Here is a 141,918-nt window from a genome sequence, read left to right as displayed (position 1 = left end):
AAGGACGGCCCTGTGAGCTCTTCAGGAGAGGGCCTGTCTCTCACAGAATCCATGCATGACCCAGCATGCGGGGGCCCTGCAGTAATACACCCAGGTGCAAAGACCAGCCACCTGGAGCTCAGCTGCTCAGTACTATGGTGGCAGAGGAGACAGGGGGCTGGCCAGCCAAGCACACATACAGATAGCAAGAGCGGGGAACTGGGCTGACACCTCGCAGCCAGGGAATGAGCTTGGCCCGGGCAGCCCACGTGGTGTTTCCTCCACTAGATGGCTGCACACTCCACTGAAACACCATGCGGTGAGGATGCTGCCCCTAGATCCCAGGCTGCTGCTCCCACTGAGGAGCCCCAGGGATTCACACCCAGAGCCCTCTGCAGGGTGGAGCCTCCCAGGCTGGGCAGACCTTAGAGCTGCAGCTCATCTTTTACTGCTGGCCGAGGGCTCACTGCTGGCCGAGGGCTCACAGCAGCTGTTAGATACTAGAGTTATGGGCACCACTTGAGAGCCTGGGCAGAGCAGAAAGAAAAGGTGTACTTGTGGCACCTTAGAGACTAACAAATTTATTAGAGCATAAGCTTTCGTGAGCTACAGCTCACTTCATCGGATGCATTCCGATGTAGCTCTACAGAGCAAGTCACAATCTAATGGTCACTTCCTGCCTTAACCTCTGTGCGTGTGACGCGTGCAAGGGCCTCGAGGTGAGGCATTATGGTCACTCGGTGAGTGGCTGCTCTGCTGCGTGACCCGCTGGTGGCCAGGAGTACATTTGCCTGACATGCATGCACCATGGCATCGCATTCAGGTCCCTGAAATTCAAAGTAGCTAGAAGGCAGTGGGGCCAGAGCAATAAGCAGTGCGGGGGGGGGGGGGGGGGTGGAAGGGAAAAGGCGATTCTCCCCCCAAAAGAAAAAACACACCAGGCTTCCCAGGAGAGATCATAACAGACATACTAGGTCAGACCAAGGTCCATCTATCCCAGTATCCTGTCTTCCAACAGCGACCAGTGCCAGGTGCCCCAGAGGGATGAACAGAACAGGGAATCAAGTGATCCATCCCCTGTCACCCATTCCCAGGTAATAGCCATTGATGGACCTATGCTCCATGAACTTGTCTAGCTCTTTTCTGAACCCTGTTGAACCAGATCGCTCTGGTTTTAATCTGAATTGCAGAATGGGTGGCTGAAGGTTTTATAGACATTGAGGGGAAAATGCTCTTGAGTTCAGCCCCAGTGCAGGATAGGCCCCTGCAGCCTGTTTTCCAAAGCACTATCTAATAGCTGCTCCCTGCCACCCTCGCCAGGCCTGGCCTTTGGCACATTGTACCTGTTGCAGGATTGCTGACTGGATATCTCCTTGCACAGGGGAGCATGGTCCAGTGTCACTCAGCTCCTTGGGTATCAGACCAGCAGCTCCAAAATCTACAGAGGCCTTGGCTCAGCCAGTCTGCGAATGAACGTGTAGACTGGGGGGGCAAACTTTCACCCAAGGGCCACATCTGGGTATGGAAGTTGTATGGCAGGCCCTGAATGCTCTAAATTGGGGTTGGGGTACAGGAGGGGGTGAGGGCTCTGGCTGGGGGTGCAGGCGCTGGGGTAGGGCCAGAAATGAGTTCAGGAGGCGGCTCCAGGCTGGGGCAGGGGGTTGAGGTGCAGGCCTTGGGGATGAGAGGTTTGGGGTCTAGGAGGATGCTTTAGGCTGGGACAGAGGGGTTTGGAATGTGGGAGGGGGCTCCAGCTGGGGGTGCGGGCTCTGGGATGAGGCTGGGAAAGAAGGAGTTGGTGCAGGAGGGTGCTCTGGACTGAGAGTGAGGGATTCAGAGGGCAAGAGGGGGATCAGGGCTGGAGCAGGAGCACAGGAGGGGGTGCAGGCTCTGGGTGCCATTTACCTTAAGCAGCTCCCAGCAGCAGCAGCAGCAGCAGCAGCAGCAGCAGCATGTCCCCCTCTCTGGCTCCTACGCGGAGGCGGCTCAGTGCATTGCCCAGTCCTCAGGCGCTGCCCTGCAGCTCTCATTGGTCACAGTTCATGACCAATGGGAGCTACGGGAGTGGTGCTTGCGAACGGGGCAGCACGCAGACCCACCTGGCCCCTCTGCCTAGGAGCTAGAGGGGGGACGTGCCACTGCTTCCAGAAGCCACACGGAGAAGCGGCATGCACACTGGCCCCTGAACCCACGCCCAGGCTGGAGCGCAGGAGCGGGGCAAGCCCCGGACTCCACTCTCCAGCAGGAGCTTGAGGGCTGGATTAAATTGGCTGGCAGGCTGGATGTGGCCCGCAGGCTGTAGTTTGCCCACCCCTGGTGTATACAGCTGTGTATCCTTAGTTCTGATTGGTATTAAAACAGCTAATCCTCTTGCATCAGAATGGGTCACCTCTTGCTGTTCTAGATCAGAGCAACGAGTAGTGGTGGGTGTGCTCTGTGCATTCACACTGCTCTGCTAAACATCACCTTTCCCAGCTGTTTGCCCTGCAGGCAGATGTACTTGCTCACCTATGAGGTCTGTCCCCAGTCCTGCAGGGAGGAGAAATGCTGCATTAAGTTAGAGGAAATAAAGGGGCCCAATGAGTTAAAGGTAGTAACATGACCCTAAAACTCTAACATTAAACCGATGTAATCAATCATCCATCCTCCTATTACCTCCAGTGTTTAGGGCAGCGACAAAGCTCCTCCACTCCTGTGTTTCTGGTGAGTCTTTCCATGGTTCCCCAGCTCTGCCCCAGGTTTTTCAGCTTGGCTTCCACAGCTCTTCACCATGTTTTTGGGCGGCCTCATATTCGCTTGCCTTCAGGTGTCCATCTTATTGCCACTCTGATGATGGAATCAGTTTCCATTTGAAGCACACAGCCAATCCATCTCCAACGCCTCATGGAAATGATGGTGCTCACATCCTCTTGGCTGCACTGTGAACTGTGCACTTCCCACCTGCTGAAGTGAAGAAACAGATTGACAGAGCCAGAAGAGTACCCAGAAGTCACCTACTACAGGACAGGCCCAACAAAGAAAACAACAGAACGCCACTAGCCATCACCTTCAGCCCCCAACTAAAACCTCTCCAACGCATCATCAAGGATCTACAACCTATCCTGAAGGACAACCCATCACTCTCACAGATCTTGGGAGACAGACCAGTCCTTGCTTACAGACAGCCCCCCAATCTGAAGCAAATACTCACCAGCAACCACACACCACACAACAGAACCACTAACCCAGGAACCTATCCTTGCAACAAAGCCCGTTGCCAACTCTGTCCACATATCTATTCAGGGGATACCATCATAGGGCCTAATCACATCAGCCACACTATCAGAGGCTCGTTCACCTGCGCATCTACCAATGTGATATATGCCATCATGTGCCAGCAATGCCCCTCTGCCATGTACATTGGCCAAACTGGACAGTCTCTACGTAAAAGAATGAATGGACACAAATCAGACGTCAAGAATTATAACATTCAAAAACCAGTTGGAGAACACTTCAGTCTCTCTGGTCACTCGATCACAGACCTAAGAGTGGCTATCCTTCAACAAAAAAGCTTCAAAAACAGACTCCAACGAGAGACTGCTGAATTGGAATTAATTTGCAAACTGGATACAATTAACTTAGGCTTGAATAGAGACTGGGAATGGATGAGTCATTACACAAAGTAAAACTATTTCCCCATGTTATTTCTCCCTCCCACCCCACCCCCCACTGTTCCTCCGATATTCTTGTTAACTGCTGGAATTAGCCGACCTTGCTTGTCACCATGAAAGGTTTTCCTCCTTCCCCCCCCCCCCCGCTGCTGGTGATGGCTTATCTTAAGTGATCACTCTCCTTACAGTGTGTATGATAAACCCATGGTTTCATGTTCTCTCTCTCTCTGTGTGTGTGTGTGTGTGTGTGTGTGTGTGTGTGTGTAAAAATCTCTCCTCTGCTTTTTCCACCAAATGCATCCGATGAAGTGAGCTATAGCTCACGAAAGCTTATGCTCTAATAAATTTGTTAGTCTAAGGTGCCACAAGTGCTCCTTTTCCATTATCTGCAAAGTCCAGGTCTTCAAGGGAAGAGAAGAGTGTCCAGTTAATGCCTCTTGGCATGTCTTCTGTTGTACACCACATTACCCAGTCGATGGCAATGCTGAAAAAGATTGCAGACATGACACACCCTGGATGTGCTCCTGTTTTGACTTTTGAAGTAAACCAATGTAAACAAGGGGTTTTCTGTGCAGAACCCTGGGCTTGTGTAGCACCATGGCAAACGCACCATTAGTGTTTTTAAAACCTTTCATTAAAGATACAGAAAAATAGTTGTGGCACCTTAGAGACCAACTAATTTATCCGAGCATAAGCTTTCGTGAGCTACAGCTCACTTCATCGGATGCATGCAGTGGAAAATACAGTGAGGAGATTTATATACAGATACAGAGAACATGAAACAATGGGTGTTACCAAACACACTGTAACAAGAGTGATCACTTAAGGTGAGCAATTAACAGCAGGAGAGCGGGGTGGGGGAACCTTTTGTAGTGATAATCAAGGTGGGCCATTTCCAGCAGTTGACAAGAACATGTGAGGAACAGTGGGGGGATAAACATGGGAATACAAATCAGATGTCAAGAATTAGAACATTCAAAAAGCAGTCAGAAATCATTTCAATCTCTCTGGTCACTCGATTACAGACCTGAAAGTGGCAATACTTCAACAAAAAAACTTCAAAAACAGACTCCAACGAGAGACTGCTGAATTGGAATTAATTTGCAAACTGGATACAATTAATTTAGGCTTGAATAGAGACTGGGAGTGGATGGGTCATTACACAAAGTAAAGCTATTTCCCCATGTTTATCCCCCACCGTTCCTCAGATGTTCTTCTTAATTGCTGGAAATGGCCCACCTTGATTATCACTACAAAAGGTTTCCCCCCCCCTTCTCCTGCTGGTAATAGCTCACCTTACCTGATCACTCTGGTTACAGTGTGTATGGTAACACCCATTGTTTCTTGTTCTCTGTGTCTGTATATAAATCTCCCCACTGTATTTTCCACTGCATGCATCCGATGAAGTGAGCCGTAGCTCACGAAAGCTTATGCTCAAATAAATTTGTTATTTTCTTTTTGCAAATACAGACTAACACAGCTGCTACTCTGAAACCAGAAAAATAGTTAAACATTTGAAATTAGGAGTTTTAAGGAAGGGTTTTATTCGAACGTACTGCTTTCTCACTCTTTTTTTTAAGCTGAAGAGAGTTTTTAGAAGGAAAAAGCCCCTTGTCGGACAGTGGTTCTAGGCAGTATTAAAGATGGTAAGTACTGGGGGGGTGAAAAGAGGTTCACTGACATGGGCTGGAGCTGCTGTCATTACAGTTCAATTTTATCTTTTTTAAAGACAAAAGACACATCAGAGGAAAGAGAAAAGAACAAAGGTAGAAAATGCAGCTCTTGGTTTTGGTGTTTTACTTTTACACTGCTGGAAAAACACAGGCCCAGCAGATGGCCTTGTTAGACACGTTGAGACCTGGCAAATTCACACCAGCAGCGAGCAGTTTAGGGCACTGCATTTCGCTGCCATTTTGGCTACAGGCTCATAGCAGTGCTGCCAAACAGAGGGTCGCAGCCAGACCGAGACAGAGGAAAAAGGAGAGGAGAGAAAAGAAATAAGGGAGAAAAGGAAAAGGCCACGCGGGGAGCTGAGCTGACAAAGTCTCTCACGCTGCGTTGGGATTTAGCCAGAGCCAGTGGAGGTGGTGTCTCCGGGTTCCGTGCTCTGGCCCAGTCTGGCCAGGACAGCTTCCAGCTGAAGAACATTTGGGGGCCCAGGAGACAGCAGGGGTGGCAGCCGCCCTTTCTTGTTCTGGTCAGCAGCATTTTTCCTCTGATAATTTTTACCTCCCAGATTTTTCTTTCCCTTTTAAGGTCCCTGTAATGGGTGGCCACTCACCTCACGTGAGCACCCCCCCCCCCCCCCGGTGCCTGCTCACTCTGGCAGTTTGTCTTTTTAGGTGGGTCTCCAGTGACTGAGCCCTCCGGCCAAGTCTCACACAGGTTTCTGGGGGAAACCATCCAGCAGGGCCTGTCTCAGGACCCATGTTGGTCTCTATCTGCAGACTTCCCTGGGCTCAGTCCTTAAACAGCCCAGCAGGGCCGATTACAGTACCCTGGTTCTAGCCCCTCCTGGGCTTGCTTCCTCAACAGTCTCTCAGCACCTACTGGGCTCTCACATTGTCCCTGCTCTGGAAAGGAGCAGAGCGCTCAGGGCTTCCTCCCTGGACACTGGGCCCATTGCGTCACTTTTTACCATTCAGTTTGCTCCCCTTCCAGGGGCGATAGCAAAGTTCAACAAATGCTGACCCTCTTCTGGGATGTCAGCCCCTTCCCAGCACTGCTTCCTTGCTCGGGGCTTAAGCTCCTTTGCCCCCCACAGTGGCTGGTGTGGGGGACCCAGGCCCACTCACTGCTCTGGTCCCAACCCAGGGACCTTATAAGTAGCCACTTGCTGCCTCCTTTCCACTAATTTGTTGCTGCTACTGTTTCCTGGCCCCAGCACGTTCAGCTTCACCCTTATCTCAGGCTGACGTCTTGCTTGAGTCCCAGGAACCCCAGCCTTGCTCCCCTGGCTCCCACCAGCAACTGAATGGCTTTGTCCAGCAACTCCTTTTATATGAGCCTGCTGGGCTCTGATTGGCAGCTTCCCCCACAGCTTCTCTAGGCAACTTGGGGGACCCATCTCTACTGCTCTTTTTTGGGGCAGGATGTGGTAGGACTGCAAGACTTCTGAGCCGAGTTCACCCTGCTACAGACCCCAAAAGGGAACGATGGGTGGAACAGTCCATCTCCTCGGTACTTTCTCCAGCGATTAGATTTTATTTTTGACACATCAGTTTGGGTTCATTGATTCTTGGTTCCACACTGTGTTTCTTCACTGGGCATGATTTTAACAGGCTGTGGCTGCCACTCTGGGATCTCTGCCTGGTTGCTCCCCTCAGGAGAGCGCCAGCGAGGTGGGGTAGGAGAGAGAAGGTGCCAGCTTAGGGGAGAGGCTGGGTGAGCCCAGGGAGAGGCCCTGAGGACTGCAAGCAGAGCCCAGCCAGGACATGAGGTGGCAGCCCCCCAATGGCTGGGTCTTGCTGGGCAACAGGCACAGGGTAAACGATGCCTGATGAACAGAGCTGGGGCGCCCACCCTGGGGGAGCTGGGAGAGACACTCCCCTGAAGGCAACCACAGCTGGAGAGCAGTAGCAACAGGCTGACCCGAACACCCAAGAGCAGCAGACAACCCCTGTCTACCCCCCCAGTCACAACCCCCATCCACACCCCCATAACAACCCCCATCCCCCCCAGTAACAAGCCTCATCCACCCCCCCAGCCACAACCCCCATCCCCCCAGTCACAACCCCCCCATAACAATCTCCATCCACCCCCCCCATAACAACCCCCATCCCCCCAGTAACAATCTTCATCCACCCCCCCCCAGGAACAACCCCTATCCACCCCCCAGTAACAATTCTCACCCACCCCTCTGGTAACAACCCTCATCCACCCCTATAGAACAACACCCAACAGCAGCAAATACACCCTTCCTCAGCCCCAGTAACACCTCCCTCCTCCTAGCAACAGCTAGCACAGCCCCCTGCGACCCCAGGGCCAGCCATTCCATGTCTGCTCTCCACAGAAGTCAATCCCCCTCCCAGTAACAACAACACCCCCGCTCCAGAAACAGCCACCCCTTCAATCCCACACAGCGCCTGCCTGCCCTTCCCACAACAGCCACACTCTCCCCAGAGCCACACCTCCCCTCTGCGGCTCCCCTTCGCTGGAGAGACGTGTCCTTCCGGTGATGGAGGCCACCCCGCGACGGGCACGAGGCCGCGTTGCAGCACCCACACAGCAGCCTGCCGCTGTCACACAAGTCAGCATGTCGGGGCGAAGCCTGGGGGCAACCTGTATGTTGGCGTGTGATGGGGTACGCTTGCCCCGTGACATGGCTACACATTGCTCTTCGCGAAGCACCTGCGGGTGCAGCCTGCCCACCCTCTCCACCCAGGCCAACACCAGCCCCAGGGGCCTATTGGGCAGAGGCCTGGCCTCTAAGTTGTCCAAAGCAGCGAAAGTCCAGCTCAGCCTGTTACATAAAATTGTTCATAAAATCAGGCCAGGTGGCACCAATAGCCTGGCCTGGACTGAACGGCTTAGGGCTGTTGGCATGGCAACGCGATGGTAGGGCATGTTCATAGCTGAGATCCGCTCAGTGTGTTTTAATTGGATATGTGCATGTGACAATTCGTGGTCCCGCTTCCCACATGCACTGGCCCCTGCAGCAGGAGCTCTCGCCCCCACATCTGCCCATCACCTGACCAGCAATTAATCCTGTTCTCCAGGCCCCCATCAATTCTGTTCCCACCCAATCTCCCTCAGTTCAACCCCCCCAGCAGCTCAGCCCCCAGCCCCCATCATTTCAGCCCCCCTACCCTATTGACCCCCACTGCCCTCAGTTCACCCTCCCAGCACTCATCCCTTCTGCTCAGAACCCATGACCAACCATTTGAGATTTGGTTTCGGTGAGCAGTGAGGACCTCACAGAAGAAATGGCTGCAGGGGACAACCTTGGTACAAGTGATCATGAGCTAATTCAGTTCAAACTAAATGGAAGGATAAACAAAAACAGATCTGTGATTAGGGTTTTTGATTTCAAAAGGGCTGACTTTAAAAAATTAAGGAAATTGGTTAGGGAAGTGGATTGGAGTGAAAAACTTGTGGATCTAAAGGCAGAGGAGGCCTGGGATTGCTTCCAGTCATAGCTGCAGAAGCTGTCGGAAGCCTGCATCCCAAGAAAGGGGAAAAAGTTCATTGGCAGGAGTTGTAGACCAAGCTGGATGAGCAAGCATCTTAGAGAGGTGATTAAGAAGAAGCAGAAAGCATACAGGGAGTGGAAGATGGGAGGGATCAGCAAGGAAAGCTACCTTATTGAGGTCAGAACATGTAGAAATAAAGTGAGAAAGGCCAAAAGCCATGTAGAGTTGGACCTTGCAAAGGGCATTAAAACCAATAGTAAAACGTTCTATCGCCATATAAATAAGAAGAAAACAAAGAAAGAAGAAGTGGGACCGCTTAACACTGAGGATGGAGTGGAGGTTAAGGATAATCTAGGCATGGCCCAATATCTAAACAAATACTTTGCCTCAGTCTTTAACGAGGCTAATGAGGAGCGTAGGGATAATGGTAGGACGACAAATGGGAATGAGGATATGGAAGTAGATATTACCACTTGCGATGGAGAAGACAAACTCGAACAGCTTAATGGGACTAAATTGGGGGGCCCGGATAATCTTCATCCAAGAATATTAAAGGAACTGGCACATGAAATTGCAAGCCCGTTAGCAAAGATTTGTTAATCAATCTGTAAACTCAGGGGTTGTACCATATGACTGGAGAATTGCTAACATAGTTCCTATTATTAAGAAAGGTAAAAAAAGTGATCCGGGTAACTACAGGCCTGTTAGTTTGACATCTGTAGTATGCAAGGTCTTGAAAAAAATTTTGAAGGAGAAAGTAGTGAAGGACATTGAGGTCAATGGTAACTGGGACAAAATACAACATGGTTTTACAAAAGGTAGATCATGCCAAACCAACCTAATCTCCTTCTTTGAGAAGGTAACAGGTTTTTTAGACAAAGGGAACGCAGTGGATCTAATTTACCTTGATTTCAGTAAGGCATTTGATACGGTTCCACATGGAGAATTATTAGCTAAATAATTGGGGTCAATATGAAAATTGAAATTGAAATATGAAAATTGAAATGTGGATAAGGAACTGGTTAAAGGGGAGATGACAGCGGGTCACACTGAAAGGTGAACTGTCAGACTGGAAGGAGGTTACTAGTGGAGTTCCTCAGGGATCGGTTTTGGGACCAATCTTATTTAATCTTTTTATTACTGACCTTGGCACAAAAGGTGGGAGTGTACTAATAAAGTTTGCGGATGACACAAAGCTGAGAGGTATTACCAATACAGCGAAGGACTGGGATATCATACAGGAAGATCTGGATGACCTTGTAAATTGGAGTAATAGTAATTGGATGAAATTTAATAGTGAAAAGTGCAAGGTCATGTATTTAGGGATTAGTAACAAGAATTTCTGTTATAAACTGGGGACGCATGACTTGGAAATAACAGAGGAGGAGAAGGACCTCGGAGTATTGGTTGATCACAGGATGACTATGAGCTGCCAATGTGATATGGCCATGAAAAAAGCTAATGCGGTCTTGGGATGCATCAGGTGAGGTATTTCCAGAAGAGATAAGGAGGTGTTAGTACGGTTATACAAGGCATTGGTGAGACCTCATCTGGAATATTGTGTGCAGTTCTGGTCTCCCATATTTAAGAAGGATGAATTCAAACTGGAACAGGTACAGAGAAGGGCTACTAGGATGATCGAGGAATGGAAAACCTGTCTTATGAAAGGAGACTGAAGGAGCTTGGCTTGTTTAGCCTAACCAAAAGAAGGTTGAGGGGAGATATGATTGCTATCTATAAATATATCAGAGGGATAAATACCACGGAGGGAGAGGAGTTATTGAAGCTCAGTACCAATGTGGACACAAGAACAAATGGATATAAACTGGCCACCAGGAAGTTTAGCCTTGAAATTAGACGAAGGTTTCTGACCATCAGAGGAGTGAAGTTCTGGAACAGCCTTCCAAGGGGAGCAGTGGGGGCAAAAAGACATATCTGGCTTCAAGATTAAGCTTGATAAGTTTATGGAGGAGATGATATGTTGGGATAGCCTAATTTTGGCAATTAATTGATCTTCGACTATTAATAGTAGATATGCCCAATGGCCTGTGATGGGATGTTAGATGGGATGGGATCTGAGTTACTACAGAGAATTCTTTCCTGGGTGTCTGGCTGGTGAGTCTTGCCCACATGCTCAGGGTTTAGCTGATCACCATATTTGGGGTCGGGAAGGAATTTTCCCCCAGGGCAGATTGGCAGAGGCCCTGGGGGTTTTTCGTCTTCCTCTGCTGTGTGGGGCACAGGTCACTTGCTGGAGGATTCTCTGCACCTTGAAGTCTTTAAACCACGATTTGAGGACTTCAGTAGCTCAGACATAAGTTAGGGGTTTGTTACAGGAGTGGGTGGGTGAGATTCTGTGGCCTGCATTGTGCAGGAGGTCAGACTAGACGATCATAATGGTCCCTTCTGACCTTAAAATCTATGAAAGTCTAATACAGCCTTGTACTTCACAGCCCCCACCCTCCTCACTTCAGCCCTCTGCAGCCCACAGGCCATAGCAGCTCTCCCAGCCTCACCTCTGCTCTTAGGGTTCCTCGCCCTCCCCAGGCTTGCAGGGGCTGCAGTGGGGTTCCCTCTCCCACTTCCCAGACTGGCAGGGGAGCAGCCACCCAGGGCTGAGAGCCAGAGCCTCTCGTCATGAGGCTGACAGCGGAAGTCCCATCTATCCCCAGGGCTGACAGCGATTTTTAAGTAAAATTAAGCCTCATTCACGATCTGGCGATAGAACTTGCAAATGTTCAACCATGGCAGAAAAAAAATACTGACATTTGAGAGTTCTATTGGGAGATCATGAGTGAAGCATAATTTTACTTAGAAATCGCATCTATGGCAATCAATTCACGAGAGTTGGCATGTCTGCACCTGTCCAGATCGGGCTAGAGAGAAGAACTGTGACACCCTGTACCCCATGTGCACCACTATTATATGGTTATATGTTTTGTACAAAGTTTGTCTTGTGAGCTATCATTTGAAAACTCATAATCTGCTGAATATTATTGTCGTGTTAAAATGTGTGTAAGAACATGGCATGTAAAATTATGAGATTTTGCCACACAATTGTTACTGAAGTCTGTGGTAGCTCTGGTTAATGCCCACAAACCAATTTCTCAGAGACAAAGACACCTTAGCACGTCAGAAAAGTGATAAAGTGCCATCACTTGTTTAACTGGCCATCTGCCAACAGGGGAAAGACATAAACAAAGAATTTACATTTCATCCCAGAAACACTTCAAGTCTCACATACACAAGAGACTGTTTGCCTGCACCCCAGTGGGGGTAATCCTCAAAGAAGGGAGTGGGATATAAGAAGGGGAGACAGTGACCTCCACCTCATCTCTTCCCCTCCATCCCTACTCACGGCAGCTAGATTGCTTGAAAGACAAAAGAAGCATCATTAAGCTGGGGAAATGGTCCTGGCCTGGAGGTTTTCAAGCCAATACAGACTGCTGTAAGCTTTTGGGTGAGAAAAACTTTTTCGCTTTTAGACCCATTAGCCTTGGTAAAGTTTAGGAACTAGCTTGAGTGCTTACCCTGTTGGTTTTTTTGTACCCAATTCTGACTTCTATGTCTTCCCACTTGTAATCACTTAAAATCTATCTTTCTCTAGCTAATAAACTTGGTTTATTGTTTCATCTAAACCAAGGTGTTTTGGCTGAGGTGTTTGGGAATCTCTGCTTAGGTCAACGAGATTGGTGCATATAATATTTTTCCTTTGGTGAAATGATGGACTTATTATGAGCTTGTATTGTTCAGGAGTGTGCTGGACAGTACAAGACGCACATTTCTGGGGCACAGGGCAAGAGCTGAGGGATATACGAGTGTCACTCTGTATGCAATTCATGGATGGCTGGGCCCAGCATTTTGGTATTCAGCTGGCAGTGATTTTTACATGCTGGTGACTGTGTAAGCAGAGCCTGGAGGGGTCGCTGTTCTGCAGCAAGGAAGTGTAAAAGGCATTACGGACTAGAGGGACACCAAAGTTCAGCGGTCCAGGTTGCATCCTGGGGAATGTCACAGGAACCAATGACGCTGCCATCACCACTAGCTCCAGCTAATCCTGGACACCTGGGACACGAGACAGAGGTTCCTGCTCTCGCCCCCCTGCTCTGTGTGTTCTTTACCCTAAACGGCCCAGTTCCAGTACAAGTTTGCCAGGTCCCGGCGTGGCTGATCAAACTGTGCACTGGGCCTCTCTCTCTCCAGCAGCAAGGCTGCAAGTCAGAGTCAGCACGAGAGACAGACGCTGCCTTTTCCAGCTTTGCTGCTCTTTTCTCTCCCCTTTGGGGTGGCCTTGTCTTGTTTTGCCTTCGAGGAAACAGGATTGGACTTTTAACAACAGCATCAGCGACAGCCCCAGCCCAGCTCATCTCATCTCTCCCCTTTCCCCCAAAGAAGTTATTCTCAGCTCCATACCATCTAAAAGGCTGTCAGGTGGGGGGGTTCCTTCCATAAAACTCTCCACAGCTCCTGGGAAAGGGAACCAGGGGTGGTGTTAACCAAAGCCTTGCATAATACTTTACACTTCAAATGCTTTCCCTGGTTTTCTTCCTTTTCTGTATCTCTGATACATGGTTAAAGAGCTTCTTAGTGGCATTGTTACTATGGGAGATGCCAGCGGTGCCATGACACAAACCCCTAGCCCACCCAGTTTTGCTGATGGCTGTGATGGTGAGCAGAGTGTTATGAACGTCTCACCCCTTGTTGGGCCTGAGACACCACTATTGCTCTGCTCTCTCCTGCCACGTGTGCGGCCTGGTTCTGCCCTGGGCTTGGCCCAGCTGCAGTTCCCGCTAGCAATGTGTTCATCTCCCGTGGGAACCAAGCACCCCAGTAACCCTAGCTGCTCCCCACCTTCCATTGCCCTGTCTGCAGATGGGTCAGTAGGAGAAAGCAGGAGGGATGGGGACTGGCCTGGTTATGGGAGCCCAGGGAAGGGGAACACTGGGACCAGGCTGCAGGGCTGAGAATCGATCCAATAGCCTGAGACTCAGGGGTGAGGGGAGAACCCACCCCCCAAGGGGAGGGAGATGCTGGGGAGCCAGAGCAGCCAAGAGAGACCAGGGGCCAGTGACTCAGAGCAGAGTCTGCCATGGGACAGGGTGGCACAAAGGCCAGCGAGGGAGGAAGATAGGGAGAACAGTCCCTCTGGGCAGCCCTGGTGCAGCCCGCATATCTCTGGGGGGGAAGGAGGTCTTTAGGGAAATGCAAGGGGTGTGGGCAGGAGGAACAGGCTGAGACTTTAAAAGGGAAACATCAGGCTGAATAGCAGGAAATGGACTTGGCAACGAGAAGTGTTAGGCTGAGGGGCCTGGAGAATGATAGTGGCTCAGCCTAGGAACCGTTGCTAAATTAAACGCACCATCCTGCTGAATGCAAGCGATCTGCTACAGCCCCACTCAGTGCCCAGTAAAACTGGCAGGGAGCCCAGGAACTATTATTAGCTGTTATTCTCCTCCCTCCAACTTTCCAGGAGCTGGGCAGCTGGCTCCCAGCTGGCTAGCACGTGAGGGAGCCCAGGCTGGGGCTGAGATGAGCCATGTCCCCTTCATGCCGATCCAGCCACAGTCAACAAGAGACAAGAACTCAATCCCCCGTTCGTCTGATCAGAGATGCCACAGCATCACCCACTGCCTCCAGTACAGCTGACTAAGGCAGAATAACTCCCCGGTAACACTAATGCAGAACTGACCTTTGAGCCCTGATCAGCACTCCCCTCCCTGAAATAGCCAGCGACTCAACATGTCTTCACCAAACTCTGCTCCCCACACCAGCTCACCCCCTCCATATCAAGCACCTGCTCCCGTCCCCCCACCTCCACCAGGCCGTCTGTTGTCACTCAGTCCTCCTGCTTGTTCTTCCAGCTGCTCAGTCAGTCGATCTCTCCACCCAGCGCTTTCCACCAGGCTGGGCTCCTTTGCCCCTCTGGTCTGTCCAGCCCGCCCCTCGTGCTGGCCCACTCCCACTCTCCATGTCCTCCACTTGTGCTGCTGAGCCCATCTGGATATGGCCACATGAGCAGAAACACCCCCTGCCCCCAGGCAACACACAAAGACTCTTTCTTCTCCTCCATAGGGTGACCATCCGTCCCGTTTTGGCCAGGACAGTCCCTTTTTTAAACCCTGTCCCGGACAGCCTGACTTTTTTGGCAAACATTTGCTCTCGCTCACTTGATCAGTTGTCAAAAAAGTGGGGTGTGGTGTGGAGGAATGTGTGGGAGGCAACCAGCTATGCCAGCCCCACACAGGGGGAAAGGCAGGGCTCAGGCTGGGGGCAGGCAGGGCTCGAGCAAGCGGCCAATCATGGCCTGGCAGGCCCATATAAGAAGGAATGCAGGGCAGAGCAGAGGTCAGTAGCTGACTGGAGTTGGACGGGAGAAGACCAGGCTTCTAGCAGGAGGAAGGAACCCCAGCACGTGGGACAATTTAGTGCTGCAAGCAAGGACCAGGGAAGCTAGAGAGTGCTCCTGGTAGACTTCTAGGGCCTGAAGGCTGAGACCCTGAGGTAAGGGCAGAAAAGGGTGCTGGAGCCACTTGGGAAGTGGCCCTGGGACAAAGGACTGTAATTGCTACTGAGTTTGCAGGTCCCCTGGAAGGGGAGAACACAGTGTGTGGCACAGCCAGAGGACACTAGGGTGACCAGATGAAATGGACAAAATATCGGGACACATGGGGGAAGCAAAAAACAAAAACAAAAAAAAACGCCGGAGTAGCCAAAGCCGCAATATCAGGACAAATGGCGTCCTGACCATGCATCGGTCGGGACACGGGACAAAGAACTAAATATCTGGACAGTCCCAATCTTATCGGGACGTCTGGTCACCCTAGAGGGCACTGTCATGGAAGAGGACCCTGCAGCCCTTGCAGCAACACGGGTCCAGGAACAGAGGTAACAGTGGGTGAGACACCCCAGAAGAGGGCGCAACGCTCATTCCCAAGACAGCCAGCAGGAGGTGCCACAGTGGTGAGTCGCACTGTGTCACAGTGTCCTATTCCTGGGCCATGTTTGATCAGTATTTGAGGGCTGGCCCCATTACTCCTATTGACTCCACAGAGCCCATGTGGCTGTGACAGGGTACCTGATCCCTTTACCTCAGGGTGATGTTTGCTGGGCATGACCATGGATGCAGCTGGCAATGAGCAGGACTCGGGCATTATTATATTCTTGGTAACAGCTCACTTAGCCCTAGAGTTCATACTCTGCCCTGGGACATGAGCAGATGGACTAGCCATCCAACACCTGCCAGGGGAGGTGCTAGGGTGACCATCCGTCCCTTATTTCATTGATTTGTCCCTTCGGGTGACCCCCCATCCCTTATTTTAAGATGTACTGAGATGTATTAAAATTGTTAATAAGGCCCATTGCAAACATGACATTGAAGCTTATGATAATTGCATCATATACTTAAGGCCAGCAGAAATGTACATGTAACCCAGGCCTGCTGGTTGTGGCGCTCTGCCCTCTCTGGTGGCACCGAGACCAGGTAGAGATCGATGAGTCTGCTACAGCCATCACTAAGAACCAGGTGGCTTTTAGCTCATGCAAGAACAAATCCGCACAGACACACCCCTGGAGCCCCGACCTGGGGTATTCTATCTGCTACCCAAGATCCATAAACCTGGAAATCCTGGACACCCCATCATCTCAGGCATTGGCACCCTGACAGCAGGATTGTCTGGCTATGTAGACTCCCTCCTCAGGCCCTTCGTTACCAGCACTCCCAGCTATCTTCGAGACACCACCGATTTCCTGAGGAAACTACAGTCCATCGGTGATCTTCCTAAAAACACCATCCTAGCCTCTATGGATGTAGAAGCCTCTACACCAACATTCCACACAAAGATGGACTACGAGCCGTCAGGAACAGTATCCCCGATAATGTCACGGCTAACCTGGTGGCAGAACTTTGTGACTTTGTCCTGACCCATAACTATTTCACATTTGGTGACAATGTATACCTTCAAATCAGCGGCACTGCGATGGGTACCCGCATGGCCCCACAGTATGCCAACATTTTTATGGCTGACTTAGAACAACGCTTCCTCAGCTCTCGTCCCCTAATGCCCCTACTCTACTTGCGCTACATTGATGACATCTTCATCATCTGGACCCATGGAAAAGAAGCTCTTGAGGAATTCCACCATGATTTCAACAATTTCCATCCCACCATCAACCTCAGCCTGGACCAGTCCACACAAGAGATCCACTTCCTGGACACTACGGTGCTAATAAGCGATGGTCACATAAACACCACCCTATATCGGAAACCTACTGACCGCTATTCCTACCTACATGCCTCTAGCTTTCATCCAGATCATACCACTCGATCCATTGTCTACAGCCAAGCGCTACGATATAACCGCATTTGCTCCAACCCCTCAGACAGAGACAAACACCTACAAGATCTCTATCATGCATTCCTACAACTGCAATACCCACCTGCTGAAGTGAAGAAACAGATTGACAGAGCCAGAAGAGTACCCAGAAGTCACCTACTACAGGACAGGCCCAACAAAGAAAACAACAGAACGCCACTAGCCATCACCTTCAGCCCCCAACTAAAACCTCTCCAACGCATCATCAAGGATCTACAACCTATCCTGAAGGACGACCCATCGCTCTCTCAGATCTTGGGAGACAGACCAGTCCTTGCTTACAGACAGCCCCCCAATCTGAAGCAAATACTCACCAGCAACCACACACCACACAACAGAACCACTAACCCAGGAACCTATCCTTGCAACAAAGCCCGTTGCCAACTCTGTCCACATATCTATTCAGGGGATACCATCATAGGGCCTAATCACATGAGCCACACTATCAGAGGCTCGTTCACCTGCGCATCTACCAATGTGATATATGCCATCATGTGCCAGCAATGCCCCTCTGCCATGTACATTGGCCAAACTGGACAGTCTCTACGTAAAAGAATGAATGGACACAAATCAGACGTCAAGAATTATAACATTCAAAAACCAGTTGGAGAACACTTCAATCTCTCTGGTCACTCGATCACAGACCTAAGAGTGGCTATACTTCAACAAAAAATCTTCAAAAACAGACTCCAACGAGAGATTGCTGAATTGGAATTAATTTGCAAACTGGATACAATTAACTTAGGCTTGAATAGAGACTGGGAATGGATGAGTCATTACACAAAGTAAAACTATTTCCCCATGGTATTTCTCCCTCCCACCCCACCCCCCACTGTTCCTCTGATATTCTTGTTAACTGCTGGAATTAGCCTACCTGCTTGTCACCATGGAAGGTTTTCCTCCTTTCCCCCCCTGCTGTTGGTGATGGCTTATCTTAAGTGATCACTCTCCTTACAGTGTGTATGATAAACCCATTGTTTCATGTTCTCTGTGTGTGTGTATATAAATCTCTCCTCTGTTTTTTCCACCAAATGCATCCGATGAAGTGAGCTGTAGTTCACGAAAGCTTATGCTCTAATAAATTTGTTAGTCTCTAAGGTGCCACAAGTACTCCTTTTCTTTTTGCGAATACAGACTAACACGGCTGCTACTCTGAAACCTCTCCTTACAGTGTGTATGATAAACCCATTGTTTCATGTTCTCTGTGTGTGTATATAAATCTCCCGTTTTTTCCACCAAATGTATCCGATGAAGTGAGCTGTAGCTCACGAAAGCTTATGCTCTAATAAATTTGTTAGTCTCTAAGGTGCCACAAGTACTCCTTTTCTTTTTTAGGACTTAAGTGATGCAGATTCAATCCCCTGCTGCAGCACTCTCTGTGCGACCTGGGCAGGACACTGCTGCAAAAAAGGCATATTTTGAACTGAATGCAGCTGTCTCCTGGGTAAACACCAGATGTGGGGTACAGAGTCGCCATCGACTAACTACATCAAGGCAAAAGCTATCTGTGTCTTGTCTCCAGGAGGATTTTACCTGGAGACAGCTATCCCCATGGAAAAACCTACCTTTTTGCAGTGAAGGCAAAGCCTGAGTCTCTCTGCTCCTCCATCCCCACCTATAAAATAGGGGTAACAGCCCCGCCACTCAGGCATGTGTGAGGATAAATGCATTAAAGATTGTCAGGTGGGTGGATCCTACAGTAAGGGGGGCATATGTGTGCCAAAGGAAGGTAGAGAGATAGTGGGGGGGTGGTGGCTGGGGATAGATAGATAGATAGATAGATGGATGGAGTCTCCTTGGTTAAATGTGGGGGTAATTATTGCTGAGATAGAGGGTGTTACATAGGGCTGGCCTGTCCCTGTGTTTTAGGGGATCCTCCCATATGAATTGAGACTGAGAAGTATGTTCCCCTTCCAGCTACTGAGTAAGTGACACAATCTGGGCAGTGAACTTGAAGACTGTCTGGGACGGATTGCTCCAGTCACTGGGGGACTGGCTTAGCCACTTAGCAGTGGATTTAAGAAATGCCTGGGAGAGTGTGGAAGACTTTGATAGTGCCCCGGAAGGGGAGGGATACCATGACTTGGCCAGAGGGCTAAGCCATGAAGACAAGGTGCTGCAGCTCCTGAGGACTAAGAGAGGGGTGGCAGAGTAGGACAATGGGCCAACGAACAACAAGAAGAGGATGTCAGGTGGAAAGAGCTAATGCCCCCCAAGCAGCAAGGAGGAGGCAGCCCTAGCCATGAGCAGAGGTCCCTGCAATACCTTGTAAATACAGCTCTGTGCTAATATGCATGATGCAAAAGGGGAATCTAATCTGGTTCACGACCTGTTTGAGTGACTGGAACAGATTGTTAAAATCTGCCATACAATGATAGACTCAAGGAGCTGTATCTACTTAGCTTAACAAAGAGGTTAAGAGTTGGCTTGATCACAGTCTGTAAGTATCTACGTGGGGAACAAATATTTAATAAAGGGCTCTTCAATGTAGCAGAGGATGGTCTAACATAATCCAATGGCTAGAAGTTGAAGCTACACAAATTCGGACAGGAAATAATGTAAATTTTTAATGGTGAAAGTAATCAACAATTGGCACAATTTACCCAGGGTCCTGGTGGATTCTCCATCACTGACAATTGTCAAATCAAGATTGAATGTCTTTCTAAAAGCTCTGCTCTGGGAATTATTTTGGGGGAGCTCTCTGGCCTGTGTGACACAGTAGGTCAGAGCAGATGATCACAATGTTCCCCTCTGGCCTTGGAATCTATAAATGTCCCTCATCAAGTTCAGGAAACAGGAGAGGGGCACAGCGCTGCAGGGGCACAGCCTGGAAGCACAAGGAGCAGCCTGACAGTTTTAGTTCAGACCTGGGCAGTTAATCAACAAACACGGGAGTTGGCTATTGAATGTGTAATAGGAGCTGCACAAGAACAGTGGACTAGGGCTCAAACAACAGTGATTAGCCCAGCCATGCTGATGATGCTGGGGAATAAGGGATTGAAAAAGGAACCCCCTAATTAGTCTCAAATGGAGACACTCTTGAGAATATGCAAATGCCCCCAAATTGGAAAAACGGGGTTTGGAAATTGGACCTCTGGATTTCAGACAGGAAGTCTGGCTAACTGAGAAAGTGGATGACCTAATAACCAGTCTGGATTTCTTTAAGGCTAACAACTAAGTAATAAAGGTGTCTTACAAATTCAGTCTGTAGAAATTCAAGTTAAAGACATGGCCCAGGTGAAACAAATTAATTCTTGTCAATTGGTTTGCAGTGCTTGCCTCCAGGACAAAAACCAGAACAGCAATAGACTGTGATTGCTTTCCAGCAAGGGAAAGATGGGGAGAGGCTGAGACCTACTTTGAGACTCAGGGTCTCGGGGGAATTAGCTACCAGAAACTTCTACGCTTAAACTCTGTACCATTTTTTTAAAATTTTAACATCATCTTAATAAAATTATTAAATCTGTTAAAGCGCGTGTGGATCTGAAGTAGGGATAGACTTTGTTCGTTTGCTGAATGTTTCTTACAGACTGCAGATAGGACAAAGAGCAATCACAGTTACTAGATCCAGTGGTTCCCATTTTGCAAACGTTGGTAAAGGAGAAAACTACAGAGGCTTGTTTAGCTGAACAGCCCACCTCCCGCTAGCCTGATGCGCACTTACTATCTGTGTGCTTCCTCCTGCCCCCCACTGAAAGTTCCTTGTGTGCTTTGATCTACTGCACTTCGAAATGGGAGCAGATCAAAGGGCCTAGGGAACTTCTAATGCAGGGACACTGGCAGTCAGTGGGTGGCAGGCAAGTCCAAGGCAGATTTACACCCCAGCCTGCCATGCAGCAGGAGCTCACCTAGACAAGGCCTAAGCAAGAGAGTGAAGGTGAGCTTCCCGAGTTTCAGCTGGAGCTGCCCCAGCACCATGCTGTATATTTACGTGAGGAACAGCAGGATGGGCTAAGACTTTCTGATTAGGAATCGAGAGCGGCACTATGTCCACTAAATACAGTGGCTGTCCTGCACTGGTCCAGCAGAAGACTGACACTGGGGGAATGTGACCCATTATGCAGCCAGCTTGCCATTTACCAGCTGCAAAGAGGAAAGAGGCTTCACAGGCCATTGAGGAAAAGTATCAGGAAGGCTTAACGGAGCCTTCGACCAGTCCTTGGGCCTCACCCAGAGTTCTACTTAAGGAAAAAGATGACAGCACCAGATTCTGTGTGGACTATGCAAAACTAAATGGAGTAACTTTAAAGGATTCTTATCCATTACCACGAATAAATAATACCCTGGATGCTGTAGCAGGTCCAATCTGGACTGAATCCTAAAGTGGGTATTGGCAGGTGGAAATGGGTCCAAAGGACAGAGAAAAATCTGTTTCATAGCAGGACAAAGCTTGTGGAAATATAAAACAATGGCTTTCAGCTTGTGTAATGCACTGGCCACATCTGAGGGTCTCTCTCAGACTGTTTGTTATGTCTAGATGATATCCTGGTGCAAGCTATAACCTTTGAACAGGAACTGATACATTTACAAATGGGCTGTGATAAGCTTAAGGCTGCCAGGCTGAAACAGAACACCAAGAGATGTGAGTTGTGGTGGTCTATGCAGGGCACACAACCAGTGGGGGTGGGCGAATTTCCACTAACATGAAGAAAATGGAGGGTGTGCAGAATAGGTCAATTCCCCAAACACTGTGATGTGCAATGTTCTGTAAGGCCCTGTTCCCACTATGGAAGATTTATTTGGGGTTTGCCAATATTGTGATGACATTGCATAGGTTGGGTGAGAAATGGAAGCCCTTCCGTTGGTCAGCAGAGTGTGATTTAGCACTTTTAAAGTTGAAAAGGACCCTTGTGACTGCTCTAATCTTATCCTCTCTGTGTTTCAATATGGGACACAGGTGCTAGTGCTGCTTATGGACTGGGGGCAGTATTGGCACAAAAGCAACAAGGACTTGAGAGCGTGGTCACTTATTACAGCAAAAGCCTACATTTTCTGGAGACACCTTAGAGACTAACAAATTTATTCGAGCGTAAACTTTCATGAAGTGAGCTGTAGCTCACGAAAGCTTATGCTGTAATAAATTTGTTAGTCTCTAAGGTGCCACAAGTACTCCTTTTCATTTTCTGGAGAGAAACTATTGCAGCTATTGTCTGTACTGGATCTTTTCACCACTATCTATCGGAGAAAGCTTGTGGCCAGGACAGACTAAGGATCTTTGCAATGCCTCTTTGGATTCAGGAGTGCTGTGGGGAGATGCGCCAGGAGGTTGGGAAAACTGCAGCCTTATGATTTCACAGTCACACCCGGGCCTTGGCACAAGCATGGTAATACTGATACCTTGTTCAGATGGCCTTGTTGGGAGGCTAATTGCAAACATTGCCCTAAGAAGGAGAGCAAGGAATTTGTTGCTTAAGGGGATGGGCGTGTTCATACTTTGCATAAGTGCAAATGTTCCTGATTCATCCACTGTCTGTAATAGAAGATATGGAGTTGCACAAATGGACTCCAGAGCAGTTAAAAACTTCCCAAAGAGACACTCTCCTATCAGAATAGAGTGTGGGTGGAAAATCAATTGGCAAATGCAGCCACCCAGGAGTGGAGTAGCCCTCAGAAAACCACAGTAAACGCTTTCTGGTCACACTGGGAAAGCTGGGAGTTAAAGATGAAATATTGTAGGAGAATTTGGAAAAACAACCAGGTGAAAAAGGAGATTCGGAGGTTCTCATGATTTTTAAAACTGCTGGACATTTTGGGGCTGAAAAAACTTTAAGAACATAAGAACGGCCCTACTGGGTCAGGCCAAAGGTCCATCTAGCCCAATATCCTGTCTTCCAACAGTGGCCAATGCCAGGTGCCCCAGAGGGAATGAACAGAACAGGAATCATCAAGTCATCCATGCCCTGTTACTCATTCCCAGCTTCTGGCAAACAGAAGCTAGGGACATCGCCCCTGCCCATCTTGTCATTGATGGACCTATCCTCCAAGAACTTATCTAGTTCTTTTTTGAACCTGTTATATTCTTGGCCTTCACAACATCCTCTGGCAAAGAGTTCCACAGCTTGACTGTGCATTGTGTGAAAAAATACTTCCTTTTATTTGTTTTAAACCTGCTGCCTATTCATTTCATTTGGTGACCCCTAGTTCTTGTGTTATGAGGAGTAAATAACACTTCCTGATTCACTTTCTCCGCACCAGTCCTGATATTATAGACCTCTGCCATCTCGCCCCTTAGTAGTCTCATTTCCAACCTGAAAAGTCCCACTCTTATTCATCTCTCCTCATACGGAAGCTGTTCCAGACCCCCAATAATTTTTGTTACCATTTTATGTACTTTTTGGAATTCCAATAGATCTTTTTTGAGATGGGACGACCACACCTGCACGCAGCATTCAAGCTGTGGGCGTACCATGGATTTATATAAAGGCAATAGGATATTTTCTGTCTTATTATCTATCCTTTACTTAATGATTCCCAGCATTCTGTTAGTGTTTTTGACGGCCGCTGCACATTGAGTGGATGATTTCAGAGAACTCTCCACAATGACTCCAAGATCTCTTTCTTGAGAGGTAACAGCTAATTCAGACCCCCATCAATTTATATGTATAGTTGGCCAACCAAAGAGAATTTCTATTGGGTAAAATGCAGAAGAGATGTAGACAATTGGCGCAGGAAATGTGATGTTTGTGTGGTGAAGAAGGTTTCCCCCAAGATAGGAAGAGCCCCAGCATAGCAATATCTTATAGGGACACCAGTGGAGTGGCTTGGGACTTTGCCAGAGACAGAGGCTGGCAATCAGTATTTGTTGGTAGCCATAGACTATTTTACAAAATGGCCTGAAACCAAGAGGCTTTGACAGTAGCAGGGATTCTAGCGAATTCATTCTGCCTCCAGCTTTGGTGTCCTGGATGAGTTTCACACAGACTAAGGAGGAGATTAAGGATGAATCCAAAGTGTTTCAGCAGGTTTGTGAGATTCTAGGGATCCACAAAACTCTCCCCACCTCACTCATAATCTGATGGGATGGTGGACCAGTTCAATCAGATTCTGGGGGCTCAGCTGTCCGCCTTGGTAGTATGCCTCTTGTATGGAGGAGTGCCCGCGGAGGTACAAAGGAATTCGGACCATGTTGAAACCCTATAATCCAAAATGGAAAAAGCTCTTACATTTGCTGGAGAAAATGTGAAGATAGCATCTGATAAAATGAAAACACTATGATGTAAGGTCATATGCGGACACTCTGAAAAAGAGGGGATTGTTATATTCATAGCCTCTCCGGTACCACGTGCCCTCCCTTGCTCTCGCCTCCGCCTGGGGGCAGAGCAGAGCAGGGCGGGCAGGGCAGGGAATCCCTCTCCCGCAAAGGGGCAGCGTGTGCGTTCACACGCCCAGCGGTGCTGCAGGGCAGGCCTGAGAGGCGGCTCCGAGCCCGACGCAGGACCCGGGCGACAGCTCGCGCCCAGCTCCCCGGGAAGCCGCCTGGCGCCGCGTGCGAGCGCCCCGGGAGCTCGGGCTGCGGCGGAAGGGCCCCGGGAGCCCCGCGGGGAGACGGGGCAAGCGCCGGGAGCTGGCGCCAGACCCGTCCCAATGAGAACCCGGCCCCCGCGGCGACAGGAGGGCGACGAGCCCTTGAACCCGCTCCCACGGGGCTGGGGCGTGACACGGAGCTGCCCGTAACCTTCCCGAAGGCGGCTGCGAGTCCAGCCTCACAAGCGGTGCGGGGCCCGCAAGGCGGCCGAGGGGCGGGCCGGGCCGGCCCCCGGGGCGTGCCAGGTCCGCCCGGGCTCTGCCCTGCGCCGCCCGGACTGGAGCCGGGGAAGCGGGGCTGGAGCGCCCGGCGCTGCGGGCCGCTGGTGGCGGGCTCGGGGAGGGAGCCGCAGCCGGGCATGTCGGGGTTGGAGGCCGCGCTGCCGGCGGAGAAGGAGGAGGAGAGCGAGGAGGAGAGCGAGGTGCTGGAGGAGAGCCCCTGCGGGCGCTGGCAGAAGCGCCGGGAGCAGGTGGGGCCGCGGGGCTGAGCGGGGCGCCGGGCTGGGGAGCGCGGGGCGCCTCCCGCACCGCACCGAGCCGGGCTGGGCAGGGGCTGCCGGCTTCCCGCGCCACAGGCTCCGCTGCTAGCCGGTCTGGTTCCTGCCCGCAGCCGAGCCCCGCTGCCCCGGGCCCGGGGCTCGCGTCCGCCGGGCGCTGTCAGAGCGCGGCCCGGCCCGGCCCGGCCCGGCCCGGCCCCTGCTCCGCGCTCCGCGCTCCGCGTCTCGCCTGGCTGCCGTCAGTGCGCGGGGTTACGGGCTGGCCCCGCTGCTGCCCGCCGCTGATGGGGCTGGCCGGGGCGCGGCTCCTTCCCGCTTCGCCGGGCCTTCTGCTCCGCCACTCGGCCGGGCGCTGTGCGCTCTGTCCAGGGAGACTTGGTGTTGGCCCCTGGCTCTCCCCCCGTCACATGAATTCATCTAGGCCAAAGGGGCAGGTTTGGGGCCCGGGGTGGCGGGGGGAGAACGAGCAGGCTGGTGGGGAGGGCTGCTTGTAAAAACGGGAGAGCCAGGAGGATAAGACCATAAGAGCGGTTGTCCTGGGTCAGACCGTGGTCCATGTGGCCCAGTGTCCTGCCTTTGACAGTGGCTGGTACCCAGAGCTTCAGGGTGAGTGAACAGAACAGAGCAATTATGGAGTGGCCCACCCCTGTTTTCCACTCCCAGCTTCTGGCAGTCAGAGATTTAGGGATACCCAGGGCATGGGGCTGCATCCCTGCCCATCCTGGCTAATGTCCATTGATGGCCCTAGCCTCCATTAACTTATCCAGTTCTTTTTTGAACCAGTTATACTTTGGGCGATCACAGCATCCCATGGGAATGAGATCCACAGGTTAGTTGCGCATTTGGTGGAAAAAATATTTCCTTTTGTTTATATTAAACCTGCTGCCTGTTAATTTCATTGAGTGACTCTTGGCTTTTGTATTTGTGAAGAGGTAAATAACTAGAGCCCTTCGTGGGTACAGAATCTGAATCTGCAACTGATCATGATCTGCAAAAATGGTCCGTGGATATTTGCGGATTTGCAGGCCTCTATAACTAACCCTTCTCCCACATCATTCACCAGTTTGTAGACATCTGTCATATTCCCCTTAGTTGTCTCTCCTCTAAGATGAACAGCCCTAATCTTTTTAGTCTCTCCTCATATGGAAGCTGTTCCATGACCTTGATCATGTTTGTTACCCTTCGCTGAACCTTTTCCAGCTCCACTATATCCTTTTTGAGATGGGGCAACCCGAACTGGACACAGTATTCAAGGTGTGGACACACCATGACTTTATACAGTGGCATTATATTTGTTCTCATTTTTATCCCTTTTTAATAGTTCCTGACATACAGTTAGCCTTTCTGACTGCACACTTCTGCATGCTCAGTGGAAGTTTTCGGAGAACTCTAAACTGTGACACCAAGATCGGTCTTGAGTGGTAACGGCTAATTCAGACCCCATTGTTCTATATGTATAGTTGGGATTATGTTTTCCAATGTACATTACTTTGCTTTTATCAACATTGAATTTCATCTGCCATTTTCAAGTCTCAGAGGGGTAGCCGTGTTAGTCTGGATCTGTAAAAGCGGCAAAGAGTCCTGTGGCACCTTATAGATTAACAGACGGAGCATAAGCTTTCGTGGCTGAATACCCACTTCGTCAGATGCATGTAGGGGAAATTTCCAGAGGCAGGTATAAATATGCAAGCAAGAATCAGGCTAGGGATAACTAGCAGTGGACATGTTATTCCTTGACTTTAGCAAAGCTTTTGACATGATCTCCCACAGTATTCTTGGCAGCAAGTTAAAGAAGTATGGGCTGGATGAATAGACTATAAGGTGGATAGAAAGCTGGCTAGATCGTCAGGCTCAATGGGTAGCGATTAATGGCTCCATGTCTAGTTGGCAGCCGATATCAAGCGGAGTGCCCCATGGGGCTGGTTTTGCTCAATATCTTCATTAATGATCTGGAGGATGGTGTGGATTGCACCCTCAGCAAGTTTGCAGATGACACAAAACTGGGAGGAGAGGTAGATACGCTGGAGGGTAGGGATAGGATACAGAGGGACCTAGACAAATGAGAGGATTGGGCCAAAAGAAATCTGATGAGGTTCAACAAGGACAAGCGCAGAGTCCTGTACTTAGGAAGGAAGAATCTCATGCACCGCTACAGACTAGGGATCGAATGTCTCGGCAGCAGTTCTGCAGAAAAGGACCTGGGGTTACAGTGGACGAGAAGCTGGATATGAGTCAACAGTGTGCCCTTGTTGCCAAGAAGGCCAATGGCATTTTGGGCTGTATAAGTAGGGGCATTGCCAGCAGATCGAGGGACGTGATCGTTCCCCTCTATTCGACATTGGTGAGGCCTCATCTGGAGTACTGTGTCCAGTTTTGGGCCCCACACCACAAGAAGGATGTGAAAAAATTGGAAAGTGTCCAGCGGAGGGCAACAAAAATGATAAGAGACTGGAACACATGACTTATGCGGAGAGGCTGAGGGAACTGGGATTGTTTAGTCTGCAGAAGAGAAGAATGAGGGGGGATTTGATAGCTGCTTTCAACTACCTGAAAGGGGGTTTCAAAGAGGATGGATCTAGACTGTTCTCAGTGGTAGCAGATGACAGAACAAGGAGTAATGGTCTCAAGCTGCAGTGGGAGAGATTTAGGTTGGATACTAGGAAAAACTTTTTCACTAGGAGGGTGGTGAAGCACTGGAATGGGTTCCCTAGGGAGGTGGTGGAATCTTCTTCCTTTGAGGTTTTTAAGGTCAGGCTTGACAAAGCCCTGGCTGGGTGATTTAGTTGGGGATTGGTCCTGCTTTGAGCAGGGGGTTGGACTAGGTGACCTCCTGAGGTCCCTTCCAACCCTGAGATTCTATGATTCTATGAATATGTTGAAAAGCACTGGTCCCAGTATAGATCCTTTGGGAACCCTGGTATTTACCTCTCTCCATTGTGAAAACGGATAATTTATTCCTACCCATTGTTTCCTATCTTTCAACCAGTTCCTGATCCATGAAAGGACCTTCCCTCTTATCCCATGACAGCTTACTTTGCTTAAGAGCCTTTGGTGAGGGACCTTGTCAAAGGCTTTCTGAAAATCCAAGTAGACTGTATCAGGTGATTCAGCTTATTCACATGCTTGTTGACTCCTTCAAAGAATTCTAGGAGATTGGTGAGGCATGATTTCCCTTTACAAAAGCCATGTCAACTTTCATGTATAAATCATGTTTATCTATGTGTCTGATCATTCTGTTCTTTATTATAGTTTCTACCAATTTGCCCAGAATTGACATTAGGCTTACTAGCCTGTAATTGCCAGGATCGTGACTGGAGCCCTTTTGAAAAATTGGTGTCACAGTAGCTACCTCCAGTCATCTGGTACTGAGGTTGTTTTCAGTGATAGGTAACATACCACAGTTAGTAGTTCTGCAATTTCATATATGAGTTCCTTTGGAACTCTTGGGTGAATCCCATCTGGTCCTGGTCACTTATTACTGTTTAGTTTATCAAGTTGTTTCAAAACCTCTTCTAGTGAGACAGCAGTTTGGGACAGTACTTCAGATTTGTCACCGAAAAAGAATGGCTCAGATGTGGGTATCAATGCAAAGAGTTCATGTAGCTTCTCTACAATGGCCTTATCTTCCTTGAGTGCTCCTTTGCCACCTTCGTCGTCTAGTGGCCCCACTGCCTGTTTGGCAGGCTTCCTGCTTCTGATGTACTTAAATACAATTTTTTTTTCTATTGTTATCTTTAGCAAGTTGCTTTTCAAATTCTTTTTTAGCCTGCCTTATACTTTTACATTTTACTTACCAGAGTTTCTGCTCCTTTCTATTTTTGTCATTAGGATTTGACTTCCAAATTTTAAAGGATGTCTATTTGCCGCTAGCAGCCTCCATTACTCTGCCGTTTAGCTGTAGTGGCATTTTTTGGTCCTCTTTTTTTGATTTGGGATGTACATTTAGTCTGAGCCTCTATGAGGTGTTTTTAAGTAGACTCCAGGCAGTTTGCAGGCATTGTACCTTTGACTGCTCTTTTTAATTACTGTCTAACTAGCATCCTCGTTCTCGAGTTAATTCCTCTTTTTAAAGTTAAATGTTACTGTGGTGAGTTTTTTTTGGTATCCCCCCACCAAAAAAGATGCCAAATTTAATTGCCTCTTTTCTTGTGGGTTCCAGGACTTGCTGCTCCAAGAAGCAGCCATGAATGGTATCTAGAAATTATATTTCTGCCTCATGCTCTGAGGTGACATGTACCCAGTCAATAGGAGGGTAGTTGAAATCCCCCATTATTATTGCATTGGCTGGTTTAGTAGTCATAGAATCATGGAACCACAGGGCCGGAAGGGACCATCAGGGTCATCTGTTCTAACCCCCGCCAAGATGCAGGATTAGTCTCTGGAATCTCCCTTATATTTTACAATCACTGTCACGATCCTGCGCAGGTGGTCAGTAGCATATTCCCACTGCTGTACTCTTATTATTCAAACATGGACTTTCTGTCCATAGGGATTCTGTGGTACAGGATGGGAATATAAGAACGGCCATAGTGGGTCAGACTAATGGTCCATCTAGCTCAGTATCCTGTCTGCCGACAGTGGCCAATACCAGGTGCCCTAGAGGGAATGAACAGAACAGGGCAATTATCAAGCGAGCCAACCCCCTCTATCATATCCCCCTATTAGTTGTCTCTTTTAATTTCTCCTCATAGGGAAGCACTGGAATGGGTTTCCTAGGGAGGTGGTGGAATCTCCATCCTTAGAAGTTTTTAAGGTCAGGCTTGACAAAGCCCTGGCTGGGATGATTTAGTTGGTGTTCGTCCTGCTTTGAGCAGGGGGTTGGACTAGTTGACCTCCTGAGGTCCCAGCCAAACCTGATATTCTATGAAACTGTTCCATACCCTAATCGTTGTTGCCATTATTTGTACCTTTTCCAATTCTAATTTTTTTTTTTTTGAGATGGGGCAACCAGAACAGCACACAATATTCAAGGTGTGGGCGTACCATTGATTGATATAGTGGCATTATGACATTTTCTGTCTTATTATCCATTTCTTTCCTAATGGTTCCTAACATTCTCTTAGCTTTTTTTTTGACTGCCATGGCACACTGAGTAGGTGTTTTCAGAGAACTCCCCACAAAGGAGCGCCTGCTTTCATGGCCCCTTATGTAAGGGTTTAGTGTAGTGAAGGAGGCGTGTTTGTGCAGAGGCAAATGGTACTGGAGCCAGGGACAGGGGAAGCTTTCCCTAACAGTGGTGGGGGAAGGAGGCATGTATAAAGCCTGTTGTTTGCCACAGGAGTTGGATGAAATGGAGCATAAGGGGTTAATAGAGGGGCCTGAACACTCTCAGCACCAACACCAAAGGATTGCGTGTGAGCAGGTGTGCACAGCGACTGACTCCAACATTGTGCCTGCAAACGGAACGCAAAATGGCAGCTCCCCTCTGAAAGTGGTGCCCCCTCCCTTATGCAGGCCCGTAAGCCAGTGCTCACCCCAAAGCGAGGTAGCTGTTCTGCGGGTTCTGTGAGATGCCCTAATAGCACCTGGGGTTTCCTTGACCCTGGCCACCCTCTTGCCTTGCCTGGCTTCCAGAGTCCCTTCCCCCAGTACCTGCGATCTCTCCTGTCCAGCCCAGCTGGCTGCAGCTGGGATAAGGGGGCTGCAGGGAGTGTTTGCCTTGTGCTCTGCAGTAGTCACACGGCAGGACCTTGGCTGGCGTTATCAGTCCCTGAGAGGGGTGTTCATCCCGAGGCCAGGCAGACATGGGCAGTTTATCTCAGACTTTGCTGCTTTTGCTAGTGTGGGTGCTGCTCTCCGAGGGGAGTGGTGGAGCAGTAGTACACTCTAGCCAGCGTGGCCTTTTAATCAGTGCGTTGTCAAAGCCTGTTTCGGGTAGGTCTGTGTACCAGGGCAGGCAGACTGAGCCTGCTGCTGCCCAGCTGTCTGTTAATGCAGCAGACTCTGCCAGGATGTGAAACATGGGGTTTGGTACCAAAGCGAGCATAGAATGAATCCAGGTTCATTCCCAGCTTCCCAGGGCATGGTCCTAGGGGCACTGTTCCCTGGGCACTGGGCCTACCTCACCCTGGGCACCGTAGGAGCCTGCCCTCCCCAGCTAGGCACTGTTGCAAGGACTCTGAACCTCCCCTAAGCACCATCCTGGAGCCCTGCCCCTCTCCCAGGCACTGAGCCCTGCCCTGGTTCCTCCCCAGTTTCTCTGCTGGCTTTACCTCCCTGCTGTGCGCTGTTCAGACTGCCCCTGATCACGGGGCGGCTGGCAGCTCCTGCGGGAGCCACAGGTGCCCACATAAACCACACCTGGGATTAAAACTATGATTTTCCCTCAGACGAAAACACCTCGCATTCCAGCAAAGCAGTAGAGAGCCCACCATCCTGGGTCTCCCTGCATGGCCCCTCTCAAAGGAGAGGGTAAGGACCCGCCTGGTCTATCTCCTCAGCCCTGGGGTCAGGGCAGAAGCTCAGGCGCCAAGTTTTCAAACTGCTGGGGGGTGCTCAACCCCTGGCTCTGCCCCAAGCCCCACCCCGCCTCTTCCTGCCCCCTCCCCCGAGGGCACCATGTCCTCCCCTCTCCCCCCCAGCTTCCTGCATGCCGTGAAACAGCTGAGCGGTGGGCGGGCAGCATGGGGATGCACTGATCCGCAGGGCCCGCCAGCAGGTGGGAGGTGCTGGGAGGGAGCTGATTGGAGGATAGCTCAGTGGTTTGAGCATTGGCCTGCTAAACGCAGGGTTGTGAGTTCAATCCTTGAGGGGGCCGTTTAGGGATCTGAGCCAAAAATTGGGGCTTGGCCCTGCTTGAGCAGGGGGCGGGACTAGATGCCTCCTGAAGTCCCTGGTTGTCTCTGGTTCTGTGACTGCATGTGGGTGCTCCAGACCCACCATTTTTTCCCCATGGGTGCTTCAGCCCCAGAGCACCCATGGAGATGGCACCTATGGGCAGAAGCATTCCCAGCAGTGTATCCTTCAGGCTCTGGCAGGGCTCGCCGCAGTCCTCCTACCCCTGTGTGTCAGCCTCACTAATCCCCCAGGTTCCCTCTGGTTTGCCAAATACTGTTAGCTCTTAACCTCTTGGGCCAATCTTTGTTGCTGTCCTTCCCAGAGCCACTTCCGGAGGTCCTCGTCTCTGGTGCCTGGTGCCCAGGCCTGCGTCCTGTAGTCTAGGTGCCGTCGCCAGCATGAGTTTCAGCACAGGCTCCCCAGTTGTAGCATGCAGGGGAAGCTCTCAGCCACCCTAACTCCTGTCAGCAGAGTTCTGAGCTGGTGGGAAGCCAAGAGTCCTGCAGGGCAGCAGCAGGAAAAGGGGAGATGGGACCCTGTGGAAGAAGGGGCCTGTGACACCTGGGCGTGATTGGGATGTTTGGAGCCTGGCTGACACACCCAGGGACAGGCTCAAAGGGGCTCCATGCCACACAGGACGTGGTTGGCTCTAGGCAGCCAAAGTCCAGGGACATCCCAAGGTGGGATCATCCTTCCCCACCAGAGGTTTGGTAGGGTGGTTAGACAGCAACTGTGAAAAAATGGGACAGGGGATGGGGGGTGATAGTCCCCTATACAAGAAAAAGTCCCAAAAAACAGGACTGTCCCTTTAAAAACGGGACATCTGGTCACCCTAGGATTTGGCCCTTGGCAGGTTCCTCACTTGGGCCTGGCTCCGTGTGGGAGCTGGGATTCTGATGGTGCTTAGCTGGGCCCAGACCCTGTTTAACCACATCTCCCAACACCCATCCCAGAGCTGTCTCCACAATGCCAGATCCCTCACAGTGCCCCTGGAGCCATCCCAATTGCCTCAGCTGGGGGCTCCCTGGCCAATCCTTGTCCCAAAGCCAGGGGCTGCTGTGCTGTACTACACTGCTGTCTGCACAGGGAACATTTCCCCTCACACCACTTCCACTTCATGGGTCCCTACCTGCAGGCGAAAGGGAGGAGACCGGGCAAATCTATGCCCCCTGTGTTTCAGCAATAAGGGAGAGAGGGAGGCGCAATCCCCTTCTCCCAGCAGCCACCGGGCAATAGAAAGGTCTCCTGCGGCAGCTGGGGGCACAGGGAGAAAGGAAATAAAGAGGGAATGTCCCAGCCCTCCCACTCTGCACCAAGGGGAAGGATGGAGGTGAACAGTGGGGTTATCACTGGGAGCTGCCCCAGCCCCACTGGAAGATGGCTCCTCTTTCCCATCAGTCTCTGGATGTTACTTTCCCATCTGGAAATTGAGGGGTTTGGAAGCTCCCCAGAACTGGATAGTGAGGGACTCTGCCCTCCCTGCTGCGGATTGAAAGCCTGGAGCTGAGCTTTAGGGTGGGGGTGTTTCCTCAGAGCCGGACAGATACGCACCCCTCCCTTCCCCAAGAGGGAAGGCCTTCGGGGGTATGTCTGCACCGCAGTTAGACACCCACGGCTGGCCTGGCCCGTGCCCGCTAATTCAGGCTAAGGGGCTGTTTCATTGCAGTGTAGATGTTCAGACTCGGGCTGGAGGCCGGGCTCGAAGACCCCGTGAGGTGGAGTGTTCCAGGCTCGGGCTGCAGCCCAAACCCTCTACACCGCAATTAAACTGAGCCTGAGCCCCAGGAGCCAAAGGCAATGGGGGTCTAACTGCAGCATAGACCTACCCTGCTCCCTGTCTTGGACTCTCCTGCTCTCCAGTGTCTCCGTCCCACTGGGGTTCGGGTGTTTGGTGTTTTGGATACGTTGCCGAAGGTTGAATCCCATCCTGTTATTTCCTGGCCTTGGCTCTAACCCTGCTATTTCGGTGGCCTCACTGGGATTCGCTGCTCCTCCCAGTTCTGTATTGCCTGTGCATGAATGTCATCAACAGGCTATTTACCCCTCTTCTTCCTGATCATTAGTGGAGATGTTAAATCACAACAGAGCTTTTAACGCCGATCCCTGCTGGTCCCAATTAGACACCTCCTCTCAGCTCGATACCGTGATGGTTTTTATTACCCTTTATTTGGGACCTTGCACTTGCATGACCATGCTGTATCCAAGCCAATCTGAATTCTTGCTGAGAATGTTTTCATGAGATGCAGGATCAAATGCTTCACTGAAATCAAAATATTTTCCTTCTTGTGTTGTCTCTTCGCCTGCTAACTGTGTAATGTTAGAGAGCACACAGAGCAGGCAGCCTGACTAATATTCGCAAAAAGAAAAGGAGGACTTGTGGCACCTTAGAGACTAATAAATTTATTTGAGCATAAGCTTTCGTGAGCTACAGCTCACTTCATCGGATGCATGTTAGTCTCTAAGGTGCCACAAGTACTCCTTTTCTTTTTGCGAATACAGACTAACACGGCTGCTACTCTGAAACCTGTCATTATGCAAGTGACTAATATTGCTGCTTGTTTCTGCTTTCTCAACGGTTATTACAGATTTGGTCTGTTGCTTTGCTGGGGGGTGAAGGTAGCCGTACCATGTAATTACCAAGATCAATCTCAATCTTTTTAAACAGTCTCTAGCTAGCCTGTGGAACTCTATGCCTCAAGGTATAATTGTGACCCAGAGCTTGGCAGGATTCAGAAAAGGATTATTCCATAATTGCCCACTTCAGAGTTTTTTTCATCTTCCTTTGAAGCAGCTGGAACTGTTGGTTGCTGGGGCAGGCGCAGATTGGGAATTACCTCAGCATACAACCTAGTGTGGCAGTCCCTGTATGTTTCCTTTTTGGAAAATGGTGCCTCATTTGCTCATTTACACATTGGTAACCGTGTAGTGTTGACGGGACTTTACCATGCTGCATGCCTAGGCTGATGAGGCCTCAGAAGTGTCTCCTGAAACAGTTTGGAGGTCAAGGTCCCATATGTCATAGCAACGGGCTGCTCAGGGAGGCACCTGGAGGGGTTAATTCCATCCTCTCCTGGTTTATGGATTAGCTTTCTCCCTTGGGCTCCAGTGTGGAATGTCTGTGAAACCCCCTTTTCCTCCATGCTACTCCGGAGGGCATTCTGGGCCCTCTAGAGTCCCTCTCCTGGAGGCTGTTTCTAGGATTTGGCAGCACCATCTCTGTGCTGTGCAGCCTCACAGAGAGGCAGCTAGGTCCTGGGGTTATTGCAGAGCCATTGATAGAAGCTGAGCCCACTGCAGAGGGGTGGAGCAAGTCCTGGCAGCACTGCCAGATGGGGAGGCAGGAGACAACCGTGGAGGAGCACCACGTCCATGGGCTGAGGCAGGAGCTGGGGGTTATCGCAGGGACCAGGCTGCTTCTGGGCTCATGTGACAGTACAGAAAACTGCCTCTTATCTTGCCTAAGATTGGGGTGGAGTTGCTCTGTAGGCTTATCAGAGCCACCATGCTCTCAGGCTTGCCTGAGGGCTTTCCAGCACTCCCCCTCTCCCAGCTCAGCACCTGCTCTGGGGCCACAGTGGGTCTTTGGCCCCCTTCTCCAGCCCTGCTCCTCCCTGCCCTGCCTGGGGACACACAGGTTCAGGGTCAAACTCTCCCAAACTTCTGATCTACCTTCTCACTCCTCGTTCACACTTCCTCACTTTCCCTCAAAGCTGTTCAAGGTATCTCCAGGGCCCGTTAATATCCTGTACTCCTGTTGTCTCCCCCAACATCTTCCAGAGGCGGGCCCTGCAGGAGCCAGGTTACTGACGGACCCTTTCCCCCACGGTCACGTGCCTTCGGGTCTTGCCTTTCCCAGGCTGTAATGCTTCTATGCTGATGTTCTGCCGGGCTCCTTTCTTGGTGTACTGAAAATAGCGTTAAAGTTGTAGGCCGTCACTTTAAATTTTAGTGGCTTTTCCTGGTCCTGCTTGCAGGCTAGGGGGCTCAGATCAGAGGTGGTGAAGAAGGCTTTGGGATCATTCCCTGGCTCCATCTTCATCAGTTTCACTGATAGGAGTGTTTGTCCCTGGCTTATGGTCCTGGCCTCTAGGTCTCTGGTTGCCCGGGGCGGCTCACAGCTGCCCTCAGTTGAAGCTGCTGCAGAATAGCCCAGTGTTGCCATAGCCCAGTGAGCCGCAGGGGTTCGGCTGGGAGCACTAGGGGGAATGGGAAGGATGCTCTGTCTAGGGAAAGGCGGCGCGGGTGCTCTACAACATCAGCACCTCCCCTGACTCATTCGAGGTGCCATGTTCATTCATACATTTGAACCTGGGATGAATAAACACAGAACAAGCGACTCCAAGAAAATGGGGACGATGCCAGAAAGTAACAAAGGGAGATGGATGGAGGTGATGAGGAGCTGTTCAACAGGAGCCATGCAGACTCGTACCAGGCAGCTCCCACTCCCAGTATAGCCCTCCTCTCCCACACCCACCCCCCCACACCGTCCCGGCCAGCGTAGCTTGAACAGCTTTAGGGATCCTAACAGAGGCTGTTTGCAGCCAGGAGTCACAAAGTAAATACGGGCCTTGCGCTGCCTGCATCCTAACAGGCAGCCCTCCCTCAGCGACGGGGCCCATCACACCGGGGCTGGCTCTGCCCTCGTCCCTGCCAGCCGCCCTCCCTAATAGGGAGGCCATTTGTCTGGTTATAAACTGGACAGTCCGCCTTTTGGGAGGTTTCTCCCTTGTCTGGTCCTGAGACAAAACCAGACATAGTGTTATCTGGTGTTGGATGGAGTGTGAGATCACGCTGTTGGGGATAGAGCGGCGTGATCTCTGAAATGGTGCCCTCCGCGCACCTCGCCTGCATGGTGTATGTGAGGCCATACTGAGAGGGGCAGAGTCAGGCCAGTTCCAGAAGTACTAGAACCAGCATGCCGGGAACATATGAGTGGCCACTCTGCTCCCTGGACAACGACTGCACCTGTCCCGGGGTGGGGGTTAGAGTAATCCAACAGAAAAAGGAAAAATACCTCCAGGGCCTGGAATCTGCAGTCTCACACACAGTAAAGGCCGTGGGGGTGGGTGGAGTCTGGGGTCCTCATCACTTTTGTGTCCAAACTACCAAGGCAGGGCAGGTCTACACAACGGCAGGGATCAAGGCTCTGAGATTTAGCGGGTCTAGTGAAGACCCGCCAAATCGACTGCAGATCGCTCTCCAGTCGACCCCTGTCCTCTACCCCAGATGAGAAGAGTAAGGTAAGATGACTCTCCCGTCACCCCCCACAGTAACTCGACCTAAGGTATGTCGATTCCAGCTCCATTGCATCCATTGAAGTGAGCTGTAGCTCATGAAAGCTTATGCTCAAATAAATGTTAGTCTCTAAGGTGCCACAAGTCCTCCTTTTCTTTTTGCGAATACAGACTAACATGGCTGCTACTCTGACTCCAGCTATGTTATTCATGTAGCTGGAGCTGCGTAGCGTAGGTCGACTTGCGCGGTAGTGTAGACATAGCCTGAGTCCAGCGTTCCAAAAAGAAAAATAAAGAAAAGCAGGTCCCTTCGTTTCCTCAGAGAGCTTGGTGGGCTGCTGTTCTCAAGCCAGAGCTCCAAATTAGCTGTTTGCTCCTGAATGCCTCCCAGCTTAAGCTGAGATCCCTCTTCTGAGGACCTGCCCTTCTCCAGCATTGAGAAGCCTTGCAGTTGCAGTGGGTCAGGTCTGGCTGAGCCCACAGGAGCTCTTAAACCCCTTTGTGACTCAAGGAAGTTGCTCAGCTCTAGAGGCTCACAACTGAATGCAAGTTCCCAACCAGGATCTTTCCAGAGTTGTAAACAAGGGGACTCTCCCGCCACCTCCTGCTCTGGAATGTGAAGCCTCTTAATCTGGCTGCATCTCTAATTTCAGTTAAAAATGTGTATTAGCAGAACAGTGAACTTGCAAAGTGAGGCCCTGAAATGTTGGGAAATGAGATTAAAATGGTGACCATTGTAACCTTCTCTCTGCACTATGATGCACTATTTAAATTACAGACTGATTTTTTTCCCCCTTCATGGTCACAGACTGAGTGTTTCTGGAAGCAGGGCACAGGTTGGGCTGTGCTCCTGGAACGAGACAGCTGTTCAATATTTTGTTTTATCCTTACTCTGTGTGTAGCTCCCTGGGCTGCTTCCACTCTACTCAGCACTGGTGAGGCCTCGGCTGCAGTACTGTGTCCGTTCTGGGTACTCACTTCTTTCCCAAAGTGTGACAAATTGGAGAAGTCCAAAGGAGAGCAACAAAAATGACCAAAGGTCTAGAAAACATGACCTGTGATGCCATTAATGAGGCTGCTATATAAGAGCAGCTCTAGCCTCCATCCCTGTGGGCACCTCTTGACACCTCCCACAGAGCCAATATTGCTATGTCCCCGGGCCCCTTGTTTACAGCCTTGTATCCAGTTCTCCGTCAGATGGCATTGCTTTTCTCCAGGCCATTTAGAATTAATTTTCCAGTTAAGATATTGTGAGTCACTTTACTGAGCCCCAGGTCCAGCTCCCTCAGTCAAGCTTTGTTACGATATTCCCCACAGCTAAAGCTGAAGCCTGTGGGAACTGGAAATGCTCCATGCTGCTGACAATAACAAATCCCTGGCTCTGCCAATGTTCACTTGGATCATTGAGGTGAGCCCCAGAGTGACAGGCCCCATTGCTGAGGGAAGGCTGCTGGCGGGAACAAGGGCAGAGCCAGCCCCACTGTGACAGACCCCATCGCTGAGGGAGGGTGGCTGGCTGGGACGAGGGCAGATCCAGCCCTGATGTGACAGGTCCCGTCGCTGAGGGAGGGCGGCTGGCTGGGAAGAGGGCAGAGCCAGCCCCACAGTGACAGGCCCCCTCGCAGAGGGAGAGTGGCTGGCTGGGATGAGGGCACAGCCAGCCCTGGTGTGACAGGCCCCATCACTGAGGGAGGGCAGATGGCTGGCGTAACCCTTCTGCCAGGTGGAGCCGGCAGCAACCAGGACCGGGTTCAATAACTAGGGGTTCCTTTTCAACAATACAACACAGAACCAACTCAAGCCCCCACCCAGGAACCTGGGAAAATTACACACCACTCCTGGGTGCCTCTGAGAAGCAGTACTTCCCCACTTGCAAGCACAGAGTCTGAGTGTACAAAAGAAACATTCACAAAAGGAGAGAAGTCACCCGACATTAATTAGGGAAAATGCCGCAAGCAGGACTCAAACATAAACTGTGAGCAGGACGCCCACAGCAGAGTGCAAGAGGGAGAGTCTTCTTCTGACTCACATTCTTGAGTTCCTTTACCGTGCCCCTCTCTGCTCTCTCACCGTACCCCACTCGCAATATTTGTCCTTGGTCAGTGAGGACCCAGGGTTCAGAGGTGCATCTGTGTGAGTTCACCTCCCACCCGGGGAAGAAGGCACCTGGCTTGCTCCACCATCTGAGCACTTGCTCTGGTTCAATATCCTGCCAGCCCCTGCTCCTCGCCGCCCAGCCGCCCCGCCAGCCCCTGCTCCTCGCCGCCCCGCCAGCCCCTGCTCCTCGCTGCCTGGCCGCCCCACCAGCCCCTGCTCCTCGCCGCCTGGCCGCCCCACCAGCTGCTGCTTCTTGCTGCCCTGTCAGCTGCTGCTCACCGCTTTTGCTGGCTGCTCCTGCTGGCCACCCATCAGTCACCTTCTGCTGCCACCACTGTAGATCAGTCTCTCAGTGATTTTTTATCTCTCAGCAGGCTGGGTAGAAATCTTGCCCCACCACAAGTGATTTCAGCTCTTATTAAAAACTTAACATAACAAAAGGCTCCTAATGAAGCCCATTTAGCTCCATCTTTGAACTGTACAGAGGAACCAGACTAGGGACCCCTAGGGAGAGTCCATGCATCCAATGAAGTGAGCTGTAGCTCACGAAAGCTTATGCTCAAATAAATTTATTAGTCTCTAAGGTACCACAAGTACTCCTTTTCTTTTTGCAGTACAGACTAACACAGCTGCTACTGTGAAAACTACCTAGCTGAGATACCTACCCCCACCCCTCTTACTTTCCCTGGGGCTCTGGCATTTGAGCCCCAGGCCTAACAAGGTCCTTCCAGCTGAGGGTAACCCCCTCATTTGGGCCAGGTTAAGCACAGATCTTTATTCATACAATAAAGACAACAACATTGATAACAGCATGTCACTACCCCTGCATTCGGTACTAAAGTGATCTGTGACCCAATACCCAACACCTCTCAATCTGCTAGATATCTAAGCAGAGTAGGTGTGTTCATGTAAATACAGTTTGCTCCTGAAGTCTCTCCCCATCCCAGCTAGCTGTCAGGGGAGAACTCCTTCAGACCCTGCTTACACTGGGACGAGGGCAGAGCCAGCTCTGGTGTGACGGGCCCCCTCGCCGAGGGAGGGCTGTCTGCTAGGTTGCAGGCAGAGCCAGGCCCACATTTACTTTCTGAGCCCAAGTTGCAAACAGCCTCTGTTAGGATCCCCAAAGCTGCTCAAGCTGCACTGGCTGGGAAGGGGTGTGTGTTGGGGGTGGGGAATACTGGGAGATTCCTGCCCCTGCAGATGGAAGCTGCCTGGTATGAGTCTGCATGGCTCCTGTTGAACAGCTCCTCACCACCTCCATCCATCTCCCTTTGTTACTTCCAGGCATCGTCCCTATTTTCTGTGAGTCACTTGCTCTGTGTTTATTCATCCCAGGTTCAAATATATGAATGAACATGGCACCTTGAATGAGTCAGGGGAGGTGCTGATGTTGTAGAGCACCCACGCCGCCTTTCCCTAGACAGAGCATCCTTCCCATTCCCCCTAGTGCTCCCAGCCGAACCCCTGTGACTCCCCCGGGAGCTGACCCTCTGCAATCACCCAGAGTACCCAGCGGAGAGCAGGGATTGAGCCTCCAAGTGAGCTCTGGCTGCTGTTGGAGGAAGTGAGATTAGATCAAGTCAGGTCAGGCCCAGAGGGCAGTGTCTGTCCATGCATCCTCCACCCTTCCCCTGACAGGTTTTGGAGCCGCGCTATGCTATGCTCTCCAGTGCCCTTCTGCCCGCTGCCTGTGGGCTGAGGAGGAAGCTGACCCTGGGATCAGGCTGACTGGCAGCATTCCTGGGTTTCTGTGCTGGTCTTTGTGTAAAGCACATGGAGCCTGTGAGACCCCAGGGGATAACAGAGGCGCTTTGTCTGCCTGTAGCGGGAGCTGGGCAATGGGCTGCCTGCCCAGCTCCATCGTTCCTTCTTAGAGTTCCTAGGGTTGCTGTGTCATTCCTCCCTTCTGCGCCTGCATTTCCCTCTGCAGGGGACAGGCTGGCCAGAGGCTGCAACCGGGCTGTGGCTGTAGGCCCTGGGCTGTGGCTGTAGCCCCCTCAGGCTGTGGCTGTAGCCCCCTCGGGCTGTGGCTGTAGCCCCCAGGCTGTGGCTGTAGCCCCTGGGCTGCAGGGCTGGCTCTACCATTTTTGCCGCCCCAAGCAGCATGCCGAATTGCCGCCACCGCGAGCGGCTGAAGAGATGGGGGTTGCCGCTGATTTGCCCCCGTGGGCAGCTGAAGATAGAGGCTGCCGCAGAATTGCTGTCACCACAGAAATGCCCTAATGGCACACGGACTGCCGCCCCTTGCAGATTGCTGCCCCAAGCACCTGCTTGGAATGCTGGTGCCTGGAGCTGCCCCTCCCCGCCCGGGCTGTGGCAGTAGCCCCTGGGCTGTGGTGATAGCCCCCAGGCTGTGGCGATAGCCCCCGGGCTGTGGCTGTAGTCCCCCTGCACTGTGGCGGTAGCCCCTCCCCGCCCGGGCTGTGGCTGTAGCACCCAGACTGTGGCAGTAGCCCCTGGGCTGTGGCGATAGCCCCCGGGCTGTGGCTGTAGTCCCCTTGCACTGTGGCGGTAGCCCCTCCCCGCCTGGGCTGTGGCTGTAGCACCCAGGCTGTGGCAGTAGCCCCAGGGCTGTGGCCATAGAGGCCTAGTGACATGGACACTGCGTTCCAGCCACTGGAGGCAGCAGAACGATTCCGTTTTACAGCTGGGAGCCAGAACAGCTGCACCATGGCTGCTGCCATGTGTGGGAAAGGGAGCGGGAGGCTGGTTGGGGATGCACAAGCTTCCTGTACTGCCGGGCTTGGCCGGCTGCATCCTTCCCCTGGCCTGAACATGACCTGCGAGCTCCCCCATCCCCTCTCCCCCGCTCGCTCTGTGTGCTGGCGAGACGCTGTGGGTCTGAAGGCCTGGCTGGAATAGGTCTGAGCCAGTGCCTGTTGCTGTCTCATCCCCCGTGTGTGTGCCTTGCAGGTGAACCAGGGGAACATGCCTGGGATCCAGAGCACCTTCCTGGCCATGGACACGGAGGAGGGCGTAGAGGTGGTGTGGAATGAGCTGCACTTCACAGACAAGAAGGCCTTCAAGGCCCACGAGGTGAGTGGCTTCTTCCTGCTCCCGTGCCCTGTGGGGACACAGCTGAGTGGAAAAGCCCCTTCCTCCACTCACCAGTTCCCTGAAACCCCAGACCTGCAGCTCCCTGCTGGCTACAGCTCAGGTTCCTTCTGCCTGTACATTCTCCTTGAAATGTTGCTTATCTCCTCCCCTTAAAGACAGTCCCCCCATAACATCAGAGATCACTCCCCCATGCCTCCTGCATGCTCAGAGACAGCTCTCCTGTTGCTCCTCCCCTTGTCTCTGAGACAGTGCCCTGTACCTCCTCCCCTTATCCTTTGCAGACAGCCCCACAGTACCCCTGCACCCCCAGACTGCTCCCCTGAAGCTCACTCCCCATCATGGCCTCTGCCCCCCCCCCGACATGCCAGCTGATGCCCCCCTTGCTCACCTTGCCCTCTGTCCACAGGAGAAGATCAATACCATGTTTGAGCAGCTGGTGGTTGTGGATCATCCCAATATTGTGAAGTTGCATAAATACTGGCTGGATGTGAAGGACTCCAAGGCCCGGGTAAAGGGGTGCCAGGACATGGGGACAGGGGAGGTTCCCGAGGGCGGGGATGCCAGTGCCTACCGGAAGGGGATCCTGACTCAGGTGCTTCTCCTCCTCCCCCTTCCCAGAGGTGCACCGAAATCCAGTTCTGGTTCTTGCTCTCTTCCCTGGGCAGCGCTGCGCCAAGGGGTGCAGCTTTTAAGCCATGTGTCAGATAGAGGGCCCTGGGTACCTAATACTGGTGCAGACCCAGGAGACCCCAGCTGGGCTGCAGGGAGGGCTGTTCTGACTCTCTGGGGCAGTGGCTGAGCTGACACCTCCCTCCCCCTCCACCAGGTGATCTTCATCACAGAATACGTGTCCTCAGGGAGCCTGAAACAGTTCCTGAAGAAAACCAAGAAAAACCACAAGGCCATGAATACTCGGGTAGGATTCCTCACCCTGTCTGGGAGGGTCTATAATGGGTGGGTAGCTTAGCGCCCCAGGCCCCTGAAGCGAAGACCCTCTCTGTGGAACAGGCATCAGGTACAGATGGACATGTAGGGATAACCTGTGAGCAGCACAAACCTTCTGCTTGCTGCTGGGGGGTGGCAGCTTGATCAGAACTGGGGACTAAGAGCAGAGGGGGTCTGGGGATAGGAACATCCAGGGGTCCCTAAGCAGAGCCTGTGGCTCTAATCAGTGTGAAGTCTTTGGACCCATAGCCGGGGGCATTATTGTCCAACCTGAGCAAGATCTAACCATAAAAGCCAGGACTCTGACAACCCACTGCTAACCCTGGCACCTCCTAGAGCAGAACTCAGCAACCCCAGAGTCATGCCATAGGGAGGGGACTCGCAATCAGGAGCCTTCCCATGGAGGCAGCCTAATACTTCAGGAAAGGGAAGAGGCCACCCCCAATCCTTCAAATCGGAAAAATGGGTGTGTGGTTATGGCATTGGACTGGGACACAGGAGCCATGGGTTCTGTTTCCCTCTGTGGCAATGACTTGTTGCCCGAGCATGGGCAAGTCTCTTGTCTCGGTGCCTCAATTCCTGACCTGCGACATGATGGTAATACCTCCCTAGCGGTGAGGATAAATCCACTGGGGTCTGTGATGCTCCGGTGATGGGGCCAAAGAAGAACCAAGTCACATGGGTTTTAAGCCCCTTGTTTTCTCCGAGTGCTGTCCCAGGCCCCCAGTTCCTCCAGGTAAGAATCACGACTGCTAGGTTCTCAGCCTAGCTAGGATTTTTTTGGGTAGCTGCTGCAGGGGAGACTAAGGGGGGCCATCTGTGTGCTCTGGTCTCCTGCTTGATACAGGCCTTCTCCAAAGGGACCATGTCTGGGACCCTGCTGCTAGCGAGTGGTCCCTCCATGGGGGAGAAGAGGCCTGGGGGCCTGGCACAGGGGACGTTCACACAAAGCCCTGTGGAGCACATTGTAGGGAATGATCCTGCTCTGCTCTCTAGGGACTAGACAGGCTGTGATGGGGCTTCCCTATCTGACAGGGCGCTCTGATCTCTCCTCTAGGCCTGGAAGCGCTGGTGCACACAGATCCTCTCTGCTCTCAGGTGAGCTTCCTCCCGACCCGTGCTGTTGCCTGGCTTGCCACTTCGTGCTCAGCAGACTGGTAACACTTCAGGGGGGCTCTGCTCTTTCCACAGCTTCCTGCATTCCTGTGATCCGCCCATCATCCACGGCAACCTGACGAGTGACACTATCTTCATCCAGCACAATGGCCTCATAAAGATTGGCTCAGGTACCGGGCAGAGGGCCCCTTTTCTTCTGCTGCCAGGGTGAATGGTCATTGTGGAGAGGCTTCCCCCAGCTAAGAGATGTGAACTCAGGAGGTTGAGTGGGTGGCTCTGATGCACCTTTGCCCCCGTGGCTGCTTCACCCTCCTGGCCTCTTGCCAGACTCCCTAGTCCAGGGCAGAGTCCCATGGCTTACTCACTCTGGACTTCCTCCTGGTACCTGAACAGCTCCTGTTCTCCCTAGCGAGTGCCTATAGGCCCCTTCTCTGCAGCTTCCTCCTTTCTCTGCCCCTGCTTCCCAGCCAGCGAAACAGACTTAGCTGTGTGGTCACTGGCTGTAACCGACTCCAGTTACTAAATACCTAGCTGTTCGTATTATCTCATTCTGCCCCGTGTCTCTCGCCGCCCTTCTCATGCTACCCCCCATTTCCTATTTGTACTTAATATTTGTATTTGGATATTTGTACTTAATAACCTCATGTAACTTCTTTCTGTAAGACATTGACATTTCTCAGAAAGCTTTTCCTTTTCTTTCTCAAAGCCCTGACGTACCATAACAGGTGATCAGATGTTTCCTCTCCCTTTCCGCTCTCCTATAGTCCATCTTTGTGTTTCATGTATTCAAAAAAGATTTTTGTTTAAGAATGGCCAGTTAGTACCCTAAACAAAATTACTTTATTTTTCCTGCCCAGACCCTGAGGCATGTTGTTATCCTCAACTCTAGGGCACAACTCAGAAAGTCTTATGCCTTTTTTTCCCATTGATCCAAATTTTTGGCCATTCCTCTTTTAAATTTTCCTGTCCTAAGTTTTCAAATTTCTGTTTATTCAAGGATATTTCTATGGCAATCCTTCCATTTTTTACCACGCTTGTAGCTCTTTTGTCTGCCATTTCATCCCGTTACCTCGACATACACTGGGATCCAGGCTAGTGCTACATGGAGCATATAATTTAATTGATTACATCACTTCTACATACGGAGACACCCTTTTTATTCTTGCAAAGAGTCCTGTGGCACCTTATAGACTAACAGACGTATTGGAGCATGAGCTTTCGTGGGTGAATACCCACTTCTTGCCACTTTTACAGATCCAGACTAACACGGCTACCAGTCTGATCCTTTTTATTCCCTTACTCAGAAAAAATTACTGTTGCTGCTGGATGTACAAATTAATGCTAGCATTATTGCTACTAGTTCCGCTGTCATGGCAGCTATAAAATCAGATATTCTTTTAAATATACTAATTCCTAATTCTAGTACACAATATGCTGTCTCTACTCTTCCTCCTTTTTTTGCGGTGTAGGGGATGATCCATCTGCATATATTGGGCAAAAACATAAAAATAGCCATAGTGAGTCAGACAAATGGTCCATCTAGCCTAGTATCTTTTCTTTTGACAGTGGCCAGTGCCAGATGCTTCAGAGGGAGTGAATAGAAAAATGTATCCAGTGATCCGTTCCCTGTGGTACAGTCCCAAGTTCTAGGAGTCAGAGGTTTAGAAACCCCAGAGCATGGGGTTGCATCCCTGCCCATCTTGGCTAATAACCATTGATGGACTTATCCTCCATGAATTTATCTAATTCTCTTTTGAACCCAGTTATACTTTTGGCCTTCACAATATCTCCTGGCAGCGAGTTCCACGGCTTGACTGTGTGGTGTATGAAGAAATACTTTGTTTGTTTTAAACCAGCTGCCTGTTTTTTACTGGGTGACCCCAGGTTCTTGTGTTATGTGAAAGGGTGAATAACACTTCCTTGTTCACTTTCTCCATATACTGTTTGTGATTTTACAGACCTCAGTTGTATCCCATTGGCTGGTAGGGGAACCTGGACCCACCCACAACTCCAGGTTCCAGCCCCACGACTCTTTGACTAGCAATACAGGTCTGCTCAGTCTCAGTCCTTCTTGCTGTTTCCCTGAGCTCCTTCCTACCCCACCTCTTTATCTCCTGGTCTATCTCGGGGTTTGCCACTGCAGCTTCCCTTGCTCCCTGCGGCTACTTCTTCCCTCTCACCCTCTTGCCAGATTCTCTGCTCCAGTGTTTCTCATCATTTTGTGCTGGTGACCCCCGTGGACTTAAAAAACTCATGACCTCATACTAGAAAAAAATTGCAACCCCCTACCTTAAGCTTGGGGCTTCGGGCTGAAACCTGTAAGTTAGCTTTGCGGGGTCTCCTGTGGCATGGGGCCCCTGGCAATTTCCCTGCTTCCTACCCCCTAATGCCAGCCATGCTTGTGACTCCCCTCCTCAAACCTGTCCCACCACCCCCAGACCCCTGGTGGAGAAACACTGCTCTAGTCCAAGGCATGAGGCCAGGGCTCTCTCTCCCCTGGACTTCCCCCTTGTCCCTGACCAACTCCCTTTCTGCAGCTACCTCCTGCTTTCACATCAGTTTAATAATTCTGAGCTTCATCTCCAGCATGTGAAGTAAATTGGTCTTTTCTGGCTTGTGTGAGGTGATGACCCCGTCACAGGTGACCCACAGGGAGTCAGGTGGGGGGGGGACCTCTGGCCTGGGTAGGAGTGGGGGGGTGTGATCAGCAGGGAGCCGGGTAGGTGGGTGCATGGGGAGTTCTGTAGGCAGGTGTGTTAGATGGCTCTGCCCCAGGTGGTGATGGGGAAGTGACCCATAGGCAGCTGGGTGGCTGGCTGGCTGGCTCTGGCCTGGGCAGGTGAAGGCAGTGACCTACAGGCAGGGTGGGTGGGTGGCTCTGGCCTGGGTGGGTGAGGGGAGTGACCTGCAGGCAGAGTGGGTGGCTGGCTGACTCTACCCTGGGTGGGTGAGGGGGGTGACCTGGGTGAATGATATGATTTGGAGTTAACATTTCCCTTCCGCCTGTCTCCCCTCCTACCATCTCTCTGCTCTTCCTGGTCTGGACCTGCTTCTGCCCTGCAGTCTGGCACAGGGTATTTGCAAATGGTGAGTGTCTCCCCTGTCATCTCTCCTAGCCTGTCGATCCCTTCAGCTTTAGATCCTGAGTGTCCCTCTTCTCAAATCTGACCCCCTGATGGGGCATGACCCCACAGGTGGGGCATGTTGTATTGATCTCAAGGGCCAGAAGAGTTAGAGATGTTTTTGAACTTTTTCACTGTCCAACATGAATATAGTGATATTCAGGTTCAGGGGAGGAGTTCTACGGAGGCTTTGGTTTTACTCGGCTCCTTGCCAAACACCCAAAAGTGTTCATTCTAAAGTTGAACATTTATTTGGTCAAACACAAGAAAGAACAAGAAATGTAAACAAGCATTTCATATTGAAGCTGAAAATGAGTGATTATGCAAAACAATCAAAAAGTCTCTCTTCTTTTGGAAGTAAAATATCAGAGCATCTTATTTCCAGAATAATCTTTCCTTAATGAAAAGGAAGGGCTAACTTTACTCTGTCCTGATGTGGGAAGGGTATGCACTTCTCCTGTTTCTAACACACAGATTGATACAAGTTGGAGGAGAGGTAGGAAAGGAAGGTTGTGGAAGCTCCTTCGCCGGAGGTTTTCAAAAGGAGGCTGGATAGCCGTCTGTCTGGAGTAGCTTAGACCCAACAAATGCTGCACTGTGGCAGGGGGTTAGACTGGATGACCCCTGCAGTCCCTTTTAACCCTATGGGTTCTATATGATTCTATGATAGCAAAGGGGGGGAATCCGGCTTTTGTTGATGTCTGTGGAACACGGGATGGCTGGTCAGCCATGGGTGGCCCACAGAACCTGGTGCTTGGACCCTGGTTCCCACCAGTCAGAAATGTCATTTGGCTGGGTCTTTTCTCGTGATCCAGGGCAGGCTGGTGGGCAGGTCATTGCATGGTGCTAACATGGTGCTGTGGCCAGGGCCATCCCTAGCCATTTGGGTGCCCTATGCAGCCCCCCGCTGGGGGGCTATGTGGGGCCCCAGGCCTCCCCCCTGCCCAGGGTCTGGGAGGCAGGAGTTGTGAGGGGGCACTTTTGGGGGCCCCACAGGCCCAGAATGGCCCAGGGGATTAGCGGGGGCTGGGAGCAGCCTGCTCCACTTCCCTAGCCCTGGCCCCAGCCGTGTTGCTCAGGGGAGGGGGCTTGGGGAAGGGATCCCCCCAGCACTCACCAGCAGTGGCAGGAAGCAGAGCAGCCCGGCCCCAGCCCGCTCCACTCTGCCAACTCCCAGCTGTTGCGCTCCACTTCCTGCCGCCGGTGAGTCCGGGGGAGCGGGGGAAATCTTTCCTTACCCTCCTCTCTTCCCCCCCCTGAGCAACCCAGCTGGGGCCGGGACAAGGAAAGCAGAGCGGGTTGGGGCCACATCACTCCACTTCCCGCCACCGGTAAGTGCCGGGGGCATCCTTTCTCTGACCTCCCCGCACTTACTGGCGGTGGGAAGCGGAGTGACGGGGCTGGGAGCTGGTGGAGTGGAGCAGGCTGGGGCTGTGTTGCTTCGCTTCCTGCCACTGCTAGTGAGTGCGGGGTCCCTGGGAGAAGAGGTGCAATGGGGGCGGGCTTTTTGGGAACCTGAAATATAGAAACCCTAGGTGAGACAAGATGAGCTGGGATACTAGGTGGGATGGGTGATGAGTTTTTTTTTTCTTTTCAAAATCTCCTTTTAAGAACCCCCCCCAAAGGGAAAAAGGGGATGGCATAGCCCATCCCCTCATTATTTTGTCCACCAATTAGGCCTAATATCCACCACACCAATTCTGGTTCATTAATTTCTGGCTCCACATCCTCTGTTGTTAGCAAGCATGATTTCAACAGTCCTTGAATCATATCGGTGGGTCCTTTTTGCTTGGACTAATCCAGTTTCTGTCTGATTCTCTTGCACTTGTTCATATCATTCATTTGTTGAAAACAACTAGACTTGTTTTCCATGGTTAATTTCCAAGTAGATAAAAAGTGATGGGTGTGACGTTCCTCTCTGGTGTTATCTGGACAGATGATCTGCTAGGCCACTCCAATCCTTGACTCTGGGGCCAGCCTTAACCTGCTCTGCTGTGAGAACCTTCACTCCTGGGCTGTTCATGCACAGCCTCTGGCATGTAAGCTGTTCCCAGCTACTTGCAAGCAAATGACACTAGCCAATATCTCCAGTCCCAGACACAACCCTAGGAACCTCCATCTTGCAGTGTCCAGTTATGCCCGCTGGATAATGCAAGCTTATATGAGTTAATCAATTTAACAAAGAAATTGATATGTACCAGGCTTGTTGTCCCAAGGGGAGCCTCTGACAGATTTCAAACCAAACGCCCTGCTTCAGGTAGAATAAACAAACAAATTTATTAACTATAAAGATAGATTTTAAGTGATTATAAGTCAAAGCACAACAAGTCAGATTTGGTCAATTGAAATAAAAGCAAAACGCATTCTAAGCTGATCGTAACACTTTCAATGTCCTTACAAACTTAGATGCTTCCCACCACAGGCTGGCTGGTTGCTCTTCAGTCAGGCTCTCCCCTTTGAGTCAGGCTCAGCGCTTCAGTCGTTTGGTGGTGGTGGCTGTAGATGTAGGTGGAAGAGAGAGAGAGGAGATGGCAAATGTCTCTCCCTTTTATCATGTCCTTTCTTCCCTCTTGGCTTTGCCCCTCCCCCCTTTCAGAGTCAGGTGAACATTACTGAGTCTCTCCAAGCAAGGTTGAGCAATTCCCCTGGTGTGGCCTCATGCAGGTGAGTCATTGCATTGTCGCTCCCTTGCTGGACAATGGCTGTGGATGGGTTGTTTCACACCCTGTCCGAGCATTGGTTACTTTCCTTGCTGTTGCCTCTGGGGAGCTAATATCTGGCTGATTTCCCCAACTTACAGCATATTTTAGTGACAGCCATACAACACAATTCTCATAATTTCATATGCATTAAAGATATACACATCTATGGACAGAGAAATGACTTCCAGCAGATCATAACCTTTCCCCTGATCCCTTACAAGGCATGCTTTATATGTAAGATCATGATTATATGAAAATGAGCACTATGGGGGTTACAGCATGCTCTCCCAAGGTATATAATGTCACACCTCCCCCCTTAGTTTACTGGAAGCGGGTTACTCACTGACTAGCTCGAAGGCAGTTTGTGTTATAGTTTTCTTGGCACCCATCCATCAAGCCATGAGGCAGCAATCCTCAGTTTCCCCATTCACATACAGCAAACCAGGTTTCTCTGCTATGATAAGTTTTAAACCTGTTTACAGGTATTAATTGAAAAGTAGCATTAACATAAGGTTGAACATCTGTGTCAACATTCTTATCCCCAAAACTTAACATTAATACAAAAATGTTTCTCAGATGTGCATTTACAAGTATCTTTATGATACCACACTCTCTGTTCAGACAGTGTAGTTTGAGTTTAGCTTGTTCATTACCCATGGTCTCCTTTTACTCTCTCCCATTTAATCAGTCACTGGCTTTTCCTTCCCCCCAGTGTTCCCCTCTGTGTGGGCTCTTAATTTAATCATGTTTCTGGAATTTTGGTGCCTCTGGGTCTGGCAATGTAGGTGTTCAGGGGGATCCTGCACATTGGCTTGCCCTTTGGGGAGTGGTCTCCCAACCCCAGGACTGTACAAATGTAGAAATCCAGCTCCCCTTTAGGGGTTACCCTGTGTTTCCCCCTCCCAGCACTGAGTCCTCCCCCTGCCCCCTAGAGGGCTCTGATCTGTGCTCTCTGGGCAGGGGTGTTTACCCTTTGATCAGATTCACCTTTTCCCAGCAGCTTTCCCATAGCTGCTCCCTGCCTCTCACCAGCCTGGGGGAAAACACACACACATACCCCCAGCTGGGCTATTTGTATTCTCATAAATGACCCCCTGGCAACTTCCTGGTCCCAACTCCTCTGTTATCACAGGCATTGGAGCTGCATCTTGATGTAAGGAGACACAGTTACTTTCCAAAAACTTAACAGAAATAGCATCCTGAAAAATGGGACCTGGATTGGGGCGCCCTCCACCACCCCTTTCTCTGTTCCTGATAAGTCAGTTGTGTGACTGCTCTCCTCCAGGAGGTCGGTCACACAGTTCCCTCTCAAAACCTGGGTCACAGGCTGAGTGCCTGAGTGCACAGATGCTGACCCAGCCATCCTCCTAGTGTCCTGGGCATCCTGCCCCGAGTGACTAGGAAGTGAGGGTACAGGAACGTCTCCTGTTCCTTCCCCAGTTTCCTCCTCTGGGCTCCCTCCTAAGACACATTTCTCTGTGCTCCCTAGGAAGGGTTCTATCTTTTGTTCATCTGCAGAACTCTGGTTCAGCTGGAACCTGCTGGCAGTTAACCTGGACAGTTCTCTCCCTGGCAGGCATTACACCCCATCCCTTCCTGATGTGGTGTTGCCTCCAGCTGCAGTGCAGGAGTTGGTCTCAACCACCCTCCCACCTGGAAGCATGTGGCTTCCCCCAGCTGCAGAAGAATCAAGGAGACTCTCTCCCATTCTCTCAGCAGTTCCTGAGACCTTACCCTTTCCCTTGGGGGTCCCAGCATAAAACTCCCTCCTGCAGCAGGCAAATACTTTAACCTGAGCTACACGGAAAAAATCATAATGGTTGAATAGGAGATGTTCCATTATCCCCACAGTCAAAACACTTTCCAAACCTTCCCACACCACATGGATTTTAGCTAGTGGTATGAGGAATCTGCTTTCGCCCACCCTCACAATCTCTGCCATTTGGCCAGGCAACATACTGGCTTTTGGGACCACAATCTGCTTAACCAGAGAGATCTGGGCCTGTGTAACCTTTGCCCCAAGTACTCCCTGCCATTAATTTGGACAGCCTTAACATGCTCCATATCTGGTTCTGCAGAGGCTAACCTCACCAAACCAATATGATCGGTTTCAATTGCCTGGGGGGTTCTGTGGTGAGGGCCGCAGAACTAATATGAGCTATTGGTTGCCTGCTTCCTCCTGGAACAGGGCATTTATTCTCAGGTGATCAGTGGAATTACACTGATAGCACCTTTTGGGCTCTTCTGCTTTTACAGGAGATTTGGGATAGGTGTTACCAGTAGAAGAGTGTTTTTGGGTAAGAGAATGTTTAGGCTTCCAGCCCCCTTCTCTCTTCCCAGGGGTAAAATGGGATTCTCCCTTCCCACCAGTTTTAAACCCCTTATTGAGGGCAGGCCATGGAAAAGACGCCTGATTCTGTTCAAAGGCGTCAGCTAAAAGAGCCAGCTCATCTCCAGACTTTACATCTTTGTCCCATAGATACTGCTTCACATCAGCCTGACACACACCTAGGAAATGCTCTTGAGCAACAAGATTCAACATTCCCTCAAACCTGCCACCTCTTTACCCCTCACCCGTTTTCCCAACAAATCTTTCATTTTGTTTACATACTCCCCATTACTGATACCAATATCCTTAAGATTTCTAAATTTAACTCAATATGATTAAGGGGTAAACTGAAAACTTCGCAAAACAGTATCTTTAAATTTACAACAGTCTAAAGCATCTTCAGTAGGCATTCCATTGAATACGTTTCAAGATTTACCAGTTAATTTCACAATCAGGGTAGGAACTCTCTTAGCATCAGGGATTTCATGCATTACACACAGCCTTTCGAAGGTGGTCAGATATTCAGCAACATCATCCTCTTCACTGTATGCAGGACATAAGTTGTGCCCGCAAGGGCTGGGGGGGAGATACCAGCGAAAGGAGGACACTTAGGCCTAAGAATAGTAAACTACACTTTACTGAAGGAAGGAAGAACTTGCGCTCCAATCTGCGCAGGGAGCCCCTAGGACGCATGGAGGGGCTGCAGGGGACTCTGGCCGCTCGGGACAGCTGACCAGGCAGGACTCCGCTGGGGCGGGGGGGGAGGTCCTCTGTGGCGCTATATTCTCCGCGCTTATCTCGGGGCTACATGGGGTCAACAGCTGGCTACATTCTTATATGTATGATTTATGCTTATTACATAAACTGACTCGTTTACAGGCAAAAATATGCTGAGCTAGGCTACAATGTCTTTTGGCAGGATCTGTTGGACAAAGTTCATTGAAACTGCCTCCATCCTCCGCTTACATCCAGTCACATACTCAGTCCACCTCTTAGCTCCTCGCCAATCTTCCGCAACCTTGCTCCTACATAAGTGTTCCCATTTGTGGATTTTTGGAGTGATGGAAGTCATTGGGATCAGGGAGCTCTGGTTCTGCTTCTCTAGCGGGTCCAGTTGGTACCTTCCCTGTTACCTTACCCAGGGAAAAGAGACCTACTTAACCTGGGGCTAATATATCTGCCTTCTATTCTCTCCTGTAGCCATCTGGCCCGACCCGGTCACATATCCCCCCACTCTGCTCAACACTATGGGGTTGGGCAACTTGGGACGTCAGGCAGTGTACTCGTGACAAGCCATCTGCATTGCCATGGTGGCTTCCAGCCCAGTGTTGTATGGTGAATTGGAAAGGTTGTAGGGACAGGAACCATCTGGTCACCCTTGCGTTCTTCTCTTTATTTCACTGCACCTGCTGGAGGGGTGCATGGTCGGTCACAAGGGTAAACCATCATCCCAGAAGGTAATAACATAGTGTTTCCATGTCCCATTTCAGAGCTAGGCACTCTCTTTCAACCATGGCATACTTCTGCTCTCTTGGGAGAAGTTTCCTGCTGAGGTAGAGGATTGGGTGTTCTTCGTCTGACCATCAGTGATAGGACAGCTCCCAATCCTACTTAAGATGCATCTGTTTGTAAAATGAATTCTTTGTTTAAGTCTGGGGTTATAAGCATGGGGTGACTGTAGAGGGCTGTCCATAGATCCATGAATACTTTCTCTCCAGTATCTGTCCACTTCACCATGTCTGGACCCCGGGCTTTTATCAGGTCTGTCAGGGGACTCGCTCTGGTAGCAAAATGGGGAATAAATCATCGGTAGTACCCCACCACACCCAGGAATATCCGGACTTGCTTTTTCCGATTTGGCCAGAGCCAATTTTAGATAGCCTCTAGTTTGCTTAGTTGGGGCTTGACCATGTCCCTTCCTACAATGTAGTCAAGGTATTTAGCCTCAGCTAGCCCTATAGCACACTTGGAGGGGTTGGCTGTGAGGCCAGCCCTTCTTAGCATGTCCAGAACCACTTCCACCTTTCCTAAGTGGGTTTCCCAGTCGGGGGTGTGAATAATCACATCATCTAGGTATGCCGCTGCATAACTGGTATGGGGCCATAGGAACTTGTCCATAAAATGCTGGAAGGTGGCAGGTGCCCCATGCAGTCCAAAAGGAAGAACAGTATATTGAAACAGACCCTCCGAGGTAGAGAATGCTGTCTTTCACATCTTTGGCAAGGGGAATCTGCCAGTATCCCTTCGTTAAATCAAGGGTGGTCAAAAATTGGGCATTGCCCAGGCGGTCAGCTAACTCATCGATACGGGTTATGGGATATGCATCAAATTTGGATATCTCATTCAGCCGGCGAAAGTCATTACAAAACCTAGTGGTGCCATCGGGTTTGGGCACCAACACAATCGGGCTTGACCACTGACTCTTCGATGACTCCCAGCTCCAACATCCTTTTTACCTCTGCCTTGATCTCCTCCCTTTTTGCCGCTGGGACCCGATAGGGCCTTAAAGTTACCTTTGCCCCAGGGTCTGTGATAATGTGGTGATATGCTTCGGTGGTCCGGCCTGGTTTGGTTGAAAACATGTCCTGGTATCAGTTGATCATCTCAGTTACCTCCTTCTTCTGGTTTGGTGTCAGATCAGTGGATATCCTGATCTGCTCCTGCAGGTTATTTCCCTGGGTCGGGGTCCCTTGGGCCACTACACACGCCTCTCATTGGTGCCAAGGCTTTAAGAGGTTAATGGGATAAATTTGTTCTTGTTTCTGGCGTCCTGGCTGCCGCACCTTGTAGGTTACTTCCCCCATGGGTTCAACCATCTCATAGGGCCCCTGCCATTGGGCCAGAAGCTTGCTTTCTGCCATGGGTACCAACACCATCACCCGATCCCCTGGTTGGGACTGTCGGACTTTTGCCTGGCGATCGTAATGGGTTGGCTGGGCCTCCTGCACTTTTTCCAAATGTTCCCGTACAATAGGGGTGACCCAGACTCTCTGTTCTCGCCTCTGCAACACATGGTCAATTATATTTCTCCCCTCACTGGGTTCCTCTTCCCAGATTTCTTTTGCAATATCTAGTATGCCACGGGGGTGGCGTCCGTACAGTAATTCAAAGGGGGAAAACCCAGTTGAGGCCTGAGGTACCTCCCGGATTGCAAACATAATGTAAGGTAGTAGGGTGTCCCAATCTTCCCGTCCCGACTTACCACTTTCCTTATCATTGCCTTGAGGATTTGGTTAAACCTTTCTACCAGCCCATCGGTCTGCAGATGATAGACTGAAGTTCTCAGGTTATGTATATGGAGCAGCGTACCAAGGTCCTTCATTAGCTTCGACAGAAATGGGGTACCTTGGTCTGTTAATATCTCCTTTGGCAGCCCCACTCGGGCAAAGATCCCCACCAACTCTTTAGCTATCGTTTTAGAGCCCATGTTCCGCAGAGGGACGGCTTCTGGGTAGCGAGTAGCATAATCCACAACGACAAGTATATATTGGTGACCTCGGGCTATCTTCTCCAGGGGTCCCACTAGGTCCATGGCTATTCGCTTGAAGGGGACCTCTATGATGGGAAGGGGTACTAAAGGTGCCCTCAAGTGGGGACGGGGACTGCAGCTGACACTCCGGGCAGGACGCACAGTACCTCCGCACTTCTCCATGTACTCCGGGCCAGAAGAATTGTTGCAGGATCCATGCCAGGGTCTTCTCTACCCCCAAATGCTCCCCAAATAGATGACTATGGGTCAAACTTAATACAGCGTTCTGGTGTTTTTGAGGTACTAGGATCTGCTGTACCTTCTGTCCCTGTACTGGTGCAACCCGGTATAAGAGATTCTTCTTCATTATGAAGTAGGGTCCTGGTCCCTGGGTTTTCCCTACCATGGGGACCCCATCTATTTCGGTCACCTCCTTCCTAATGTTGTCGTACCTTTGGTCTTCAGCCTGGGCCTGTCCAAAATTTCCTCTCCCGGGGCTAATCTGCCCGAGGTCTAGGGGGCCAGTCTCTGTTACCTCTACTGGTTCAAAGGCGTTAGGGTGTGGGTCAGACTCGGGTGCTTCTCCCTCCTGGGTGGCCTTCTTTTCGGGTCCGCCTACCTACGAGAGCGACCCTCTGGCTTTGGGCCAGCATTTGGGTTCCCAAGGCCTTAGCTACCCTTCTTTCCCTTTTCATCTTTCTACGCTGTCTGGGAGTGGAGAACAAATCTGGGGATATTTCAGAAAAGGTTGGGGGTTGACAGTCTACTGTGGATGCCTCACTAACTTCAGGGTTCCCCTCTTTCTTCAATTCCCCTACCGGGAGTAAGTCTTCAAACCCTGGGAAGTCTCTCCCTATGAGCAACGGGTATGGGAGTTTAGGGACTACCCCTGCTGCTACCTCAGTAGTGTTCCCGAATCTCGATTTTTACTGGCATGGTGGGTAATAATCAACTGTCCCATGGACGCATGTTATCCCTGAACACTTAGCCCACAGCAGCTGACTACGCTTCACAAGCTTCACTGAGACAAGCGGGATAGCACTCCCCGAATCAACCAGTGCTGTGGTCTCTACCCCATTTAGCTTCACTGGTCTGGTGTACATATGAAGAGTTAGTGAGACCCCCACAAGGTGGATTAGGGAGCATGGGTCTGCCCAGTTCCCCAGGTTACACTGCATAGGCTCTTCGGCACTGTGCAGCTATGTGTCCCCACTCCCCGCAGGTGTAACATCTGTATGGAGCCCTAGGCGTTTCCCGGTCTCTTGGTTTGGGTAGTCTAACATCATGATCCTCTTCCCTCTCAGTGCTCCGACTCTTTGTGGCTTCTGGTGGGCCTTCAGCCCCTCTCTTTTTCCACCTGGGCTCTCCTGGTGGCCCAGTCACCAGAGCTCTAGGGCTTGGTGCTGCTAGTTTAACCCAGGGTGCTCTTCCTTAACTGGTTGGGTCAGCTCCCTCGCCGTCCTTCGCCTTTCTACCAGCGCAACAACCTCATCGTAGGTGGAGGGTTTGTTCTGGCTTACCCAGGCGCGAAGGCTTGGAGGTAGTCCTCTCATGTACTGGTTGATGACCAGAACCTCTAGTATCTCCTCCGGACTCCAGGACTCAGTTCGTAACCACTTTTGTGCAAGATGGATGAGGTCATATAATTGGGACCACGAGGTTTTGTTTTCCTGGTACCTCCACTCGTGATACCGCTGGGCCCGCACTGCGGTCGTTACCCCAGATCTGGCCAGGATCTCTGCTTTCAGCTGGGGATAGTCTGCCGCAGCCTCTTCAGGCAGATCATAGTAGGCCTTCTGGGCCTCCCCACACAGGAATGGAGTGAGGAGGCCAGAACACTGTTCTTGGGGCCAAGCCTCCTGCAGGGCTGTCCTCTCCAAGGCCAGGAGGTATGCCTCTACCTCATCCTCCCATGTCATTTTCTGCAGCCAATTGCTGGCCCGCATGATCTGCGTCCCATCGTGGCCGCGGTTCAGCTCTGTAAGGGCCTTTACCTGGTTTACCAGTTCCCGCAACTTAGCCAGGTCTTGAGCAGCCTGGTCCATCAGCAGGTGAGATTAGTCTCTTGCTGCAGCTGCACAGCCTCCTATTGGGCGGCTGCCTGGACACGAGTAGCCTCCTGCTGGGCAGCTGTGGCTTGTATCAGGGCCCGCATGACCTCTTCCACTGTGGTGGGGAAAAATAAAAATAGACCCTCTTCCCTTCCCGCCCCCCAGCACCCTCCTTCTTCTGCCGCGCTGTGGACACCAGATCCCACCTCCGACACCAGTTGTGACAAAGTTCCTGCGCTACCTTGGTGGGTCTTGCGCTTATTGGCGGATTTGCTCGCCTTGGAGCTTCAAGGCAGCCCTCAGCTTGGCCGTTTTTTGAACTCACAGTCCAGGTCGACTCCTCCTGTGTCTGACCAGGAGTTGGGAGGTTTGGGGGGAACCCGGGCCCACCCTCTACTCCAGGTTCCAGCCCAGGGCCCTGTGGAAGGCAGCTGTCTAGAGAGCCTCTGGGAACAGCTGTGCGACAGCTACAACTCCCTGGGCTACTTCTCCATGGCCTCCTCCCAACACCTTCTTTATCCTCACCACAGGACCTTCCTCCTGGTGTCTGATGATGCTTGTACACCTCAGTCCTCCAACAGTCTGCATTCTCACTCTCAGCTCCTAGTGCCTCTTGTTCCCAGCTTCTCACACGTGCACCACAAACTGAAGTGAGCTCCTTTTTAAACCCAGATGCCCTGATTAGCTTGCCTTAATTGATTCTAGCAGCTTCTTGATTGGCTGCAGTGTTCTAATCAGCCTGTCTGTCTTAATTGTCTCCAGAAGGTTCCTGATTGTTCTGGAACCTTTCCTGTTACCTTACCCAGGGAAAAGGGACTACTTAACCTGGGGCTAATATATCTGCCTTCTATTACTCTCCTGTAGCCATCTGTCCCAACCCTGTCACAATATGCATGAATGTCACACATCTATGGACAGAGAAATGACTTCCAGCAGATCATAACCTTTCCCCTGAGACCTTACAAGGCCTGCTTTATACGTAAGATTATGATTATTTGAAAATGAGGACTATGGGGGTTACAGCACGCTCCCCCAAGGTATAGAATGTCGCAGTGGGTTATTGGCACGTAACTTTTGCATTTGATCTTACAATTGGGGTTAAGTGTTTAGGTCCATTAAGCACAACAGACATGAGGGGCCTGTGCTGATACTGTGTGTGGAGGGATGTCTCTGAAGGCCTTTGGGGAAATCTTCTTCCCTGTGAGAGTTGGTTTTCCTGTCATGGACGTTTCTGCCCCTGCAGATACAGGAGAGAAATCTCTCCAAGGGAGCAGGAGCCATGGGGACTCTGACTGCCTGGGAGCTGGGCAGGCTGCAGTGAGGAGCAAATGTAGAGACCCCTGCAGTCTCCTGTTCTTTCCCTGCATCTAGATCTTTGAATACAGCCTGGGGGACAAGCTGTGGCCTAGGGGTTTCTGACGCTGAACACTCTGTCCTCCTCATGCAGCCATCCCTGATGACCTCCGAAGCCCCATCAAGATTGAGAGAGAGGAGCAGCGCAACTTGCATTTCTTCCCCCCGGAGTATGGCCGTAAGTTCAGATCCCCTCTGCGGGGGAGGGCAGAGGGGTGGCATGGAGTAGGTATTGGGGAGGGGCATGGGACAGGTGTGTAGAGTGAAAAAGGGGACCATGGGGCAGATTCATGGTGGAGGAGGAAATGGAGAAGATGTGGGAGGCATGCTGATGCATGGAGCAGAGCGGGGTATGTGTGTGTGTGTGTGGCACAGGGCAGGTGTGTATTGGGGTGTTCCCAGCAGTGGTGGTGGCTTGGAACACCAGTCTGGTTTGTTTCTGGTTCGGTTTTGCAGATGTAGCTGACGGGACAGCTGTGGACATTTTCTCCTTTGGAATGTGCGCCCTGGAGGTAGGGAGCCAGGAGACCCCCCTACAGATCCCAGGAACTCCCTGAAGGGTTGTCTAGTCCTCCCTTGCTTGGAGCAGGGTGAATTCATTCCCCTGACCCTTCCGGAAGAAGGGGATCTCAGCTCAGTCCAGGAGCTCCCTGCTGAATGGAGTCTGGGTGCCCTTCACTTGCCCCTGTGAGGGCAGCTCTGTGCCCTCTCTTCTCCAATGAAGGCTCTGTGGACCTGCCATCCCCCGTGGCTGTGACGGAGGCTCTGCTCCTGGGGTGACCATTTCCTGCTGTCCCGGCTACCCGCCCTGGGGAGCAGTGGGAGAACTGGCCCCACCCACTTATGACTTCCCTTCTCAGAGTGAGACGCCTCCTTCAGCCATCTCTGTCCAGACTAAGGCCCTGCCTGGCCCGAGGGCAAGGTTGATACTGGTCTTACCCCTTAGGGCCGGTTACACACATGGGTGTGTGGTTTCCCTTGGCCAGTGGGAGAAGCTGCTCACCAGGGGGACTTGCACTGCTGCACCCACCAGGGGATGTACCCAGGGAGTGGCTGTCCACTGCTACCTGTACTGATGAGCTCAGTGGCCCAGGGAGCAGGGCTGCAAGTGCCTCCCACTGCAGCCCCACCCCCCGACCCCGGCCCCACTGAACAGGACCCACAAGCCAGCTTCAGGAATGGATCAAGCGCGTCATCCTCCCTACAATGGGGTGGAGAGAGAACCTGGAGTCCTGAGTGGAAATAGTATCAGGGGGTCGCCATGTTAGTCTGTAGCCACAGAAACAACCAGGAGTCTGGTGGCACCATAAAGACTAACAGATTTATTTGCGCATAAGCTTTCGTGGGTAAAAACCTCACTTCTTCAGATGCATGGAGTGAAAATTACAGATGCAGGCACAGATATACTGACACATGAAGAGAAGGGAGTTATCCTACAAGTGGAGAACCAGTGTTGACAAGGCCAATTCAGTCAGGGTGGATGTGGTCCACTCCCAATAATTGATGAGGAGGTGTCAATACCAAGAGAGGGAAAATTGCTTTTGTAGTGAGCCAGCCACTCCCAATCCCTATTCAAGCCCAAATTGATGGTGTTAAGTTTGCAAATGAATTGTAGCTCTGCAGTTTCTCTTTGAAGTCTGTTTTGAAGTTTTTTTGTTGAAGGATGGCTACTTTTAAATCTGTTATAGAATGTCCAGGGAGACTGAAGTGTTCTCCTACTGGCTTTTGTATGTTACCATTCCTGATGTCTGATTTGTGTCCATTTGTTCTTTTGCATAGAGACTGTCCGGTTTGGCCAATCTACATGGCAGAGGGGCATTGCTGGCACATCATGGCATTTATCACATTAGTAGACGTGCAGGTGAATGAGCCCCTGATGGTGTGGCTCATGTGGTTGAGTCCTCTGATGGTATCGCTAGAGTAGATATGGGGACAGAGTAGGCAACTGTGTTTGTTATAGGGATTTGTTCCTGGGTTAGTGTTTCTGTGGTGTAGTGTATAGTTGCTGGTGAGTATTTGCTTCAGGTTGGGGGGCTGTCTGTAAGTGAGGACTGGCCTGTCTCCCAAGGTCTGTGAGAGTGAGGGATCATTTTCCAGAATAGGTTGTAGATTGTTGATAATGTGTTGGAGAGGTTTTAGCTGGGGGTAGTATGTGATGGCCAGTGCTGTTCTGTTATTCTCCTTGTTGGGCCTGTCCTGTAGTAGGTGACTTTTGGGTACCCATCTCATTCTGTCAGTCTGTTTCCTCACTTCCCCATGTGGGTATTGTAGTTTTAAGAATGCTTGATAAAGATCTTGTAGGTGTTTATCTCTGTCTGAGGGATTGGAGAAAATTCGGTTGTATCTTAGGGCTTGGCTGTAGACAACGGATCGTGTGATGTGTCCTGGATGGAAGCTGGAGGCATGTAGGTAAGTATAGCGGTCAGTCAGTTTCTGGTATAGGGTGGTGTTTATGTGACTATCACTTATTTGCACTGTGGTCCAGTCTGAAGTTGATAGTGAGGTGGAAATTGTTGAAATCCCGGTGGAATTCTTCAAGGGCCTCCTTCCCATGGGTTCATATGATGAAGATGTCATCAGTGTAGCGCAAGTAGAGGAGGGGCGCTAGGGGACGAGAGCTGAGGAAGCGTTGTTGTAAGTCAGCCATAAAAATGTTGGCATACTGTGGGGCCATGCGGGTACCCATCACAGTGCCACTGACTTGAAGGTATAAGTTGTCTCTAAATCTGAAATGGTTGTGGATGAGGACAAAGTCACAAAGTTCAGCTACCAGGTGTGCCGTGGCCTCATCAGGGATACTGTTCCTGACGGCTTGTAGTCCATCCTCATGTGGAATATTGGTGTAAAAAGCTTCTACATCCATGGTGGCCAGGATGGTGTTTTTAAGAAGATCACCAATGCATTGTAGTTTCCTCAGGAAGTCAGTGGTGTCTCGAAGATAGCTGGGAGTGCTGGTAGCGTAGGGCCAGAGGAGGGAGTCTACATAGCCAGACAATCCTGCTGTCAGGGTGCCAGTGCCTGAGATGATGGGGCGTCCAGGATTTCCAGATTTATGGATCTTGGGTGGCAGATAGAATACCCCTGGTCGGGGCTCTGGGGGTGTGTCTGTGTAGATTTGTTCCCGTGCTGTAGCAGGGAGTTTCTTGAGCAGATGGTGTAGTTTCTTTCGGTACTCCTCAATGAGATCGGAGGATAGTGGCCTGTAGAATGTGGTGTTAGAGAGTTGCCTGGCAGCCTCCTGTTCATAATCTCACCTGTTCATTATGACTACAGCTTGTGTGGAGCTAGGGGGAACCCAGACGTCCAGCCTGAGAGACTGTCACTGGCCTGACACCTGTTCCCATCCCACCAGAGGGGCACCAGAGCACCGTCCCCCTGCCCAGAGAATGTCTTGAGTAGGAGCTCCCTCGTGAGAACAGAGGGGCTGCGGCTTGGCCAGCCTGGCTGGGGATCCATGCTGGGGCGGGGCGTGCTAAGCTCTGATCTCCCCGGCAGATGGCGGTGCTGGAGATCCAGCCCAATGGGGACAGCCGAGTCTCAGAGGAGGCGATTGCTCGGGCAAGGCACTCCTTGGATGATCCCAACATGCGGGTGAGCAAGGTGGGCTGAGTCCCGCCAGGGAACACCAAGGACATTGCAAAGAGTCCTAGCCACAACGCCCCACATGCTGATGGGCTCAGGGCTCCCCCCAGTCACCTGTTATGGGGCTTGGGGCTCCCCAGCCCTCCATCTTACACATACAAGACTTGGGGCTCCCCCCACCTCAGTTTTCTTCTCAGGCTCTGCAGGGCTTGGGAATCCCCCACACGCCCTTGCAGTCCTAATCTCTCTCTCAGGAACTATGGGGCTCCCAATCCCCACTGCAGTCTCCTTCTAAGGGTCCATGGGGCTCCAAGTCCCCCCATTGCCCCAATCTCCCTACAGCCCAACCTCTGAATGGAGGGAGATTATATATAGAGTCCCCAAGCTTGGTGGGGCAGGTCCTGAAGGCTAGGAGAGAGATGCTGGAGACTAACTTTAGGCTGCTAGATAAGAGATTAAAGCCCAGGACCTAAAATGCTTCCAGTTCCATGCACAGGGCCATTAGACAGGCAGAACTACAGGGTCTCAATGTGTGGATGAGACATTAGTGCAGGGAGGAGGATTTTAGGTTTATTAGGAACTGGGGAACGTTTTGGGAAAGGAGGAGCCTATACAGGAAGGATGGGCTCCACGTAAACCAAAATGGAACCAGATTGCTGGCACATAAAATTAAAAAGGTTGGAGAGGATGTTTTAAATTAAGGACAGGAGGAAATCTGATAGGTGCAGAGGAGCAGAGACATCTCTTAGGGATGAATTTATCAAAGGGGAAACTCTGTATCCTAGTTAAGAGTATAGGAAAGAAGTTGGTAAAGTCCAGGTAGGAGCTAGTGAGGAACAGTCAAATATACAAGTATCCCATTTAAATGTAACATATGAATATTGACAAAATATATAAATGGTAGAAGTCTAAATACTAAGATGGGTGAACTAAAGTGCCTGGCATTAAATGAGACTATTGATATAAAAGCCATCACAGAAACTTGGTGGAATGCGGATAATCAATGGGACATATTTCAGAGTAGCAGCCGTGTTAGTCTGTATCCGCAAAAAGAACAGGAGTACCTGTGGCATCTTAGAGACTAACAAATTTATTTGAGCATAATCTTTCGTGGGTTAAAACCCACTTCATCGGACATAGAATCGTAGGTCTGGAAGGGACCTCGAGAGGTCATCTAGTCCAGTCCCCCACACTCATGGCAGGATTAAGTATTATCTAGACCATCCCTGTCAGGTGTCTGTCTAACCTGCTTTTAAAAACCTCCCATGATGGAGATTCCATAACCTCCCTGGGCAATTTATTCCAGTGCTTAACCACCCTGACAGTTAGAAAGTTTTTCATAATGTCCAACCTTGCTGCATTTAAGCCCACTGCTTTTTGTCCTAGCCTCAGAGGTTAAGGAGAACAATTTTTTCTCCCTCCTCCGTATACCAACCTTTTATGTACTTGAAAACTGTTATCATGTCCCCTCTCGGTCTTCTCTTCTCCTGACTAAACAAACCCAATTTTTTCAATGTTCCATCATAGGTCATGTTTTCTAGACCTGTGGTCATTTTTTTTCTTCTCTGGATTTTTTCCAATTTGGCCACATCTTTCCTGAAATATGGTGCCCAGAACTGGACACAATACTCCAGTTGAACACGGTAATACCAGGGTACAAAATATACAGGAATGACAGAGTAGGTTGTGCTGGTGGGGGCGTGGAGAAAGCATGGAGTCAAATTAGTAAAAATCTTTAATGAATCAAACTGTACCATAGAATCTCAATGGATAGAAATTCCATGTTTGAATAATAAGAGTATAGCAGAAGGAATATACTACCGACTATGTGGCCAGAATGGTGAGGGTGATTGTGAAATGCTCAGGGAGATCAGAAAGGCTACAAAGGGAAAAAATGCAATAACAATAATAATAATAATAATTAATAAATCATCCTCAAATTGATTGGGTACATGTCACCTCAGGATGGGATGCAAAAATAAATTTTTTAGACAGCATAAATTACTACTTCTTGAAGCAGCTTGTCCTGGAATCCACAAGGGGAGAGGCAATTCTTGATTTAATCCTAAATAGATCAAAGATGTGGTCCAAGAGGTGAATATAGCTGAACTGCTTGGTAATAGCAACCATAACATAATTAAATTTAACATCCTTTGGGGGGTGGGGGAAATGCCAAAGAAACCCACTACGGTAGCATTAACTTCAAAAAGGAGAACTACACAAAAGTGAGGACGCTAGTTACATGGAGATTAAAAGGAAGAGTCACAAAGGTGAAATGCCTGCAAACTGCATGGAGATTATTTAAAACACATAATAGAAGCTCAAACTAAATGTGTATCCCAAATAAAAACAGTAAGAGGACCAAAAAATGCCACCATGGCTAAACAGCAGAGTAAAAGAGGCAGTTAGAGGCAAAAGGGCATCCTTCAAAAATTGTAAGTCAAATCCTAGTGAGGAAAATAGAAAGGAGCAGAAACTCTGTCAAGTCAAATATAAAAGTATTATAAAGCAGGCCAAGAAAGAATTTGAAGAGCAACTAGCTAAGGACACAAAAATTAACAGCAATTTTTTTTTAAATACATCAGAATCAGGAAGCCTGCCTAGCAGTCAGTGGAGCCACTGGACAATTGAGGAGCTAAAGGTGCACTCAGAAAAGATAAGGTCATTGTGGAGAAGCTAAGTGAATTCTTTTCATTGGTCTTCACTGCAGAGGATATGGGGGAAATCCCCACACCTGAGCCATTCTTTTTAGGTGGCCAATCTGAGGAACTGTCCCAGATTGAGGTCTCAATAGAAGAGGTTTGGGAGCAAATTGACGTATTACTGTTTAATTTATCATCAGAACCAGATGGTATTCATCCAACAGTTCTGAAGGAACTCTAATATGAAAATGCAGAACTTACTAACTGTGGTGTTAGAATAGCAGCCGTGTTAGTCTGTATTAGCAAGAAGAAAAGGAGTACTTGTGGCTCCTTAGAGACTAACAAATTTATTTGAGCATAAGCTTTCGTGAGCTACAGCTTACTTCATTGGATGCATCCGATGAAGTGAGCTGTAGCTCACGAAAGCTTATGCTCAAATAAATTTGTTAGTCTCTAAGGTGCCACAAGTACTCCTTTTCTTTTAACTGTGGTGTGTAACCCATCACTTAAATCAGCCTCTGTACCAGATGACTGGAGGGCAGCTAATGTAACTCCTATTCTTTAAAAAAAGGATCCTGGGACTTAGAGGCCAGTATGCTTAACTTCAGTACCAGGTAACTGCTTGAAACTATAGTAAAGAACAAAATTATTAGATGTGTAGATAAACACAATATGTTGGGGAAGAGCCAACTTTTCCCGGCTTTTGTAAAGGGAAATCATGCCTCACCAATTTCTTAGAATTCTTTGGGGGTTTCAACACACATGTGGACAAGTGGATATAGTGTACTTGGACTTTCAGAAAGCCTCTGACAAGGTCTCTCACCAAAGCTCCTAAGCAAAGCAAGGAGTCATGGGATAAGAGGGAAGGTCCTCTCATGGATCAGTAACAGGTTGAAAGGTAGGAAACAGGGTAGGAATGAATGGTTAGTTTTCAAAATGGAGAGAGGTAAATACCAGGGTTCCCCAAGGATCTATACTGGGATCAGTGCTGTTCAACATATTCATAAATGATCTGGAAAAAGGGGGTGAACAATGAGGTGGTAAAGTTTGCAGATGGTACAGAATGACTCAAGATAGTTAAGTCCAAAGCTGAATGTGAAGAATTACAAAGGGATCTCACAAAAGGGATACTCAGGAACTGGGCAACAAAATGGCAGATGAAATTCAATGTTGATAGGTGCAAAGTAATGCATATTGGAAAACATAATCCCAACTAAACGTATAAAATGAGGAGGTCAAAATTAGCTGTTACCACTCAAGAAAGAGATCTTGGAGTCATTGTGAATAGTTCTCTGAAAACATCCACGCAATGTGCAGCATAGGGGTGACCAGATAGCATATATGAAAAATCCAGACGGGGCTGGAGGGTAATAGGCGCCTATGTAAGAAAAAGCCCAGAATATCAGGACTATCCCTATAAAATCGGGACATCTGGTCACCCTAGTGCAGCGGCAGTCAAAAAAGTGAAAAGTGAAAAGAATATTAAGAACCATTAGGAAAGGGATAGATAATAAGACAGAAAATATCATAATTGGGGGAGGGATAGTTAGATAGATCGTTCCCCTCTATTCGACACTGGTGAGGCCTCATCTGGAGTACTGTGTCCAGTTTTGGGCCCCACACTACAGGAAGGATGTGGATAAATTGGAAAGAGTACAACGAAGGGCAACGAAAATGATTAGGGGTCTAGAGCACATGACTTATGAGGAGAGGCTGAGGGAGCTGGGATTGTTTAGTCTGCAGAAGAGAAGAATGAGGGGGGATTTGATAGCTGCTTTCAACTACCTGAAAGGGGGTTTCAAAGAGGATGGCTCTAGACTGTTCTCAATGGTAGCAGATGACAGAACGAGGAGTAATGGTCTCAAGTTGCAATGGGGGAGGTTTAGATTGGATATTAGGAAAAACTTTTTCACTAAGAGGGTGGTGAAACACTGGAATGCGTTACCTAGGGAGGTGGTAGAATCTCCTTCCTTAGAGGTTTTTAAGGTCAGGCTTGACAAAGCCCTGGCTGGGATGATTTAACTGGGACTTGGTCCTGCTTTGAGCAGGGGGTTGGACTAGATGACCTTCTGGGGTCCCTTCCAACCCTGATATTCTATGATTCTATGATTCTATGATAGCTCAATGGTTTGAGCATTGGCCTGCTAAACCCAGTTGTGAGTTCAATCCTTGAGGGGGCCATTTAGGGATCTGGGGCAAAAACTGGGGCTTGGTCCTGCTTTGAGCAGGGGGTTGGCTAGATGACCTCCTGAGATCCCTTCCAACCCTGATACTCTATGGTTCTATGATAATGCCACTATATAAATTCATGATACACCCACACCTTGAATACTGCATGCAGTTCTGGTTGCCCCATCTCAACAAAAATATATTGGAATGGGAAAAAGTGCAGACAATGACAGGGGTATGAAACAACTTCTGCAGAAGGAGAGAGTAAAAACACTGGGACTTCAATTTTAAAAAGGAGACAATTAACAGGGGATGTGCTAGAGGTCTATAAATCATGAATGCTGTCGAGAAAATGAATAAGGAAGTATTATTTACCACTTCACATAACACAAGAATCAGGGGTCACCCAATGAAATTAACAGGCAGCAGGTTTAAAACAAACAAAAGGAAGCATGTCTTCACGCAATCCACAGTCAACCTGTGGAACTCAGTTTAAGGTGGTGCTTTTGGATGGCTTTTATTGACACCAGTTAAATACAAAGCTCTTTGTGAGTGATTCAGATGCTCCTCCACTGAGGGCTGAGAGCTCCTGCTCCTGCTCTTCCCAGCAGTTCTCCAGCAGAAACAGAAGAGGTAGGACCTGCCATTCCTGACTTCTCTATGGTGATAAAGCAGCAAAGAAAAGCTTTTGGGGAGAGGGGTACTAGAGAGAAGCAGAGCAGGGAGGTCACAGAGTGCCTCAGAGCAGAATGCCTCCCCAGCCTTTCTTTTCCACCGAGGAGCAGAAAAGGGCACGCGTCCAGCATTTCCCCTCTGCAGGCCACCATTAAGCATTTCCAGCTCCCCAGTCTGGCTGTGTCTTGAATCCTCTCGCCCCAACCCCAGGATGTCTCCTAGCCTGTGAGCGCAGAGAAAGGGCTCTCAGCTGCTGATTCTGACAGGCTGTTAGACACCCCCCAACCCATTCTTTTGGCAGTCTGCTTGCTGAATTTCCCCTGCATCCTCCACCTGCACATTGCTCAGCAGCATTAGGAGCCAGCGCTCCTGGTTAAAGTGGTACCACGAATTCCACGATCATTGCACCGAAGTCTGCACACTCTACAGTGTCCTCTGGTGACGCTGCTGATTGGCACGAGGCTATTGGAGCCCTCAGAGTACGGGCACTCATTGCCTCACCTGGGCGTGAGGAGACAGGCGGCTGTGGTGGCGCTGCAGTGGGGTGGGGAGGTCTCTGCATTGCTGCAAACTCATTGCCCCCCCCCTTTGTCTCTCAGGACTTCATTCTGGGGTGCCTGCTCCTCAACCCGGACAAGCGGCCTACAGCCAATAACCTGCTCTTCCACCAGGTGCTCTTTGAGGTCCACTCCCTCAAACTGCTGGCAGCGCACTGCTTCATCAACAACCAGTGTGAGTGAGTGGGGACGAGGAACGGGGACTCTCAGCCACAGCACCCTGGCACTAGACTGAGCCTTGAGCAGAACTGTACCAGATACAGTCACCCAAATCCCTGCCCCAGTGCAGCTGAGGGCATGGGAGAGGCTCTCTGGGCCTCTCCTGGGGGAAGGGGGAGTCTCTGGCCCCTACCTGCGGGAGAGTTTGTGCAGCACTCCCAGCTGACAAGTTCTTCTCTTGGCTTTGCTGTAGACCTGATGCCAGAGAACATGGTGGAGGAGAAGACGAAGGAGCTGGACCTGAACATGGTGATGGCGGAGATCCGGCGAGAGGGGCGGCCTGCAGTGCAGTGGAGGTGAAACCCCTGGGGAGGGGGATCTTGGGGCAGCACCAGCGGGGAGTGTGGATGGGCAGGAAACCCTGCAACCTCCACGCCCAGCAAACATGGCTTGGTGCTCCTAGTGTCACTGCCCCACCTCTCCCCCAACCCCTCTCTTCGCCCCTCCTTGCCCCACTATCCCCAGTAACCTCTCCACTTCTGTTTCTCTTCCAGATACTCAGAAGTCTCCTTTCTGGAGCTTGATAAGTTCCTGGAGGATGTCAGGTGAGCTGGGGATGGCTGAGGGATCCATGGGACACCACCCAGGCCTGTTCAGAAGCTCCTTGCGTGGATAACATGCTGCCAGTGAGGCTTGGACAGACAGGGCCTCAGCTCAGGCTCTCTAGTGCAAGCACCAGTGGGGTGGCTGGTTTCGTTCACTGACCACTGGATGCCAGACAATGCCTCGTCCCTGGGCTGCATGGAGCTGCCAGTATCACGAACACTGCAGGGAAGCTTTTGCAGAAATGTTTCCTTTCTGCTGAGTGGTTTCTGGGTCAGCTCCTGATTTGTCCCCCTCCCCATGGTCGACCCGAGCTGGCTGCCGTTCAGTCCACAGCCCCTGAACTGTGAGGGCCCCCAAGGCTAAAGCCCTGGGCTGCTGTAGGGCAGCCATGTCTGGAGTGAGGGGGAAGGGCTTGTGCCCTGCTGCCTCCCCCACATCAACAGGGCCCGGCTTCTTCTCCTCCTGCAGAGCACAGCTCCCCCGGGGCCATAACCCTTCCCTCGCCCCTTGCTAGCTGGGCCTGGGCATGGCTTGTTCTGCCTGACCTGTCTCTCTGTGGCAGGAATGGGATCTATCCCCTGATGAACTTTGCGGCCACCAGGCCCCTGCTGCTCCCGCGTGCGCTCTCCCAGCCTCAGGAGGACCCCCAGAAAGCCAAGACCCCCACCCCGGAGCCCTTTGATGTGGAGACGAGGAAGGTAAGGGCAAAAGTGGGACCATTTCAAATGTCACCCTGGGGACAGCACCCTTTTCTGCTACGCTCTTGCCCTGTGGATTCCCCTCCCACTGGTTTGGCACTGCCCCCAGCCCAGCTGCAAGTTCTCCTGCCGGCACGAGAGAAACATTTCCAGTGCCCACAGTGAGTGCTGTGGGCTCCGCACTTGGGATCGAGTTAATACACTTTGTTCTCAGCCTTGACCCATCAGAGCAGCCAGGCCGGGGCTGGGGCTGGTTTCCGGTGCATTTCCCAGGAGGTCCACAGACAGCACGAAAGCCCAGGGCATGATGGGAGGTAGGGATTGTTTATTATTTGATACTGACTTTACAGTGAGACCCCAGCTGAGATCAGGCCCCTGTTGTGCAGGGTGCTGCACAGAAAGGGAGAAAAATCTCTGCCCCACATGGCTTATTCTCTGGTGGAAGGTACAGTCTTGCCAACTGGGCAGAGCAAACAATTGAAGGGCGAAGGGGAGTGGGGCAAGCATGAGTGGATGCACGGTTACAGACACTCTCTTTCTTACTCCTCTCTATTCTTTGTATTACGGTAGCTCTAGACCCAGGACTCTGTTGTACTGGATGCTGCAGGAATGTAACAGAGACAGTCCGTGCCCCAGAACACTTACAGGCCAAATGTAGACTGTAGACAGCAGGGCAGAGGAGGCCCAAGGAAACAGGGGGACTATACGGGTCAGGATGAAAAGCAGAGGTCACAGCAACCAGCTGCCTAAGCGGTGCTAAGGGTTTTGTGGGCCTGGCGGCAGGGGGAGTGCTAAGGAAGGATTTGAAAGAGGACAATGAGGTGGCTTTGCAGAGGTGATTTGGGGAGCTTCTCCCATGCACAGTGGGTGTAATGAGAGATGGCTTGTGGGGAAATTGCTAAAATGGGCAATCAAGACTGGCATCATTTCCTGAATGAATGAAGGAGTTGACATTTCTATGGCACATGAAAAAAGATGGGGCAAGCGGGGATAGGCCATCAAAGGCTCTACAGCAGGGGTGGGCAAACTTTTTGGCCACCCCTGGATATGGAAATTGTATGGTGGGCCCCCTCACGAAACTGGGGGTTGGGGTGTGGGAGGGGGTGAGGGTTCTGGCTGGGGGAGCAGGCTCTGGGGTGGAGCCAGAAATGAAGAGTTCAGGATGTGGGAGGGAGCTTCGGGCTGGGACAGGGGATTGGGAAGCAGGGGTGGGGGTGAGGGCTCTGGCTGGGAGTGCGGGCTCTGGGATGGGGCAGGGGATGAGGGGTTGGGATGCAGGGGTGGGGGTGAGGGCTCTGGCTGGGGGTGCAGGCTCTGGGATGGGGCTGGAGATGAGGGGTTGGGGGTGCAGGAGGGTGCTCCGGGCTGGGACCAAGGGGTTCGGAGGGCAGGAGACAGATCAGGGCTGGGGCAGGGGCATGGGAGGGGTCAGGGGTACAGGCTCTGGGCGGCGCTTACCTCAAGCAGCTCCCAGAAGCAGCGGCACATCCTAATAAAGTTTGCAGATGATACAAAGCTGGGAGGTATTGCCAATCCAGAGAAGGATCGGGATATTATACAGGAGGATCTGGATGACCTTGTAAACTGGAGTAATAGTAATAGGATGAAATTTAATAGTGAGACTGTAGGGTTATGCATTTAGGGATTAATAACAAGAATTTTAGTTATAAGCTGGGGACGCATCAATTAGAAGTAACGGAGGAGGAGAAGGACCTTGGAGTATTGGTTGATCATAGGATGACTATGAGCTGCCAATGTGATATGGCTGTGAAAAAAGCTAATGTGGTTTTGGGATGCATTAGGGGAGGCATTTCCAGTAGGGATAAGGAGGTTTTAGTACCATTATACAAGGCACTGGTGAGACCTCACCTAGAATACTGTGTGCAGTTCTGGTCTCCCATGTTTAAAAAGGATGAATTCAAACTGGAGCAGTTACAGAGAAGAGCTACTAGGATGATTCGAGGAATGGAAAACTTGTCTTATGAAAGGAGACTTAAGGAGCTTGGCTTGTTTAGCCTAAATAAAAGAAGGCTGAGGGGAGATATGATTGCTCTCTATAAATATATCAGAGGGATAAATACAGGAGAGGGAGAGGAATTATTTCAGCTCAGCACCAATGTGGACGCAAGAACAAATGGGTATAAACTGGCCACCAGGAAATTTAGACTTGAAATTAGACGAAGGTTTCTAACCATCAGAGGAGTGAAGTTTTGGAATAGGCTTCCAAGGGAAGCAGTGGGGGCAAAAGATCTATCTGGTTTTAAGATTCTACTCGATAAGTTTATGGAGGAGATGGTATGATGGGATAATGGGATTTTGGTAAGTAATTGATCTTTAAATATTCAGGGTAAATAGGACTAATCCCCTGAGATGGGATATTAGATGGATGGGATCTGAGTTACCCAGGAAAGAATTTTCTGTAGTATCTGGCTGGTGAATCTTGCCCATATGCTCGGGGTTTAGCTGATCGCCATATTTGGGGTCAGGAAGGAATTTTCCTCCACGGCAGATTGGAGAGACCCTGGAGGTTTTTCGCCTTCCTCTGTAGCATGGGGCATGGGTCACCTGAGGGAGGATTCTCTGCTCCTTGAAGTCTTTAAACCACGATTTGAGGACTTCAGTAGCTCAGACATAGGTGAGGTTTTTCGTAGGAGTGGGTGAGTGAGATTCTGTGGCCTGCGTTGTGCAGGAGGTTGGACTAGATGATCAGAATGGTCCCTTCTGACCTTATTATCTATGAATTTGCCCTCCAGCTCCTATGCGGAGGCGCAGCCAGGCAGCTCTGCGCAGTGCTCCGTATGCAGGTGCCACCCCTGCAGCTCCCATTGGCCATGGTTCCCAGCCAATGGGAGCTGCGGGGGTGATGCTTGGGGCATGGCTGCGGGCAGTGTGTGGAGTCCCCTGGCTGCCCCTACACGTAGAAGCTGGAGGGGGGATGTGCAGTTGCTTCCAGGAGTTGTGCCGAGCCATGGCACGCGCAGAGCGGGGAAAGCCCCCAACCTCGCTCCCTGGCTGAAGCACTGGAGCAGGGACAAGCCCCGAACCCTGCTCCCTGGCAGGAGCTTGAGGGCCGGATTAGAATGTCTGAAGAGCTGGATGCGGCCCCCAGGCCATAGTTTGCCCACCGCTACTCTGCAGTGAAGGCACATATAGTGTATGTCTTTGAAGTGGAAGAGGCACTAGCAGAGGGACACAAAGCGGGGAATCAAAACGAGAAACCAGGAAGAGGACTTCTGTGCTTATTGTTTGTAAAGCCGTACTGCCTACGTGCCCCTGTAAACAGCGCTAGGCACTGCACAAACACTGACCAGAAAGAGAGCCTTGCCTCAAAGAGCTGATAATCTAAGTAGCCGTGTTTTTAATGGCTATAAGTGAATCTAGATGGCATTTGTCAAGGCCAGAGAAGAGGAGGTTGCTGTGGCAGGTTTGTGAGATGATGAGGGCCTGGATGAGAGATTTAGCTGTGTGGGCAGAGATTAGAGGCCTCCGCCTCCTTTTATATGCGGAGTTTAGCCACCAGGGGATAGCCTCTGTATTGAGGGAGGCTAGACATTGTAAACCAGACTCCAGATGTCAGGTTGGGCACTCTTCTACCACAGGTTATTGTCTGCGATGCTGCCCCATGGTCACAGCATGGGGAGGAAACCAGGCCAGGCCAATGCACGGTCTGGTCTGGACCTTTGGTCTGACCCAGTATGGCCATTCTTATGGCTGCGGCAACTGTGGATGACCCAGAGAGTAGTCTACGGAGCGTGGTCTAGTATCTAAGGACAAGGAGGCTGGTTCACTAATGGATTCCTGAATTTATTTAGGTCCGGCCTACACTAGGAAAGTATAACTGTTGCTGAGGGATGTGAAAAAATCTACCCGAGTGATGCAGTTAAACCGACCTACCTCCTGGTGTAGACAGCGCTAGGTGACTGGGAGAATTCTGCCATCAGCCTAGCTACTGCCTCTCTGGGAGGTAGAGTACCCTTGGCATAGCTTGTGTCTACACTGAAGCGCTACAGCGGGGATAGAAATGGGGATAGAAGGAGATTTCCCTTGAGGGGCAGGTTACTCCATAACTGTCCTGTACACAGTGTTCCAGCACCTTCCCCTTAATCAGCTAGTGCTGCCACTGGCAGGGACCGGTACTGGTTCAAATGGACACTGGGCTGGCCCAGTCTGGCAGTTCCTATGGGACAGAAATGAGGGAGGGAATGGGAGAAGGTTTTAGGTGGCATACAGGCAGCTGGGGTTGTGGGATGTAAGTCAGAGAGAGGAAGTCAAGCTGCCTGGGATATGGCAGAGCTGAAGGAGGGGAGAGTGCATGTGCCCCTGTGCTGCTCCCACGCTGATGTTTGGCTTGGTCTCTCCTAGGTGGTGCAGATGCAGTGTAGCATGGAGATGAATGAAGAGAAGGCCCAGTGGCATGTAAGTGATGAGCCCAGCACTGGGCCAGTACCTGAGCTTGACCCTCTTGGTCTGTCCTTCCCCTTGTCCCTAGAACAAAGGTTGGTAGGACATTTGTTACAGTAGCAGGCAGGGGTCCACGGTGTGGGGTGCTGCAGAAACAGTCCCAGCTAGTGAGTTTCAGCAGGTTGCCCCAAAGAGCTCCCTATTTTTAGGAAGACAGCTGGGCCGTGGGGTGTGAGGGGAGGGAGACAGCCACACAGATCAATGTTTCACAAACAGAGATGTTTACTTTTGGCTTTGTAGCTCTATAAATGAACCGCAGCATATAAATTCAACTAACATTCTCTTGGGGGATCCTTGGAGGGATCCTGAGCCCTTTATCTTCTGCAAGGAACTCCCAGAGCACTCGCTGCAGCCTGGAGCAAGGCTGGAGAGGGAAAGACTTGGGATTGTTGCACTGGGTGGGGTGTCTCCGATCCTACCCTTCTCCCAGTGTAATGTAGCATTTTAGCTGTGATAGAGGAAAGGACACATTCATTCCAGGCAGGGCCTTCAAAGGGCATGTCTGACTGGCTGCCCGCTATCTCCTGCACCAGCACTACCCGCTCCTCCCAGCAGCCTCTGGTGCTGGCTGAATGAGCTGCACATTTGTCTCCTAAGGAGAAGCTGATGCTCTTTTCTAATATGCTCTCTCTTCTTGCTGCAGCTCACACTCTTGCTAACCCTGGAGGACAAGCTGCACCGACAGTTAAGCTATGACCTGCTGCCAAGTAGGTTTATTTATAATTATCATTACCTATTATTGATCTAGTAGTCGTGCCTGAGGGCCCTGAGCGGGGTTGGGCCCCCATGGCACAAGGCCATGATCAGACTTACAGGAGGACGTGGTCCATACTCCAAAGAGCTCACAGTCTGTTTACAACCTGGTTTCCTTTCCTCTCTGTACTGAAAGAGGCAGACTGAACCTTACCAGCCAGGTGTAGGGTCCTGCCCACCTGAGCCCCTAGAGCAGTGGGTGTCCGGAGCTCACAGCCTCTGGGAGCATAGTGGAATGGCCATTAGGAACGTTCATGTTATCCTGATTAGAATTTCACTCCTGCACCCCAGTACGGTGACACCTGTCAAGAGAAGGGGAAGTAGGTCGTTTCTCCCCTGAGACAGCAGCCTTTTTCTGCAGCTTTAGTAAAGGGGAAAAATCCATGGCTGAGTGAGCTGCCCTTGTATGGTGTGAAAGTTCCTGGCCATTCGTCCTGGCTCTGCTGCAGAGCCCAGATGTGGTTCTCTTCAGAGCATGCCCAGTTCCAGCCTAACTCATGGGGAAGACAGGAGCCCTCTGGAGGAAAGTGCAGCCATCTTTATCTAGCACCCTGGAGTCAGAGTTCTTTACCTGGCCTCACAGACAGCCAAAAAGCCCAAGGATCTCTCTACACAGGGCTTGGTATCATAAAAGGCCCTTTTTGGTTTCTGAGCCAAAATGAGCCAAGAATGTCAAAGGGCGTTCTGCTGAGATGACTACACTTTGGCTGGTTTGGGAGTGGAACCTTGCAAAGCTCATTCCACCCGGAACTTGGCATGAGGCACACTCAGTGCTCACCTACATGCTCTGTCTGCCCCATAATCACATGGGCTAGTGCTCAGCCAGCCCTAGGCTCACTCCATCTATGTTCCCAAAGCCAAATGCGTCAGCAAAAGCTTCCAGCTGGGCTGTGTGCCAGGAGCAGTGCTCTCTGGAGGGAATGAGAGCTGCATGAATTTCCTTTTCTCACAGTTAACCCTGTTTCTGCAGCTGACAGTTCCAAGGGCTTGGCTTCAGAGCTGGTGCACTACGGATTCATCCATGAGGTGAGCCTCCTCCCCATTCCTTTAGAATCTGCATGACTCCCTCGGGCAGGGATCTGCTGCCAATATATTAACACAGGGCTCTCTAATTCTCCACAACACCCTCTGCCTCAGGGGCATGAGGGCTGCCGAGGGCGGGTACCTAGGCCTGGGGAGTCCACTCACTTATTTTCCCATTTAAGGAAGCTTTTTCTGATGACTGTGACCAGGATCAGACAGGGCCAGTTTATGGTTGCATGATGAACCCACTACTTTTTACCATGGTGCCATTCTTTGCCTATCTGCTTCGCTCAGGCCTTGCCCCAGGCTGCCGCAATGACAGGAGTAGCCATATTGTCATGGCACAAGTCACACAGTGAGTGGGACCAAATTTAAAAATGATTCTGGAGTATGAAACCAGAAGAGCTGCCTAGATCAAAGAGCCCAGATGAGACTCTCTGCCACCTCCTGCCTCCCCCAGAGAAGCATCCAAGCCTGCTGCTGCCCCAAACAGCAGTCACTGACCTACACTGCAGCTTTCTGGCCAGAAGATGGAATCAGTTCCCGCATCACCAAACCTGTGCACAGCACATTTCTCTTCAGTGGCCCCAGAGCTAGGAAGGGCCCAGCTAGTTCAGCAGTCCAAAGCCAGGGGAATGCAGATGCTTCGAGTAGCAGAGCAGCCTGGAGGAAGCCTGGCTGGGAGGAAGCAGACACACTTATTTTTGCCAAAAAATGATGTCGTGTTTTGGCCATGAGTTGGGAATTTGGAAACCGTAAGTGAAGTCTGGGAGAATTCCTCAATCTGAATCCTGACCCTATCCAAGCAGTTAGTCAGCTTTATCTGCCAGGCACTTGCAAGATGATGCATTTATACTTCGTTCCTGGACGGCCTCCTGAGCATATGGACCATATAGCACAGAAGTCATCTGCTAAAATAAACGGGGAAGACTTGGGAGAGAACAGGAGTCCCCTCCCGTAGAGCATTTCTGGAAAATACATAGCTCGTGGTACAATCTGTTGATTCCAAAGTCAAACAATTTTCTGTTAAGAAGCAGAGAGAAATGTCTCTCACAAGCTGGTGATTTTGTGAGTGTCGAGGTGTGTGTGTGACCCTCCGCGGCAGGGAAATTAACCAACCCTTCCTTCACTTGGGTAGGAGAATGTTACCATACGGCTCCTGGCAATCTGATGACCCCTCTACAGCATCAGCTGCTCTGCTTATCTGACCTTTGCCTCTCTGGATCTCCACAGCCCTGCTCTTCTCCTTGCTAACACAGAAACATGAGAGGTGATGGTGAGGGTTAGACGTGGGGAATGCTCTCAGCTACACCAAGCCTAATTAACCTGCTGATTCCTTTCTCCTAGGATGATTGTGAAATGCTGGCCAACTTTCTAGAAAATGCTTTCCACAAGCACCGGTCTCCTCCCTTCTGAGTCACCCCGATGACTGGGCAGACAGGTGCCCCCCAAAGGAGGATGGGAACTGTCCCAGGCCAGAAGGGGCTCTTGATCAGACTTTCTGCTGCAGAGGTGACCTCGCCATTTGTTCCTGGCTGTATCTCTACTGTCCATCTGGCCTGTGATTCAGAAAGACAATGGCAAGAAGAGAAAGGACCAGCAAACATGAGGCATTAGACATGCATCATTGTTACTAGGAACCCGCCAAGAATGTGCTCTTTAGTCCCCACTTCTGAAGGAGGCCAGGGCGAGCGGTGAGGTGGTTTAAGGAGTGGAGGATCATGCAGGAAGCTTCTGGCTGGCGGGGTTTTTGAAGATGCAAAGCTGCTGCAAGAGCTCACAATTGGTAAATTTACCTCTGGGAGCAAGAAGCACCTTCACTGTGGGCCATCACTTTGCTTCCTCAGCTGGAAATAGTCACAGCAGGGAGTGAGAGTTGGGTTGGGGGGAGTGCAGGTTTGGGAGGATCTTGAGTAGTTTCCTGTCTGCCACATTCCACCCCTTTTCCAGGCCTGATTCCTCTTGCTCTGCTGGGTTCTCCCACGGCAAAGGAGCCATTGCAATGCCTTATAAGAACTGGACTCCCTCTGCTAGGATGAGGAGAGGACATTGTGAACTTGACTGACATGGCATGGGAAGAAATTGCAGGAATCTAGAACCATTAGGTGGTTCATAAAATATGGATCAACAGAAGAACCACTGGTGCTGAGCACAGCCTCTGTCATTTCAGATTTCAGAGTAGCAGCCGTGTTAGTCTGTATTCGCAAAAAGAAAAGGAGTACTTGTGGCACCTCAGAGACTAACAAATTTATCTGAGCATAAGCTTTCGTGAGCTACAGCTCACTTCATTGGATGCATTCAGTGGGAAATACAGTGGGGAGATTTATATACACAGAGAACATGAAACAATGGGTGTTACCATACACACTGTAACCAGAGTGATCACTTAAGGTGAACTATTACCAGCAGGAGAGCGGGGGCTGGGGTGGAGGAGGGAGGGAGAAACCTTTTGTAGTGATAATCAAGGTGGGCCGTTTCCAGCAGTTGACAAGAACATCTGAGGAACAGTGGGGGGTGGGGGATAAACATGGGGAAATAGTTTTACTTTGTGTAATGACCCATCCACTCCCAGTCTCTATTCAAGCCTAAGTTAATTGTATCCAGTTTGCAAATTAATTCCAATTCAACAGTCTCTCCTTGGAGTCTGTTTTTGAAGTTTTTTTGTTGAAGTATTGCCACTTTCAGGTCTGTAATCGAGTGACCAGAGAGATTGAAGTGTTCTCCGACTGGTTTTTGAATGTTATAATTCTTGACGTCTGATTTGTGTCCATTTATTCTTTTACGTAGAGACTGTCCAGTTTGACCAATGTACATGGCAGAGGGGCATTGCTGGCACATGATGGCATATATCACATTGGTAGATGTGCAGGTGAATGAGCCTCTGATCGTGTGGCTGATGTGATTAGGCCCTCTGATGGTGTCCCCTGAATAGATATGTGGACAGAGTTGGCAACAGGCTTTGTTGCAAGGATAGGTTCCTGGGTTAGTGGTTCTTTTGTGTGGCGTGTGGTTGCTGGTGAGTATTTGCTTAAGGTTGGGGGTCTGTCTGTAAGCAAGGACAGGCCTGTCTCCCAAGATCTGTGAGAGTGATGGGTCATCCTTCAGGATAGGTTGTAGATCCTTGATGATGCATTGGAGAGATTTTAGTTGGGGGCTGAAGGTGATGGCTAGTGGCGTTCTGTTATTTTCTTTGTTGGGACTGTCCTTGATTATCACTACAAAAGGTTCCTCCCCCTCCCCGCTCTCCTGCTGGTAATAGCTCACCTTAAGTGGTCACTCTGGTTACAGTGTGTATGGTAACACCCATTGTTTCATGTTCTCTATGTATATAAATCTCCCCACTGTATTTTCCACTGAATGCATCCGATGAAGTGAGCTGTAGCTCACGAAAGCTTATGCTCAAATAAATTTGTTAGTCTCTAAGGTGCCACAAGTACTCCTTTTCTTTTTGTCATTTCAGAGTTTGTCTCTGAGCCTTCCAAAAATTCGCTAAATCCTAGGGAAAAGCCTTGATGTCTCTTCCTTCCCTGTTTCTCCTGTGAAATTTCCATCATTAGACAGGAGAATGGGGGCAAATATAGCTGCTGATTTGTCAGGTTCAAGATTGGAATATTATGCAAATAGGAATTTTGTATCAAAAGCTGTGCCATGCTGCTCTGCCTGCACCTCGCTGCTCTGAGTGTACTGTTCATACTGTGCCACATAGGCCATGCTGCACTGACTGTATCATGCTATGCTGACTTCCTTACACTGTGCCTGATTCCCTGTCTAGCACTGGCTATGTATGCTTTGCCATGCAGCACAGACTGTATTGTGGTGTGCTGGGTTTGCTATGCTAAACTGCTTTGCCATGCTGTCCTAGCTGTTTAATTACATGAGTTTTCCAAGTGCTGATATTGTGCTAACTTTGCAGATACTGACATTTCAATAAATGGATTGAAAAGAACAAGCCCCATCACAAAACATGATAACTGAGTGACCCATTCGGAGTCGTTGTGGATTGTCTGCTCTCCCCATTACACAAAGAAGGGGTAAGGTAGCTTCCTCTATGTTCCAATTGGCTTATCCAGAAAGTCAGGTACGCTGAAACGCTGAACAAATTAGGTGGAGAAACTTTATCCTGATGCTTGGTTCAGCGGGGCTTCTCACTCTTTCCACTTAAGCCAGGGCAAGTCTGGGCTTGAGTCTATGGAAATGATGAAAGCTTTCTTTGTGCGGTGCCTACTTCATATCCCTGATGGAGCAATTAGCTCTAGTTCGGCCCCTAGGTTGTCCCCTTGCTGATTTCTTTGTATAACCAACATGTTACAGCTTGATTTCTCCAGAGATTTTTCCTCCCAGTGACTTTGCTGTGCTCTGCAGTGGTGTATTTTGTTAGCTAATCTCTACACAATTCCTCAAAAGAAAAGTTTCAGAGTAGCAGCTGTGTTAGTCTGTATTCGCAAAAAGAAAAGGAGTACTGCTGGCTTCTTAGAGACTAACAAATTTATTTGAGCATAAGCTTTCGTAAGCTACAGCTCATTTCATTGGATGCATTCCCTAGAGTACATGATGCATGAGGCAAGGATGATCTGAGGTTGAGGAATGAAGCTCCACACCCTGAAAGAGCTCCAGCAAACAAAACACAGCAGTCTGTCTGCTCAGCACCAAGGATTGTTGTGATTTTTCCCTCAACACGCTCCCCTGCTGCAAAATATTTTTTCCTGGCAGAAGAACTCACTAAAAAAATACAGTGCAAACAATCCAAAGGGCTTGTAATCGATATCTTGGGTACTTATATGGCCCCCATCAGCCCAGTATCTGAGCGCCTCACACTCTTTAAAGACAATGCTATGCGATCCACCTTTGTGAGCCCTGTATCTCATTCTGTAAGTGTGAAAAGGCACATGTCCAAAAGGGATAGCTTCCAACTCTGCATGGAGAATACAAGAACTGAGTCACAGCCTACTGATTAGTTAGGTCTGCCAATCTTTTGCATCTGCTGTTAGGCACCAACATGCTTTCCAATTGTTAACACTATACCAGGGTTCACAAGACTATAACAGGGTTCCAAAAAGAACTAGATATGTTCACGGGGGATAGGTCCAATGGCTATTGGGCAGGGATAGTGTCCCTAGCTGCTGTTTGCCAGAAGCTGGGAATGGGCGACAGGGGATGGATCACTTGGTGATTCCCTGTTCTGTTCATTCCCTCTAGGGCACCTGGCATTGGCCACTGTCGGAAGACAGGTTACTGGGCTGGACGGACCTTTACTCTGACCCAGTGTGGCCATTCTTATGTTCATGCATGAGATGCTGAGCTATTGGTCTCTTCAAAATTAAAAGACAAATCTGAATTTTGATTTTACTTCTACCATTTTGCCACAATTGCCACCCAACTTCTTCTGCAAAAATAGATTTTGGGTAGATTTGTAGATTATAAAGTAAGATGGGCCCACTGTGATCATATAGCCCAGGGGTTTCCAAACGGTGAGCTGCAGCACGCAGTCCCAGGGGCTCGGCCATCATGGGCAGAGTTTCAGTGTGGGGTGGGGGAGGAGGCGAGCAGCAACACCAGGTGCTTTGTGCATCCAGGTCAGTTTCTCCATGTGGGCTGACTAAGGGGAGAGTGGGAGAACAGCTCCTGATGCCTCACAGCACAGCCCACGTGGGGAAACGGACCTGGACGCACAGAGCACCTGGCGTTGCCGCTCACCTGCCCTCAGCCCTGTAACCCACAGGGGGCAGGAGGGGACAGAGGAATGTTTGGGGAGGGCAAGCGGCAATCTCCAGTGCTCTGCGCATCCAGGTCAGTTTCTTCAGTCTCCAAGATCAGGTAGGTGTAATCCTTGGTGGCGGCAAACCACTGGGTGCTGATAGCCACAGTGACCCTGCAGGACAGGTCTGGCCTGGCCCAGCATGCACACAGCCACAAGTAGCAGAGCCACTTTCACTGTGCAACCTAGAAAGGGTAGCTAGGGATTGTGCACAGGCGGGGGGTAGCTCAGCACATAGCTCGGTCTCACAGCAGCAGCACCCCCTCAGACACAACCCCTCCTGACATCCTCAGCTACGCCCCTCCTGGCATCCAGCTACCCCTGAGCTACCCCCTGCCTGCACATAGCCACTAGCTACCCCCTTGCCTGCATCCAACCCCTAGCTATCCCTGCCTGCACCCCAACCCTAGATACCCCCCCGCCAGCCCCCGATCTACCCCCTTGTCTGCATCCAACCCCTAGCTGCCCCCTGAGCTACCCCCTACCTGCACACAGCCCCAGCTACCCCCTTGCCTGCCTCCAACCCCTAGCTGCCCCTGCCTGCACCCTGATCCTAGATACCCCCTTGCCTGCCTCCAACCCCCAGCTGCCCCCTTGCCTGCCCCCTGACCCTAGATACCCCCTTGCCTGCATCCAACCCCTAGCTGCCCCCGAGATATCCCCTGCCCGCACACAGCCCCTAGCTGCCCCCTTGCCTGCCTCCAACCCCCAGCTGCCCCCTTGCCTGCACCCTGACCCTAGATACCCCCTTGCCTGCACCCAACCCCTAGCTGCCCCCGAGATATCCCCTGCCCGCACACAGCCCCTAGCTGCCCCTTGCCTGCCTCCAACCCCCAGCTGCCCCCTTGCCTGCACCCTGACCCTAGATACCCCCTTGCCTGCACCCAACCCCTAGCTGCCCCCGAGATATCCCCTGCCCGCACACAGCCCCTAGCTGCCCCCTTGCCTGCCTCCAACCCCCAGCTGCCCCCTTGCCTGCACCCTGACCCTAGATACCCCCTTGCCTGCATCCAACCCCTAGCTGCCCCCGAGATATCCCCTGCCCGCACACAGCCCCTAGCTGCCCCCTTGCCTGCCTCCAACCCCCAGCTGCCCCCTTGCCTGCACCCTGACCCTAGATACCCCCTTGCCTGCACCCAACCCCTAGCTGCCCCCGAGATATCCCCTGCCCGCACACAGCCCCTAGCTGCCCCTTGCCTGCCTCCAACCCCCAGCTGCCCCCTTGCCTGCCTCCAACCCCCAGCTGCCCCCTTGCCTGCACCCTGACCCTAGATACCCCTTGCCTGCATTCAACCCCTAGCTGCCCCCGAGATATCCCCTGCCCGCACACAGCCCCTAGCTGCCCCCTTGCCTGCCTCCAACCCCCAGCTGCCCCTGCCTGCCTCCAATCCCCAGCTGCCCCCTTGCCTGCACCCTGATCCTAGATACCCCTTGCCTGCCTCCAACCCCCAGCTGCCCCCTTGCCTGCACCCTGACCCTAGATACCCCCTTGCCTGCATCCAACCCCTAGCTGCCCCCGAGATACCCCCTGCCCGCACACAGCCCCTAGCTGCCCCCTTGCCTGCCTCCAACCCCCAGCTGCCCCCTTGCCTGCACCCTGACCCTAGATACCCCCTTGCCTGCATTCAACCCCTAGCTGCCCCCGAGATATCCCCTGCCCGCACACAGCCCCTAGCTGCCCCCTTGCCTGCCTCCAACCCCCAGCTGCCCCCTTGCCTGCACCCTGACCCTAGATACCCCCTTGCCTGCCCCCTGAGCTACCCCCTTGCCTGCCTCCAACCCCCAGCTGCCCCCTTGCCTGCATCCAACCCCTAGCTGCCCCCGAGATACCCCCTGCCCGCACACAGCCCCTAGCTGCTGCCCCTCCAGGCGGCTCGCTACTGGCCGGCCGCGCCGCGCAACACCCCACGTTCTCCGCAGCGCCCAGAGCAGGCGCAGGCGCGGGACGCGTCCTGGCCTTGGCCCCTCTCGGGTCCCGTCCGAGCTAGGGGGAGGCGGGGCTTCCAACTAGCTTTGCCCCGCGCCTCCCCCGGCAATAGTGGGCGGAGCCAGAGAGTCCTGCGCCTCAGCACCGCCCGTTCGGGCCGCAAGGCAGTTCTCGCGAGGGTTCCCATCTAAAGCGGCAGATGGCAAGATCCCGCGAGAGTTCCGCTCCGCGCAGGCGCTGTCCTGTCGCGAGATTCCCGCCGAGGAGGAGGCGGCGGCGACGGGGCCCGGGGCCGGCTGGACAAGATGGCGACGACGACGAGTATCACCCTGGTGAGTGGGCCCTTCTCCGCGGGGGGCGGCCCCGGGGACCCTCAGCCGCTTCCCTGCCGGTCTCGGCGCCAGCGCGGCCTGCGGGCGCTTTGAGCCCGGTCCCCCCGGGCCGAGCCCCGCGGAGCCGCCTGGTCTCTCTGCGGCCAGGGCGTGCGGCCGGGCCCGCGGGGCGACAGAGGCGCGTGAAGCCGGGCCTTGGCGCTCGGGCGCGGAATGGGACGTTGAAAGCGGCACGTGCTGGGCCCGCGGATGCGCCTTGGCTCGCGAGCCGCTGGGGCGTCGCCGGGAGCGGGAGGCTGCGAGTCTCCGCGCCACGGGCTGGGGGAGGGGCACGGAGAACTGTGCAGGGGAGCGAGGCCCCTGCTCAAACCCGGGTTCCGAGCAGCAGCCCTGTGAGTCTGTATCCGCGCAGGAGGATACAGGAGGACTTGTGGCACCTCGGAGACTAACCCGTTTATTCGGGCACAAGCTGTCGTGAGCTACAGCCCACTTCACCGGATGCATCAGGGTTACGGGTAGCATCGTTGCCGTCACTGGGCCATTGTCCCGCCCAGAAATTACCAACCGGCACCGGGGTCAGCTGCACCGGACAACGCGTATTTGGCGATCGATGAAGCCATAGCAGAAGCACAAACGGGGGCTTTAGGTAAATGTGGTGAAAACCGCCGCAGGCTTTTCTGTCTTTTTTTTTTAAAGGCAAAGAAGGGGATTCCCGTTCCCCACGAAAAAGAACGAGGAGTTCTTGTGGCTTCTTAGAGACTGACAAATTTATTTGAGCATAAAGTGGGGTTTAGCCCACAAAAGCTTATGCTCCGATAAGTCTCTAAGGTGCCGCAAGTCCTCCTCGTTCTTTTTGCGAATACAGACTAACACGGCTGCTACTCTGAAACCTGTTGTTTGCATAGTGTTGTCTGTCTGGAGGTCTCAATGTGAGTGACTTATTTATTACCTGAGTGTATTTTGGAGAATGGTGCGAAAATGATGGCTTGTCATTGCCCTTAAGGATTTACACAGAGCTCTTTGTCCTCCATTTTGGGGCCACATATAGCTATACTTGGAAGAGGTTTAGCTTCATGTTTATCTTCAAGAGGAGGTTCTTGCCAGGTTCCTTTCCACCCCTGGCCAAAAGAGGAGTTTCTGTTTGGAGGCTCTGTGGTCCTTTGGAGGTCTAGTTATGGAGGTTAAGTTTATTTAATGGTTATTAGCCAGGATGGGTAAGGGGGGGGAGGGATAGCTCAGTGGTTTGAGCATTAGCTTGCTAAACCCAGGGTTGTGAGTTCAATCCCTGAGGGGGCCATTTGGGGCAAAAATTGGGGATTGGTCCTGCTTTGAGCAGGGGGTTGGACTAGATGATCTCCTGAGGTCCCTTCCAACCCTGATATTCTATGATTCTATGAATGGTGTCCTCAGCCTCTGTTTGTCAGAGGGTGGAGATGGATGGCAGGAGAGAGATCACTAGATCATTACCTGTTAGGTGCCCCAGAGGGAGTGAACTTGGCATTGTCCGCTGTCAGTAGACAGGATACTGTGCTGGATGGACCTTTGATCTGACCCAATATGGTCATTCTTGTATTCTTTTCTCCAGCAACTGCAGAAGATGACAAAACTACTGTCTAGTGATAATATATAGTTGAGAAGCGTACCAGTGCAGTCATCCCTAGAGTGTACAGTAGGTCAGAGGCTCTGTGTCTATAGAGTTTGGAGCTTCTGAGGTGTGCTCTGCATTGTGAAATGTCAGGAGGAAAGGTGCAGAGTTTGTGAAATGTAAACATAGCGGGGAAGAAGTGTATGCTGTTGGGATAATTAATATGGAGGAAACTGTGCTTCCTTTTTCTGGCTCTGCTCCTGGAAAGAGCAGGAAAATTGGAGTCTAAATATAATTCCTATTCTATGTGGTTGCTATTTCCTTGGAGTTTTCCCTTTATTGAACTTTTTTTCTGAATGTGTATTCATTAATTTTACACTGCTGCATAAGTCTTAATTTTCTTCAATATACGTGAGGTACTAAGCATCAGTATTCACCCTTTCCACTATTGTTTTCATAGTTATCACATAGTCTGTGTCAGTATTCCACAGAGATACCTTCCCTTACATGTGGTGGCCTTTTAATTTTCTCTTTGCTGTTTAATTCACTTTTTGCATATTCTTCATCTTGAGAGCTGAGCAGTGGTGTTCCATTCTGATTTCAATAGGACAAGGCAACATGCCTGGAACATTAGGCAACACTGGAGGCATGTGTGGCCAGATGTCCCTGGCATGTTGAGTAGTAGAGAAGCAATTAATGACTTGGTAGTTTCCAGGCAATAGTAGTTTTACTCTGCTGTTCTTCTGTTTTCTGCAGATGTTATGTGGGAGAAGAGACAAATTACTTGATTGTCTTTCCTCTTCCTTCTGTCACCAAAAGGTGCGGCAAAGTTAGTGGCTAAGTTCTTAGTAACTTGTGCTATTTGCAAGGAGCACTGGCATGATCCTGTATATATAAGAGGATTGAGAGAAGCAAAGATGGAAGTGTACTGCTCAGTTTTAGGGTGGCTGTTTTGAGCTTCTTTTTGTGAATAGTGATTGGATGTTTAGAAAATTCTGAAATAAAATATTTAGAATTCTGCAGCACACTGTCACTGTGAAAGTGTATGAGCTCTTCCAGTAAGACCAAAATCAAATAGAAGCCTTACATATCTGCTCTTTATTTTGCTTTCTTTTCTTTGAAGTGGACCATGATAATGGGACAAGAGCATTCTGCCAGTGCGTGGGCCATTGTCGGGGAAAGACATCAAGTAATCTGATAGAACTGCACCATAGGCTGTTTTGGTTGACTGAAGAACAGCTTTGGGACCATAGCAGTGCAGACCTAAATCGCTTAATTTTGAGTATGTACTAGTGGCTTTGATGCTTGATTATCATTTAGTGTGGGTGTTTTTTTGCTGCTTTCATTTACTCCTCAGAGAATCCCACTAGTACTGGAATTTAGTGTTTATATAGTGTTTTTACATTTTTAAAGGGCTGTAGGCATGTTAATAATGTACATCTGTAGATGTTATGTTTGCATATCCTTCATGATGGCGCTGTTCATGTTATGTTTATCTAGAGTTTACCTCTTTACATAACACAATGGACCAGGGGCCACCCAATGAAATTAATAGGCAGCAGGTTTAAAACACACATAAGGAAGTACTTCTTCGCACAGCGAACCTGTGGAACTTATTGCCATGAGGTGGTTTGAAGGCCAGAAATATAACTGGGTTAAAAAAGAATTAGATAAGTTAATGGGGGATCAGTCCCTCAATGGCTGTTAGCCAAGATGGTCAGGGACACAATGCCGTGCTCTGGGTGTCCCTAAGCCTCTTGACTATTAGAGCTGGGACTGGACAATAAGAGATGAATCACTTAGTAACTTGTCCTTTTTTCACTCCTTCTGAAGTATCTGGTACTGGCCACTGTCAGAAGACAGATTAATGGGCTAGAAAGAAAAGGAGTACTTGTGGCACCTTAGAGACTAACAAATTTATCGGAGCATAAGCTTTTGTGGGCTACAGCTCACTTCATCGGATGCATCACCTTGCATCCAATGAAGTGAGCTGTAGCTCACGAAAGCTTATGCTCAGATAAATTTGTTAGTCTCTAAGGTGCCACAAGTACTCCTTTTCTTTTTTGCAAATACAGACTAACACGGCTGCTACTCTGAAACCTGTTATTAATGGGCTAGATGGATCATTAGTTTGACCCAGTATGGCCATTGCTTCTTTACAATAAAAAGAAAAGAAAAGATGTGCAAGTCTAAATACTTACATTTGCAGGGTGCCCTTAAGGCAGAAAAAATTGAGTTCTTACAGTGGGATGCCACCCTCCCACCCCATAACTTCTCCTAGCTCTTCACCTTGTTTTTAACCAGCCTTGGGATTGTAAATTTAAGAGGAGAGACCTGTGAGTGTTAAGCCTCTGCATAGTTTATTCTCCACCTCTCCCTGGGCAGTGCTGGATTGTGCCTATAGTTTTGTTTTGTTTTTTGTTTTTTCCCTAGTGCTCAACAATTCAATTTGGAGTCTTTGAGAAGATCCTAGTATAAACAGTGTTGAGCAAATACTCTTTCCAAAACCTGGACAGTCTCCTAGTTTGATTTCTCACCTATTCAATCCTAAATCTTATAGGGTTTTGCTGTTCAGTTAAAGAGTTTGCCATTTTGACACCTGGGATGTGAATTCAACAACCTATTAGGCTAAATGTGATTTTTTTACAAAAGCAATATGCAGGATTTCACCCTTCTCCTAGGAAAATGCAGGGAGGTCTGCAGAAATACAGTTCAGTGAATGAGGATGGCATTTAGAGCCTCACTTTTAAAGCCACATGAGACTATCGAAATGACTAAATCATTGGTTCTCAAGCTTATTTGATCAGGCCCCCCCTTCTTTGTGTGTCTAGTTGTTTATGCCCCCCAAGACTAGATAGATGCCAGACTAGCAACTTGCACAATCATAGCAGCTGTGAGCACTAATTATGTGCATAATTTCATGTATACTTTTCAGGTGCAATTGCGTGCCTGAATTTGAAAACAAAGACTTGCATGCCTGGAGCTTAACGTTTAGGTCAAGTGCCAGGAAGCTTGCATGGTTCAGAGTGCTACATAGTACTGAACTGGGACAGAGGGTCAGGTCGTAATTCCATTTTAAGCCTATCTTTGTATGGTCTGTTCTCTGAAATGCCCCTTCCTTCTGTGAATATGTATCTGGTTGTAGGTTTCAGATTAGCAGCCGTGTTAGTTTGTATTCGCAAAAAGAAAAGGAGTACTTGTGGCACCTTAGAGACTAACAAATTTATTTGAGCATAAGCTTTCGTGAGCTACAGCTTACTTCATCGGATGCATCCGATGAAGTGAGCAAGCTGTAGCTCACGAAAGCTTATGCTCAAATAAATTTGTTAGTCTCTAAGGTGCCACAAGTACTCCTTTTCTATCTGGTTGTAGTTTCTGTTGCTGTCTTTGGCAGTCCATTGCATACACTAATAGCCCTCCATATGCTCAAATAAATTTGTTAGTCTCTAAGGTGCAACAAGTGCTCCTTTTCTTTTTCTATATACTTGTGTTCCCCTGAACATCTGTAGCCTTATCAGTTTGTTTCTCTGCTTTTGAGCTTATCTTCTTCCTGAGTAGTTCAGTGGTGCTCCCACTATCTATACCTCTGGTCCTGATGGTCTCCTTTCTAGTAATACAAACCTTTTTTTCCTTTACCTTTCTTTATAGTTCTAACCCTGGAAATCTGTTGATTCCTCTGTACCTTCTGTATAGATTCATATTATCTGTGTCCAGAACTGTGTGTGCCAACCAATCATACGATATACAACTGATCCTAATGTACTGACTAAACTTTTAAAATTTTTTTAGACATTAGTGCATTGATATTGATAGTGCTATTAGCCAGGATGGGTAAGGAATGGTGTCCCTAGCCTCTGTTTGTCAGAGGGTGGAGATGGATGGCAGGAGAGAGATCACTTCATCATTACATGTTAGGTTCACTCCTCCTGGGGCACCTGGCATTGGCCACTGTTGGCAGACAGGATACTGGGCTGGATGGACCTTTGGTCTGGCCCAGTATGGCCATTCTTATGCTTGTATGTTTGATAGTAATTGTTCTTCGTTTTCAAAACACTACTTTTTGGGTCAACAAATGCAACCTTGACATAAATTACAAAAACAAAATTAATAACTAGCAGCTAACCTCATAACCGCCAACAAAACTCATCCCCACACAGAGCTCACTCCAGTCAAACCTCTTCCTTTGCAGAAGTCTCATTTAGTAATTGTGTGCCTCAGAGGTCAGCACGTAGGCTGTATTTTCGACCAAGAGGGGAACCTGATTGTTACATTATCTGGAGTGGCTCATGACCACGAGTGCCTACCTCAGGGTAGACTGTCAAAAACAAGACAGACATTCCAAGCTGGTGGTATGTTTATAGGTTGATTTCACCAACCCAGTAACAAGTGTGAACTTCTGGATCACGATATCGGTCTCCTCATGGAGTCACAAACAGACCCCTTATGTTCTCCAGTCTGTTTTGCCACCCAGGCAAGCTGGGCTTAGTGATAGATGGTCATTTATGCCAAAACATGCAGGTTGGTTCCAGTCCAAAGAGACCAGTCACATACCCAAGAACGTACATTAAAGACAACGTCTGTAGCCAATCCTGTAATAAACTAGATAAAGTTTATTAACAAAGGCTATGTCTACACTAGCACTTTTAGTCGGTAAAACTTTTGATGGTCCGGGGTGTGAAAAAAAAACACACCCCCAACTGACAAAGTTTCACCACCATAAGCGCGAGTGTGGACACTGCTCCGTTGGCAGGAGACACTCTCCTGCCGACATAGCTTCCGCTCGTTGGGGGTGGTTTAATTATGCCAACACAGGCTAGGTCTACACTATAGACTTTACAGTGGCACAGCTGTACCTCAGCAGCTGCACTGCTGTAAGGTCTCCTCCGTGTAGCAGCTCTATGCCAACAGGAGAGAGCTCTCCCACCTGCACAGTTAAACCACCCCCAATGAATGGCAGTAGCTATGTTGGCAGGACAGCATCTCCCACCGACACAGCGCTGTCCACGCTGGCGCTTTTGTTGGTGAAACTTATGACGGTCAGGGAAATGTTTTTTCACAGTGTAGTGTAGAAAAAGCCTAGTGTAGACAAAGCCTAAGAGAAAGTAGTTTACAAGTTAAAGCAAGCAATGGTACACACAAATGAATTACCATCTATGGTTCCTAAAGCTGACAGAGATGTATTAATCTGTCCATTCAAAATGTCTTTCAGGGAGAACCCAGGTTGACCCTGGGGACCTCTGCTTTAGTTTAGTGTCTCTGGTCGTGTGAGAGTTCAAAGAGATGAAAATATTCTTTATTGATTGAATCCCACATTAGCATTTCCATTATTTTGCTGTGGATTGATGTCAGGTTAGCAATACAGCCTGGGTCATTCCGCTTGTCCTTTTGGAGTATTGTTGCAATATTAGCGCTCTTCTGTTCTTCTGGAATTTCCCTGGTGTGGCAGGATTTGTTTGAAAATTAATAACTGGCCAGAGATCTCCTCATCCAACTCTCTTGGGATTCTTGGTGCAAGTTATCTGGCCCTTCTGATTTAAAAATGTTTATTCCTAGTAGATACTGTTTCACACACTTACACCTTCACCAGGCTCATCTGTGGTCGGCTGGTAGGACTAGTAAGACTGGTGGAGTGCTGAACCGGTCCTGGCTTGTGGCATAGCTGGACCCTATGCTGTATCTCCCCCCTCCTCCTCCCTGTTCATGAAAGGGGTCTCTGTCTTGGGCTCCTCTGAAACATCCATGGTGGTTACAAAATGTTGGCTGGGTCCCTGTCAAATACAGCGTGCAGCTCCTTGCAAAAGAAGTAGTCTGCAGCTCGGCATCAGATTGTTTGCCTCCACAGCATTGTGCTATGCCTGGCACAGGTCCTTTGTTTTCATAGATGATTAAGGTTGGAAGAGACCTCAGGAGGTCATCTAGTCCAACCCCCTGCTAAAAGCAGGACCAACCACAACTAAATCATCCAAGCCAGGGCTTTGTCAAGCTGGACCCTAAAAACCTCTAAGGATGGAGATTCCACCACCTCCCTAGGTAACCCATTCCAGTGCTTTACCACCCTCCTAGTGAAATAGTGTTTCCTGATATCCAACCTAAACCTCCTCCGCTGCAACTTGAGACCATTGCTCCGTGTTCTGTCATCTGCCACCACTGAGAACAGTCTAGATCCATCCTCTTTGGAACCCTCTTCAGGTAGTTGAAGGCTGCTATCAAATGCCCCCTCGTTCTTCTTTTCTGCAGATTAAATAAGCTCAGTACCCTAAGCCTCTCCTCATAAGTCATGTGTCCCAACCCCCTAATCATTTTTGTTGCCCTCTGCTGGACTCTCTCCAATTTGTCCACATCCCTTCTGTAGTGGGGGGCCCAAAACTGGACGCAATGCTTCAGATGTGGCCTCACCAGTTCCGAATAGAGGGGAATAATCACTTCCCTCAATCTGCTGGCAATGCTCCTACTAATGCCGCCCAATATGCCGTTAGCCTTCTTGGCAACAAGGGCACACTGTTGAGTCATATCCAGTTTTTCATCCACTGTTATCCCCAGGTCCTTTTCTGCAGAACTGCCGCTTAGCCAGTCGGTCCCCAGCCTGTAGCAGTGCATGGGATTCTTCCGTCCTAAGTGCAGGACTCCGCACTTGTCCTTGTTGAACCTCATCAGATTTCTTTTGGGCTAATCCTCCAATTTGTCTAGGTCACTCTGTACCCTATTCCTACCCTCCAGCCTATCTACCTGTTCCCCCAGCTTAGTGTAATCCGCGAACTTGCTGAGGGTGCAATCTATCCTATCATCCAGATCATTAATGAAGATGTTGAACAAAACCGGCCCCAGGACCGACCCCTGGGGCACGCCACTTGATACCAGCTGCCAACTAGACATCGAGCTGTTGATCACTACTCGTTGAGCCCACCATCTAGCCAGCTTTCTATCCACCTTATAGTCCATTCATCTAGCTCATACTTCTTTAGCTTGCTGGCAAGAATACTGTGGGAGACCGTATCAAAAGCTCTGCTTATGTCCAGATATATCTCATCCACCACTTTCTCCATATCCACAGAGCCAGTTATCTCATCATAGAAGGCAATCAGGTTGGTCAGGCATGACTTGCCCTTGGTGAATCCATGTTGGCTGTTCCTGATCACCTTCCTTTCCTCCAAGTGCTTCAAAATGGATTCCTTGAGGACCTACTTCATGATTTTTCCTGGGACTGAGGTGAGGCTGACTGGTCTGTAGTTCCCCGGATTCTCCTTCTTCCCTTTTTTAAAGATTGGGGGCACTATATTGGCCTTTTCCCAATAGTCCGGGACCTCCTCCAGTCACCACGAGTTTTCAAAGATAATGGCCAATGGCTGTTGCTGATCCACGTTTCACCCTTTTGCTTGCATCCCCCATGCAATCTTTTTGTAGATGTCCATGTTTCTACAGCTGATCTGTAGCTGTGCTTGCACAGCCTCTTCTCCCCACAGATCCAGGAGATCTAATACCGCCTTTTTACTTCAGGCAGGAGCGTGTCAAGTGCACAGAGCCAGAATGGTTGGTTGGGCAGTTGAACACCATCAGGGCAAGCTAGGTGAGGAGGGCAATCAGAAAAAGGCATTTAAAAAATAAGCAGGAGGTTTTAAGGGGGGTGGCAGCTTCCGGTCTTTATGACCCTTAGGCAAAGGAGTTTACAGTTGTGATCATAGTGGTCACTATCATAGGAACTGGGGCATTGTGGGACAACTGCTGGAGGACTACTAGGGTCAACAGAGGTCACAAAGTGCTATATTTGCACAACACCAACCTCAGTAGATTGACAACGTCTCTATGCCTTGTAGCGTGATGGTCTTATTCTGTCACAGTAATGGGGTGCTTACATCAGCTAGAGAAATTTGAATATAGAGATGCACAAATAGGTCAACAAAAGATCATGGAATCATAGAAGATTAGGGTTTGAAGAGACCTAAGGAGGTCATCTAGTCCAACCCCCTGCTCAAAGCAGAACCAAAGATGAAGTCTTTGAGTCAAAGATGACCTACATTGATCTAACTTTGTAGTGTAGACCAAGCCCTGGTGTCTAGAGTAGGCCACCCTCAAAGATTAGACTGGTGTTCAACATTACCTGAACATCTTTACCTGATATGGCGGTTACAGTCACAAAATGGAGTTCACAGTTTGACACAGACCTACCACCAATCTGTCACACTTGTCAGTACAGGGCCTGAGTATAGATTAGAGCTGGAAAGTTGCTGGCTCCTACTAGCTGGAGTACCTGGGTGTCCATTCCTGCCAGTATCACTTACACAGTAGACTTTTGAGAAGGATTGTTAAGAACAGCTTTTCTACTCAGTAGTGCTGGTGAAATGTAGGGAAGCACAAGAGCTTCATTAGAATGCTAGGATTAACACCTGACTCTTGAGGAAAAGTATATTCAATTTCTAAAGACCTTACCTGCTCAAAGCTGTCTTACGTCTTACTCCAACAGCACAGTACCCCCCAGCAATGAAATTCCATCTACAGAGTTGGTGCCTATCACTATAGTATCCAGATATTTCCAAAAGATAACCGTGGGACTATCGTCTTTGTTGGGGAGAATAATAGCAGCAATATAACATAGGTAATTTCTATGAGGATCTACTGTCCAGTTAACAGGAGTTTTGTATTCAGTACACCCATTAAAAGTATAATGAATGTTTTTCACTTGTGAGAATTTTTGTGTAGAATTTCTATTTCCCGGGGCTTTTAAATTCTGAATCAAAATTCTGTGCTGAAACTGGGAACACAGATTCTATGCTGTGGGAGGCTAGTAGGTTTAAATTCATTGTTTTTTTTTTTTTTTAAATGGGAGTTTTCTGTAAGAGAAAAATGACTAACAATCTGTATGAGAGATTTTTGCAGCTTGTTGCAACCTGCCTGCATTCACTGGGTGAAATGGATCTTCCCTTCCTTGCAATAATTTCCTGAAGGATACTGAGCTGTGTGGGCAAGGCGGGACAGACACTGTCAGGCTATGAGGGATGTGGTGTTGCTAATGATGATGTTTCTCTGCTAGAATTATTTCTAACTTTCTATGAACCATATAAAGTGTTTTGTAAAATCTGCACTTGTCAATGCCAGGCCTCTTGATATATGTAAAGAGAGCAAGTGTCCTGATGTAACACAGCTCTGTGACAGTTATAGATTCCAAGGCCAGAAGGAACCATTCTGATCATCTGCTCTGACCTCCTGTAAAACACAGGCCATAGAACTTCGCTGAAAATGTTCCTAGAGCACATCTCTTAGGCCTTGTCTACACTTGCAAGTTAGAGCGCATTAAATCATCCCCGGGTGCCCTAATTCCTGAGTTCACACTGGCAAGGCACTTAGAGCGCCTGAACTCAACGGCTGGAGTGCCCCTGATAATCCACCTCCACGAGAAGCATAGAGCTTTCTGCGCCCCGCCTGGAGCACTGGGGTGTCAGTTTGGACGAGGTATTGCATTACCGTGCTGTGATTAGCCTCCGGAAACATCCCATAATCCCTTGAAGTCAAATAGCTACTCTCGTTGTTTTGAACTCAGCTGCAGGCATGCGGATATCCCCTTTCAAAGCTCTGTTTCTGACAGCCGGCATGCTTCTCTGCTCCAGGAGACAGTGAACCATTACTGTGGAATGCTCCTGCTGCAGAGGCAGCTGTGCGCGGGTATTTGAGTGTGTGAGAGAGAGGCCGGGGGGTGGGGGGGTCGGGTCTTATGTGGTTTCCCCTTTAAAAAAAAAAAAAAAAAAAAAAGGAGCACTCCTTTTCTTTTTGCAGATTCAGACTAACACGGCTGCTACTCTGAAACCTGTGGTTTCCCCTGCCACTGTCTGAACTTACAAGACAGCATGCTGATGCACTCTCGGCCGCCCCAAAACATACTGTCTTCCCCCCAAATACACACGACACACTCCCTGTCACACTCCATCCCCCCCATTTGAAAAGCAGCTGGCAATCTAGTCGGATGCCCTGGCATTGCAGGAGTCCCTGGTGTCTCTGTGGCGTTGCAAGAGCTGCTAATGTGGCCACGCCACTGCACTTGCAGCTAACAATGTGAACATACGGCAGCGCTGTCTCTGCTGCTGTCTCTGAGGGCTGATTTAACTCCCAGCGCTCTACATATGCCAGTGTGGACTAGCCTTAGATAAACATCCAGTGTTTGATTTAAGAATTGGCTGTGAAGGAAAATCCACCATGACCCTTGGTAAATAGTTCCAATGGTTAATTATCCTCTGTTAAAAAATGTGTGCATTATTTCCAGACTTATGCCTTATTTCCGGTGACAGAAACTGCAGCCAGGGAGTTATTCCTCATCCACAAAGAGACCGTTATCTCAGGCAAGACAGTTGGGTACAGCCGCAGATGTGTGAGGCAGGAGGAGGAGAGTGAGGAAGAACATCAGCTGTTAGAGAAAGAGCAACTGATCCCTGCTGCTGTCTCCGCATCGTCCCCAAATGAGGCAGTGAATCCATCCACCTTTGTCTCAGTTGTTGAATTTCAAGGTATTCTAGGAGCATGATGGAAACTTTGGATATATCCTTGGAAGTAGTCCAAGAAAAGCAGTACAAACTCTTGGCTATTCTATATCCTTCTGTACCAGGGCAGCTCACCGGGCTCATTAATAAATGTCTAGTGGAGCGTGCAAAAAATGTGGCCCATACCTGTATCTGGCTAAAAGACCTATCTGGCTTCAAGACTAAGCTTGATAAGTTTATGGAGGAGATGGTATGATTCGATAGCCTAATTTTGGCAATTAATTGATCTTCGACTATTAGCGGTAGATATGCCCAATGGCCTATGATGGGGTGGGATCTGAGTTACTATAGAGAATTCTTTCCTGGGTGTCTGGCTGATGAGTCTTGCCCACATGCTCCGGGTTTAGCTGATTGCCATATTTGGGGTCGGGAAGGAATTTTCCCCCAGGGCAGATTGGCAGAGGCCCTGGGGGTTTTTCATCTTCCTCTGCAGCGTGGAGCATGGGTCACTTGCTGGAGGATTCTCTGCACCTTGAAGTCTTTAAACCACGATTTGAGGACTTCAGTAGCTCAGACATAAGTTGGGGTTTGTTACAGGAGTGGGTGGATGAGATTCCATGGCCTATGTTGTGCAGGAGGTCAGACTAGATGATTATAATGGTCACTTCTGACCTTAAACTCTATGATCAGTCGTGGCCATGTCAAAAAGAACTGATAGGAGGTACCCAGGTCCCTGCTAAGGGATTTGACTATTTTTATTCACATCCAGCACCATTTGCATCTTCAGCTGGTTTTTCAGTTCAGGAGAGTGATTCTGGCCTCTCTAATTCCCTACGTTAGATCTTCAGGACTGATTTGCAGCTCTTCACCTCCAGAATGCCTATTTCCATATGTCCCTCCTTCCAGCCCATAGGAAATACCTCAGATTCCTGGTAGGAACAGTCCCCTGCCAGTACAGGGTCCTGCCTTTTGGTCTTTCTACAGCATCCAGGGGATTAATAAAATGCTTGGTGCGGGTATAGCAGCTCCTCTAAGGAGACACAGAATCCAGGTTGTATCCTTACTTTAATGACTGGCTGATTCTTGGAAGATCACCCAACAGGTGACCAGTTGTATTCAAGTAATTCTAAAACCCAAGTTGTGCTTTTGGCCTTTACTACATCCCCTGTCAATAGGTTCCACAGGTTGACTCTGCATTGTGTGAAGAAGTACTTCCTTATGTTAGTTTTAAACCAGCTGCCTATTAATTTCATTGGGTGACCCCGGCTCTTATGTTATGTGAAGGGGTAAATAACACTTCCTTACTCACTTTCTCCACACTATTCATGATTTTATAGACTTCTGTCAAATCCCCCCTTAGTCATCTCTTTTCTAAGATGAAATGTTCCAGTCTTTTTAATCTCTTCTCATATGGAAGCTGTTCTATCCCCTCCAATCATTTTGTTTCCCTTCTCTATACTTCTTCCAATTCCAATATATCTTTCTTGACGGGGTGACCAGAACTGCACGCAGTTTCCAAGCTGTGGGCGAACCAGGGATTGTTATAGTGGCAATAGGATATTTTCTCTTTTTTATTATCTGTCCCTTTCCTAATAGTGCCTAATGCTCTTTTCACTGTCCCTGCACATTGAGTGGATGTTTTCGGGGAACTATCCATGATGACTCCAAGATCTCTTTCTTGAGTGGTAACAGCTAATTTAAACCCCATTGTTTTGTATGTATAGTTGGGATTATGTTTTCCAGTGTGCATTACTTTACATTTATCAAGATTGAATGTCATCTGCCATTTTGTTGCCCAGTCACCCAGCTTTGTGAGATCCCTCTGTAACTCTTTAACTCATGAGGGAATTCTGCACCAAAAAAATATGCGCACAGTATTTTAAAATTCTGCAAATTATATTTGTCAATAAATAAATGTGGCTCCAGCATGGCAGTGGGGAGCACAGGGCACTGGCTGCACTGAGGTGGGAGATCACCCTGAAGCCCCCACCTACCCCGGTACAAGGACTTGGCGGTGAGACTCCACCTGATGCTGACACAGTGCAAGAGCTGACCCTGACCCAGAAACCCCCCAGGGCCATGCCCCTCTGCGCCAGGTGTGTGCGGGGAAGGCTCAGCCCAGCAGGATTCAAGTGTGGAGGGGCTTAGTGTGGGGTGATCCAGGTGTGGGGTGAGAGGTTTCTGTGTGGGGCAATGTGTGTGTGGGCGGCTCAGTGGGAGATCATAGAATATCAGGGTTGGAAGGGACCTCACCACTGACAATGATTTTTGATGCACCACAGATCCAGGAGAAGTGTAGAGAAGAACACCAGCCATTGTTTGTCATTTATTGACCTAACTAAAGCTTTGATTCCATCAATCATGAAGCCTTATGAAAGGTGCTGTCTAGGTTCGGTTGTCCATTATTCATGTCACAGTTAGTAATTCTGCAATTTCATATTTGAATTCCTTCAGAACTCCTGGGTGAATCCCGTCTGGTCCTGGTGACTTATTACTGTTTTATCAGTTGTTCCAAAACTACTTCTGTTTATACCTCAAGCTGGAATAGTTCCTCAGATTTGTCACCTAAAAAGAATTACTAAGGGTGTGGGAAACTCCCTCGCATCCTCTACAGTGAAGACTGTTACAGAGAATTCATTTAGCTTCTCTGCAACCATCTTGTCTTCCTTCAGTGCTCCTTTAGCACCTGGATCGACCAGTGGCTCCATTGATTGTTTGACAGGCTTCCTGCATCTGATGTTCTTAAAAAAAAATTGCTGTTAGTTTTTGTGATTTTTGTTAGTGGCTCTTCAAATTCCTTTTTGGCCTGCCTAAGTATACTTTTACATGCGACTTGCCAGATTGTGTTCCATTCCATTTTTCTCAGTAGGATTTGACTTCCTTTTTTTAAAAGCTGTCTTTTTGTCTCTAACCACCTCCTTTATTTTGTTGTTTAGCTATGGTGGCATTTTTTTGCTCCTCTTACTGATTTTTTTTTCATTTGGAGTATACATATAGTTTGAGCCTCTACTATGGTGTTTTTAAAAAGTTTCCATGCAGCTTGTAGGCATTTCATTCTTGTTTCTGTTTAACTAGCCTCCTCATTTTTGTGTAGTTCCCCTTTTGAAGTTAAATGCTACTGTGATGGGTTTCTTTCATATTTTCCCCCTACAATCATGTTAAATTTTAAATACATTATGGTCACTTTTATCCAGCGGATATTCACATCTGGGACCAGATCCTGTTTGCCAGTTAAGACTAAACCAAGAATTGTCTCTCCCCTTGGGGGTTCCAGGACTAGCTGCTCCAAAAAGGAGTCATTAATGGTGTTTAGAAATTTTATCTCTGCATCTTATCCTTAGGTGACATGTTCTAAGTGACTGTGTGGGTTGTTGAAGTCCCACATTATTATGGGTTATTTTCCACCCACAGAGTCAAGACCATGCAGGTCTGTGCTTCCATGACACATAAGACTTGAGTTTTTATTTTATTAAGGCAACACTGCACCCTACACATCTTTCTAAGGTCTGGTCTGCACTAGGAAATTTAGGTTGGCATAACTAAGGGTATGTCTACACTGCCCACCTTACAGCATGGCTGTGGCAGCGCTGTGACTTGGGCAATGTAGTTACACTTTATTACTGGGGGAGAGCTCTCCTGGTGATTTAAAAAAAAACCCACCCCGAAGTGCTGAAAGTGGCAGTGTAGACACATCCTAAGTGTCTCATGGCTGTGAAAAATCTTCCTCTGAATGACGCAGTTAAAGCACTCTAACCTCCAGTGTTGATGGCACTAGATCAATAGAGTATCAGGGCGTAGCCGTGTTAGTCTGTATCTACAAAAACAACAAGAAGTCTGACAGATGGCACCGTAAAGACTAACAGATTTATTTGGGCATAAGCTTTCGTGGGTAAAAAACCTACTTCTTCGGATGCATGGACGGAAGATTACAGATGCAGGCATTATTATACTGACACATGAAGAGGAGGGAGTTACCTCACAAGTGGAGAACCAGTGTTGACACTGGTGTCAGTGAAACTGGGGTCCAAGGGCACTCCAGGGGGGTCTAAGGGCCCTGCTGAGAAACTCCTCCCCCTCCGTCCCAGCACTCTGGGGAACATGGTTCCTACCTGCCCTGGCTCCGCACCGCTCCTGGAAGCAGCCAGCACGTCCCTGCAACCCCTGGGAGGGAGGGGGTTTCCACGCACTGCCTCTGCCTCGAGCGGCAACTCCCCCACCCCGCCTAAGAGCCGTTGCCAGAGGGATGTGCTGGTCGTTTTTGGGAGCTGTCCAAGGTAAGCGCCACCACCCCCTCCTGCACCCCTGCCCAGAGCCTGCACCCAAATGCCCTCCCTGAGCCTGCACCCGACCCCCTTCTGTACCTTAACCCCCTTCCCCAGCCTGGTGAAAGTGAGCGAGGGTGCGGAACAGTGAGCAAGGGAGGGAGGGGGGGATGGAGTGGGTGGGGCGGGGCCTTGTGGAAGGGGATGGGGCAAGGCTGAGCGGGGGGGGTCCTCGGGTTGCTTAAGTTTGAGAACCACTGGTGTAGACAATCCCTGATCTGCTAACTCTTCATGCTGTTCACTATTTATTTGGTTTGTTTGATTAAAGCAAAATGACTTTTTACTGCCATCTCTCCCAGAAATGTCCAGAGAATCACTTACTTCTCTAATGCTCATCCTTAAGCTGGTATAAGAGTCCCCATATCTCCATAATGAAGGTCCTTTAACTCTCTTCCAGCCATAGTGTTTGCAAACTATTCTTCTCCGCTTATATTCCCCAAAGTTTTTGGAAATGAGGCACTGAAGATACTCAGCTATGCCCCTTGGTCACTCAGTTCTGTGCTCTATTGTCTGCCTTCTCTATTACCAGAGAGAACTTTTGTACAAAATCCCTCTTCTGTTTGCATTACCTTGTGGCAGCATTTTCTGGAATGACTGTTTTATAGATTCATAGATACTAAGGTCAGAAGGGACCATTCTGATCATCTAGTCCGACCTCCTGCACAGCGCAGGCCACAGAATCTCACCCACCCACTCCTATGAAAAACCTCACCCATGTCTGAGCTATTGAAGTCCTTAAATCATGGTTCAAAGACTTCAAGGAGCAGAGAAGCCTCCCTCAAGTCAACCATGCCCCATGCTACAGAGGAAGGCGAAAAACCTCCAGGGCCTCTCCAATCTGCCCTGGAGGAAAATTCCTTCCCGACGCCAAATACGGCGATCAGCTAAACCCTGAGCATATGGGCAAGATTCACCAGCCAGATACTACAGAAAATTCTTTCCTGGGTAACTCAGATCCCATCCATCTAATATCCCATCTCAGGGGATTAGTCCTATTTACCCTGAATATTTAAAGATCAATTACTTACCAAAATCCCATTATCCCATCATACCATCTCCTCCATAAACTTATCGAGTAGAATCTTAAAACCAGATAGATCTTTTGCCCCCACTGCTTCCCTTGGAAGGCTATTCCAAAACTTCACTCCTCTGATGGTTAGAAACCTTCGTCTGATTTCAAGTCTAAACTTCCTGGTGGCCAGTTTATACCCATTTGTTCTTGTGTCCACATTGGTGCTGAGCTGAAATAATTCCTCTCCCTCTCCTGTATTTATCCCTCTGATCTATTTATAGAGAGCAATCATATCTCCCCTCAACCTTCTTTTAGTTAGGCTAAACAAGCCCAGCTCCTTAAGTCTCCTTTCATAAGCCAAGTTTTCCATTCCTCGGATCATCCTAGTAGCCCTTCTCTGTACCTGCTCCAGTTTGAATTCATCCTTTTTAAACATGGGAGACCAGAACTGCACACAGTATTCTAGGTGAGGTCTCACCAGTGCCTTGTATAACGGTACTAAAACCTCCTTATCCCTACTGGAAATGCCTCTCCTGATGCATCCCAAAACCGCATTAGCTTTTTTCACAGCCATATCACATTGGCAGCTCATAGTCATCCTATGATCAACCAATACTCCAAGGTCCTTCTCCTCTTCCGTTACTTCTAATTGATGCGTCCCCAATTTATAACTAAAATTCTTGTTATTAATCCTTAAATGCATAACCTTACACTTCTCATTATTAAATTTCATCCTATTACTATTACTCCAGTTTACAAGGTCATCCAGATCCTCCTGTATGATATCCCGATCCTTCTCCGAATTGGCAATACCTCCCAGCTTTGTATCATCTGCAAACTGTATTAGCACACTCCCACTTTTTGTGCCAAGGTCAGTAATAAAAAGATTAAATAAGATTGGTCCCAAAACCGATCCCTGAGGAACTCCACTGGTAACCTCCCTCCAACCTGACATATCTAAAAAATCTGTTACCTTTTCAAAAAAGGAGATTAGGTTGGTTTGGCACGATCTACCTTTTGTAAAACCATGTTGTATTTTGTCCCATTTACCATTGACTTCAATGTCCTTAACTAATTTCTCCTTCAAAATTTTTTCCAGGACCTTGCATACTACAGATGTCAAACTAACTGGCCTGTAGTTACCTGGATCACTTTTTTTTCCTTTCTTAAAAATAGGAACTGTATTAGCAATTCTCCTATCATTAGGTACTATTCCTGAGTTTACAGATTCATTAAAAATTCTTGCTAATGGGCTTGCAATTTCAGGTGCCAATTCCTTTAATATTCTTGGATGAAGATTATCTGGGCCCCCCGATTTAGTCCCATTAAGCCGTTTCAGTTTCGCTTCTACCTCAGATATGGTAATATCTTCCTCCATATCCTCATTCCCATTTGTCATGTTACCATTATCCCCAAGATCCTCTTTAGCCTTATTAAAGACTGAGGCAAAGTATTTGTTTAGATATTGGGCCATGCCTAGATTATCTTTAACCTCCACTCCATCCTCAGTGTTAAGCGGCCCCACTTCTTCTTTCTTAGTTTTCTTCTTATTTATATGGCTATAGAACCTTTTACTATTGGTTTTAATTCCATTTGCAAGGTCCAACTCTACTCGACTTTTAACCTGTCTCACTTTATCCCTACATGTTCTGACCTCAATTAGGTAGCTTTCCTTGCTGATCCCTCCCATCTTCCACTCCCTGTATGCTTTCTGCTTCTTCTTAATCACCTCTCTAAGATGCTTGCTCATCCAGCTTGGTCTACAACTCCTTCCTATGAATTTTTTCCCCTTTCTTGCGATAGAGGCTTCTGATAGCTTCTGCAGTTTTGATTTAAAGTAATCTCAGGCCTCCTCTACCTTTAGATCCATAAGTTCTTCAGTCCAATCCACTTCCCTAACTAATTTCCTTAATTTTTGAAAGTCAGCCCTTTTGAAATCAAAAACCCTAGTTGCAGATTTACTTTTGTTAATCCTTCCATTTAGTTTGAACTGAATTAGCTCATGATCACTTGAGCCAAGATTGTCCCCTACAACCATTTCTTCTATGAGGTCCTCGCTACTCATCAAAATTAAATCTAAAATGGCATCCCCTCTAGTCGGTTTAGAAACTACCAGTTCTGTTTGCATTACCTTGTGGCAGCATTTTCTGGAATGACTGTTCTAGCAGCTTCTACGTAGCTTCTATGTAGGTTTGCCTCTTGGAGAGGTTAGATTCTTGCACTTCAACCTCTCCTACCTGCTTGCCAAATTGACATCCCCAGACCAGGGATGGCTTAAAACATTTTATTAAATTTAGAATGAACAAAATTAAAAGCTCAAACACTTTCATAGTTCTTATACAAGGCCCACTGTGGCTGAGTCTTTCTGGAGCATACTATGTTTTGCTGCTGCAACTATGCTCTGTTCCCAACAGCTATGATCCCTTTTGACCTCTTCAGCTCAGCTCCAGTCCTTAAAGGGATAAGCTGCAGATAAATGTAACCTTGGCATTCCCTTATGAGTTACCCAAGTTCACAGCAATACTAGTAAAAGCTGAGTGGACTGATGACAGGAGTGAAATTTACTTGGGCATGATACTGTCGTTCCTCAGAAAATTACAGCTATTACAGAATGAAGTGGAGGTCCTTCTCCGCAGCATGGGCTACCACAATTATATTTTGATCAGAAAGGTTGCAGAGTATCAGAAAAGGCATCCATAATAAAGAGCCCCATTCCAAAACTGGTGAAAGATCCACTTTGACTAATGTGGTGACAAGATGCTGTTGTCAATCAACAGTAACATAGAGTTATGAGAATTGCAGAAAATATTTAAACTTTCCACCATAATTAATCCAGTCTACACAAAGAAAGTATTATAGTTCCTTGGAAAAAGAAGGCTGAAGGAAATGTCAGATACTAGAACATTTTTAGTCATCCTGCCCTTTTAAATTAGTCATAGCAAACCTCAAATTATTGACCAAGTGAAATGAAGCCTTAGAGTCAAATCATTGCTTTTCTCTGTCTATACATACATAACACAATAACTTCTGAAAACTGCAGCTGACCAATTGCAAAATTTTGGGGAATGTTTTAGGTATCACAATGGGCATAGTTCTGTTTAGAATCATAGAATATTAGGGTTGGAAGAGACCTCAGGAGGTCATCTAGTCCAATTCTCTGCTCAAAGCAGGACCGACACCAGCTAAATCATCCCAGCCAAGGCTTTGTCAAGCCAGGCCTTAAAAACCTCTAAGGATGGAGATTCCACAACCTCCCTACGTAACCCATTCCAGTCCTTCACCACCCTCCTAGTAAAATAGTGTTTTCTAGTATCGAACCTAGACCTCACCCACTGTAACTTGAAACCATTGCTTCTTGTTCTGTCATCTGCCACCACTGAGAACAGCCTAGCTCCATCATCTTTACAACCTCCCTTCAGGTAGCTGAAGGCTGCTGTCAAATCCCCCCTCACTCTTCTTTTCTGCAAACTAAACAATCCCAGTTCCCTCAGCCTCTCCTTGTAAGTCATGTGCCCCAGCCCCTTATCATTTTTGTGGCTCTCTGCTGGAGTCTCTCCAATTTGTCCACATCCCTTCTGTAGTGGGGGGACCAAAACTGGACACAATACTCCAGGTGTGGCCTCACTGGTGCTGAATAGAGGGGAGTAATCACTTTCCTCGATCTGCTGGCAATGCTCATACTGATGCAGCCCAATATGCCATTAGCCTTCTTGGCAACAAGGGCACACTGCTGACTCGTATCCAGCATCTCGTCCACTAATCCCCTAGGTCCTTTTCTGCAGAACTGCTGTTTTGCCAGTCGGTCCCCAGCCTGTTGCAGTGCATGGGATTCTTCCTTCCTAAATGCAAGACTCTGCACTTGCCTTTGTTGAATCTCATCAGATTTCTTTTGGGCCAATCCTCCAATTTGTCTAGGTCACTCTGTACCCTATTCCTACCCTCCAGCCTATCTACCTGTTCCCTCAGCTTAGTGTCATCTGCAAACTTGCTCATTTTGATGAAAAATGGAAATGCTGGATTTCCACAAACATCAGGTCCTGAAGCTTTGGCACCCTTTGCTGCTGCCTACACATTGTACAGGCAGCATCTTACTCAAGAATTGTGCACTTTGTTGCTTACAAAGGCTGAGCTGTATATCCAGCCAGGACCCTCACTTCAACTGGGACAAGCCTCCCCCAGCCAGGTGGTATTTGCACTTGAAAAGTCTGATAACAAACAGCTCTGACTAAATGAGGAACCACATGTGTGACCCTCTAGTATTCCCCCTCCCCCCACACACACTGCTATAGAAAAATCAAGCAGTGCACAAACTAAAAGACATTTGAAATGAGATTAACCCAAAAAGCAGAATTTTTGTCAACATTTTTCACCCCCATCAAAATGAAAATTCAATTACTACACCATCACCAAAATATTGCTGTGCTACATTAGGGCCACAGGTAGAATTTGTTGTGCAAAATTGGGGTCATTTGATCACTGGGTTCCCAATATATTGCATGCGTGCCAACACCACAAGCTATGAGCTTTTAATTTTCAAAATGCTCTTAAATCCATGTGTTTAGCAAGGTTATATTGAATTTTGATATTCCACAGCAAGGGCGGGGGCTGGGCTGAGGAAACCTCAGGAAAGGGGGAAGCTCATGGAGATGAATGGATCTGTTAGCAGTGAGTCAATTCATAGAGGGAAATCGGTTAGTGATGAAAATGTTCTAAATTCAGCCTAAACAAGTATGCCAAAGTCAAGTCCACCAGAGTCAGGATGCGTGGAAGCCCCTAGTCTAGGTTGAGAAGTTGTGACCAGTGTTTAGTCAAATGTGTCTTGAAATGGTTTAGATGTTAAACCTCCTGTCACGGTTCAGGGAAACTGCACCTGTATTTTCCCTCAAAGGTTCAGCAAGGGCATCCACTCTCAGGCTTCAACTCCCTAGCTGTTGCCTTTTTGAGTGGAGACCCGTGTATGTCTAGCCCTTTTGAGTGTATTTCCAGGCTGTCCAGTTCCCTGCCTTCACTGTTATTCCCAGCAAAGGTTTCAGAGTAGCAGCCGTGTTAGTCTGTATTCGCAAAAAGAAAAGGAGTACTTGTGGCACCTTAGAGACTAACAAATTTATTAGAGCATAAGCTTTCGTGAGCTACAGCTCACTTCATCGGAAAAGTTTTCCACCAAATGCATCCGATGAAGTGAGCTGTAGCTCACAAAAGCTTATGCTCTAATAAATTTGTTAGTCTCTAAGGTGCCACAAGTACTCCTTTTCTTTATTCCCAGCAAAGGCAGTCTGCCTGAACAGGCCTGTCCGCTTTCTCTCCAGGGACAATAACAGGTGTCATTGCTGCAGTTATAATGTACCACACAGCACTTCCTTTGTGAGCCTACTCTATTCTTACAGTAAAAAAGCATTACAGAAAAAGCATGTTCAGAATAATAAAGGAACCTACCTACTTGCATGGTAGTAAGTTTACCAGAGTCCACCCCACTCTAACATGGATTCTGACAGGAACAGTCCTTCAGACCTTCCACCCAAGGGGGGATTCCTTGTGGTTACAAGTTCATCATAACTTCAGCTGAGAACAAGCACACGGTCTTATGGGGTCTCAATAATCCAAGCCTTACCATCCCTTCAAGGGATTGGAACCTTCTGTGGACTAGAAATCCTGTCCGTTTGCTGGATCAGGAAGAAGGCCGTGAGCCAGTTTAAAAAACGGGTTATTTATCTAAAAATCCTTTCTTTGTCTGTCAGTCTCTGGAAATCCAGTTTGAACTAGTATATGTGTACCTGTGGGGGGGAAGAGGAGAGGAGGACTATGTTCAAATGTTGATAATGGAGAAGTACATTAGCATCCCCCTCACTACTACTGTGTGGTCCGATGAAGTGAGCTGTAGCTCACGAAAGCTTATGCTCTAATAAATTTGTTAGTCTCTAAGGTGCCACAAGTACTCGTTTTCTTTTTGCGAATACAGACTAACACAGCTACTACTCTGAAACCTGCCTCCAGTACAGAGACTCTCAGTTACTTGCTGCAGAGTAGCAACTGACTGTTTTCTGTTGTTGCTGTAGAAGGGAGAGGTTTTGGGGTGGGATATAATTATCTGCCGCTTTCTATCCTCTTTGTCAGTTGGTGCATCTGTGATGTCTCTTGTTTCAGTGCATCTTTCCTGGCATGCAGACCTTTGCTGACTGTTATGGTATGCTCTGAGACTATCATGTTCGCTGCAGTTAATTAGGAGGACTCTTCAAAAACGTTTACTGCAATTATCTTTTATGAGACCTTGGTTTCTTATTCAACTGCAAAGGACCAAAACACACATTCTCCTCTGAGAAGGATTCTTAGTTGTTTAGGCAGAATTCTCAGGAAGATGCTGCTTTCTCCCTTTGAATTTAATTGATACATCCTGCTATTTTAAAAGTGACTTTTCTGGTTACTCTAGTGAAAGGTTTCAGAGTAGCAGCCGTGTTAGTCAGTCTGTATCCGCAAAAAGAACAGGAGTACTTGTGGCACCTTAGAGACTAACAAATTTATTTGAGCATAAGCTTTCGTGGGCTTCAGCCCACTTTATTGGATGCATAGAATGGAACATATAGTAAGAATGAATACACAGACACACACACACAGACAGAAGGGGGAAGTTTCCATACAAACTGTAAGAAGCTAATTAGTTAAGACGAGCTATTATCAACAGGAGAAAAAAACTTTTTTGTAGTGATGATCAAGATGGCCCATTTAGACAGTTGACAAGAAGGTGTGAGGATATTTAACATGGGGAAATGGTCAATATGTGTAATGACCCAGCCACTCCCAGTCTCTATTCAAACCCAAGTTAATGGTATTTAGTTTGCATATTAATTTAAGCTCAGCAGTTTCTCATTGGAGTCTGTTTTTTAAGCTTTTCTGTTGCAAAATTGCCACCTTTAAGTCTTTTACTGAGTGGCCAGAGAGGTTGAAGTGTTATACTGGTTTTTGAATGTTATGATTCCTGATGTCAGATTTGTGTCCATTTATTCTTTTGCGTAGAGATTGTCTGGTTTGGCCAGTGTATATGGCAGAGAGGCATTGCTGGCACATGATGGCATATACCACATTGGTAGATGTGCAGGTGAACCAGCCTCTGATATTGTGGCTGATGTGATTAGGCCCTATGATGGTGTCACTTGAATAAATATGTGGACAGAGTTGGCATTGGGCTTTGTTGGAAGGATAGGTTCCTGGATTAGTGTTTTTGTTGTTTCAGAGTAGCAGCCGTGTTAGTCTGTATTCGCAAAAAGAAAAGGAGTACCCGTGGCACCTTAGAGACTAACAAATTTATTAGAGAATAAGCTTTCGTGAGCTACAGCTCACTTCATCGGATGCATTTAAATGCATCCGATGAAGTGAGCTGTAGCTCACGAAAGCTTATGCTCTAATAAATTTGTTAGTCTCTAAGGTGCCACGGGTACTCCTTTTTTTTTGTTTTTGTTGTGTGGTTGCCGGAGAGTATTTGCTTCAGATTGGGGGGCTGTCTGTAAGCGAGGACTGGTCTGTCTCCCAAGATCTGTGAGAGTGAGGGATCATTTTTCAGAATAGGTTGTAGATCTTTGATGATGCACTGGAGAGGTTTTAGTTGGGGGCTGAAGGTGACAGCTGGTGGCGTTCTGTAATTTTCTTTGTGAGACCTGTCCTGTAGTAGGTGACTTCTGGGTGCTCTTCTGTCTCTGTCAATCTGTTTTTTCACTTCAGCAGGTGAGTATTGTAGTTTTAAGAATACTTGATAGAGATCTTGTAGGTGTTTGTCTCTGTCTGAGGGATTGGAGCAAATGCGGTTGTATCTTAGAGCTTGGCTGTAGACAATGGATCATGTGGTGTGTCCTGGATGGAAGCTGGAGGTATGTAGGTAAGTATAGCGGTCAGTAGGTTTCCAATATAGGGTGGTGGTTATGTGACCATCACTTATTAGCACAGTAGTGCCAAGGAAATAGACCACTTGTCTGGATTGGTCTAGGCTGAGGTTGATGGTGGGATGGTAATTGTTGAAATCCTGGTGGAATTCCTCAAGGGCTTCTTTTCCATGGGTCCAGGTGATGAAGATGTCATCGATGTAGCGCAAGTAGAGTAGGGGCGTTAGGGGACGAGAGCTAAGGAAGTGTTCTAAGTCAGCCATAAAATGTTGGCATACTGTGGGGCCATGCGGATACCCATAGCAGTGCCGTTGACTTGAAGGTATATATTGTCCCCAAATGTGAAATACTGGAAGGTTGCTTGGGATGTGTTGCTTTCTGACATATTGAACTGGTGCTGCTGGCTTATCATAGAGAGAGTTCATCTGTTTAATTTCTTTCTCTGGAGAATGCAGAGAGCAGAGGCCTGCAGAAGTTAAGGTGGTTCCTTCTCGACTGTGAAAGAAGTAAAAAGGTGCCTTTGTAGAGCTTCTGGTATAGAATAAGTCCTGTCTGGCATGTTTCCCTCTGAACATTCAAATATATAGTATAGAGTTTTTTCTGTCTGCAAGCATAAATTCCCATCTTTGACAATGTTGCCCCAGTCTCATAAGAATGGCCATACTGAATCAGACCAATGGTCCATCTAGTCCAGTATTCCGTCTCTGACAGTGGCCAGTACCAAATGCTTCAGAGGTAATGAAATGAACAGGGCAATTTTGAGAGATTCATCCTCTGTTGTCTAGTCTCATTTCTGGCAATTGGAGGTCTAGGGTAGGGGTGGGCAAACTTTGGCCCACGAGCCGTTTTAAGCTGGCCTGCGAGCTGCACCATGCAGCACAGCCCCACTCTGGCTGGGCCGCTGGATTGGGGCCGCACCATGCGGCTCCCGGAAGCCCCGGCATGGCCCTGCTCCAGCTCCTACACACTCCAATGGTAGTTGCAGGGGCAGTGTCCGCAGATGGGGCAGCGCACAGAAGCGCCTGGCTGTGCCTCCGCATAGGAGCCGGAAAAAGGACATGCCACTGCTTCCGGGAGCCGCTTGAGATAAGCGCTGCTTGGAGCTTGCACCCCTGAGCCTGTCTCTTCCCATGCCTCAGCCCTGACCCCCCTCCTGCTCTCCAAACCCCTCAATCCCAGCCCGGAGCACCCTCCTGCACCCCAAATCCCTCATCCCTACCCCTGAGCCCACACCCCCACCCCAATTTTGTGACCCCATTCATGGCCCACCATACAATTTCTATTTCCCGATGTCACCCTCTGGCCAAAATATTTGCCCACTCCTGGTCTAGGGACACCCGGAGCATGAGTTTGCATCCCTGACCATCTTGGCTAATAGGTCCATCATGGAGGATAGGTCTATCCTCCATGAACTTATCTAATTCTTTTTTGAACCCAGTTGTATTTTTGGCCTTCACAACATCCCCTGGCAGAGAGTTCCTCTACAGATGGACTGTGCATTGTGTGAAGAAATATTTCCCTTTATTTTAAACCTGCTGCCTGTTAATTTCTTTGGATGAGCCTGGTTCTTGTGTAGGCGTAAATAACACTTCCTTATTCATTTTCTCCATACCGTTCATCTGATTGTGGGCCACTCCAGCTCAGCAGCTTCCCTGGCAGCCAATGCCACATACAAGTAGGATCCCAGGATGCCTGAGGTAATGACTCAGGAAATGTTAGATCAGTTTGAAGGATTGTCTGTACAGGAAAGGTGTACAAATGTAAACTAATGTGTGAAATTAAAACAATATAGTTATGCTGGTATAGCCCGCATTCTTTAAAATGAAGGTATACCTATCTCATAGAACTGGAAGGGACCTTGAAAGGTTGAGTCCAGTCCCCAGCCTTCACAGCAGGACCAAGTACCGTCCCTTATTTTTCCCCAGATCCCTAAATGGCCCCCTCAAACCACTGAGCTTCCCCCCTCCCCCCCATTGCAGTATAACAGTGGATTTTTTTTCTGTTTAGCTTATGTTTGTTGGAAAGAGGCTAAACCAAAATGACATGCCTATTTCTTACACTGAAATAGGCGCATCCACAGAGGAGGTTATAGTGGTATGACTTCATCACTTATACCTGGTAAAATTGTCCCATGTAGACAAGGCCTCAGAAGCTTTTTAATGATTCCCGAGTTCTGCCCTAAAATCTCAGTCATGCCAGCCAGTTTGCATTGCTACCAGCACCATAAACAAGTGATAGATTTTTGTGTGTGAACAGCAGTTGAATTAATGGTAACACAAGAGCTATACCTCATGCTAACTTGCTAGTGAAGACTGTCACAGTTTAGGGCAACTGCACCAGTATTCCTCTCTCGCAGTCCACCATGGACACCCATCTAGGCTCCCGGCTCCTTAGCCATCACCTCTCTTGGGCAGAGACCTGTGTATATCTCCCTCCTGAATGGGGGATCTTTAAGGCTGCACATTTCCCTGCTTGCATTATGATCATCTTCAGCCAGCTACGTTGTTTAAATAGGTCAGCATTTATTCTTTACTATCTTTCCAAAGGCTAAAAACAGTGAAATTGCTGGCAGTTACAAGTTACTACACAGCTCTTTATAAGCAAGCACATTTATTCTTAAGGTGAAAGCATTACAGAGAAGGCATGTTAAAAACAATAAAATAACCTACACACATGCTGAAAAGCTTACCAGAGGTCATCCCAATACCAGCCTCAGACTCTGGTAGGTGTCAATCCTTCAAAACCCACAACTGGGTTTACCCTGTGGTTACAAGTTCATAACTGTCTCAGATTCAGAACCAGAAAAAACATGAATAGTTCAGTTTTTCCTTTATACAGTTTGGAATTTTGATCTTGTTCCCATGTAACAGGTGATCAGCAGAGAATGACTTGCTCCTCAAGCTGGAAGGGCTAAGTTTTTGCATAATCAGAAGTGGGGATTTGCATTCATCTTCCCCTAGATCTCTGTCACATCTCCCCCTTCGAGAGGTTACATACAATCCCAGCCCACAACAATACATAAACCATTCTTTTAACACAGTGGACCACAAAGATATTTAATCTTAATTCAATAAGGTTTCCCAAGGATACTTCAGGAAATTGCCCTATCTGTCACTATCGCAGGGTGACGACTCACTGCTGCAGCACCTCCTGCTGGTTGTCCAGGAATTGGCTCTTTTCAGCCAGGAGCGCCCTCTGCCGGTCAGTGTCTTGCCTGCTGCTGGCCCCATGCCCATCCCGGACCCCGCTGCCCTTCTAGATTAGGGTTCTGCTCCCTGGCAGTACCCCCTCAGTTTGGGTCCTCCTCTCTTCATGTAGCTAGAGAGAGTCTCTCTCTCTCTCTCTCTCTCTCTCCTTCTGGCCCACTGCCCTCTTATAAGGGCCAGCTGGGCCCTAATTACACAGGCTACAGCTGTGGATGTTTTCCCAAACAGCCCAGCTTTTTCCCTCTCAGCCCTCTCCCAGGGCTGTTTTAAGCCCTTCAAGGCATGGCAGGGGGACCACCCCACCACAGTCAGAGACAAGCCCTGAGTCACTGCCATTGTATCCATTCCCCTGGGTATGTTTGTCACGGATTGTACCACGCTACCAGCAGCCTCCAAACCTGAAGTGTTTCTCTAATTCTTCTGTCAAGGTCAGAGTGGAAGAGGTAGTTGCTGTCTATTCTCTTCACCCCCACCACAGTTTGCTTGCTGCAAGCTTAGTTTCTTCAAGCACCCCTAGCTAATACTTGTGTGGTCTCCCTGAACTCCATTCCTTGCATAGTGGCACAGTGTGTTAACCAGGAAGCCGTCAGGACAATAGCCAGGGCCTTACTGCCAGTGGGACATGCTATGTATGTATGGGGTTATAGTCTTCCATTGTATGATGCAATTCAGCTAATCACCCCATACGGTATTTATATTGGCCCTTTTCAGTTTGTTGGTAGCTGTCAGATTGGAGGCTCTGTCTACAAAATGAGCTTTCATATTACCATTTACTCTTCAGGATGATCCCATTTTGAGTGGCAGCAAGTATAAATAAATACCAGTATTGAGCAGTGTCTAGTAATAAGAACCTGTGGTACAGAGGTCAACAGAAGCCCAGGTAAAGCACTTGAAGGCTGCTGAATCCCCTCTCCCAAACCAACAAGATCACTAGCAGGTTCCTCTGGGCAGCCTTGTCTGCCTACTACTGTGCATGGGATCAGCGGGGGACACAAGCAGCGCTACCACATGATTGACTTCCAGTGGCTGTGCTACGGACCTGGGGCTGAGTCAGGCCCCTACGAGGAGAAGGTGATCCAGGTCCAGTACGACCCCTGCAGGTGGGCTGATATCGCCCTGGTGGCTGGCAGTAAGCAGAAACGCTGGGTCATTGCAACAGAAAACATGCAGCCTGGCAACCTCAAAACCTCGGGGCACATAAGCAGCAGGATGGCACTCTCCCCCAAAGAAGGGGATGCATACCCTTTGAGAGCTCTGACTGTGAGGACCCTGATCAATAACCTGGAAAGCCACCCTGGGAAAGGAGCACAGTACATCCAAGCAGCAGGGACCTATGGGGTGTTACTGTGGAAGGTGAATGGAACGGCCATCATGCAGCTGCCCTCTAAGAGATGCATGCAGGTGCTGGAGACCTGCATAGCCACCATGGGGCGAGTTTCCAACATTGACCACAACAAGCAGATCATTGGGAAAGTTGGCCAGAACTGCTGGCTGGGGAGGCGCCTATGCAGCGGCTTATGGCACTGCAAGGGCTGCTGAGCGGGACGCAAGATCAAACCACTCCCACCCATGAAGAGCTATGTCAGCCTGCCCACAGCAGCAGCTTGGGCTTGACACCTAGCCCCGGTGCCTGCCTCTCAATAAAATCAGCTTTTCAACTCTCTCTCTCTCTAAAAAAGGAATAATTAACCCATTATTAACAGGACAGGGAATTCTGTGGAAAGCCGAGGGTCTGAAACAGATCAATAGGCAATAGAAAATCTACGTCTGTTGGGGATGGGATGGAATTTAATGTGTGTAATATACCATAGGGGTGATAGTGCACCCTGTTGGGATGGCATCTAGAACAGCATGTGGCGTTTAGGAAACTACGAAAGATGTAAAAAATCTTGAGAATTCATAAAAGGGCAATCAAAAGAGATGAAGATCTGGGAAGAGACTGAGGGAGCTAAATGAGGAGAGTATAGAAATATATAGACTTTCTAGACTGCTGAATAAAAGATTAGGTCGTGTTGGTGGGGGAGTGGCACAATATGTGAAAGAGAGCATGGAGTCAAATACAGTATAAATCTGAAATGAATCAGACGACGCCATGATTTCTCTATGGATAGAAATTCCATGCTTGAAAATGAGTAGAGCACTAGGAATATGCTACCAACCACCTGACCAGGATGGTGGCAGTGATTCTGAAATGCTCTGGGTAATTTAGGCTACAGAATCAGAAAACCCAGTAATAATGGAGGATTCCAACGATCCCCATATTGATTAAGAAAATGTCACCTCAGGATGGGCAGAAATAAAATTTCTAGACACCTTTAATGACTGCTTTTTTGAGCAGCTAGTCCTGGAACCCACAAAGGGAGAGGCAATTCTTGATTTAGTCCTAAGTGGAGCACAGGATCTGGTCCAAGAGGTGAATATAGCTGAACCACATGATAGCAATCATAATGTCATTAGATTTAACATCTTTGTAGGATGAAAAATACCAAAGAAACCCACCATAGTAGCATTTAACTTAAAAAAAGTGGAACTACACAAAAAGGAGGAGGCTAGTTAAATGGAAATTTAAAAGGAACAGTCACAAGAGTGAAATGTCTGGAAGTTGCATAGAAACGTTTAAAAAACCCACCATAATTCATGTATAAACCCCCAATTTAAAAAAAAAGGGGGGGCAAGAGGACCAACAAAATGGACATCCTCAATGGATGAGCAACAGAATAAAAGAGGTGGTTAGAGACAGGCAGATTTTAAAAATAGGAAGTCAAATCCTATTGAGGAAGATAGGAAGGAGCATAAACTCTGGCAAGTCAAGTGTAAAAGTCTACTTACGCAGGCCAAAAAGGAATTTGAAGAGCAACTAGCAAAAGACACAAAAACTAACAGCATTTTTTTTTTTAAGTACACCAGAAGCAGGAAGCTTGAGGCCGCTGGATAACTGAGATGCTAAAGGAGCACTAAAGAAAAAACAAGGCTGTTGTGGAGAAGTTAAATAAATTCTTTGTGTTAGTCTTCACTGTAGAGGATGAGAGAGAGAGATTACCACCACACCTGAGCCATTCTTTTTAAGGGACCAATCTAAGGAACTGTTCTAGATTGATGTGTCAGAAGACGTTTTGGAACAAAACTGATTAAAATAAACAGTAAAAAATTACCAGGACCAAATGGGATACACCCAGGAGTTCTGAAGGAATTAAAATACAAAATTGTAGAACTACTAACTGTGGGGTATAACCTATCACTTAAAACGGCCTCTGTCCCAGATAACGGGAGGGTAGCTAATGTAACTCCTATTCTTTCAAAAAGGCTCCAGAAGCAATCCTAGCAATTACAGGCCAGTAAGCCTAACTTCAGTACCAGGAAAATTGGTAGAAAGTATAGTAACGAAAAGAGTGATCGGACACAGAGATGAACACAATACATTTGGGAAGAGCCAACATGGCTTTTTAAAGAGAAATCATGCCTCACCGATCTATTAGAATTTTTTGAGGGTGTCAACAAATGTGGACAACAAAGGCCATCCAATGGATATGGTGTACTTGGACTTTCAGAAAGCCTTTGACTAGTTCCCTCATCGAAGGCTCTTAAGCAAAGCTGGCAGTATGGAATAAGAAGGGAGATCCACTTATGGATCCGTAACTGGTGAAAAGATAAGAAACAGAGGTAGGAATAAAAGGTCAATTTTCACAGTGGAGAGAGGTATATATCAGGGTCCACAAAGATTCTGTACTGGCACTAGTTCTGTTCAGCATATTCATAAATGATATGGAAAAAGGGGTAAATGGTCAGGTGTCAAAGTTTGAAGATGATACAAAATTACTCGGGATAGTTGAATCAAAAGATAATTGCAAAGAGTTACAAAGGGATTTCACAAAGCTGGGTGGGCAACAAAATGGCAGATGAAATTCATTTGATAAATGCAAAGTAATGGACATTGGAAAACATAACCCCAACTATATACATACAAAATGATTGGGGTTTAAATTAGCTGTTACCTCTCAAGAAAGAGTTGTTGGCATCATTGTGGATAGTTCTCTGAAAACATCTGCTCAGTGTGAAATGGCAGTCAAAAAAGCTAAGAAAATGTTAGGAACCATTAGGAAAAGGATAGACAAGACAGAAAATATCATGCCACTATATAAAAATACATGGTACTCCCACACCTTGAATATTGCATGCGGTTCTAGTTGCCCCATCTCAAAAAAGATATATTAGAATTGAAAAAAGTACAGAGAAGGACAACAAAAAATTAAGAGTATGAAACAGATTCCTTATGAGGAGAGATTAAAAGTCTGGGATGTGTCCGTTTTAGAAAAGAGATGACTAACGGGGGATATGACAGCGGTCTAAGGAAGTGTTGTTTACCCCCTTTCCTGATTCCTTTGTTATGTGGTCACGCAATGAAATTAATAGGCAGCTGGTTTAAAAGAAACGTAAGAAGTGCTGCTTCATACAACACACAGTCCACCTGTGGAACTTGCTGCCAGGGGATGTTCTCAATGGTGGCAGATGACAGAACAAGGAGTAATGGTCTCAAGTGGCAGTGGGGGAGGTCGAGGCTGGATATTCAGAAACGCTATTTCACTAGGAGGGTGGTGAAGCACTGGAATGGGTTACATAGGGAGGTGGTGGAATCTCCATCCTTTGAGGTTTTTAAGGTCAAGATTGACAAAGCCCTGGGTGGGATGATTTAGTTGGTGTTGGCCCTGCTTTGAGCAGGGGATTGGACTAGATGACCTACTGAGGTCTCTTCCAACCCTAATCTTCTATGATTCTAGGGGATGTTGTGAAAGTGGAAAATTATAACTGGGCTCAAAAAAGAATTAGGTAAGTTCATGAAGGATAGGTCCATCAGTGGCTATTAGCCAAAGTGGTCCAGGATGTAGTCCCCTGCCCTGGGCATTCCTAAATCTCTGACTACCAGAAGCTGGGCCTGGATAACAGGGGATGGATCACTTGATAAGTTGCCCTGTTCTGTTCATTCCCTCTGAAGCATGTGGCATCGGCCACTGTCGGAAGACAAGATACTGGGCTAGATGGACCATTGGTCTGAGCCAGTATGGCCATTCTTATATTCTTAATATGACTTTGGGGATGGGGAGCAGGGCTGCTAGCCTAGGAGATGACAGTGTGAGTTAAGATAAGGAATCATTCCCCCTCTCAAAAATAAGTTGAGGATTAGTGGCATGAGATGCAAAAGAAATATTTTAGGCTGTGTATCTGGAATGCTTAGCAGGGTGCCTGGGTGATGGGATAGACTCCTCGGAGGAGGTGGCTCAGCTCTTTGAGAACAAGGTTACATGTTAGTAGGTCTGAGCCAAGGTGGCCAGCCTGAGCCTGAGAAGGAGCCAGAATTTACCAGTGGACCTTGCCAAAGAGCCATAAGTACTCCTCTTCTTTTTGCGAATACAGAGTAACACGGTTGCTACTCTGAAACCAGTAATACATCAGCAGCCCACCCTTCAGCTCCCCCCCACGGCCCTCTCCCAGCACCTCCCACCCACCGGCAGCTGCCGATCCACCCTCCCCGGTCCCTCCCTGCACCTCCCGAGCAGCTGTTTTGTGGTGTGCGGGAGGCCCTGGGGTGGGGGGGAGGAGCAAGGGCACGGCAGGCTCAGGGGAGGGGGGCAGGAAGGGGTGGACTTGGGGCAGGGCCTGTAGCAGAGCCAGGGGTTGAGCAGTGAGCACCCCCCCCCCGCCCCGGCACATTGGAAAGTTGGTGCCTGTAGCTCCAGCCATAGTGTCGGTGCCTATACAAGGAGCCGCATATTAATTTCTGAAGAGCCGCATGTGGCTCCGGAGCCACAGGTTGACCACCCCTAGTCTGAGCCCTGCAGGGGGATTTTCTGACTTTTTGATTCTAGAATATGAATGCTCTGGACTGCTGGAGAGGAGCTGGCTGTGTGCGTCTGTGAAAGGAAACTGGCCATTTTAACGGGCAGATTTCATGGTGGTTTTTCTGTTCCAGGGCACTGAGTCCATAAAGTTGGAAAATGGACAAAGCACAGCAGCTAAGCTGGGGCTTCCTCCTCTCACCCCGGAACAGCAGGAAGCTCTTCAAAAGGTGAGTGGCCCTCGTGTGGCCTTTCTTTAGCTCTTCCTCATCGTTAGTGTCAGACTTGCTGCCACAGAGGGGAGCATACCAGGTGGGGAACCCGGCTGCCAGGAATACAGAGGGGATACTGACTGCGCAGTCCCTGCACCTGAGCTCTTAGAATCATGCACAAGAAATGTTTTTTCTTGACTGGGAATTCCTGGTAGCTGCGTGGGAATATTATGGGATGTATTTAAAAAAAAAAAACTTGCCGAGATCCAAGTAGATAACAGTTTGATCTTAAATTGTTGTTAAGAGGTTTCTCTGATCCCAATGATGATGAGATGCTGCTGCCCCAAAGTCCCTGTCAGGTGCAGCCTGGACTCAACAGATAATAGATTCCAGAAATGCTCCAGCTGAATCCTCTGCAGGATTCATGCTAGAACACACTGCAAACTCTCTCTACCTTTCCTGTGCTTTCTGGGCAACTATTACCTGCCCCTTTGTTATAAGGGGACCTTTAATATACCGCAAAGATTATTTCATCCCTTTGGAGCCAAGCTATTTTAATTGTAGAACCAAGTCCATCCCAACTCTGATCTCTGGTTCTCAATTCTGTGTGTGCATCCAGTTAGGACATTACTGCTGACTTCTGGCTTCTGCTCCGAGTGGGAACCGGTGATGTCTGAAGTGCTGAGAGGAGAGCAGAGTTGGGAATGGAGGGGAAGGTGGGAGCTGTGGGCTAGGTGTCTCCCAGATTCTGGTGAGGCAGGTATGCCATTATTCTCTGTAGGCTTGGTGTGAATGTTCCCATAATGCTGAAGCTGCTTGTGTGTCTGTGTTTGGCTCGCAGTGTGAAACGGCCTCGTTTCCTCTGGCTGCTCCATAGCTGACAGATGTAAATCCAATTGTCCGTTTCCAGGTTTCCGAAGCACCTGCCTCAAATCCACGGTTTAGAGCCTGCCGTTCCCCGGCACCTCCCAAACACGTACAGCAATGGAAAGCAGGTGCCTTTGAGTGGGGTTGGCTGAATCTGTCCGTTCTGTCACTTGGGCATGGCACATCCGTGGGTATTAATGACCCCTTGATTAGGAGCCTCCATCTCAGCATCATTGGATGTGCAAGGCTCAGTGTTTTCCAGAGTGGTAGAAGGCTGGGTAAAGGAAAAACAGTTCAGCCTTGTAGTCACAGCTCAGGGGACTGACGGAGGGAGCTGGAGTATATAGAAGGACCCACAGCTCCTGCTTACTAATATAGTGTAGACATACTCTGACAAGGAAGGGAAGGAGTACGCTCAGTGCAGAGTCTGGGCATGGGGAATAGGAGTCGCCTCGCTCTTTGTAGAACCTTTTGTCCAGATGTTCTCTGAGTGGAAAGGACTTGAAGGAGGCTATCTGTCCTGCCCTCATCTCAGCAGGTAAGGTGCAGTGGTGGGAGCTGAGGGGCAGAGGGAGGAAGAGGGAAATGCTGAGTGTGTAGTGCATGATGCTTTCCTAACATTGCGCCTGCTGCAGACTCTGAGTCCACCCCGTCCTTGCTCAAGCATTGTGCTGTATTTCAGGGTGAACAACTCCAAGATGCTGATCAAGATCATAGTAAGCTGTCGGCCCTTGACTAATGTAAAGTGCCTTAGTGCTTGGGGCCGGAGCACTGGAAAGCACCAGTGGCAACCAGTTGTGAGGTTCTGGGGAATGTTGTATGAAGTTAAATGTCCTTCCCTGGCACCTTGTAGAGTCCTGTGCCCTGTGATTATGGAGTCTGTATTTCCTTCCAGGCAAAGAAGTATGCGATGGAGCAGAGTATCAAGAGTGTGCTGGTGAAGCAAACCATCGCCCACCAGCAACAGCAACTCACTAACCTGCAGGTGAGAGATCCCTCTGGGCTCATCCCCTTGCCTTTACTCTCCCCACAAGGTGGAGCCTTTTATGCACTTAGAACCAGAGCACAGTCCTGAGGTCTGCCTGGAGCCAGGTACTTGCACTTCTGTTTCCGCAGTGAAATTGAAGTATGTTGTCTTCGGCCCTGTCAAGGAAATCCCTCTCCTGCCCTCATACATATGCTCACCCTCCCTTCCCCCCCAAGAAAGCAGACTGCCCTGGGAAGAGAAGCTGATGCTTCCTCTTCTGTTGGCTGGCTAGGCAATTTTTTCAGTTGCCAGAAAATCAAAGCATCTGCTGCGAGTTCCACTGTCAACCTGAAGCTAAGGTGGTGTCTGGGGTTACTGGGAGCAGTATCCTTTCACCATCCTTTCCCCCATGAAGAGAAGGTGCCTGTCTCTCTGGCCTTGCTGACAGTGTCACCACTACCATGGACTCTGTGGATTTTTCTCAGAACTCCAGCTGGTTATTCCTGCTAATGCAGGATTGTCCAAGTCCTAGGAGACCCCTCTGCTGCTGTTTAAACCCCCCTTCCTTCTGAGATTCCTTGCATACAGCTCACTGCCTCCTGTTTGAGGTTAAAGAGCCCAGCATAATGATTTGGGGGGGTTGTGTATGTTTTAAAAAATGTTGAAGTGGGGATATGCCAGCTGCATTAGGCAGCTCTGGCCTTTCAGGGCTCTGTATGTTTCCAGGCAGCTGCTCTAGATGAGGGGCTCCTTGTAATTGCTGGGGGTGAATCAACGACAGTGGTTACAGAGGTTACTATTGCCTTGAGTCCCCCCTGGGAGAAAACCCTGCTTCCTGAGGCAGTGGCAGCAGCACACCCCTACCCAGAGTTGGTGGGACTGGCATCTGCAGGGTCCCAGCGCTGGACAGTCCTTGGGACCGGGCAGTGAGGGGCAAGGAAGGAGAGGCCTCTCCCACAGGTTCCCTGTGCCGTCGCTCTCTGCTTGAGTTTTTACGAACAGCCGTAGTATGCTCAGCTCCAACAGACTGAACTCTGTCTTTACTGTCTTTCAGATGGCAGCAGTGACAATGGGCTTTGGAGATCCTCTCTCACCTTTACAATCGGTCAATAGACATATTCACTTCTTCTTGGGCACTTTGTCTTAGTCAGGGCCTAGAGTGGGGAAGTATGTAGTGGTAATACAATGCTCTTAACTAAACCCAGTACAACCCTCCCACATACCCACCTGCTATGGACAAGCACAAAAAACTGAGACAAAGTGTAAACTCCCCAAAGGAAGACCTTGGGCTGGGTACAGTCTGCTGTGACACTGGCACCCTGGGCCCTGGAGTCAATTGCAAAGAGAGCTTTAGATTTCAAGCAGTTCTGAACACCTGTGAAATTGTGGGAGCCACCTTTCTAGGGATGCTACAGTTCTGAGGTCCTGACCTAAAAGTAACTGCCAAGGTAACTCACAAATGGGCAATTTGTTAAGAAACCAGCACACAGAACAGAGACCTAGTAGCTATGGTGCTGGGGAGCACTGGGGCATTACAGGCTTTCAGAGCATATCCTAGACCAAATGTGAGACTTCTGTTGCTATGTGCGTACTTGTAGGCTAGGAGAATTTGGCCTGTGTTTCAAGTAAAGCAATGAGGACTTAAGCAAAAAGAACAATAGAATTATTCAGAGAAAAGCAGTGCAGTCCCATAGTGCTGGAAGTTTCTAATCTACCTCTACAGAGAATCTGATTTACTTGGGATTATCTGTCCCCACCCCTTCTAGACACATGGGGCACTGGCATATCTGGGCTATAACCCCCCTCTCCTTGTGCAAAGGGTCACTTGTAAATGTTCCCTCGTCTAGCTGAAATGTAATTTCTTTGGTTGGTGTAAAATGCAACCTGGAGGCCAGTGCTCCAAGGGGAAAGAAGCATTAAAACTAGACATGCCTGGCTTTCCTTCTGTAACACTGCCACGGTAGGTAGCTTGTCAGCTGGGGAGCCAAAATAGCATTTGTGGGGCGAGGTAAGCTTGGATTGGGACAGGAAGAGCCATCTCTGCCTGAAGGCAGCACGGCCAGTTCCTGTGCCATGTTGCCCAAGAACCCGCTTTATCAATTAATTTAGATACTATTGATCTCCCATATCACTAATTCTGCTAAACTGTATTTTGCAGCCACATCATGCACCATTGGGTAACAGAGATGAAAACATGTAATAATGATAGAGGATATCTTTAACAGGGCCCTCAAGATTAACCACGGGCTTAGTATCGTAAATCATTTTAAAAAAAAAAAAAGCCTCCCTTTGCCAGGAGCCAGCACCTGCTGTTGGAGGGACAGAAAGGCTAGAAGTCAAGGCTTTGCCCTGGATCAGCCATCATGGTGTGTTGTGAACTCGATATTATTAAGATCCCCGTTTTCCCACCAAATGCTTGCTCTCCACACTCCCAATGGGCCTTGAGATAAAGTATACCTTAAGAATGGGACCGTCTCCACTGGCAGGACCCACAAGGCCCATTTGTGAGGGAAGTGCAGCCTGAGCTTCCTGTTACAGTGTCTTGTTGACCATAGTCAAAGTTCCCTATCCAGCAGATCTCTACCTGCAGGAGTGTTACCAAGCAGTGTTTCACCTTGTCACTTCACCAAGACAAGCAGTTTCCTTGCATAACTCCATCAGAAGTGCAGATGAAAACAGTGGTGCTTTGCATGTTGCCTCCCTCATTTTGAGCTCCATCCTGAAAAGGTGCATGTTAACTTGTCCTTAATAATAATCCTCCTTAGCTCCTAACTAACAGCACTGTCTATACGGACAAACACTGACTGCCCACCTGGAGGTGGGGGAGGAATCCTTAGCCTCTGTTTACAGATGGGGAAGCGGAAAGGTCAAGTGCCCAACCCAGAGCTACAGAGGGGAGTCAATGGCAGGACCAGTATACACATGCACATTCTTGGCACCTGGTCCTGCGCTAAGTTCACAAGAATATGCTGCCTTTTCCCTTAACTCACTACACTGCAGGTTCCTACTAGTACTCACGTGTGCCTGTTACCATCATAGTTCAGCTCAACCCTAGCTTGGTGGCCCAGATATCTAATGTAAAGGAGTGTAAATGGGTTCCTCAGAACTTCACTCCTCCTGCTGCTGCTGCTGCTGGAGTCTCCTGCTTGTGCAGAATGTTTAGAATGTGGATTTCCCACTGTGAGGGTTGCTGCCCAATATCGGAGAAGGGCTAATACAATCAGTCTTGTCTCTGTGGCAGGTATCATTGGAGGAGAAGAGAATGCCCCCTTCGTGTACACATCTTTAAAGGTGTGGAAAATTCCTATGCCTGGGGCACGGGCCTCAGGCTGGCTAGAGTAGTAAGAAGAGGACTAAACTAACAGCAAAAGGGGAAGGTAGAATGAGGGAAGATCTGAGCACTCAGCACAAAAATCAAGATGTTGAGAACAAAATTAATCAAGGAACCAAAGAACACGAAGAGAAGAAATTATCTAATTGCCTGAACACCAATGCTAGGAGCCTGGGTAACAAACAAGAGGAACTGGAATTGCTCATTTATGAGCATAAACTTGATCTAGTTGGTATTACTGGAACCTGGTGGCTTGGTTCACCCAAATGGAATGTTAAGATCAATGGGAAGGGGGAGGGGCATTCCAGCTCAAAAATGGCATTAGCTGTTTGCAAGTCGCTGAAAATTCTGAAGAAGACAGATAAAAGTACAAGTGGGGTACTAGTTGGTGTCTGCTACAGACCACCAAAGCCCACTAGGGAATAGGATGACTGCTTCCTTTTATGCACGCAATTACAATGTGTACAAATAAAAGCTGTGTGATCATGGGGGACTTCAGTTTGAGTGACATATGGTGGAGGTCTTGTGCTGCCAGTACAGAAACATCCTTGGAATTTCTAAGCATAGATGACAATTCCCTAACGCAGAACATATTGCAACCTATCCTGGATGGTGTATGAGACCTTGTTCTAACAGAGAGAGAGGAACTGATCACAGAACTAAAAATTAATGGTAGCTTAAGTACAGGTGATCATGACTTGATCACATTTATAATGTGCAAGCAGAATAAAGTCCAGACCAGTAATATAGATGCTTGGTGCATTTAATAGGGCCAATTTCACAAAGCTGAAAACAGTTATGAGTCAGATCAGTTGGGAGGAAGAATTTAATCAGAAAAATGTGAATGTTGATTAGGAATAATTTAAGAACATCTTACTAGATCCCCAAAACACCACTGTCCCACAATTGAGAAAGAAGGCCAATTTTAGAGGGGAAACGAAGGCAGCTGTAAAAAAATAAAAAGTCAATATATAAAAACAGAGGTTTCCGACTGTGGGCCGTGATCCCATCAGCAGATGGCGTTGTGATGACCCTTTGTGTGCAGAGGATGCCAGTTTGCTCAGCACAGGGTGACCTCGTATGTACAGTGTATGTACGAATTGGCATCCTCCGCACAGCGTGACCTCACATGCACCCTATGTTCAAGGTTACGCCACATGGAGGATGCCATTTTGTAGAGCAGCTTGCATCCTCCATGCTATCTGTGATCTCTGCAGAAAATAATACATTAAAATGGGGTTGTACCTGCATGCAGTTTGGGAACCCCGATGCAACCAGTGGAAGAAAGGGGCTGATAGTTATGAATGTTGGCTTCCCAAGGGTGGGAGGATTGGGAGACTGCATTAGAGATATTCTTGCCTAGCTGCTCTACAGTGTGACTGTGCCCCACTTTCCACCTGGCTCACAGGATTTTGGAGCTATCATAAAATCTCATTTAAAAGCATAAAACACAGCCCCAATTTAGAGGTAAAACAAAACCTTTGTTTGAGTCCAGGTTCATTATCTAATGTAACGGCAAGCGCAGTAGTGTGGTGTGAGAACCTGGTTTGATGATAGCGCTCCCTCCCCTGAAGTGCTAGGAATCAATCCTGACTGAGGCTGTATTTTCAGCTATTAACAAACAGTTACTTTCCTGGTCATGGTGACAGGCTCAAATGCATTTTGGTATTTATTTTGTGCAGTTGTCTCATCGGACACAGTCCCTGCCTGCTCTGTCCATTACTGTGTTGCAGGAGAGACCCCCTGGCCACCCCTTTGTTACCATATGAGTTGTGGCATCCCTAGACAGGACATAGAACAACTCTGAGCTCATTGTGCTCGCCCTTTTGCCAGAGCTCTCCACCTGAGTTAGGCCTTCATGCAATGGCCTTATAGCAAGGCCCTTCTTGGGGGGGTAAGTGTTCACAGAGCTCTCTACTTGGGTGTGGAGTACTGTAGAACTGGGTTGGGGAGGAAGGCCCTAAGATTAGTGCTGCTTTTTCCCTCTTGGTAGGGCCCTCACCACTTTGCATTCGTTCCAGCTGTTCCATGCAGAATAAGAATGTAGCCCTGTACAAGTCTCCAGTGTGCTATAATAAATACACTATTGTTGATTATAGGGAGCTGCCTCTTCAGGGCTTTTCTTTCTGCCTTGGTCCCAATGCATGCTGATAAGATCACAGATTTGGCCAGTGTGTCCTAGCAGGCAGCACCTTCCTAGGTGAAGTTCTTAGAACTGCCATGTGGCTTGGAGGAAGCTGGTTTTAGGGATACCATCTGGGGAACGACCAGGTTCCTCTTGTAAACAGACTTTCAGGCAGGTTCAGGAAAAGAGTGCAGAGGCTTTCTCTGCACTGAGACAGACAATGGCTGAGTCTGTGGGGCTGTACTACTGTAGGTGCCAATACCAGTGGAAGATGCTAACTCTGAGCACCACAGACTTCTCCAAGAGAAGGGTTTTGTTTAATTGTTAGATTTTGTTTGTTTTTATTGAACTGTACAGTGCAGCTGCTGCCCAGTGTCAGCTCCTTTAATGCCAAGGGAGGGAGAGGGGAGGAGGTGGAGCCCGGTTCCAAACCCCTTGCTGCCCAGGGAGTGGGGAGGAGGTGGTTCCCAGTGCTAGATCCCTTGATGCCCAGGGCAGGGGAAAATGAGAGCATGTGGTACCCAATGCTGGATCTTTTGCTGCGCCATGCAGGACAGGAGGGATTGCTGTTAGTGCCTCATGTTGGATCCCTTGCTGCCTGGATTTCCCCTGCCTGGAGGGGAAGCTGTTTTAGAATGAAGGTATTTCCCCCTGCTGCAGGCATTGCCAGAGATGTGATCTTGTCAGGGTGGGTTGGAGTTAGGGCTGCTGAGGTGGCAGAGCAAATCAGAGACTTGACTGTGCCCCTGGGAGTGAGCCTTACTGCCCTGCACTCCCCAACAGTCCATGCACTGAGCGAAAATACTTCTTTACCACTAAGAGCGTGCCAGGCTGTGCTGCAGCCAATGAGGAGCTGCTTGCTGTTGGGTCACAGCTCCTGGGGAGGGCGGGACAGGGGAGAGAGCTGTCCTGGTATCTCTGACTACCCCCTAAGCTAACCAGCCAGTTCTTCTTTCCAATACAGATGGCAGCTCAGAGGCAGAGGGCGCTGGCCATCATGTGTCGTGTGTATGTGGGCTCCATATACTACGAACTGGGAGAGGACACTATCCGCCAGGCCTTTGCCCCATTTGGACCTATCAAAAGCATTGACATGTCCTGGGACTCTGTTACAATGAAACACAAGGTTGGTTAACAGCCCTAGGAGTGGTTTCTTTTTCTCTAAGGTCACCCTGCATGCCTCTAGGGAAGGAGGAGCCTGCGCCCTCCTAGTCTGCAGTATAGAGCAAGCTGTCTAGGAGGTGGTTCTTCAAGTGATCCCTATTGTATTCCACTGAGGGTTCGGGGCATGTGCCCGGAGCCAGAGCTTTTGGGATTGAATGTATTCGCCTGCTGCACTGCCTAGTTTTAGTGTCACCAGAAGCCATAGCTGCGACCTGACAGCTGCATGTGGGGTATGGAGCTTGGGGAACGCTGAGCAGGTAGCTTGCCTTGTGTGCATGCACCAGTCTTTCTCCTTAGCTAAACGGCCTATTTTATGTATAAGCAGCTCAGGAAGCAAGTGGCTGCGAGTCTGTTCAGGCACTTTCATGCTTCAGCTTGTTGCTTTCTGCATTAGTATGCTATTGGGAAAGGCTTTGAGGGTGGGAAGCTCTGGCTGAACAGTTGGGATCTGGCACAATGTGATACAGACAGGATGCATTAGTTGGCAGAGTGGAAATGCGAGCACTAGGGGTTCAACAAGAAGAGAGTGGTACAATTTAATAGGGTTTTCCCTCTATCCTAGGGCTTTGCTTTCGTGGAATACGAGGTGCCTGAAGCTGCTCAGTTGGCCTTGGAGCAGATGAACTCAGTCATGCTGGGTGGGAGAAACATAAAGGTGAGTGACAGCAGGTTGTGTTACGTGGGAGGCGAGTTTCGCTCACGCTGCTGTTTGTGTTACAGGGATGGGGCTTTTCAGATGGTCAGAAGAGCCTAAAGAAGAAAATCTGTGTTTCTAGGAGATCTGTTTCTCAGTGGGCCTCTTTTCAATGCGCCACCTGAGTCCACTCACTGAGAACTGGCTGGTTCTTGACACCTGCCTCTGACCCTCTGGGAAGAGCCCATAAAGTGTTAATATACACTAGGAGGAGGGAGGGGCATTGGGCTCTATTCTGTTCTGCCCCATCCACAGAATGGGAGCCCTTTGTGGCCTAGATATGGAGTCCTGTGGGCAGTGGGCAGGCGAGTGACTGCTGACCCTGGTTGTGCCTGTTGGGGTCTGCAGAAAGAGGGCTTGTTTGTATGTGTATTATGAGGGAAATGAGGCTCTGGGGTAACCTAGTTCTCTGCATGAAGAGGGGGAAAGGTTTAGTACAAACTGAAAGGCACAAGGGACTTGAGCTTTGTATTCCCAGGCATCAAGTAAGAGATTCCCTGACAGGCATCCGAAACTTTTGGGGGCGTTCCTTTTGCGGTATCACTGAAAACCTAGTGTCCTTACATATTTCACCAAAGTCATTTCCTCTTAGTTCCCTTTTCAGGCAGTTGCAGTGCCTGATCAATTACGGGTTTTTGGGAGCTCCGGAGAATGGTATGTAGGCATTGTGTCCTGCCTGTAGCATTGACAGCTAGTCAGTTGTAGCATTGGAAGCTAGTCACTAGAGAGGGAGGGAAGATACAAGTCTGAAATATGCTTGCTTCAGGAAAAAGTGCCACAGAAAACGTCCTGTATCTGGGTTGTCTTGATAACCCTGATATCCCATGGTGGCCTGTGGAGTCACTGGAGACTACAACCCAGACATCATAATGAATCGTGACTGTGGTGCTAACTGCCGTGCCATGGAAAGTATTAGGTGGAGTTCAACTGCTCTCCGTTAGCATTTGCAATCCTTGCATCTTGGGTGAGTCACAGTGCTGCCTCTTGGAGCACTCAAAGAGGTCTTTGTGTTTGCTTTGCTCTCCACAGGTTGGTAGGCCTAGTAATATTGGACAGGCACAGCCAATCATAGACCAGCTAGCAGAGGAGGCCCGGGCTTTCAACCGCATCTACGTGGCATCTGTTCACCAGGACCTTTCAGATGACGACATTAAGAGTGTGTTTGAGGCCTTTGGGAAGATTAAGTCCTGCACGCTAGCCAGGGACCCCACAACAGGGAAGCACAAAGGCTATGGCTTCATTGGTAAATTGGCTGCTCTGATACCTGTCATGGAGTGGGGTGGGAATGTCATTGGATTTGGATCTGTGTCTGCTCCCTGCAGTGGCAATAAGCTTCTGCTTTCAGTTATGGGTTAGAGTGGGATTGAGAGCGGCCCCTGGCCTGATGTCAGAGGGCTGCCTGGCTCTCAGTTGGAAATTGGATCCTGTGTTCTTGTTCAGCTAGCACCTAGGATGTGATGAGAACCATTTCCCTTTACACTGAATGTTTGAGAAGATCCTGGACAACCAGAGAGGTTGGGTGTGTGATCTAAGAGGTGTGGGAGTGGCTGGTAGGGACACTGATGACTGCCGCTCTAGACCATTGTGTTCTTAGAAGTACAAACCTAAATTGTGGAGGGAAAGCGTTCTACGTTTAGGAGGCAGGCAAGTGGAGCATTGTCCCTGGGAGCCTGAAATGTCCATCTTTAAGGAGCGCTCTGTCAGGGTTCCAATTGTCATTGCAGAGTATGAGAAAGCGCAGTCGTCACAAGATGCTGTCTCATCTATGAATCTCTTTGACCTGGGTGGCCAATATCTCCGGGTTGGCAAAGCTGTCACTCCCCCAATGCCTCTCCTAACACCTGCAACGCCTGGAGGATTACCCCCTGCAGCAGCTGTGGCTGCAGCAGCTGCCACAGCAAAGATAACAGCTCAGGTAAGAAACGGAGCAGCAGGACTTGAAATGAGGTGGGTGAGTTTGTGCGTTATTTAGAGTCCAGCAGTCCTATTGAACACAGGGATACAGATTCGTACAATGCACTGAGTCAGCAGTACTTTTGGGAACTCCTGACTAGGTGGCCTTTGTTGTACCCTACAGAGTAGTTCTCCCGGTCTCATGTGGAGACTGGCCAAGGAGTAGCTGTCTGTCCTACACCCTCCAGTCTTGGGTCTGGCATGCCAAGGTGTAGGAAGAGGCCTGATTTACACCACAGACAGGCTTATTTGTTTTGATTTAGTTTGATTGTTCTGAAACAGTATTGCCTAATTAGGGCCACCTAAGAGAGCAAGAGGTGGTTTGGAAGTGGGGAAGCTTTTTGCTCTGGAATTGACTCCATCCTGCTAAAACCATCCTGGAGACTTTGGGCTGGCGATCCCTTGGCATGTCTATCATTCAGGGCCCTGCACGTGAGCTGATTGGCATTGGGTGATAACTATGAAGTGTGGGGAAAGTGCCTGCTCTTCAGGGGTTTGGTACGTGGCGGCTGTCTACAGGAAAGGCGAGTTCAGGGCAATCCTCGGCATGTGTCTGTGTGATTAAGCTGAGTTGCATACATTTCTCCGCTCTGTCCGGTGGCTGAGCTGGCCCTAGTAGTTTTACAGGTCATTTGCCCCCATGTCCTGGCTATTTGGTAAGTCTCTACAAAGGTAAAAAGAAAGCACCTTAGCATGACTCTCTGAAGCAGAATTAACACTCTCTGGCTTTTCTCTTGTAGGAAGCAGTGGCAGGAGCTGCAGTCCTTGGCACTTTAGCAACACCTGGGCTGGTGTCACCAGCGCTGACACTGGCTCAGCCTCTGGGGGCATTGCCGCAGGCCGTAATGGCAGCACAGGCACCAGGAGTCATTACGGGTGCGTCTGCTCTTCATTCTGTCATTTCCACAACTATTCTGAGATAGCAACAGTCCCCACAGCTGGGGTCACTTCTTGGAAAGTGTAGCCAGAGAGCCTGGGGCCAGCTACCCCTCTTCGGTGACAGACCCATGTGATTCTTGTAAAGAGCTCAGAGAACTCAGTTGAAGAGAGGAGCTGTGGGAAGCAGGTGGCTCTGTGGCTGACCCTGCAGCAGTAGGGAGAGATGCAAGGAAAAAGGTTTCAGGTTCCTTGCAGCTGCTTTGATCAGGGGAATAACTTTGTTACTTGGTGAGTTTTGTACATGGAAAATTGAAACCGTCCATGAAGGAGGGTCATGAGCAGACTTTTAGACATGGCCTCAGTCCTTCCTGCGCTGGGAAGACAGGCCATCAGCCCCACTAAAGGGTTTGAAACTGAATCGTACTGAAACTGAATTGTTTGCAGAGAATTCTGATTTCTCCTTGCATTGCCTCGCAGGCCTCTCCATGAGTGTGTGGTGAGTGCTGTAAGGGCGCTAAGCCTCCCAGAGCTGGCAGGGATGCACAGTGCCTGAGCAAAAGCACCACATTGGTCACTTACCACATGCAAAACCGATGCAGCCACATCTTGCTGTCTCCCCTTCGAATGAGCAGGTTCACCACGTCTGCGCATCGTACCTGGTGGTAGAGCCTGGCCTCTCTATTGTCTTGAGTCGCTGTTTGCCCTGTTGTCATGCTCTCTCAGTGATTCATGTTTCAGTTACTAAAACCTTTCTCCTAATTCCATGAGGCTGGGTGTCACTGGCTGGCTTTCTTCTTGATGTGGCAGAGTGCCAATCCTAGAAGTAGGCTCCTTTATCTCCTCCTTCAATCTGTGTATTCACCTGCAGGTGTGACCCCCGCTCGACCTCCCATTCCAGTCACTATTCCACAGGTGGGAGTAGTGAATCCTATCCTAGCAAGTCCCCCAACATTGGCTCTGTTGGAGGTTAAGAAGGAGAAGGAGGAGGAGGAGATCTTCCAGGAGTCGGAGAGGCCTGAAATGCTGAGTGAACAGGAACACATGAGCATATCAGGCAGCAGTGCCCGTCACATGGTGATGCAGAAACTGCTTCGCAAACAGGAGGTGAGCATGACCCTGAGTTAATTCTAGATTCCCAGAGATACAGTGTAGCCTACAGGCCACAAGACTGGCTTGGGTCTGTCTTTCAATTCTGCATAGTTTGGCAATACAATGTATGGTACAAGTTCACAAAAGGTGTGTCCCTAGATGTCTTACTGAGTTAATGCTAGGTTTCAGAGTAGCAGCCGTGTTAGTCTGTATTCGCAAAAAGAAAAGGAGGACTTGTGGCACCTTAGAGACTAACAAATTTATTTGAGCATAAGCTTTCGTGCGCTACAGCTCACTTCATCGGATGCATTTGGTGGAAAATACAGTGGGGAGATTGATATACACACACACAGAGAACATGAAATAATGGGTTTTATCATACACACTGTAAGGAGAGTGATCACTTAAGATGAGCCATCACCAGCAGCGGGGGGGGAAAGGAGGAAAACCTTTCATGGTGACAAGCAAGTCAGCCATAAAAATGTTGGCATACTGTGGGGCCATGCAGGTACCCATCGCAGTGCCGCTGATTTGAAGGTATACGTTGTCCCCAAATGTGAAATAGTTATGGGGGAGGACAAAGTCACAAAGTTCAGCCACCTATCATGCATTCTTACAACTACAATACCCACCTGCTGAAGTGAAGAAACAGATTGACAGAGCCAGAAGAGCGTAGGTATAGAGAGGGCTCACATTTCCGTGTCTGTGGCTGTGAACCATAACTATCTCCTCACTAAATGGAGATGTGATCCTTGTCTGATCCTTCCGAGTCCCCCTCCTTCCCACCAGTCAATGCAGTACTAAGCACTGAGGAGCTTACAGCTAATTTCAGACGTGCTGCAAGGGTGAGGATGACAAGACAGGGCTGATTCATGCGGGAAGCACAGGTGACATCATGAGACTCTGCTCAGAAGAGTCGCAAGGGACCATTGTGAGCAGTCTGACCCCCTGCAGAACACAGGCCAGAGACTCCCACCCCGTGATTCTCCAATACCTTAGCGATGGCACAGAGCTCTGGAGGTCCGATCTCAGCTTGGATACCGACTCCCTCTGGGATTGGACAAAGCCCTTCCTTCCCCTCTTTTTCTCTGCCAAATAGGGATAATAATGACCTGCACCTCTTGAGGGGCTGTGAGAATTAGCTCATGTGTCCTATACTTTGAAAATATAGAGGCCCAATGGTGGTATTGTTGAGACACTGGCTGTCCCCTAGTTAAGGTTGAAGCGAGTATTCATAAAAACCCGATCTACACGACCCACACCTTAATTTCCCCAAGAACTGTTAAATCGCACCTCGAGGGGGGAGTTTAGATAAATCAGAAAATGCATTTTAAAGCTACACCAAAAGTTTCCCTAACTCCTTTTTCCAAAATGGCTTGACCTGCAAATTCTGAGTTTGTTGCGGTGGCAAAGAGTCCCGTGGCACCTTATAGACCTAACCAAAAAAAAAAAAAAAAAACCCAGGAGTACTTGTGGCACCTTAGAGACTAACCAATTGAATAGAGCGTAAGCTTTCCTGGGCTACAGACCAGTTCATCGGATGCACTGAATGGAACATATAGTCTCTCTCTCTCTCTCTCTCTCTCTCTCTCTCTCTCTCTCTCTCTCTCTCTCACACACACACACACACACACACACACACACACACACACACACACACACACACACACACACACACACACACACACACACACACACAGGAATGTGCCATACAAACTGTAAGAGGCTAATTAATTAAGATGAGCTGCTATTAGTAGGAGAAAAAAAACTTTTGCCATGATATTCAAGATGGCCCATTTAGACAGTTGACAAGAAGGTGTGAGGATACTTAACATGTGGAAATAGATTCAATAGCCTCCAATGCCCACCTGCTGAAATGAAAAAAGACTGACAGAGCCAGAAGAGTACCCAGAAGTCACCTACTACAGGACAGGCCCAACCAAGGAAACAACAGAACTAGCCATCACCTTCAGCCCCCAACTAAAACCTCTCCAGCGCATCATCAAAGATCTACAACCTATCCTGAAGGACGACCCATCACCCTCACAGATCTTGGGAGACAGGCCAGTCCTTGCTTACAGACAGCCCCCCAACCTGAAGCAAATACTCTCCAGCAACCACACAACAAAAACACTAATCCAGGAACTATCCTTGCAACAAAGCCCGTTGCCAACTCTGTCCACATATTTATTCAAGTGACACCATCATAGGACCTAATCACATTAGCCACGCCATCAGGGGCTCGTTCACCTGCACATCTACCAATGTGATATATGCCATCATGTGCCAGCAATGCCCCTCTGCCATGTACATTGGCCAAACCAGACAGTCTCTACACAAAGAATAAATGGGGACAAATCTGACATCGGGAATCATAACATTCAAAAACTGGTAGGAGAACATTTCAGCCTCTCTGGCCGCTCAGTAAAAGACTTAAAGGTGGCAATTCTGCACAGATAAGTTTCAAAAACAGACTCCAAGGAGAAACTGCTGAGCTTGAATTAATATGCAAACTAGACATTAACTTGGGTTTGAATAGAGACTGGGAGTGGCTGGGTCATTACACATATTGGCTCTATTTTCTCATGTTAAGTATCCTCACACCTTCTTGTCAACTGTCTAAATGGGCCATCTTGATTATCACTGCAAAAGTTTTTGTTTTTTTTTTTCCTCCTGCTAATAGCTTGTCTTTATTTATTAGCCTCTTACAATTTGTATGGCAAATTGCACCTTGTGTGTGTGTGTGTATGTCTTACTATATGTTCCATTCAGTGCATCCGATGAAGTGGGCTGTAGCCCAAGAAAGCTTATGCTCTAATAAATTTGTTAGTCTCTAAGGTGCCACAAGTACTCCTCTTCTTTTTGCGGATACATACTAACACGGCTGCTACTCTGAAACCTGTCATTATAGACTAACAGATGTATTGGAGCATAAGCTTTCGTGGGTGAATACCCACTTCTTCAGAGGCATAGAGTGGAAATTCCCAGAGGCAGGTATAAATATGCAAGCAAGAATCAGGCTAGGGATAACGAGGTTAGTTCAATCAGGGAGGATGAGGCCCTCTCCTAGCAGTTGAGGTGTGAACACCAAGGGAGGAGAAACTGCTTTTGTAGTTGGTGAGCCAGTCACAGTCTTTGTTTAATCCTGAGCTGATGGTGTCAAATTTGCAAATGAACTGAAGCTCAGCAGTTTCTCTTTGAAGTCTGGTCCTGAAGTTTTTTTTGCTGCAGGAGGGCTACCTTTAAATCCTTGAGTTTGTCATGTTGGCCTGAGTGGGGAGAGGCTTTGAGAATGTGTGCATTACAAAGATATAAGAGCTGGTTTCACGTGCGTACAGAGCAATTTTTAAAATTATTTGATCTCACCCGCTGCTGACTGCGCTGCTGGTCTGAGCCAGAGACATGGGGGGATGGAAAGGGACAGGCGTCGGGGGGGCCCACAAGCAATGATAGGATGCTGATGGACTTCCTGTTGCAGAAGGGTGTGATAGGACAGGAGGACGGAATGGGGTAAGGGCTTGGGAGAATTCTGGAGCGTGAGCCACACTGATGGGTTGGGATATGGGTATTCCCTGTAATGTACTTGTTCTGGGAACGATGAGAAGTATTCAGTCTCTAGGCCTGTGAGGCCAACTACTTACACCAGCCACTAAGTTCCAAGATAAAACTAACATGAAGAATAATTGCCACCAAAATGTGTCATGCTGTTGAAGGTAAGAGGAGGGAAATCAGCTTGATAAATCCATCTCTGTAAGGTTTAAACACAGCCTGAAAAATAGCATCTCTCCAGCCACCTCTTCAGGGCACAAAACAAGTGGCAAATTCCTGGCATGTTGCTGGTCTAAGCAGTTGAGCTGGAGATGCCTGTGGAAGAGCCATAATTTCTGGGCTGTACTGAACATGGGTTGAGCATGCTTCTGGCGCCCCTGGGCGGTGCCATTACAGATTGGTTCCAGAAAGCTCGGGGATGTTAATTTTTGTTGCTCAGGCATGGCACTGCAATGGCTGCTGGATGTGCAGATGCCATGGCTTTGCAGGGTTAACCCCAGCGGTCCAATGAACTGTCTCAGTCACTTCTCTCTTTCCTTCCTCTTCCTGCAGTCAACTGTGATGGTGCTGCGCAACATGGTGGATCCAAAGGACATTGATGATGATCTGGAAGGAGAAGTGACAGAAGAATGCGGAAAGTTTGGGGCAGTGAACAGGGTCATCATTTACCAAGAGAAGCAGGGCGAGGAGGAGGACGCTGAGATCATTGTCAAGATCTTTGTAGAGTTCTCTATGGCCTCAGAGACTCACAAAGCCATTCAGGCCCTGAACGGGCGCTGGTTTGCTGGGAGGAAGGTGGTGGCAGAGGTGTATGACCAGGAGAGATTTGATAACAGTGACCTGTCAGCATGAACTCTGCCTGAGAGAGACTTCTCCCCTGCCCCCTGTGTCCCATCTGTTTTTTTAGCCATGTGTAAGGAACGCTCCTGGGTGGGTGCAGCTCTCTACTGTGATGTACATGTAGTTTGGATAAAAGTGCGAAGAAAAGCTAGCGTGCGTGCGTGTGTGTTAAAAGGGCCAGTACCACTTTGGTTGGGTCTAGAATGGGCCCAGTCTCCTCAGCCAGCAGCTTGTCAGGCCTTAGCGAGTAAGGGCCAGAGGTCAGAAATGCCTGGGTCAGAATCCCGTCACCCTCTGGGGCCAGGAGCTGCAGTTTTCTTTAGAGGTGGGCACTGCTTGTTTGAATGGAGCAGGCACCATCTTTTTAATATGTGTTTGCACAGTACATTGATCCCTGGTTGGAGCCCTCAGGCATTATTGCAATGCTACCAGGAATGGGCAGTGGCATGGGGAACTCTAGGAGCTCCTTCCAGAGAAGGCTGAGCAGCTGCAGGTTGAGCAGCTGCAGGCTCCAAGCCCTTGATGTGGGTAAGTGCCACCACATCAACGGCTTGCAGGCTGCAGATGCTCCGGTCATCATCTCAGCCTGCATGAATCAATCCATTCCGGAGCACGTACTCAGACACAGTCCCAAGGCTGAGATCCACAGCTGAAGCTCTCCACGCGAACAATGGCGGGGGGCGGGGGGGACCTCTATCCCACCTGGGAACTTGCATTTTACGCAGGCCTCGTGAGTTCAGGTTAATGGAAATATCAAGCTTGTGAAGCCAGGCTATAGCCCAGTAACAAGTCAGTTGGGATTTGAATGTATAGTCCTGTTACTTGTGATCCAGTGTGGTTCAGGGCAGGCTGATCTGTCGGCTGCTCTAATACTATGGAGATCATATAGCTGCACCATGACAAAGGCCCCTTATGCATGCTGCTCCCAAAGGTAAGAGGGGTATGAGAAGCAGTACATGTGGGAAGCTTCACAGCTGGCTTGAGAGGAGTGCCTACAGCCTGGGTTCTCACAGGTGCAGTGTTGGTACAACTGCCTTGTGCACGCAGCCTCCAGTGTACATGTGGTAAATTGGACCTTAGAAATCTGTCCCTGTGGTGCTCTTTTTCAGTTTCTTTCTGTCCCTAGGCACTATATTGAGGCGCACCCATTCCTTAAGTGAAAGGACCACCACTGAGCGTGTCTTGTACAGAGGGCAGAATTTGAAAGCCAGTGCATATTTGTCCTCTAGAGTTGGCCTCTGTCTAACTAGTGTGTGAAGCAGGGAGTTAATCATAGAAGATCAGAGTTGGAAGGGAACTCAGGAGGTCATCTAGTCCAACCCTCTGCTCAAAGCAGGACCAATCCCCAATTTTTGCCCCCGATCCCTAAATGGCCTCCTCAAGGATTGAACTCACAACCCTGGGTTTAGCAGGCCAATGCTCGAACCACTGAGCTATTGCTCTGATCAACCACAATCACACTCTCTCTGATGATTTAAGGTTCATAAATTCTAAGGTCAGATGGTAATATAATCTGGCTGACCTGCATACAATGCAGGCCATAGCTCCTGAGGTAAAATACAGATGTTTCACATCCTAAGTGAGTTGTTCAGTGCTTAATTACCCTGATTGCTAAAAATTGGCATCTTATTTCCATTCAAATTTGTTTAGCTTCTACATCCAACCATTAGACTTGATCTTCCTCCATCTGCTGGATTCAGGAACCCAAAAGAGTATTTCAGAGGGTTCTCATATAGTCTCTTAGAACTATCAGGGGAAATGCAGGGGTAAAGCAGGTATGAATTAGGAATGGCTGACTAATACCAATCAACATGGTTTATGGAAAACAGGTCTTGTCAGATCAACTAGATGATGTTTTTTTATAAGATTACAAGTTTAGTTAACATAATAGACATCTGTACGGCATTTGACTTTAATTCTGATTAAAAATTAGCACTATACTAAATCAGTGCAGCACATGATGGATAGTAACATATTAAATGGATCAAAAAGTTGCTAACTGGATCTCAAAAAGTAAATGTAAATGAGGATGTTTCTAGTGATGTCCTTGAGGGATCTGTCTGGCCCAGTGCTGTTTAGTATGTCTGTCAGTGAGCTGGAAGAAAAGATAAAAATTATTGCTGGTAATGTTTGCAGATGACACAAAAACTAGAGTGATAAATCAGAAGACCTAAGAGTCCTGAATGAGTTGGCTGAGGAGATCTCTGGCCTGCTAAAGTTAATTTTTAAATAAATCTTGGAATGCTGGAGAAGTTCCAGAAGACTGGAAGAGTGCTAATGTTGTGTTTGTGGTGCAGGAGAATCATTTTTAAAAAAATCCTGTCCCACTCCCACATTGTTTCTTGGTTTTTGTTTTTTTTGTTTGTTTTGTTTTTAAATTCCACTCCAGCTGTTCTGGCAGTGGGTCCTCTGGGATCCACAGGATCCCAGTCCCACTGCAGGGCTCTACTCTGAAGGTACCATTGGCAGCAGCACAGAAATAAGGGTGGCAATGAGGGTTCTCTCAGCTTGTGCCTGGGGATGGCGGGGCTTCCCATCCCCTTGCATGATGATGCAGGGGTTCTCCAGCTGTTTGCATAGAGGATTAAAGGTGGGGAAGAGGAGATGCAGGGGCTGCTCATCCCCTTTTAAGGGTGCATGAGGACTCTGACACCTCTGGATGGGTGAGTTGGGAAGGTTGCAGGGTTCCCATCCCATTGCACAGGGGTGCAGGGAGTAGGTGGGTGCTGGTGGGGAGACATCTGAGAACAGCATGTCCAGTCATTGCTGGGACAACTTTAGAGCCCTTCAGCAGGATTGGGATCCCGCGGAACCGGCTGCCATAACAGCAGGAGTGGGATAAAAGTTCAAGAAACGTTGGGGGAGCGGGATTAAAAAATAGTCCTCCCATGCCACAAACGTGAGCACCCTGGCCAGCAGCTGCTGCTCTCCAGCTACCCGGCTCTGATGATCTGCACTGCTGCTGGTGGTGGTGCTGCTTTCAGAGCTGGGTAGCCAGAGAGTGGCGACTGCTGGCCAAGGGCCCTGCCCCTCCATATACAGAAGTCAAAATACGCCTATGGAAACTTCTCCGCCCTTACAGGGATTTTTCTCTTTTTCCCCCAGTGAGGAAAAAGGCGGGGAAAGCTGTGGATGTGTTGTTCCTTGACTTTAGCAAAGCTTTTGACATGGTCTCCCACAGCATTCTTGTCAGCAAGTTAAGGAAGTATGGGCTGGATGAATGCACTATAAGGTGGGTAGAAAGCTGGCTAGATTGTCGGGCTCAACGGGTAGTGATCAATGGCTCCATGTCTAGTTGGCAGCCAGTATCAAGTGGAGTGCCCCAAGGGTCGGTCCTCGGGCCGGTTTTGTTGAATATCTTCATTAATGATCTGGAGGATGGTGTGGATTGCACCCTCAGCAAGTTTGCAGATGACACAAAACTGGGAGGAGAGGTAGATACGCTGGAGGGTAGGGATAGGATACAGAGGGACCTAGACAAATGAGAGGATTGGGCCAAAAGAAATCTGATCAGGTTCAATAAGGACAAGTGCAGAGTCCTGCACTTAGGACGGAAGAATCCCATGCACCGCTACAGACTAGGGACCGAATGGCTCGGCAGCAGTTCTGTAGAAAAGGACCTAGGGGTTACAGTGGATGAGAAGCTGGATATGAGTCAACAATGTGCCCTTGTTGCCAAGAAGGCTAACGGCATTTTGGGATGTATAAGTAGGAGTATTGCCAGCAGATTGAGGGATGTGATCGTTCCCCTCTATTCGACATTGGTGAGGCCCCATCTGGAGTACTGTGTCCAGTTTTGGGCCCCCCACTACAAGAAGGATGTGGAAAAACGAAAACGACCAGCGAAGGGCAACAAAAATGATTAGGGGATTGGTACACATGACTTATGAGGAGAGGCTGAGGGAACTGGGATTGTTTAGTCTGTGGAAGAGGGCTTTGATAGCTGCTTTTCAACTACCTGAAAGGGGGTTCCAAAGAGGATGGATCTAGACTGTTCTCAGTGGTAGCGGATGACAGAACGAGGAGCGATGGTCTCAAGTTGCAGTGGGGGAGGTTTAGGTTGGATATTAGGAAAAGCTTTTTCACTAGGAGGGTGGTGAAGCACTGGAATGCGTTACCTAGGATGGTGGTGGAATCTCCTTCTTTAGAAGTTTTTACGGTCAGGCGTGACAAAGCCCTGGCTGGGATGATTTAGTTGGGGCTTGGTCCTGCTTTGAGCAGGGGGTTGGACTAGATACCTCCTGAGGTCCCTTCCAACCCTATATTCTATGAGAGTTTGTGTGTCCCTAGGGCAGAGGTGGGCAAACTATGGCCTGCGGGCCCCTCCTGCCCGGCCCCTGAGCTCCCAGCCGGGGAGGCTAGCCCCCGGCCCCTCCCCTGCTGTCCCACCTCTCCCACTGCTGTGTGGGCAGCGCGGCTTGTGCCCGCCCATCTCCGAGGCTTTCCAATAAGCCTGCCCTGCCGCTCTGAGCATCATGAAAAGAGGGTGGGGGGAGAGGGGATTGGATAAGGGGCAGGAAGTTCCTGGGGTAGTTAGATGGGGTGGAGGTTTGGGGGGGCAGTCAGGAGACAGGGAGCAGGGGGGTTGGATGGGGGAGTCCCAGGGGGTCCTGGGGAGGGGGGACAGGGAGTGGGGGGTTGGATAGGGGGTGGGGTCCCGGGGGGGGCAGTTAGAGGCAGGTGGTCCTGGGGGGGCGGTCAGGGGACAAGGAGCAGGGGGAGTTGGATGGGTCGGGGGCGGGAAGTGGGAGGGGGTGGATAGGGGGTAGGGGCCAGGCTGTTTGTGGAGGTACAGCCTTCCCTACATGGGCCCTCCATACCGTTTCACAACCCCGATGTGGCCCTCGGGCCAAAAAGTTTGCCCACCCCTGCCCTAGGGGTACACAAAACCCTTTTGAAAACCACTGCATTAAATGGATTAAAAACTGGCTGATGGATCTCTAAAAGTAGTTGTCAGTGGGGAATCATGGAGCAGATGTGTTTTTAGTGATTGGTTCTAGCCCAATGCTAATCATCCAGAAGTAAATATTCGCAGATGACATAGAGCTTGGGGGAGTGATAAATAAGGAAGAGGACGGGTCACTGATACAGAGTGATCTGGATTGCTTGGTAAACTGGTGCAAGCAAACAATATGAATTTTAATGTGGCTAACTGTGACTGTGTACATCTAGGAACAAAGAATGTTAGCCATAATTACAGGATGGGGAACTCTAAC

At 49.1% G+C, this 141,918-nt stretch overlaps 3 protein-coding genes and 1 long non-coding RNA gene across 13 annotated transcripts; 3 read left to right on the top strand and 1 right to left on the bottom strand.

Moving 5' to 3' along the window:
• Nucleotides 1-24,484: 24,484 nt before the first annotated feature.
• NRBP2 (nuclear receptor binding protein 2) lies at nucleotides 24,485-80,680 on the top strand. Of its 7 annotated transcripts, XM_043507189.1 has the most exons (22): nucleotides 24,581-25,127; nucleotides 26,218-26,226; nucleotides 26,307-26,408; nucleotides 42,176-42,298; nucleotides 42,726-42,827; nucleotides 43,146-43,235; nucleotides 44,322-44,362; nucleotides 44,456-44,550; nucleotides 47,444-47,467; nucleotides 59,501-59,584; nucleotides 59,863-59,918; nucleotides 62,902-62,997; nucleotides 69,074-69,206; nucleotides 69,444-69,546; nucleotides 69,745-69,795; nucleotides 70,359-70,494; nucleotides 74,857-74,910; nucleotides 75,599-75,662; nucleotides 76,679-76,734; nucleotides 77,870-78,001; nucleotides 78,079-78,909; nucleotides 80,192-80,680. In XM_043507189.1, exons 1-20 carry the CDS (start codon nucleotides 25,017-25,019, stop codon nucleotides 77,900-77,902), a joined length of 1,563 nt encoding a protein of 520 aa, XP_043363124.1. In that variant the 5' UTR covers nucleotides 24,581-25,016; the 3' UTR covers nucleotides 77,903-78,001; nucleotides 78,079-78,909; nucleotides 80,192-80,680. The 7 variants fall into 7 exon arrangements, with proteins under 7 accessions (XP_043363123.1, XP_043363125.1, XP_038247428.1 ...); XM_043507188.1 differs by lacking the exon at nucleotides 77,870-78,001 and having other exon boundaries at nucleotides 24,485-25,127; XM_043507190.1 differs by lacking the exons at nucleotides 26,218-26,226; nucleotides 26,307-26,408; nucleotides 77,870-78,001 and having other exon boundaries at nucleotides 24,485-25,127; nucleotides 70,398-70,494.
• On the bottom strand, nucleotides 77,704-85,206 carry LOC122458563. Its single transcript, XR_006278608.1, has 3 exons — nucleotides 85,116-85,206; nucleotides 82,349-82,350; nucleotides 77,704-77,714 (listed from the first exon to the last, which is right to left on the bottom strand). It is a non-coding gene; the product is annotated as an uncharacterized LOC122458563 (long non-coding RNA).
• Nucleotides 84,532-136,853, top strand: PUF60 (poly(U) binding splicing factor 60). 4 transcript variants are annotated; one of them, XM_043507186.1, is made up of 12 exons: nucleotides 84,597-84,745; nucleotides 119,167-119,262; nucleotides 120,155-120,239; nucleotides 121,007-121,096; nucleotides 122,133-122,183; nucleotides 127,499-127,660; nucleotides 128,261-128,353; nucleotides 129,422-129,635; nucleotides 130,117-130,307; nucleotides 131,086-131,221; nucleotides 132,093-132,328; nucleotides 136,415-136,853. In XM_043507186.1, the coding sequence occupies exons 2-12, from the start codon at nucleotides 119,192-119,194 to the stop codon at nucleotides 136,712-136,714; spliced, it is 1,629 nt and encodes a 542-aa protein (XP_043363121.1). In that variant the 5' UTR covers nucleotides 84,597-84,745; nucleotides 119,167-119,191; the 3' UTR covers nucleotides 136,715-136,853. The 4 variants fall into 4 exon arrangements, with proteins under 4 accessions (XP_038247421.1, XP_038247422.1, XP_043363121.1 ...); XM_043507187.1 differs by lacking the exon at nucleotides 84,597-84,745 and adding an exon at nucleotides 87,475-87,612; XM_038391493.2 differs by lacking the exon at nucleotides 120,155-120,239 and having other exon boundaries at nucleotides 84,532-84,745.
• On the top strand, nucleotides 114,064-116,026 carry LOC119851528 (39S ribosomal protein L2, mitochondrial-like). Its single transcript, XM_038391502.2, has one exon. The coding sequence runs from the start codon at nucleotides 114,210-114,212 to the stop codon at nucleotides 114,738-114,740; it is 531 nt and encodes a 176-aa protein (XP_038247430.1). The 5' UTR covers nucleotides 114,064-114,209; the 3' UTR covers nucleotides 114,741-116,026.
• Nucleotides 136,854-141,918: the final 5,065 nt, after the last annotated feature.

This window comes from Dermochelys coriacea, chromosome 2 (assembly GCF_009764565.3).
Source record: "Dermochelys coriacea isolate rDerCor1 chromosome 2, rDerCor1.pri.v4, whole genome shotgun sequence".
Taxonomy (NCBI): Eukaryota; Metazoa; Chordata; order Testudines; family Dermochelyidae; genus Dermochelys; species Dermochelys coriacea.
This window is presented reverse-complemented; position numbering and strand designations above follow the sequence as displayed.

Coding starts and splice junctions, on each gene's coding strand:
- PUF60 (XM_043507186.1), top strand. CDS start 119,192: ATGGACAAAGCACAGCAGCTAAGCTGGGGCTTCCTCCTCTCACCCCGG. Junction 122,184..127,498: donor CTCTCTCACCTTTACAATCG/GTCAATAGACAT, acceptor TTTCCAATACAG/ATGGCAGCTCAGAGGCAGAG. Junction 128,354..129,421: donor TGGGTGGGAGAAACATAAAG/GTGAGTGACAGC, acceptor TGCTCTCCACAG/GTTGGTAGGCCTAGTAATAT.
- LOC119851528 (XM_038391502.2), top strand. CDS start 114,210: ATGATTGACTTCCAGTGGCTGTGCTACGGACCTGGGGCTGAGTCAGGC.
- NRBP2 (XM_043507188.1), top strand. CDS start 25,017: ATGTCGGGGTTGGAGGCCGCGCTGCCGGCGGAGAAGGAGGAGGAGAGC. Junction 74,911..75,598: donor AAGAGAAGGCCCAGTGGCAT/GTAAGTGATGAG, acceptor TTCTTGCTGCAG/CTCACACTCTTGCTAACCCT. Junction 75,663..76,678: donor AAGCTATGACCTGCTGCCAA/GTAGGTTTATTT, acceptor CTGTTTCTGCAG/CTGACAGTTCCAAGGGCTTG.